Genomic DNA, 139,317 nt, shown 5'->3' on the forward strand with positions numbered 1-139,317 from the left:
GAGTTGCTCTGAATGGCTTATGAGTCTGTTTATGGCTTGTTTAGAGTGAGTTTAGAGTAATGCTACTGAGATATTTTGATGAACTGTGTGTACAGTAAAGATGCCATGTTGATGTTCAAAGCTGAACAATATAAGCAGCTGATCTGAGTCTGAACACAACTATCAAGGGAATTATTAGGAAAACATGGATGTGTAAATACATTTGTGAGAAAATCCATGACTTTGTCTCCTGGTCAATTAAAAGAAATGCTCATCAACCGTTATGTGTTGTGTTTGTGTCCCAGAGACATAAATGAATATGAGCGGAAACAGCAAGTGGCTAATTAGCTCCATAGTGCCAAGAACAACAGTTTTGATGTTAATTACTTTGATATTAAAGTCAAATTAGTTACCAGTGTTGGCTTTGCAAAAATAAAATTCTGCTAGGTTTCATTTCTGTGTCACTGCGTTGTAACTGCAGTAATTTGATTAATGTGTGTCTATTTCAGGCTAAATACCAGTGAGTGTTTCACACTCGGTGATGTCACCACAGTGAACATGACCATGGTCAAAGGTGGCGTGGCCTACAACGTCATCCCACCCGAGATGGACGTCAGCTTTGACCTGAGAATACCACCTACAGTAAACCTGCAGGTGTGTAAGCGTGTGTCTGTTTGAGTGGGAACGTTTGTGTTTGTGTGACTTGTTCGTAGAGTCATGCAGACGTCATGACCTCCAGCTCAATGTTAACTCCATTCTAACTTCTAAATGATTATCATCCAACCAGGAGTTTGAAAGACAGATAAAAGAGTGGTGCAAAGAAGCAGGAGAGGATGTCACTTACGAATTTGCTCAGGTCGGTGTACACACACACACACACACACACACACACACACGCGCTGTACTTTTTATAAAGGTGCTGTTTGTTCTGTTGTCAGTTATGTTAAATTAGCTGCCATCCATTGCAGAAACATATGAACCAGAATGTGACTTCAACGGACGAGAATGATCCTTGGTGGAGCACCTTCAGCGCAACCTGCAAGGCAATGTGAGCCCACTGTCCACACGAGTACACAATATGTGTACATGATACGGAAACTTGACGTCTGTTTACAGTAGATGTGCAATCTAATGTCAATCTTTGTGTACTGTTTTAGCGGATCATAAAAATAAGATTTTTGTGTCCTATTTGTATTTGCACAGCCAATTTTAATGCATTCACTTTGTGGTACTTCACACCTTAGCTGAAAATATTCACACGGCTCCCACAATCCTCTTCTCATCTTTAGAAAGAACTGTGTTCTCTGTGCTGTCTGCAGTTCATCGTCTCAGCATCTGCCAAAAAAGCTTTTTCTTTTGTCATTGACTGTAGAATTCCACTGGAAATGTAAACTGTATATGGTTATGCCTGTCGAACACTGTGTAACATGTGTAGCACTTTTGGGACATGTTTTGGAAATGTTTATAACAGTAGCTGACAAAGGAGTGAAGGTACAGGAGGACTGAACTGAATCTGTCCTTTTATCATGAACACAAGTCTCATGTCAATAACTCCACTGTAGGAATATGACTCTGGAGAAGGAGATTTTTCCTGCTGCCACAGATAGCCGTTTCATCCGAGCTGTGAGTATAAGATCTGCATATGATAGCAAGAGAAAAAAAAGGGGAAAAAAACTCAGTCAATTTGACATTGTATTAATTCGTTTATCATTTCTGGGCGAAAGCTGCTCCCTCAGTTCTGTGGCTGCCCGGTAAAAGGTGTGTTTGTTGAATCTAGGTGGGTATCCCTGCTATCGGCTTTTCCCCAATGAACCGGACGCCAATCCTGCTGCACGATCACAACGAGTATCTGAATGAGCAGGTCTTCCTGAAAGGCATCAGCGTGTACGAGAGGCTCATCCCAGCTCTCGCCAGCGTTCCTGTCTGCTCTGATGAGGCTTAGACAAGTCTTCATTTTTAATCCTCTCTAAAATGTGTTTCACTGATGAGCTGAATATTTAACTTGAAGAATTTGCAGAGATTACCAAAGAATAATAACATGTATATCAGAAGCCAAAACTGAGCATGTAACCTTTGGTACTATTGATTTTTTTGATTTTTTTTTTTTAATGATTCTCAGGATATAGGCGCAGTAAGCGTTGCGTTACTCAGCACTGCAGCAGTTTTTTAACAACATACTTACTGTATGTCAACATTGTGGATTGAGTGTGCCTGTGTGTATGCAGTCTTAAAGAAATATCACCTATTGTGTAATGTAGTGTATTCCAGGAGGATGGGAAAAACCAACTGACTAAAATCTAAAGATGACTTTGATTAAACTCTTAGATCAAACATCACTTAATTGCCACTTTTTAGATTTCACTTGATTTTAAAACTATGAATCCACGAGTTAGAATTTTATTTAATAAATGGAATTGAATAAATATATTTGTTCATTACTTTCATGGTTATATTTTCTTGCATGCAAGAGATTTGTACTTGATGCCACACTGATGTGCTTTTTGAAGTAGCAGTGAAGGAGCAGCAGGATTAGAGCTGTGTTATGGTGGAAGATTTCTGACTGCCTACAGCTAAAGCAGTTAACCTCCAAACAACCATCTGCTTCAAGGACAGACAGTAAAATTTCCCGTAACTACATCAATAAAGATGTCCAAACACAAGTTAAATCATTGAATCTATCAGTGCAGCCTTCAAAATGATCATCAGGTACTCTGTTGGAGTGTTGTGATGGAGAGTCCAGCCTGCTCACCACAATGATGCATTTTGTTTGCTAATGAGCGAGACAGAAGTAAAGCTAGGATTGATACAAACTTTGGTGCCAGTGATGCCAACATTCAACATGAATTATAATCACTTTGGTGATCCCTCGACATTTGATCTAGCAGCATCCTCTGGTGCAAATTTTAATTTGTCAAATATTTTGGTTTATAATCAACTACCTGCAAAGCTAAACCATTAGCTTCATCATTCCCCAGCAGAAAAAATACCTGCAATGTCATTGTGAGCAAGTTAGCATGTTGGCATTACCATGTAGATTGAAGTACAGCTGCGTACAAGTGCAGTTTCAAAGAGCTGCCAATATACTTATAGTCTAATGTCCTAATAGTCGGAATTATACATTTTATATTGTTCAAACAAAGAAATGTAATTAATTGTATTTTAAAATCTATTAGAATAAGACAAATTGGAAAAGTTGACCTTCAGTCAGCAACTGCATAGCCAGCCTCACTAAACCTGTGTTCCTTCAGCAAATCGCCTAAACAAAAAGATTTTTAAAATTTATTCTGGACAACTTGACACAAGTTATATAGATAAAATGTCAACAATGATGCTGTGAAATGGAGGTGCAACAAGGGAGATGGAAAAATTAAAAATGCCTTTTGATATGTAATGCTGTCTTCACGAGATAAAGGTCGGTCTCATCTACAGTTCAGCTCCCTTTGGAGTTGTTGTCCAATTAACAGTGCATGGCTCTCCAAGGGGGACTGGCAGGAAGACTGAGCAGTCAGTAATTAGTCTTCTCTCTCCCCAGGACATGACAGCAGTATTAGCACACGGGGCCGTCAGGGAGACGACTAAAAGCTGAACCCACATCCTTCCTCCCAGAGGGGGCAGGAATAGGTGCAGTCATCCTGTCGGGCGAGCTGTCGAGCATCTGAATGCCTGGCTGCGGAAAAACATAGGTGGGGTTAGCAGTATATCAAAGAAAAGTTCCGTATCTCACTGTTTCAAGCGAGCTTTTCATGAATTTGGTGCAGCACGAGCATTTCCACTGTAAAACTGCAGCCTGCTCCTTCTGTTTTCAGGCCAAAGTCATTTTCATGCATGTTATTTCTCAGGAAATAAAAATCCCCTGATAGTTGCTCCCTCGAACAGGGGTCAGGACGAGACTCAGGAACAGAGGTGAGGTGAGGTGAGGTTCTCAGTCAGGAACATGTGGGCTTACCTACATGGGGGGATTTAGACAGACTCCTGCAGTCTCTCCACACACACCCTGCTGTGGTCTTCTCAGCATCAGTTTTATAGTGTACAAACAAACAGCTCTCAAAGACACATTGCAGCTAGGGGACTGACTTGTGCCTTTAATGGCTGTGACCTGTGCTAAATGGATAAAATGAAAAGCACCAGGGAGAGAGATGAAAAAGGTCAATTCTTCACTGTGAAATAAAACAGATCATCATACAGCACATACAGAAGAAAAGTCCAAATTAATGTGTATTTCATTCTCCCAGCAGCTTTATTTTGCATCTTTAACATCACTGTATAGAATCTGAGTTCATCGGGTTTCTCCTTTCTGTTTTATATTCACAGATGCTGCAGTGTATGAAGGAACAGACATACCGTAAATCTTCCAGCTGAGTGGCATTTCTCTCTAGGTAAGTACAGCCAAACCCTGCTGTAATGGCCACAAGATTCTCCCTCAAATGGGAATTAATTGTAGTCAGAGATTGCAGTTCCACAATTATTGTATGGCAGTAAATATAGTTTGTTGTTCTGTTACACTGTTTTTCATTATCTTATAATGTAGTTTAGGATATTTATTTTTGCAAACCTGCAGCATAAGAAGACAAGGTTTCTGACAAAGATATAAGTTAAAGGTGGAGGATTCTCACGTCTTTACATGTGAAACACGACTGACTGCATCCAGGATGCCCGTCTGATGAAGTTTCTGTTGTTAGACGGTGATGACTTATTTAATTGCATAGTTGGATTGACAGATGGGAGAGAAGCTCCCAAAGCTCCTCACACTGTTTTTGTATGGTGGCCAAGGAGGAACTATTGTCTCTGATAGCCCGTCTAATGAGTCAATAATAAAAGAAATGAGTTGCCTGACTTCAATAATTAAGAAAATCGATTGGTTGTAAGAGAAAACTGATTTATAATTTATTACCTCCAAGCAGGCGAGAAAATAGATATAACTCTCGTGATGTTTTGACATTCTTTTCATTTTCAGCTCCTCTGCTTTCCTATATTTTCTGTGCTTCGGCACATTTTCCATTTTAAAACAATTTTTTTTGTCATTCATTTCCCATTTTCCATGCAACATTTGTTTTGTTGCTTATATAGAGCATGCCTAAAATGCCTTGGCCACACCAGTATATGTTTCATCATTTTGAGGTCTGTCTCCATGCTCTGTTTGTGTTGTTCCAGCACAGCAGAGAGATCACTGTGTACAACCAGCAGAGCCACGAGTCTGACAGTAGTAAGCCATAGAGTTTAGTGCTGTTATGATTGCTCTAATCTGTATTCACTACTGATGTTTGACGGGCTCATCAAGACACAAGAGACGCACTTAGGCAAAGTATCCTTAACAGAATATATTTATCATAATATGGTAGTGATGTGTAGGCAAAAGGGAAAATAGATAGCAGCCTTTTTTTGCACATAGTTGTGAGGAATAACATTTACGGCGCCGCTGTTGCATTCAGGTGTAAAGCCAAGGTGTACAACACCAGCACCAAGGCTCTGTCACACCTAAATGTAATGCAGCCATTATTGATGTTATTACACCTGCGTTTAACAGGTCAAAATGTCTGCTGTGAGAAAGGTTATTGATTAAAAGTATGCTGGGAAAAGAGAGGAGGTGAAAAAATAAAAGGACTTGACTTTGACTTGTCTGGTAAGGTTTCTCTACATTTTGTCAGTTTTGGGCCTCCATAGATTTGTAATGAACCTGAGACTGTTGGGGCCTCGAGGCAGTTACTTGCTTTGCCTGGTTGGCAATCCAGCCTTGTGAGTAAATAAACAATTTTCTCATTTTGCTGCAATCAAGAACCTGATCGTACTTTCACCGGCATCCACGGGCTGCATCATTTGTAGTCGTGTTGCTTCCCTGTCAAATCCTGCAGGACTCTGAAGTGAACCAGAACATGTTGGAGATGAAGAAAGGCTGTCTGGCTCATGTCCAAAGCTTCCTGCAACAGCAGATCCATGCTGACACTCCTCTGCACAGATACGAAACAAAATTCAGCAACACACAAGACAGAATATTAAAACCACCAGAGAAACCCTGAGATGCATGATAGATTTTCATAAAACAGCAGCATTCTGCTGTCAAACTGATTTAAATTGCTTTACTAACTCTGCTGTATTTTAATTAAATGTTACTGCAGTCTCAGCAGTTTGTACAGCTCTTCTACTCCATATGAAAAACAAAAACATATTGGATTGGAGTTGGTTTTCAGATACTCACATATATCTGCAACGTGACAACAGGCCCTAACTAGACAAAGGTTTTTTGTTTTTTTTTTTAAATAAAGGTTCACAAGCCAGAAATGCCTGTTTCATACCCAATCAGGATACAACCTCCTGTTACCAATGAACCTGTTTACCTGTGGAATGTCCCAGCCTTTTGTCGCTCCAGTCCCAACTTCTTTGAAACTTGTTGGCATCAAATTCAAAATAAGCATATATTTACAAAAATCAGTGAAGTTGATGACATAAATCATTAAATACATTGTCAACTGTCAGTGGAGTCTATGTCAAAAAAGGATTAGCAAATGATCCCATTCTGTTTTACACAGCCTCCTAACGTTTTGGAAACAAGGTCAAAGATGGATAAACATACACATTTAATGATAATCTACTTTACTGAAGATGAAAAATATACAAACATATAAAAAGCAACAATGACTGACAACATAGTCAATGTATGCATGTCTGTGTACAGTCTATACAGTGTGGAAGATTTATAGATGGATGATATGTGCATATTAAAACACAGTGTGCATTTTAATTTGCAAACATGTGATTTCCAATTTGCTTTATCCTTCATTTTGCTGCTTTCAGGGACCCTTTGGTACTTTCTACAGTTTGCATCCTCCTGGCCTGCAGCAGGCCTGTGCCCCATACAGAAAAGCAGCGGTCAGTCTTGCATGAAAACGAAATCTATGTCGATGACAAATCCCACGTGGCTCCGCAGAGATAAATAAAGCCAAACTAGATGCTTCTACTGCTCCTCTGTTGCCTGGTGAGCGTGAACGCGCCTGGCTCCGCGGGGCTGCTGATGAGAGAGGGAGAGAGAGAGCGGTCGTGGACGCGCCGGCCTGTGTGGTGGTGGTGGTGTTGGTAGTGGTGGTGTATGTGGGAGCAGGAGGAGAGACTCTGCAGTGTCTTGGCAGCTGCATTAGTGCATCTCCCACCGTCCGCGATGCCTCCACGGCCAATGCCTGCCTCCTCCGCGTCCACTTGACAACGCACGCCGACATGAACTCGTCGGGAAACTGAGCCGGACGTCCACACTCGCTCGCTGTATGCCCCCGGAGACCGTCCGGAGCGCTTCATTCACGCACCGAAACCCCGTGACGAGAATTGTTAATGGAAAATGGCGATAGGCAAAAGGTCTTGCAGCATCGTCTGCTTGGTATCCATCCAGATCATCTTGATTTTCAGCGCATCGTGGCCTGGAGCAGCGGGTCTCACGTTCCCCCAGCAGTACACGTAAGTAACGGCCACCCTGACTGAAAACATAGCGGGGCTCTGATGGGAGGCAACTTTGGGCTTGTCCACTCAGCTCTGGTGTCAAGAGATACTTCAGTCATCCTGCTTCATTTGCTGCTGTTACATAATTTGTGTTGGCGATTACATCAATGTAAAGGCTGGGTATTTAAAGCTCAGTGCTGTGGAAGGTGTAGTCCACAGTATGACTGGGCATACATGGGAAAGCTATTCAGAGATCATTTATTTATGTGTATGAGCAATCACATCTCACAAGACCTCACTGATGTTTTCTTCTTTTACATCAGATGATTTATTCTTCTAATGATCTGAACACAGAGCTGTAGATGTCTTGCATCCAATCAGATCTTTGTGTTTATTTAATATGAAGTATAGAAATATATGAAGTCATATATATACATGTATATATAGAAAATAATGTAAAACGGCTCACATTACTTTTAGTTGGAGATATGAAAAAATAATGGCAGGGATGGAGAGATGTTTTCGTAAAGCCAGTGAAGTTCTAGGTGAGGCTGGTCGGGGCTTTTATTAGTTAAAGCAGTCAGAGGCTCATTGTGTTTGACAGGCAATATTAAGTCTGTGCAGTGTTTGTAAAATTGAAAAGCTTTTTTTTTTTTTTTTTTTTTTTTTTTTCTTCAGCGTTCCCCCTGCTGTTCTTGTGCGCCAGTGCTCGATTTTTCCATGCAGGCTTTCAAGCAAAGAGCAACACATTTCTTTATTTGGTGAAACACTCACCTCTTGCAACCTCTTGAGGAGATCAACAGTGCAGTAGGAGCCCCTGGTAGTACTGCATGTTCAGGCGTACTAGTTGTAGGATGTTACACAGATGAAGAAGAAAGGTGTGGTATTACTGTGAAGGCAGCATTAGAATAACACTTTAAATCAATCCTGTGCTTGGATCTTAATTCTTAACCTTTAACCCGTTACTGTTAAGTACAGCTGGCGCTTAACTCGAGACCACAGTTATCTGGGCCCACCTCCAGGCTCTGCAATCAGGCTGCTCTGGAGGGAGGAACAGGCCAGATGGTCCACACATCTTCGGGGCACACAGTGAGGGCTTTCTGGCCAATCACAACTGGAGATCTGAGGTGTATTTACCAATTAGGAAAGGGGTCTATAAATCAGGGAGGTGTGTGCGTGTGTGTTTTATGATGAATTGGGTTATTTCAAGTAGGGTACAGCCGTTGCTTTCTCCTCCTCCTCCTCCTCCTCTTCTTCCTTTCTGCTTATTTTTCTGCTGAGTGCTCTGAAACAGCTACATACCCTCTGCCCTGGGTCTCTTCATGTAAGCTAAATGAAGCAGAATCGCTACGCTGAAGAACAGCATCTCATTCCAATTAAGAATTAATACTGCAGCAGCAAGGATTTATTCCCCTTCGCCCTTTTCACTCCCGCCCCTTCTGTCTGACTCTGCCTCTGCATATAGATAGATAGATAGATAGATAGGTGTCTTAAAAAATACATTTCTGTACTACTAATTTGCTTTCCAAGTACATTGTGGAGGAAATGTAGTTGCTGCCTGGATTACATTCACTGGCAATGTTCTTTCCAATCCAGGAAGTGTGACATCTTCATACTTCACAGAGCAGGATTTGAGACTGGAGCCTGCTTTGCTCATTTTTTGTGGGGCTCTAGGCTACCAAAATACTTTATTTAACAAGAGGGAGAGATCACAGTTCTAGATTATTTTCATATGCGATTGATCTTTTTGACTAATCGATTGATCTCGTGGCTCTCAAGCTGTGAACATGAGTGGAAAAGTGTGGCAAGATTTATCCTCGCTAAACAACATGCAGAGTGCGCAGCGCGTGACGTTTTAACAGGGAAAGAAAGAAAAGACTGGTGATGCTCATCGAGCATCAGTCAGATCCTGAAAAAGCCTGTCATGCTCTCAAGTTCACTGTCAGTGGAGCGGCAGAGCCTTGTGCCTTCTGGGTCTCTGAGTTTGATAAACTTCTAGTATTTCAGCCGCAGCAACACACACGAAAAGAAACACCCAGTTCATGTTCTGTGTAATGTTCAGTTGAGTTCAGCGTTTAAATCTGTTCATTTTGGAGGGAGAAAGAAATGTTTGAGAGCCAATGGATTAATTAAGCAAAAAGCACAATGGGAACTCTTTAAATATCTGGTTTTGTTCGACCAAGAGACCAAAACCCAAAAGTAATGAATTTACAGTGATTATAAGAGAGAAGCAGCAATTCCTCAGATTTTTGAATTTTTGTTTCATAACTGACCTAAACAATTCATTTTGCACCTGCTCTCATTAATTTTTTAACATTCAACCCAAACATCTTTCCCTTACCTTCACTGAGAGCTTTGAGTTGCCTGAATATAACCACAAAAAATGTTAATCCTGCTTTAGTTGTGTGGTTAACACACATGAGGAAGTGTGTGTAGTGGCTGTGTGAGACTACAGCTGTGCTCTGAGCTATATGCTAACGTCAGCATTCTCACAATGACAATGCTAACATGCTGATGCTTAGTAGGTATAATGCTGTAATGGTATAATTATCGTGCTCACCATGTTAGTTTAGTGTGTTAGCAAGCCAGTCTTTCATAATCAGCACTAACACAAAGTACAGCTGAAGGGAGAAGCATCGCCCTGCAGATCTGGACACAGCAGTTCCAGACCCAACATTCTAGACTTACACATGCACAAGTCTGCTTCCTTGTTGAACGACATTTGATTGACTGGATGTAGGCCAAAGACACACTGCATGCATGAAAAGCAAATTGTTCAATCTTTCTATGCATTTAAAATGCCAAAATATGCAATTACAAAATTGGGTAATAGACCAATGTTATCAGTGTTTGAAAATGAAAAGATGAAAGAAGGACCCTGCCTCTGGAATCAAATTCTCAGATGTTTTTCATCCAGATGTAACAGTGGATCAATGAAATCTTTAGCACTTTATCCTTTCTATTGATAGAATTAATGAATTCATGCTGAAGCTAGCCAGATATTCAAAGTTATTGCTGGTTCCCAGGGCGTTACAAAGGATAGGCTGACATTGTTCTTTGAAGCCGGCTAACGTTCGGGAACTAAATGGGATCATAATGTCTACAATGGTGGTGCTGCATCTAGAACTGTGGGGGCTCTCTGGCTCTGTATGTGGACGATGTTGTGTTACGCTTGCACGTATTTTGCCATAAACCACTGGGCAATTATGATAATTGCATTCCATCCTAAGCGAGACATGAATGTCTGAACCAAATTCATGACAATCCATCCAGCAGTTGTTGAGACATTTCTTTTAAAACCACAAGTGGGAACCTCATGGTGGCGCTAGAGGAAATGTCAGGGGATCGTCAAAGTCAGCAGGCTTCATCCTCTGGGGAGCACGAGCGTCTGTGCAACATTTCATGGGAATCCATCCAGCAGTTGTCGAGACATCACAGCCTGGGCAGGAAGTGGTGGACCGACTGACAGTCTGACATGTCCATCCCCAGAGCCATGCCGCTTTGATGGCTAAAAATGTGATTCAGACAGCTTTATGTTTCCTACAGAACATATTTAGTTGTATGTTAACATAATTCTTTGGAAGCTACGGTGCCCGATGAATGGCTGGCTAGATGCTGCACTGTAGATACACAGAAAGATATAGCACATACATATATAAATATAGCTTTAAGTGCCTCCCCTATCTGCTGCTTATACTCCACCTTTCGCTCTGCTGCTCCACCCTCTCAACCTCTCACTCTCTGTGCTGTAAGTGAATATGGGTCACATCACGTACTGCTTCTCCGCCTCTCTTCCCAGGGGTGTGTGAGTATAGCAGGTAACAGAGAAGAGGCACGAGTGCGCTGCGCTGTTGAGCCGCTTCATCGCAGCGCTGCGATACAGCGTTTTCTGACGTCCCACAGGGCTCGAGAGGAGAGGAAATGGAGCACAGAGTAAAAAAAAAACAAAAACTTAGGACTGTGCTCCAGCCGCACTGACTCACAGAGTTAAAGCTGCTCTGCTGTTCTGTGGGCTACAGTCATATAACAAACCTCATTTATTCACACAATGGGGTCTTTGCAACACTTCAAAAGGGCATTTTAAATTAATTTGTGATGGAAAAGGCTTGTGGACTTCAGTCTTTTAAATGTTGAGTGATGCTGTTGATTTTAGGAAAGGTTTGATAATTCAATTAGTGCAGTGCATGCTAATATTATTGTTTATGTTAAAGAGGATTAAAGGTATCATTGGTGTTTGGTGGATCCCCTTTACACGGCTATCCCAGCCGAAAGCTGACAGAGTCGAGAGAAACGTGGTGAAATATTTGGTCATCAGTTAAAAATGAAAATCCTAGATCGCACTGGGAGACAAAGACAGCTTGTGTCAAAATGGTGACTGCTGCCTGAAGCCAACAAATGAGAAAAGGCCGTAAATGCTGCAGATTAGACCGGACAAATGCAACAATGCAAGCACTGTTTATGTGTGATGTAAAAACACAAGAGCGCTGGAGATGGATGACTCTGATGCACATTTGATTACTTTTTAAAAAATTCACCAGGTCTTAACTGCGTTTGACGTGCCTCAGAGGTGGGGTTGTACAGTCTGACACAGATTGTGACAAATGTTTTATGAGAGCCATCTCGCACAGTGTGATATGCAGTGAACCTGCAAGAACTCTGTCATCACACAGTGTAAAGGAGGCTTAAAGAAACAAGGGCAACACATCCGTTCAGAGTCATTAACACTGATTTTTGTTTATTCGCGAGGAACGCTAGTGGTATCCCCAGAGCATACATGTAAAAGCATACTGGGATCAGAAAGTGAGAGAACATGTTAAGTCAGACTGATTTAGATCTTGAAAATAATCCCGAGATTGCATGTGTAAGTTTGGCTTTTTCTTCCATGTTTATTATTTTATTCCTGCCAAGCAAACAAGAATTGTGTGAGAATCACAAGTTGCTGACTCACCATTGTTCTGTTCTGTAGCAAGAAAGAACAGCTCAGTCATTATTTTCATAAACATTTTTATTTGATCAGCAGTGGTGGTCACATAATCACATTAACACGCTGGCCTGTGATAAATCAGTGGAAGATGAAGCGTTCTGACAACTGCAATGTGTTTTTTCAAGGGTCTATCACAAAATACATATTTTTCTGTTGCTACCCTCACAGCTGTCAATGGCTGCTGCTCTTTTTTTTTTGCAGAGCTGCTGCTTCGACTGCCTCAAGCTGAAAATAATTTCACTTTCAAATAGCGCTGTGCTTGTCGAGGGCACCTTGTCAGGCATTCAATCTTATCATAAGTGGGCCTTTACAGTGATAGTCTTGGTGATGCTGGAGTTAAAAAACCAGAATACCTTTAGCTTCTCTGCACTTTACCACAACCCAGACAAATATTTCTATCAGAGGTAGCGGGGCGAGTGTGAAAGGTCTGGCACTGCATTGAGGGCTGTGTATTCATCAGCAGGTTTAAAAGTCTTTCGCCCGTGCTCCGCTCAAATATTGGCCTCTCATTGTGAAACGTCTTTCTGTGGACTGTTGGCTCGTGGCTCTTCCAACACTAGAAACAAGCCCAACAAGACTTTAATCTGTGATGTTGCCTCGTAACTCTGCTGAGATCTGTCTGACTGATCATGTATCGACTCCCTCGCGCCATAAAGGATACGGGGTGATTTTCTGGGTATTAAGCTTTTTTTCCTGCACCAATTTAGGTAGGAAACTCAAAATAAATGTTTTGCCTGCACAAAGTCTCCCCTAATCCATTTGGCCAGGCTGAACAGCAGGATCACATGTTCAGCCAGTGAATGAAGTGATCTCCATTGAGACTGCTTTCATTCAGGCATCGTCAGGGTCTCTTGAGGATAGGGTCTGGGCATACAGGGAGTCTAGAAGATAAATACAGCTACAGTATTCACTACAGTGTTTGCTGTGGCTAATAGACTTGAACATGGCTTTGATGCATTGACTGTGACAGACACTTGTTCTCCTGCTGCAGGATGATGCTTTTGTTCTGATAGGTTGTGCAGGATTGTGCAGGCTGCTTTGAAATTGCAGTTTGGGATGAGATTATGCTGTTTATCACCGAAAACACATTTTGGAAGAAGACATACAGAACACATACTGTACATGCTCTGTACAGGTGTGTGTGCAGAGCACTTTAAAAGATTGAAACAAAGGAAGTTACTTCCACTGTAGATCATATTTCTACAGTTATTATTTATGAGACAGTCTGAAGTGCAGATTTTATCATGTACATATCATCATGCACTGTCACAGCCAATATAAATCCTGCACGCTGTACATACGTGCACATGAATAATGTACGTAATCACCACTTCACTTATGCATATTCGTTCAGTGTTTCTTTGCACTATATTGGATTGTTTTCAAGCTAGAATACTTGACTTGTATATAGACTTTTCTTTATGTTGTTGGCTAGTATAGTGTGTAGATTACAGCCCTGCCCATTCTTTATTCTCGACCCTTCTTTACCTTTGTTTGTTCCGTGTATGTTGTCCTTGTTCTTAGCTGTGTGTCTACTCCTATGCTAGTACATCGAGAGCAGCAAAAAACCAAGTCTTGTTTACAAGTATTTTGACAAAAAACCTGATTCTGATCTGAGGTTAAAGGGCATTCTAGTGAACATGGTTTGATAGTGTTCTTCTGATCTCCACTGTTTTTCTGAGTGTTTTAAATTCATCAGGGATCTGGCCTATTTATCAAAAAATGTCCCACACAGATGTTGGAATGAGTGAAAATACTGAACACTGTATAGTTTAATCAGTAAGGTGTAAACATTGATGTTGCCTTGCCATGGTGAGTTACAGCTGAAAGCTCACTTTTTGTGTGTGTCTGGCTGACATATAAGTAGTTAACATTATATGTTCTCCAAAAGGTTCATCACCTCTTGCATTTGAGAGCACTGGACTCTGCCTGAAGACTGCAGGTGCAATTTCTTCTCAGGACACCTGCTATACTTCCGCCTTACAGCCACAGCATTTACTTTGAAGGGTGTTCTTCATGAGCGGCACTACTCAGCCTGTTTAATGTCTTCAGTGACTCTGCAGGGAGGAGAACCCACATAACCCTGATGATACCACGATAATGTGGACAGAGTTATCTTGAATTGAGGTTAAGGCTTTTAAATTTTAAGTAGAAATCCAGGCCTGACAAATGGGAAAGCAGTTCCATGACAGGAAATTGAATAGCAAGTGCCTGTATATAGAAATGAAAGCAAAGCCAAAACATCCCCCTGATCGCCCCCTGGTGGCTGGCTGCAGTCGAGGTCATAAATCCCGCTTAAGTACACGTCAAATATATTTTTTCCCAAACATAGTTTCTGTCATTTTAGATAGTTCTTATCATGCTGGTGTAAGTTCAACTGTTCATTTTCCACATAAGTTTGGTCGTAATAAGTTAAATGGTGCTATAAAAAAGGGAATGTTACGTCATGATTGACAGCTAATCATTAGCTCAGGCAGATTTTTGGGTGGGACACCAATACTATCCGTAAATAATTCAGTGCAGAGAAACAAATTAGTTAACACATTAAAAAACATTTTTGTGCCTCAATGCAAGCTTACCATCTGTCGTTTGTCCTATCTGACCTCAATCTGTGTTCAACCAGTGATCGTTCAGAGAACAGGCCTCAGTAGCAGCATGGCTCTCAACAAGTTTCTGAAAGGAGTTAAGATTTTGTAGAACTACTGTATATCTGCAGTCTTATGAAAACAAGAGACAATTCCACTGCGGATCTCTGCTGAAGTCTGACGATTCATCACAAGTTCATTGTTGGTCACCTTTCTGCTTCAGACTTCTGTGTTTTTGTTCTAAAAATAAGTGTGTTTCTAAAGGAGATACAAAGTCCACGTGCATAACACAAGGCAAAGTTTCATTTTCTGGACATATTTCTGTGCAGGTCTGAATGTAGAAGTGTCCCAAAGTAATTCTTCTTCTTCTTGTTTTTGTGTTGCTTCATCGTCTTCCTTTTCTTCTTTGTCAGTTTCTTTTTCTTCTGATTCCTCTTCTTTTTCAGCTTCTTCTTCTGCTTCTTTATTGATGTGTACATCCTCAGTTCTTTGTCAAAGCCACTGGAATAACCCTGGTGACGTCTGTGTGGGCTGGCAGGGCATTAGCTGCTGGACCCACATGTGCTTATGCAGTGCTGGTAGTTGGTGGTTGTGGCGTTTCTGGTGTCCAGCCAGTGGTGGGTGTGATTTCTGTGTTGGAGTTGACATTTGACAGAGATATTGGCAGGAGTGCTGATGCTGTTCAGCACCTAATTGCTCAGTAGCAAGGTACCCAGACCTTGTGAAACTTTCTCAGCTTTCAGAAAAATCTGTGTTGGTGCTAACTGCCCTCCTTTGGGTGCAGTGGTTGTAGTTGTCAGTATCGCTGGTGTTTGTCCTGCTGTTTTACAAAAGCCCAGTTTGGAGACTGTCCACCAGTTGTATTCCACAGTAGTTTCTATTTAATGAAGTTAATCATTTGCTTTATTGTCATTATCTGGGATAGTCTAAATATTATGCAACCATTTCTCTGATGGCAATAAAAAAAATACCTTGACCTTAAATTTGTGTCTTTACCAAAGACAAAAGATTACAAAATAAAATAAAGATATGGGAAAATGGCTATAAACTGTGTCTCTCCGCAGGCATTTTAACAGCCATTCGCACCAGGGCTCACGTGACCCTATTGAGTCACATGATGGGCAGGTGGGTCAACGGCTCACCCATTCTCACCCATCAACACCATGACTCATGTGACCCTAACGCCTTGCATGATTCTGGGTGGAACTGTGACCCTGCAAGTGGTTAAATGCCTGCGACTTCCCACCAGTCAGTCAGAACTGAAGAAGCCTTTTGGTTGAGACACAAAATGTCTTCTAGAACCACAAGCAAGAGCAGCTGCTTTTGGAAGCACTTAGTGTACAATGACCTGGATGAATGGGAATCTTCATAGACCTATAAATTCTGTTTTTTAACAATATGAAAGGGTCGCTCGATTAACCTACAGGGAATTATCACCTGAATGGACAGCTCCCTTCAGCTTTACTGATATTTTTAGTGAGTTTCAGTTCGTTGTTTAGCTGTCCAGCTGCAACTTCAACTTCACTGTTTTGGTTCTCTCTGACTGCTCTCATAATGTCATTTTCAGCTGCAGCAGGCAGCTGTTTTCAGTAATAAAGCTCTAAAAACCCGCTGCACACTACCTGCTGAGGACCAAATGACAGACAGACGCAGTTTGTGACTAGCTGGTGAACATAGTGGAGCATTTAGCAGCAAAGGAAGCGGATATTCTCCTCAGGAGCTGGTAGAAAAATAGCTGAAAGAGAGTGAATATTGGATTAAATTCGTCAGGTGGACAGAAACAGGACTCCAGATGAATGATGATGTTGCTCTGAAACTGCTGGATGTGTAATTAAACAACTAAAATACACATTTGGAGTCCACTGAGGCAACCAGCCTTGCAGCAGAACTGTGTTCCGGTTCTGGTCAAATGCTGATACGACACTGCAACAAGCTGTGTATACAAGTTATAAATGACCATCACTTGAAGAAATGTGACTTTGAATAATTTTTTTTTTTTTTTTGGATAAGATGAAGGATGAAATTTTCCCTTGTGGAAAAATTCTCTGACTTTCATTCTCTGACTAAGATAAATAAACTACTTAAATCTATCTTGGATAAGCTGGAACATACATCATCACAAAGCTGAAAACAGGCTGTTCTTATGGGAAAGCTGACTTTTTCGAGATCTGTGGTTCTCACAGAACGGCAGTGCTACAAACATATGATGATCTATGATAGAAAACAATGCTTTACTGTTGATATTAAACATTTTTAGGTTTCATTTCGCAGTGCCCAGAGGATTGTTAAATTCCTCACCTCTGGAGCCACATGCATAGCCTCCTTCACTGAACTGCCTCTGTTGTCGTTGCTCTTAACACTCATAACACAGCAGGTGTTTTATTTATCGTGGCTCATTAGTTGCTCTATTTTGGCAGCAGAGCAAGAAATTCCAAATGCATCAAGTGATCCTGCCCGTCACCGCAGGGTTTAAAAGCTATTTATGTACTTATATAATAATGATGCATCAAATTGTATGTTTTTCTTTGCTTTGGAAATATCCTTTCGCAGAATTATGACGATGAGTCAACAAAGCTGATTAGGGAGCGTTACTAATGTTTCTTTGCTTACTCTCAACCTCGGCGATGGATGCACCTGTTGTCTAAGCTTCTTTTCTATTCCTCGTGTCATTCTGTGGAAGTTGCAGAAAATGAGAAAATGCTGAACCGGAGCTAACAGTGGCAATAACACAAGTGGAAATATTCTTTTTTGCAAAGACAGGCGATCAAAGAGGTGCTGATCTGAGTTTTTTTCCAACGACATGATATGAGTTTCCTTATTAATAGTGTTGTTTGCAGGGTGGAAACACATTTTTTTTTTATACATCTAGCACATCTTGAAACTATATCTGTGTATCTTAATAATAATCCTCTCATTTTCAGACCTGATGATGTCTTTTTGAAGATATTAATATGCTTTGTTAATCCATGCACAGGCGACAGCTATTGTTATCGTTGCAACATCAGTGCCTACCTCTTTGAAATACACACACACACACACACACACACACACACACACACACACAGACATGCACACAGTCATGTTTCTGTCACTTTTGGGGACATTACATAGACTTACATTCATTCACTGGAGATTTACCCTAACCATAACCACTACTTGCCTAACCCTAACCCTAACACAGCTTTTTTTCCCCAATTGCACCAGCTGCTCCCAATTAACTGGCCTCGAGTCTGAAATGTGTCCCTAAAAGTAGCTATGTCCTACCCACACAAACACACATGCATATCTTTTTCATTTGTTTGCGTGGTGTGACAGTCAGCCTGTGATGTCTATCCACAGGATAATGCACTGGGCCAGGCGTATCGAGCAGGAGATTGACAGAGTCTTTCAGCACATCACTGGAGCTCAGCAGTTGAAAGGGGTGAGTGTGTTGCTTCTTTTTATAGTACACAGGTCTTACTCATCATAGTGCTGCATAAACTCAATCAGAAATGCACCAGCCAGAGAGGTCAGTGTGCAGAAGAGCTGTAAATCCATTAAGTTTAAAAGCCAAAGCTAAGTAGGTGCATGAAGCACGATGGCAATTACAGTCCGCCTCTCAGAAACTTCTTTGTTTCCTTATGCATGATTTTTTTGGAACTTCCTGCAGAGCAATGGACTGTCAACAACACAATGTTTTCGTTTTCCCTGGTCAAACTGTCTCTAGTAGCTTTATATTCCTCATTTTCCAGCATGTATGATTTGTTTTTTAGATGCCGTAGCCAAATTCTGCTGGCACTTTGTGTTGTTGTTTGCAATAATTAATCAATCTTGCACACACTGTGCGAGGTGCCTGAACACACGCCTACAGCAGTTGGATTTAGAATATCTAGTATTATGTTTCATGAAGTCATGAGCTTAATAACACCTACATTCATGAATACTAATTCAAATCTTTCATAAGATGATCATGTAATGCCTGTATTATTTTTTTGGTGGAACAATTCACTTTGATGAATTGTTGCATTACTTTGTTTTCATGCACATGACGTTTCATGAGCTGCATTTCGATGTATTTTTCCACAGGATTTTTACATTACTTGCATTAAGGTATTTGTATTCATGGCTCTCTGCAGTAAGCTGGTATATAAACTGTCAATGAACCTGGTTTCATTATAAAAGATAAATGGGCTGGATGTTGAACATGGATTATCCAGAGTAACCAGGATATTGTTAAGACATTTTCTCTACTTTACAATGTCCTTGCTCTGTCTGTGGCTCTCAGCTCCAAGAACATTAATTCCTACTGAAGATGTAAATCTGTAAAGGATAAATAAAGTGCAGAGCTGGGCAATGGATATTTTTTTTAACAAAGGTTACTCAGGCAAGAGTGAATAGTGCATTTTTGGCATGTTTTCAACCACAGGTTTATGTGCTAATGTAGCTACTGTTAACAGACTGTATATAAACTACAGCGCCCATTTTCATTGTAATGAAACAACATGTCCTCCAGTGCAACAGTCAGGCTCATTTATGTGTTTATCATAGTTTATGGTCGACTGTGGAGCTCTATGGCACAGAGGGATGAGCTACAGCATATCAGAACTGAGTATCACCATACTTTAAATGCAACTTTTCAATGGTGTGAGCAGCACAAAAGAAATTCCTTTCACCTCCATTGTACTGGAGATATCTGAGAAGGATAGCACAAAAGCTGGGCACATTAAAGTGGAAAAAAAAGAGCCTTTTATGCCTCCATGGCCAGAGGCGTTATGTTTTAGGGTTGTCTGCCCGTAGGAACGTCCGTCCATCCCGTTCTCGTGTACCTGATATCTCTGGAAACCCTTCAGGGAATTTTTCAAATTTAGAACAAACATTCACTTGGACTCAAGCATGAACTGATTAGATTTTGGTGGTCAAAGGCCACAAAAAACATTTCTGACCATAAATCAAGGATTCATGCACCTTTTAGGACAAAATTTCACACAAATGTCTCATAGGAAAAAACTGGTGAAGTGATGACATTTTTATATCCAAAAGGATTAATAAAGATTAAGAAAGAAAATGATTTGCATATTAATCGATATTGAAGTTTGAAACAGAACTAAGATGTATTGATCTTTGTGGAAGAAACTGAAAAGATGCAACCACTGGGAGCATGTACTGTAAACTGGGGTTGTAGACTTTGTAATACTCTGATCATTGCGCTGCATGTAAATGTCAGATTTTCCATTTTCACCTGATTTCTCACAGTGATCTGGTTTCACCATTTATCTGCTGTGTCCCATAAGTCATGAAGGTAATTTCACATCGCCGCTGTAACAGGTGGCTGGGAATAAGGGGTTGTCCCTGAAAAGCTAAATGCCAAAAAACAGGACCAGAGATCATCTGTAGGGGGCAAAAGAGCCCTGCGCTGTGAAGATGTGTGGGGGCGTTCCCTCGGCAGAGAGCAGCGGCACGTGTCCTCTCTGTTTGTGTCACAGCGGAGCAGATGGTCAGCCCGCAGCCTGCAGTAATGCCTTGATGTGAGACTCATTCGTTCATTCAATCCTCATTAATCCCTCCATGGTCCTGAAACGCACTGATCTGTTCAAGGAAATGCTCTACTCGGTCCGGAAACCTCAGTGCAATCTTCTCTTGTCAAGGAAACAAGTGTAATTTAAATGAAACGTCATTTTCAATTCCTCAGCCAATAAAAAGCCACGGTTTTCCATTTGCATTTAATTTGGATGGTCTCTGTGATACAGCCCCGCTCTCCTTCAGGCTTGTTCACCAATAAAACAGCTTGCCTGCAGGACTGTTTTTGATGGTGCAGTTTACTTTTTTTTTTTTTTTTTCATTTTAAAGAAAGCTGAAGTGATTATCAATCATCTGAGAAATGTCTGTAATGCTAGAGCTTGTGAAAACCCTTCATCTAAGTTTAGTGTGTTAACACTTGGAAATCAGCATGAAGACAAAGGACAGCTGAGGCTGTTGGGAACATCATTCGTTTTTGAAGGTATTTGGTGATAAACTAAAATAGAATTTTGACCTGATGATGGTGCTAAAGGAAAAATCAGGGAATCATCAAAGTACTTTAGCATATTGGGGGGGAAAATCGAGATGTGTACCAAGTTTCATGGCAGTCCATCCAATCATTGTCGAGACATTTAACTCAAAAAAAAAACACACGTCAGCCACACGGTAGAGTGAGAGGAAAAGTCAGGGGATCACTGAAGACAGTACATTTTATCCTCTGTTATTTCATGGCACCCCAGCAAGTAGATGTTGAGATATTTCAGTGGAGAAGTACCTTTTGACCTGCTGGCAGTGCCAGATGAAAAGTCCAGGGATCACTAAAGTCTGTGTGGTTCGTCCTCTGGGATCATGAATCTTTGCACCAAATTTAATGGCAGTCCGTCTAATACAGTAGCTGCTGAGATCTTCCAGTCTGGACCAGATAGATGAACAGGTCCCATTTCTTGGACCTACCTCATTCTTGTGAAAAGTAATTTATTTTGTTAAAGGCTGGTTTGGTAGGGGTTTTGTCTGCACCCTATCTGTTGCCAGTGCTACATTTGGATTCTGAATATATTCCACACAGGACCTAGTTCTTCTCAGACAACACACAGTTTACAGAAACACCCCGTTCATTACTGCATGTTCCCATCTGTGCAGCGTGGGCCAATAAAGCATCTGGTCAGTACAAAACTTGAGGGATGTCTTGAAGCTCATTTCGTCAGGTCCATTTATAGGGAGAGGGTTGCCATACAGTATGCAGGTTTGAGAATGTATTCATCCAGGTCACTGCCTGACTTGTTTTCATCTTCCTTCTGACATCTTTCCTCATGAGGCAGAGAGTCTGATAGCATAAAACCCACCAGACCATGAGCTCAGGGCAGGATACTGTGCATATCGTGTCCTCTGCATATCTGATGATGATGAACCTTTTGAACTCCCAGTCACTGTGGTTTCCGTGTGTAATAATATACAGCTGGAGACAATGTTTGTGTAGTTAGCCACTTCAGTCAAAATAAAGGATGTAATAAAGGTGTTATTCATTTTTGGAGAGGTCTTGAATGTGTGTTCCTGCCAACAAAAGCAATGAAAGTTCCTCTTTGTGCTCCTGCTCTTGAATAGGCGTAGGGGAACTGGGAGAAATTCATGCCAATGTACCAAACTTTCCCTACAATTGTGTTTATTTGGAGACTTTGGGACTTGCTTCTGTCAAAAATGGCATTTTCCTGCACTGCCTTTGTGCCTAAAGGAAAATATAATCACATTAGTTTAACTAGAAACCAACAAAGATAATCAGGTGACTGTAAAAGGGTATCAATGAAAAAGTGTGTACTTTTAATATTACACATAAGATCGCAGAGAGTGAAGATTAAACAGAGCTGGGTAATATACAGTATGATGATTAATGGTGTAGTGATATGAAATTCTCATTAAATGCTGATGAGAAAAGCAAAAGAGGAAACTAATCTATTAAAAACCAGTGTGTTTGGACATGTCACTGTAAGCTGTGTGTCATTAGTTGTGCAGCTTGATCTTTGTCTTGCAGTGATTTATTTCTGAGGACCACCGCAAACACTTTCCTGCAGTTGTAAAGTTGTTTGTTCTAAGTTTTAAAGCAGTTACTCAAACATTTGTGTCATTCCCAGATGTCTCCCAGTGACCCATAAAGATCTCTGATGTATGAAATCATAAGGAGTACTTTGGAGGATGTTGAAAGGCCACATTTCAGGTCCTCTGAAGTTTGCTGTGATGTGTTTCCATGTGAGGTCTAATTTAACTCCAGGTCCTCTGGAGAAGAGCATTAAGAGTGGAATCTGGGTGAATAGGGTCTGTTCAGTTTGCAGTAAGCTTTAGACACAAGTCAGAATGTAATGAAAAGGGCAAACGGTCATTCTACCTTTTCACAGAGTGGATCACACAGAGGACTGTGACTGTGACTCAGCTGCATGCACTGAAATAGGTCGAGTCTTGTGTCTTCAGTAGACTATAAGATTCCTGTAAGATGAAGTCAGAATGCTCTCATTTCAGAATAAACGCCACAGGGTGTCTTTTTCATTTTTGGTATGAAATTCCAGTTATGATTATTCAGTGAAGACTTTTTTCAAAGGCAACAGACATTGTGTGTGAGTAGATGACATGAAAGGATCCATATTTAGATTTGGGATTGAACACACAAACACAACAAGTCATCTTTTTTCCCCCGTGTGTCCTCCGTATTTAAATAGAAAAAGGATTTGCTTGTAATTCATGAGACATTCGAATTTCTCTGCATCTGCTTCCTTAAAGGTTTGACATGAAAATGATTATTTTCAAATATCAAACAACACTCACAGACGATACTGCCCACACCAGTCAGCTGCACTAATGGTGAACACAGATTTATGTTTAGTCAGCACAGACAATATGCCGAAGGTTGCAAATTGTCAATAGACAGACATTAGGTCAGCAGAGGCAGACTTAATGTAATGACTGTGCAGCTGTTATTGCTCGGAAGATTTTAACTTTGTCCATTAAAAATGTACAGATATACAATGAAGAGAGACGACGGTTTAGCCTGGTGAAGAATCAGCCTCGGAAGATTGTGGAGAAGGTGGCCTCAGATATAGAGAAGCTCCTTGCAAAGAAGCGCAAAGCACTGGATGTGAGTATGAAGGCTAATATGAAACACGTGATTGACACCTCTGACTGTTTTAAATGCTAATTTATTTCTTCTTTTGTACTTAACCATACATACACACGTACCACACTGTGGTTTTAAATTATTGTAAGTCAAGAAAATGTAATTTCATGTTTAAGTTTAAATTGTGATTATTATTACAGGGTTTGCAAATTAGATCCTAAAAAAAGAGACACTGACAGAAAAGTATTTGACAGACTGGATTCCTCCTGATTCTGAACACCTCTCCTGTGCACAAAACGCAGTGAGGCCAGGTCTGCCTCGGAGGAACCAGCGTGTTCCACGGCCTTCTTCCCCCTTGTTCAGAGAAATCAGACATGTCATCATTGCACTTGCTCCTCTAACGTGAGTGTTCCTCTGTTTTCAGAGGTTAGCCAGTGAGGCAGAGCGGCTCCAGCGAGAGCACCTGTGGCAGGATGGAATCAAGGTAAAATCTTAAATAACATGGTATTTTCAGTGAAGTAATGCATTTGTACTTTCTGATCTGAGTGACTAATAGTACATGTGCTGCAGTCAGCATTATTGAGAGCATCTGATGTACAGCACAATTTCTGCATCTGATCAATATTATTGACTCCTCTTTTATTGCTTTGTGTCATGTATGCAAATCCCCAAACTTCAATTTTTCTGTTTAATGTACAGTACATCTTTTTATAAATGTCAAAGCCTGGACAGTGTAGCCTGTGTGTTGCCACGTCACATCTGTATTGCAGTCTTTAGTTGTTGACTGGCCTCGTCTGCGGCACTACTTTGACTCTCAGGCACAAACAAAGCATTGGCGCAAACACAATTTTTATGCAGTTTTCCTTGGGTGCAAGTCTACCTTTTTGCATATGTCATATGTCAAGAGGATTATTACAGTGAGTTTTCCATTTGGGCACTTCCAGACTATAATATTTAGAGATCACATAGAAGGTTTAACAACAAAATTCACACAATTCACAAGTGAGGTGCCATTATTCTTAGCTCTGGAGTGCTGCACTGGTCCACTTTGAAAACCTGTACCCGCTCCTCACTGGCAGAGCTCATGAACTGCTGTGTTACTTGCAGTTATCTCTAAATGAATTCTGGTTCGGACTCGACCCTTTCATTTAAGGCCTGACCTGACCCATTATTAAATATAGGCTCAGAGCTGCTGCTGGGCAGAGGAGGCAAAAGCTCGGGGTGCAGAATTCTGTCAGGGAGCACAGCGTCAAGAGGTTATGAATAAATGATAAAAATAAGTACAAATCTGCACTCAGAGTGCAGATTGTGGAGGCAGAAACACCCTCCAGCTTTCAGTGGATTATGCTCACTTGTTTTTCCTTCTGCTCAGAGCCGACTCCATGAAGATCACACTCACCCCTTTCTAAAATCCTGCTTACTCTACTCACAGCTGGCACAGCGTGGATACCTTCATTAATAATTTAAACCATTTGATGAGATACCAATGAGAATCGTCTTTCCTAACACTAACTAGAAAAATGTATTTTTTCGTTGGATAAATAAAGACAGATATTTTGCAAGTAGACTCATTTATGCTTATTGGACTTAAAATACACAAATGAGGCTTTTCAGATGTGCAGAGGAGGAGCAGCACCGCAGAGTTTAAATCATTTACTAATTAGCCTGTATTAATTGTTTGCACAGCTCTGATCAGCTGTGCCAAAATTGCAGCAGCTACACCAATAAACATCAGCTGCCTGTTTATTCTGCTATTTACAGCATATTTGGGTTGAGTGTAATAATGTTTGGGTTTATGTCGTGTTTTCCTACAGTGAGATGAGCTCTCTTTCTCTCTCTGTTTCACCTGTTGTTGTGTTTAAAGGGGATGAGAGGAGCTCATGTGATTGGTCACAACACCACCTGCTGATTCAGTATCCCTCCTTCCAATAATGTATTCAGGCTCCCTTCCACATTGCCACCAGCCCCCAGGAGTTGCTGGTCACGTCCATTTGTGTCGTGTAGATTTTGCTTGCGTTTGCATCTGCACTCTATTTCAGGAAAGTAGAGCCCTTAGGAAAATACCAGCAGAGGTTTTTTTTTTAGCGGCGTGTCTTTCATGTCTTCAGTGGATTTGAACTTAAGGTGGCAGTGAAAAAATGCAATCCAAGTTTGATTTTGTATGAAACGTTCAAGTGTATTCACAGCAATAGGGGCTACAGTTTGTTTTTGTATAAGTGGTACTATGATTGATACTTGATTCATCGAGTTTAGATACGCAACAGGCTGACAACACCATTGTTTTTTGCATGCTCAATAATTTATTAACAATTTTTCTATTTAAATATTATATTTCAGGAGGTCAGATGAATAAAGGTGAACTATTTCCCCGCATAGAGGAGATGTTACGCAGTCAAATTTAACCACTGATGTAAATTCAGACCAGATGGGCATGTCTCTGAGCGCTGTGACTCTAAATGGGACGACCTGAGAGAGAGAACATTTACACCAGTCAGCCGAGCAGACCCCTCAGCGCTCAGCTGGGTGAAACAGACGACTGACTGAGTGCACTCAGCCATGCGCTTCTGTTGAGTCCTACACACATTGGCATTCCACTTTTCCACTTGGTCTGCTTCATTTGCCCAACAAAATGAGATGGGGTTAACCTCATCCTCTTACATGGCCTCTCACGTCCTTCCCTGAAGCACCGAATCCCTCTGTCACTTTAAAAGACACGGGCGGTTTTTGCATGATTTAGTCCATTTATTGAAAATGATGCAGACTTTCCAACAGTGTCAACCACTTTCTAAAGCATGCCATGAGAGCATCATATAAAAATCAATCTAAAATTTCCCAGGAGTTGTTAACATTCAAAAACGACTCAACAAAGTATGAATTCTGAGCTGAGGATCGAGGATTTGTCTCAGTGATTTTTTTTTTTTTTAAATATAGACAACATAACTAAATGGTTTAAGGAATTAGTTTGAGCAGCCTGTTAGCTTAGCTTAGCATAAAGACCAGAAACAGGGGAAAGCAGCTAGCCTGGCTCTGTTCAACTGATCTGCCTCTTGGCACTGCTAAAGCTCACTGATTAACATGCTATATCTCCAGAAATTCACCACACCCAGCCAAAAAATAGTCACACCCACCATAAAACAGATTTTGTTACTTTTGGACAGAGCCAGCATTAAGTCAGGCCATATGCTAAGCTAAGCTAACCATTTCATCACTGTAGCTGAATGGATGTTCACATCTAACTTTCAGCAGGTGCATTTCCCCAAAAAAGTCAAACTGTTGCTTTATGGACCAAAATAAAGTCAGAGCAAAATCAGCAGAATCTGGGCTTCTGTTAATTAAACTGAGAATCATTTCATTTTCTCATAGAATCAATCAGTGCATTTTTGATCATATGTATATCAGGTGAAACATTTACCAGAGGACTGAAACACTGCTGACAGGCTCAGATGTAAAGAAACAGGGCTCTCACAAGAAGTTGACGTGGAGGAAGCGCAATATCACTTGTTTGGACGGAGTGATAGAGAAGCTGATGATTGCTGGATGTTATTAGAGCTCTACCCCTCTGAGGACCGGAGATCCGTATGACTAACAGCAAGAAGACAAGCAGCAGACAGACTTGTCATATTTAGCTGAATTGAAATATAGGTTAAGGTCTCTTTGGAGAAAAGATTCGGTAATCAGAACAGACCAAAAATAGAAACAAGCCAACAGCCGACGAGATGCCACGCTTAGTCTGAAGTATGTTAGAACTCTTACAAACTAAGACTAACAGATGGCGATGCTCTAGCCATGCCTGACAGCCTGTCTACTGATTCATAATGTCACAGTACTGAGCCGATAACAATAGCAGACATTTGGTGCTTACAGCTCCACCAATGCAAGGATTTGTTCCTTCTCACTTTCGATGAGCATTTGTCTTTATTGTTGCCGAAGAGATAAAATGATCCCACCGTTTCTGTCACATTTATACACCGTTTAGTCTGTCTTGCTGTCAGTAAACACATTGATCTGCCTGGTTCGAGTGAGAAAATCGGTGTCATGGTGATCCGAGCAACATGTGTCTGAGGCACCTGAAAGAGAGGGAAGTGTGCAAAGAGTTCACTAAATGATGCTGTTGTATTGTAGTTGTAAATAGCTTTTGGTTATCCTCAAAGAAGAGATGCATTACACCCAAATTAAAGCTAATAAGAGACTTTGGGAGGCAGACATATGACAGAAGGTTAATCAGTAGTGAAGATTAGTTATGATTAATGAACACAAGCTTGTTTCTGCCCTAATTAATTACCCCCCTTGTGTCTGCTGACCTGTGTGTGCATATGTCTACTCGTCCTCATGTTGTTACACGGTTTTCAACACTGCAGCCTCTTCATATCTGCGTCTGTCTTCCTCTAGGAGCTGGACATGGCTTATTATGACTCAAAGGCAGAGCTGGATTATGTGAGTAAGGCCCAAATGAACTGTTTGTCTGCTTTGTTTGTGTTTACTGAGGCCATTGGACAGATGGAAGATCACTTGATGTGCTGTAAATCAAAGGTGTCTTAAAGTAGAAGTAAAAAAGGTGCCACAGTGAAAAGGTGCGTTCTGGTGTTCTCACAGTATTCCATGGATGGAGAGGGAGAGGTGGAGAATCCTTCGCACATCAAGCTGGAGTTTGTGTATGATCCGAACTTCAAAAACAACGTCAACTATTCCTACACCGCTGTTCAGATTCCCACAGATATTTATAAAGGAGGCAAGTGAAGTTCCTGTTCATGGCACAGCAGCGTGGAAAGATGTGACATGCCTGTGATTTAAGTTACTTTACGTATTTGAAAGAGCATATCTAAGATATATCTTCTTTTCTCTTCCCCCATCAGCTCCAGTCATTCTGAATGAGTTGAACTGGACGCAAGCACTGGAGAAAGTGTTCATGGAGAACAGTCAGGAGGACCCGTCGCTGCTGTGGCAAGCGTTCGGGAGTGCGACGGGTGTCACTCGCTACTACCCAGGTAGGTCTTAACAACCCCTCCTGTGCTTCCTAGACTGATGCTGAATATGATGGCGTCATTTTAAATGGATCTAACTTGAATATTGATAAACGGTATGAGTGAATGATCTTTTCATTTTTGCAGCCACACCATGGAAAGCCCCTGATAAAATCGACCTGTACGATGTCAGGAGGAGGCCCTGGTACGGTATCTTTTCAAGTTGTTCTTGTCACAGGTGCAGTAGATATACAGGATTGAAGTGCTGCATCCTTTCTTTTCCTGTATCACAGGTACATCCAGGGAGCCTCATCCCCCAAAGATATGGTCATTCTGGTTGATGTGTAAGTAATTAAAAGCATTTCAAAAAGTTTGTCTCTACTGCTGCTCTGTGAATTAAAGAAGCGTACAAAACTTTCACTTTCCGTGCTGTTTTAAATATTAACTGCTGAAATCCATGTGTGAAGTCTTCCTCAGCCATTGATGATGATGTTTCACGTAAGTGAGCAGCTTCTTCGTGTGTCTGGTCCTATAGGCCAGCAAAAATAGAGAAAGAACAAAGACTAAAATTGTATTGCCGTGGAAAAACAGTGCACCTGCCACTGACTCTGCACCAAAAGCAGCTGAGAGTGCAGCTCTTATTGCTTATCGAGTGTAACAGCCTAAAGGTTGAGTTGGAGATGATTCAGGCGCTCCATCAGATTCTGATTGGCTTGAACTAGATGTTTTATGGTCTATGACCAAAGAAACAGCAGAGCAAAGACCGTTTACTATTGAAAGGAATAGTTGCACATTTTCTGAAATATGTTAATTTGTTTTCTGTGTGAGTCAGATGAAGAGATTGATACCACTGATATGTGTGTTCATTGAATATTAGGCTACAGCCTTATTCAGATTTTACAGTTAAACATTGGTGGTGGTGTCCAGTCTCTGGTGTCCAGTCTTTATGCGAAGCTAAGCTAACAAGCTGCTGGCTATATCCGTATATTTAACAGACGGACATAAGAGTGGTGTTGATCTTTTCATCTGACCTCCCATCAGAAAGCATTTTATCATATTTCCCAAAATGTTCAACTACATTAAACATGATCAGATCAAGTTTATTTTTCCTGTTTCTATGGTGCATCAGGTAGTAGAGTGTGTTTTATATTCATACTTTTGGTCAAATTCAGCAGCCTGCTCTGTCACTGTTCTGTCCCCATGGTTGCAGTTCATTCAAGTCATAATAGATTGTTCAATGGCACTGTTGCAAGGTTAATCCTATTATTGCACTAAATCCAGAAAAAATAGAGAGTAGCCTTCATGAATGACCATGAAACATGTTTGTTTAGACACATGTACACCAAGATAATCACTGAGGCAGACATGTATTTATACATGAGTAATGAACAATGGAAATTTTCTAACCACATGTGTTGTTTTTGTTATTATAATTGCTTTGTATTATTTTTCACCCATAGTGAGAAACACTGCTGAATAAACTGTAGGCGAAAAACCTGAAAATCGCAAGCTCTGTATTTATTCATTCAGACAGTATTTAAAGTCATCAGGGTATATTTACTGAATAATGTTTGTCCATATTTTCACTGGGGTTACATTAAGGTTTTTTGGCAGTTTTAGCACCACTGCTGAAAATGATCCTCGGTTAATGCAAATGGTACATTAGTGCATTTCTCTGAAAAATACAGGAGGAGGGAATGGAGATCCAAAACAAATAGCCGCTGTGAGGGATTTATCAGTGCTGATTAATCACTGCTGCAGGGGAAATCATGTCTGTGATTGAACATCTGGAGGAAGCATGTGTTAAGTTTTCAGTACTAATGAAGACTTTAGTCGAGCGCTCAGGGGGAGACGGAGCACATTGTACTCGAAGCAGTTAATTATACTGTACGGATTAAGTACACCTATTGGATCTTTGTAAATCTGTTCAAGCCTCCAGGAGTTTAAAAATGTACCAAAAAAGTCTTTCATAATGCTGAGAGGATTTTACAATTCACCCACTGATGTTTGTTAAGCTAATATTTCCGCACATATCCTCCATTTTCGTGGGGAGAGGGCACGCATGCAGCTCCACAACTAATTTGCACAGAATGTGCTTAAAATAGCACAAAAGTTTGTCCTATTTAGCAGCACTTTATTAACGTCAGCTGCAGCTGGACTCACATTTCAGCAAATACTAAACTGAAACATGTGCTCCTGTATAATTTTGCTGACCTGCATGTAAAATGATCTTTTTGCTTTGCTGATGTGTACATGTGAGTATGTGATTGGGATGATACCTGTGTGTTTCCTCAGGAGCGGCAGCGTCAGTGGACTTACCCTCAAACTGATCAAAGCGTCAGTGATGGAAATGCTGGACACTCTGTCTGACGATGACTATGTCAACGTGGCCAGGGTTAGTAACTCAACCTTCATCGCATCATCATTTCACGCCCCTCTGTTCTGACTTTGTTTCACTTGTTTCTTTCGTTTCAGTCTTTACATTTGTAAGCCCAAACTGTTTCCTGCTGTGTTTCAGTTTAACGAGAAGGCTGAGGCAGTGGTTCCCTGCTTCAAGCATCTCGTCCAGGCTAACGTGCGCAACAAAAAGATCTTCAAGGATGCAGTGCAGCAGATGCAGGCTAAAGGCACCACCGACTACAAGTCTGGATTTCATTTTGCTTTCAACCAGCTGTTAAATGTAAGTGGCATATTGATTTACATCGACTGGGCTCACTCTTTTACTGTCGAAACTGCTGTTCATTCTCATTCATCTCCCTTTGAAATGTATTTTTCAGAAGACAAATGTCCCTCGGGCGAACTGCAATAAAATAATAATGCTGTTTACTGATGGAGGAGAGGACAGAGCTCAGGATGTCTTCATGCAATACAACTGGCCCAACAAAACAGTTGGTTTCTTCTGATCATTTCTCTGTAACAAACACTCTTACGTTTGAGAAGGATTCACAGCGGTGTCTCAACTGTGTTTAATGTGTTCCTCCTAAGGTTCGAGTTTTCACCTTTTCTGTGGGTCAACACAACTATGATGTTACACCTTTGCAGTGGATCGCATGCACCAATAAAGGTGAGCTGAATTTTTGATGTGATTCATTCATATTTCTTCACATACTGTAGAGCGTTGGTTCCCGACCTTTTTTGTCTGATGCACACCCACAGCCCTCAGATCGGACGGTCTCAAGTATCCCTTCATGTTCCAAACATGCCCTCCTTAATGGATTATAAGTTCACTTTGCTATTTATCTTAATGCTATTAATTATTGTTACTGAATTATAGTTTAGGTTGCTTTGGTTTGGAGTTGCAGAAGCTGGATGTTTCCACTGTTTTCCAATACTTTAAGTCTTAAAGTATTATCAAAGTTTAAGATAACTTTAAGATTATTCAGTACTTTGAGATATTTGTTTCAAACATTTGTCCATTAAAGTGTTTCACCTTTATCAAATACTTAAAGCTAACATTTTCAAACTTATATTCCTACTTTTAGCTAACTATTTCAATATTAATCCAATATTTTTGACCTAACTATTTTAACTTCCTTGCCCACGTGCTAACTATGTTCATGCACTCAGGTCGATGGGCACTGGTTATTGAATTTACTGAAGATTATTGTAAAACCAATTGGTAATCCTATTTGGCTATTCTGATTATTTTATTGTTCAGACATATTTTTTCAAATCACATTACAATTGCTGTTTTTAATTTAATTAGATTGGCTTTTTGCATGTACCCTGACAACTGCAGAAGCACCCACTGGTGTAGAAGTAGCCCTGGTTTGGAATCACTGCAGTAAATACAAATGGACCTGCCCCATGTCATCAAAATACAATAGAATAAAATAAAATACTACAGAAGGTTTTCAGAGGTTAAGACTACAGTTTGTAGCTCAGTTGTAATAGGCTCCCAAAAAATGAGAATAATCAAGAGGTAATTATAGAGTCCTTACATATTGCGCTGTGTTCATTATTAGTTGAGCTTTTTTTGTTCATTATGGCTGTGTGTAAAGCGTAAACAGTCAATTGAGCACATGTATTTTTATCTTAGCATATGAGCTTTGAATTCATTTCTGTAATAGACCCATTCAGACTGCACTTTAAAAGTCTTCTGTATACTTATGAATCAATGCTTAGACAAAACAACAAACAAATAAATCGCCAAGCCTGATGCACAGTACACTCACAGGTCCGACTAATGGACCTGCCGCTCATATCTGTGAGCAGAGCCGTGTTCGGCTCGCACGCGGATCTATGACGCCGATCCTTCCAGGAGGACTCGTGTTTGCGAGGATGCTTTTTGCTCATGCAGGCACAGTGACTTAAAGGCACTCAGATACTTGTGCACAATAGTTGCTTTTTGACCACACAAAGCTGATTTCTTTTGCAGGCAGGTTTTGTTATTATTCTGACATGAGGGAGAGCAGGTTGTATCTGAGAGGGGAATGCTCTTTTGTGTCGTCTGATTTCGTCCCTCGAATGATAGTTTTACATCCGTTTGATGCAGATCAGTACCTCCAGGAAGTGAACGTCATGGCCAAAGATGACACAGATGAATAATGTCATGTTATGAAATGTGTAGATTGGCCATTAAAGATGATATCTTTTTATTAAAAAAGGTTATGTAAGATTTTAAGAGTTATTTTAGCACATTATAAGATTAATTGACAGAATAATGAAAAGATAAAGTGAGAATATAGAATCATAATATATATAATCATTAGTTGAAGCCCTATTACAATGAAACATAATGTTAGATGCTTGGAAAATTAGGAAGCTAAAAAAAAAAAAAAAAAGACAAAAAAAAAGCTCTTGCAGAAGTTTCCTGTGGAGCAGATTCTGTTAGCAAATTAGGTTTCAGCTTCGACAGTTCGGGCTTTCAGCTGATTTAATGGTCTGGACTGAACTGTGCAAATGAAAATACTGATACCTTCGTTTTAAAGCTCAGTGGTATTCGTCTTAAGCTTCCTGTCTGTGGGAGTTAAGTGGCTGAGTCACTGGTCTAGTAACATCTAGTAAAATGTGGAATATTTATGAGCACCACTCCTGTTTTTTTTTTCTCCTGATAGCATCGCTCACACATTCTCTTCCTCTCTCTCTCTGTCTCTCTCTCTCTCTTTCCTCTGTCACTTGCCAGGTTACTATTTTGAGATCCGTTCCATCTGTGCTATAAGGATTAACACCCAGGTGGGTTTGTCTAGTGCCTCTGACACAGCTGATCCCCGTTCACTGTTTCTAATTCTCACCGTGACGCTCACTCGCTCTGTAGAAACATCTACTTCCATTTGTTTGCACAGCCCACTCTCCCCCTGGCCTGATGTTGTTGGTTGTTTTGAAGCTGCAGACGGTCACGTTTCTCTTGTGTTTTGTCAGGAGTACCTCGACGTGCTGGGACGCCCCATGGTCCTGGCAGGCAGCGATGCCAAGCAGGTTCAGTGGACCAATGTGTATCAGGATGCCTTGGTGAGACTGCATGAGCCTGCTGGCTGTAAATATAGTAAATGCATCAAACATAAAGTACACACTGAATAAATAAGCACATAATTTAGATGCTTGGGGGACTTTGTCTTTGGACTCTGTAGGGTCTTGGCATGGTGGTAACTGGGACTTTGCCTGTATTTAATCTCACCATGGATGGAAACTCACAGGTAACAAAGCTATTATGTTTGTATGTTGCAGGTTATGGTATTTTTTTGTTTTATTGCCTTTCAAAGGCAAAATTTATTATGCAATATAAATATATAATATATACAGTTCCACAGAATACTACACCTTTGAAAGAATACTTCAACATTTTGGGAAATATGCTTAATTGCTTTCTTGCCAAGAGTTAGATGAGAAGGTTGATACCACTCTCATGACTGTATGAAGTATGAAGCTACTGCTAGGAGAGGGTTATCTTAGCTTAGCATAAAGACTAGAAACAGCTAGCCTAGCTCTGTCCTAAGTTAAAAAAAGAAATAAAAAATCTGCCCAACAGCTCCTCTAAAGCTCATTTGTTAACATGATATATCTTTTTTTGATTAATTTGTACAAAAACTGAAGTGTAAAATCGATGTTTTAGTTTTAAGGTACATGTGCCTTGACTATTCTTTGGCCGGGCGCAGTGACTTCTTGGTGCTAAGCTACCCTGCTGCTGGCTCCAGATACAGTATTAATTGTCTCACTAACCTTCAGCAAGAAAGCGAATAAGCATGTTCCCCCAAATATCAAACTATTCTTTTAACTAGCTGCATGTTTTGTTGCTTTTATCTGACCAGAATCAGCTGATATTAGGTGTCATGGGAGTTGACGTGCACCTTGACGAGATAAAACGACTAACACCACGGTACAATGTATGTACATAACAGTAGCACCATAATAAGTCGCATTTGTCGTCCTTTGTACTTTGTATGGACAGTACAGACCAAGGCATCACTGCTATGCCGTCCTGTTTTATTTCCTCAACAGCTCGGAGCCAATGGATACATATTTGCTATTGATCCAAATGGATACCTTCTCCTTCACCCTAACCTTCAGCCAAAGGTGATGTGTATTTAACTTACCAAAAACATATTTTACTGCGGATAGCATTGAGGAGGAAGAGGCAAATGCAGAAGAATATAAATACCTACATTTAATGTTCATGTATTTTTCTCCCTCCGCTCCCCTCAGCTCGTGAACCTCCCCGAGCCTGTAACGCTGGACTTCCTTGATGCAGAGGTTGAAGACAGCAATAAAGAGGAGGTGAGCACTCAGTGCCAAGTGAGAAGTTTCTGTTTTCAGGCGCTTTCTGTTCCTTGCCGTTGTTAAGCTCATTTTCAGAGTTACTGTCGGGCCAGTGAACAACATCATCCGCCTCAGGACAATCTGACTGCCAATCTGCAGAGCTCTGTGCAGGTAACTGAAGGCCCACGTAATGTGTGTATTTGTGGCTTTGTGTTTTCTAGATCCGACGGCAAATGATTGATGGAAGACCAGGTGAAATGCAGGTCAAAACTCTTATCAAGTCGATTGATGAGGCAAGTAAAATCTCTCTCTGAATAGAAATTTAGTCTTACTGGCTGACACGCAGATTTCACTAACACAGTAGATCTTAGTAGGAGATCCATGAAGCATGCTGCTTAGGCAGTTAAAACAAGTCATTCAGCTTTATTATCTAAACTACCCATTTGGATAAACATCATAATACATTTTACTTACAATATTTAGCCTCAGCTGCTGTCTTGGTCAGCTTTATTCTACTGTACTTCCTGCAGGACACAACTCATGTTGAGTAGGTCCTGATTTAAAATCCTAATCCTGCTACACCTGCTGTTTTTTTTTATCAGAGAGTGACAGTAATGTGCAGCATACTGTAAGTAAAGATGACACATAACCAGCATGACGCTCATGAGGCCATTCCTGCAGTCTTAAACAGAAAATACCTCAGCAGAACATTTAAAGTAATAATGTCAACTTTCACTTTGCATTTATTTCAATATAAGTTCTTTAGTTAACTGTGTTAAAAACTATTTCTTTACAACATCAGTTTTTGACCATATACATTGAATTAATTTCAAGCACTATTTGTAAAAGTTAGTCTGAAAACTCATCTCGGTGAAAATACACTGTCATCAGAATCAGAATCAGCTTTATTACCAAGTAGGTTTTCATATACAGTACAAGGAATGTGTCTTGGTATCGTGGTGCAAAGCAATAAACACAAGTCAGAGCAAAGAGGAAAAACAAGTGCCATAAAAATCAAGAGTCATAAATTTAAAATACAAATTTACATTAAAAATGATGTGATTGAAACAAAGAATATGTTTATATTTACCAAAAGATGTACAAAACAAAATGTGCAAGGTGCATTTAGTGGTTCTCTCAACTGATTACAGACCTGTTTTCTTTCATATTTACAAAAAATATAAAACTGTGTCAGTGACAGAAAACATTAATAACTTAGAATGTGTTATTAACTAATAATAGGTTAATAATCAAGATATCTGCTATGAGCCCCTGTATTGGTAGAGCGATACCACCTATGTTGAATTGTAGTGGTGTGGCTCTTTAATTTGAGCTTTCTAAGCATTACTGACATGAAAAAACTGCAAAACTGAAGTAAAAAACATTGTCACATCCCCAGCGCATTGCAGAAATGTTACATAAAGTCAATGAAATTACTTAAATGTCTTTCTTGTCCTGTAGCAATACATTGATGAGGTGTACAGGGGTTACACCTGGACTCCTATCAACGGTACAGATTACAGGTGAGCAGTCAAAATGTTTGGAATCGCAATTAATAACCAGCCAGCTGGGAGCTGATGAGGACTACATGCACAGATGGATTCACTCTAAGACCCTTCCTCCTCTCTGTGTCTCCTTGTCGGGATGCTATCCCCTGTAGTCTTGGTCTGGTTTTGCCCCCCTACAATGAATTCTACATCCAGGCCGACCTGAGTGATGTGATGCTGCAGCTCCAGTGTGAGTACAGGGAGGCAGAGCTTTCAAGATTCTGTTTTCTTCAGATGTCGGACAAAGAGATAAGATGAAAAGCCTTAAAATCACCTTCTGTGTCTGCGTTACAGATATGCAGTCGCTGCTGCCCAGCTCCTTTGAATCTGCAGGACATGTATTTCTGGCTCCGAGGTGACCGCCATCTCCCCTGTGCTCCCTGGATTTCACTCTTTCTCTGTCTCCTAGTATTAATTTTATCCTCTGTTTCTTCAGGGAATACTGCAAACGTCTGCATCTTTCTGACAACAACACTCAGTTTTTGCAGAGCTTCCTCTCGCTCATGCTGGACATGTCCCCAGAATCGGACGAGTGTGAGTGTCTTAACAGCGTTTTCTGCTGTTACAGTATCTGCCACTGCTGCAGACACACAGATGAGTTAATATACTTGTTTTGTGTCTCAGGTGACCAAGGCCTCATCCACAACCTAATTTTGGATTCTAGGATTATCGGGCAGCTGGCATCTCGTGTTTGGAAGAACAAGGATCTGAATTCGTGAGTCAACTTGTTGTCGCTTCACACAGCGTTCTCACACACCGTCCACCACAACATGGAAAAAGACACTTTGTGCAAATGAGCAGCAATCTGTTGTGATTTTATGAGATCATCATAAGTCATTGTTACAGGTACGGCTTCCTGGCTGTATTTGCATCTACTGATGGAGGAATAACGCGGGTTTTTCCCAACATGTGAGTAAGATGAATCCACTTATTAAAGCAGAGAAACATATTAGTGATCTCACAGATATTCTGCCTGCTTTTTTCAGTTTTATTTTCTCTAAAACATCTAATGATTTGTGTGATATTTGTACAGAGCTGCTGAGTTATGGGATGAGGATCCTGAACCCTTCAATTCAAACTACTACAGAAGGAGCCTCGACAACAGAGGCTACATGTTCAGGCCTCCACTGAGATCCAGTGAGTAACTGTGCAAACACTTCATAAAGCGGCTAAAATCTACATTTTTACAGCAACAAAGGTAAATCAGTCAGATGATTGTGTGTATGTGAAAGGAAGCACTCATAGTGATGACCCCACAGAGAATTATCACCTGTCTCTGTAGGCCCCTGAAGTGACACAGAGCTTTGTTGGATCTCTCAGTAGATTAGAAGTTTCTTTCACTTATGGTTCATTTCAGTCAAACATGAATTAAAACTGTTAAATTCAGCATTCATATGTGCGTGACATCAGACTGTGACCCCGCATGAGTTTTTATGCCTCCATGCCGGCAGCAGCTGTGTCGTTATGTTTTTGGGTCGTCTGCTCATCCATTCTTTCGTCACATTCTCACGAACACGATATTTCGGGAACGCCTTGAGGGATTTCTTTCAAATTAGGAGCAACTGCTCAGAACTCAAGGATGAACTGATTAGAATTTGGTGGTCAAAGGTCTCTGTGACCATAACTCATACGCTAATTGTGACAAAATTTCACACAAACGTCTCATAGGATAAAATAATGAAGTGATGGGGTTTTATATCCAAAAGGTCAAAGGTCAGCTTCACTGTGACATCTTAACATTCTGCAAAAACCCTTTTCTGGCTATTATTCAACACCATAACTCAGGAACAGAAGGAGAGATTGTGACCATACTTCACGTCAGATGCTGAATTGATGACACATGTTTTGTAATTTGTAGCTTCTAAACTGCATCTTGACTGGTCGTTTTAATCGTTTTTTTTTCATTGTTTCGTTTCAGCCCTGGACGACCCTTTAGGTGCAGAAAACGGCACCGTTGGAATTCTGGTCAGTTCAGCTGTTGAGGTTAATTTAGGAGGCAAACTGCTCAAACCTTCAGGTGAGAAAAATGCTTTCATGTGGCACTAAAAGGTTGAGTGTGTAGGATTTAGTGGCATCTACTGGTGAGGTTGCAGATTGCAACCGACTCACCTCACCTTCACCTACAGTGACCCCTGAAAATGTGCAAAAATGTTTGGTTTGTCCGTTCTGGGCTACTGTAGAAACATAACAGTGTGACGTGGTGGACTCTGTAGATATGAAAGGCTCGTTCTAAGGTCACGGAAACATGATTCTTATTTTCAGGTGATTATCCACTAATGAAAACTAACTTATAAATGTCATATTCCATTTCTGTCAATAGATCCCCCTCAATCCTACACACTGAAAACCTTAAATGTGGTGTCCTGTGTCATGTGGAATTTTCTTTATCTGAAATATATTTCAGATATTTCAGCTGCCTCTGTTTTGCTCTCTCCTCTTACCAAATGCTGCTTCTTGCCCTCTTCTTCCTCACTGCGCTCTGATGGTGTCACTCAGTGGTCGGAGTGAAGCTTGACTTGGAGGCGTGGGTGGACAAGTTTAAGATCCTGGCCAGCAACGTGTCTGACAGTCGACAGGGCTCACACAAGGTGCAGCACAGTGCCACTAATGACTGATAATCACTTACTTAGGCTGTTTTTACTGTGACAGAAGTGACGTTATTGTCTCATTTCACATTTTGTTTAACAGTGTGGACCGTCCAGAAGTTGTGAGATGGACTGTGAAGTGAACACTGATGTAAGAACACTTTCTATTTCATTCTCACGTTAACACAACCACCGGATGACCTCAGACCTAATTGATCTTAAAACTCCGTATGATTAAAATACTACAAAACTGAGCTACTGTTGCGACTTGTCTCGCTTTCAGTCAGTCAACTCACAGATAAGACGAACACTTTGACAAGCTGACATGTCGACTGTAATTAAATCTGTAGGAAAATCTCCATCTTAATCAGTAACTTAGTCAGATATTTAGCCCTAAAATCTGTTTTTCTTGAAGAAGTATTTGCTTTATTCACCAGAAAACTTTTTAAGTTTTTATAAGTAGGCTTGTTTTGACAAAGGTATCTTGACTGCTCCAGACATATTGTACGTTACTGGTTTTCTGTTTGGCACACTTCTGTCTCCTCTTATAAGATCACATCCACCTGTCCGTTCAGACTTTCTCTTGCCACTCAGTGTTGTAGTAAAGAGTTAAAAGCGATGTCCTTTGATGTAAACTGTGCCGTGTTGTTTGTAGGACCTCCTCTGCTATCTCATCGATGATGGTGGCTTCCTGGTTATGTCCAATCAGAGAGATCACTGGAAAAAGGTGCGTCTGACACAGAATCAGTGCTACTTTTGAAAATAGGTTACAGATTACTAGTTACCCTGTTAACAATATAATGTGATTATTTTAATTACTTTGTCAACACAGTGTAACTTCTTACATTTGATTACTTTTCTAAAAATGTGCAAAAAACTGGGCAATAAAGCTAAAAAGTCATTAGGTTACACGACCTTACCTGCAGATGTTTCCTCAGGTTTGGAGCATTTCTATCATTTTCACTGCTGCTGCATTCTACCAAAAAGAATGTGTTTGCATGCAACTCTCTAATAATTACCAACATTTTGATAAATAACTGTAATTTGAATCACATTTATTTTGTAATTTCATTATATAACGCCATTACATTCAACAAGTTACTCCACAACACTGTACAGAACATCATCTACTGTCTGCTTTTAGAAGAAGGTACACAGTGTTCATGAACAACTAAAGATATGAAAAAAAATCTAAATCATGTTTTCAGAAACTTTGGTGCAATCATCCTGCTCTAGTTAAATTCCCAGAGGATCCATTTTTTTTAAGTATCTAAGCCGATGTTAATTAGTTTCTGGGGTTTTGATCAGCCTGCTTGTTGTTAATGGTGTTATTGTGTGTTTTACATTAGATGTTATGTGTTTGCTTGTGTGAATAACATGTTTCGTTACAGGATCATTAACTGTTTTAACTCAAATTCAGCTCAGTTCATCTCAGTTCCCTTCACTTTCTCTCAGTTCAGTTCAGCTGTCACTGCAGGGCTGCGCTCCCCTGATGCCCTCTCTTTTCCTCTCTCTTAATGCCTTTCTGTCATCCATCACAGATTGGTCTTTTCTTTGGTGATGTGGACCCTTACCTGATGCACGCACTCTACAACAACTCAATCTTCACTCGGCGTCAGTCTTTCCACTACCAGTCTGCATGTGAACCAGTCAGCAGCAGCCACACGGGTGCAGCACCGAGGGGCATCTTTGTGGTAAGAGACCCTCTGCAGATTTAGATCCCAAGACATTATTATTATGATGGAAAGCTTTCATTTGCAACTACTCTGTCTGCAGCCATCCATCGCTGACATCCTCAGCTTGGCATGGTGGACATCTACAGTGGCATGGTGAGACTCTGTTTACTGCAAATCAAATGACACCAAGAGCATGTGAGCTGCCCTTTAAAGCCATCTTAAGTGTGTGCAGACTTCTCATGAAACCAGGAGGGGATTTTTTTTTTACGTGCTTGGCATCTGCCACTCAGTTATTTTCAGCTCAGTGTTACTTTAGCTGTGACATGTGTTTATTCTTATTTATTGATGGATATAGATTGTGTTTCATTCCTTGACAAAGTGTCATGTGAACACGTCTTCAGGTCTGTGATCCAGCAGCTACTGTATGGACTGGTCTACAGCAGCTGGCTCTACCAAGGTAGATTTGTACATCTTAGCACAGTCTTTGTGTGCGCACCTCAATGTCTGTGTGAATTCAAGTATTGATTTTTTTTTAGGTTCATTAGTTTCTGTTTTTATGCAAAAATATGATAGAAATTAGACCAAAAAAAATCCAAATATCTAACAAAGCAGCTCATTTGCATTTTGTCCTTATTTTTTGCCTCAAACTGTTGTTGCCATAAACATGCTCTGACCTCATTGAAATGAGATTTTATTTACAAAAAAGTGCGTTCATCAGGATCAGGGCATGAGGAAACAACATTTAGATGAAAATCTGGGTGAAAACCAGTTTAAGCTAAATTAGTCTCACTTAATAAACGCAAAATGTTTTAAACATTACATGAAATGCTGAGTTCGGGTGTGTTTGTGTTGTAGATGATGTTCTAGTAGACGGTTTTGAGACGAAGGAAAGCAGCTGTGTGACCATCCAAAGCCAGTTCTACTTTACAAACACCACCAACTCCTACAACGTGCTGCAGGACTGTGGAAACTGCTCGCGGTGTGTTTTTCTGGAGCATCAGCAGATTCTGTTTGCAGCGTGTTAGTGCTGTCATACCTGTACTGAACACACTGCATGACGCTGCCTTAATAACATATCCATCACTGTCTCCCATAGGCTGTTCCACGCAAAGCGGATAGAAAACACCAACCTCCTCTTTGTGGTCGCTGAGACGCTCCCCTGCAGCTCGTGTGAGATCGAGAGACTGACCCAGGTCAGGACAGAGTGTATCCTTTGTAACGTCACACGCTCTGTGGTGCTTTCATTTATGCTGAAGGTGGAATTTTCATCCATCTTCTGTGCCAGGTAAGTTCACTGTTACCTCCTTTAACTAAAAGCAAGCAGTTCAGGAGGAGAATCCATGCGAAGTACTGAGCAACGCACGATATCGCAAAGGCCCGACTTCCTGCTTTGACTACAGTGCCTTAGTGAGTAGATACAATATAATTACTTGAATGAATCACATTGTATTCCTGCCTGATGGTACATCCTGAGCACAGATAAAGATGTTTTGTAAGCATTAACTATATTTTGCAGAGAAGTTTTTAATTTTAACAAGGAAATATTGTCATGTTGGCTTTTGTCCACACAAACTCATAATGATGACCCCTCACTCTGTGTTAATCACCTCAATGAAATTCTTAATGTACATTAGTCTCTTCCAAACTGTCTCAGTGGGTAGCTAGTTAATCTCTGACAGATAAAGAGAAGTTAACTGAGCTAGCTTGTGAACTTGATTATTCCAGGTACACAGCCAAGGCATTATAATCATTAATATAGCCTGTTAATAAAAGAAAGTTCTACTAAATGTAAGTAAATCTAAAGCTGGGTTATGGCTTCTGATGACAGAGTGTGTTTCATCTAACATTCATTTTAAAAGCACGCTGTGTGTACAGTAGCTGGCAATAATAAAGTTAGCCATCTTGTTTACTGAGCAGCTGCTTATCTGGCAGAAGTTATAGAAAGCTAATAAAGCACAGACAAACTTACAACTGGAATTTCATAAAGGTTCATAAAATGAGGTAAACTGTGCAATCTACGTGTAGCTGTGGTGTTCCCACTTACCTCTCCCATTGCTTCCCCTCTCTCCGAGTAAAGCTTCATCAGAACTGCTTGTGAGAAGGTTATATTGAATTGGGGGTGTTGGCTGTGTCTGACAATTTCTGTAACCTTCTGAAACCGCCAATCTGACATTTACGCCCACTTTGCAGAGTGATTAAATTGGGTGAGCGCGCAGGCAAAGCCAAGAGAGCACAGAGCCGCGAGGTTGAGAGGGTAAAAATGATTAAAACTGAGCGAGACAGGTTATTATTGTGCGTTTGTGCGGATCATAGCAAACACCTGAATTAATTTTGTTGAGCACAGAATAGATTTTTGTCAGTTCAGCTTAAATGATTCTTTGTGTGATAATTAATTATGCACAAAATGTCATTTACATGCAACAAACTAATTTCTGTGCTCAAAATGTACCAATGAAGCTAACACGACCACAGTTTTATTGATGTGCATGTGATAAATCATTTACTTTGGAAAAAGAGGATTTACTGTTGATTCTCTTTGCAGGAAAACACGTCAGAGTGTGGACGGGGTCATGCTCTGCAGTCCTCCATAGGAGTCCTCCTCTTTATTCAGCTTATTCTGCCTCTTTTTCATCTCTGACACGTGCAAACACTCTAACTGCCATCTTTCATCTCTTTGGGTTTAGGCTCGGATCTACTGAAGGTCAGATCAAACAGCAACTGCAAAATTCTTCTTTTTTGATCTACAAACAGCCCACGGCACATTTGTGCTCGGGACAAAAAAAACAAAAAACACATGGATCAGCTCTTAGTGCTTTTTGCCTTATTGCTTATGCATTTGTTGGTGTTTTGGGGCTTGAGTGCAAAATATAGGATGAGAATGTGTTGAGTGTGCATGCTTCTTAAACTAGGACAAGCATGTTTCAGATTTTTGCACACAGGCTCAGCTATGTAAACAGTCCCCAAAAAGTCAGGGAGGCAGCGGAAATGTGCTTTTAACGGGCCGATGAATAAAATCACCCACCGGGAACAGACGTCAATCACAATTTTAGGTTGGATTATATTGATGGAATAATAGAAGATCTAAAAACTCAGCAGGATTTATTTGCTTTGTGGTGGAAGAAAGGAAGTAAAACTGCAATACCAAAGTGTAGAAAAGGAAAAGTACAGAAGCGTTAGCAAGAACATTAACACAATGTTAAATGTAAAAAATGCTCATTTGAGAGCAGAATGGACCCTGCCAGCATCATCTCACCATCATCATATCATGTACTATATTATCAGATTATTATTACTGATGTATTAACATTTAAGCAGCATTTTTAAAACTCTTATTCTTTGAAAAAGTGCATTTTGCTCCAGAAAATAGGGGAGTTACAGTGTTTAAGGTGCTCTGTGGAATTTGTCTTGTAAGTTTCTGTTTACAGCGTTTCTCACCATGTATGTTGGTGTTGAGGTGTAACAAATGTGTTGAATGCATTTCCTGCATCATATTTTGACACTGCTTTGTTTACATGTATGTTTACTCGTAAGCAGTCTTCTTCTTTCCTGCATTTTGTGGTGTATTGCAGCATTTCTTGGCGCATTACTGCCACCTGTTGGTCACTGTAATAGAGTCAAACCATTGGCAGGACTGCGCGTTGCATCACCTGCATGTTTATCCATGAGCAGCAAGACAGGGACCCTACTCTACAAATGGTCTCCACAGGCTACCTTTAAGTAGCAGTATAGTACTTGAGTAAATGTACTTAGTTACTTTCCATCCTGAGAATACACAGCTGAGTGATACAGCAACTTTGCAGAGACACTTCTGAGTTTTTAGATCTTTCTTTGTCACTGCTGAGTAAAGCTGTCCAAGGCATTTACACAACTGACAGGTTTACATTGTGCCGCCACACATTAAGCTAACTGCCACAGCATGGAAATGTAAATAGAGCGAATGTGCTGTGCTGTTTGAGCGCCACATTTCAGACGCTGCTGGACTTTGCTCAGACTCCGCTCCATCTGGCAACTCCAGCTTTTGTTGGCTTGGTGAAATTCAGAACGATTGTCTGCGCCAGGTTTCATTTGCATGTGCAGTCCTAGTAAATGTCTTTGCACACAAAGGAGCACTTTTTACATGACAGTAGATCCGGGCCTTAACCTCACATTCACTTCAGTGTCTTTCAATCCACCTCTGACCTTTGCCAAGACAGTTTCAGTACTAGAAATTGTATCATATATGACAACGACCCAGAATGACTTCCCTCTATCATCTCAAGTACGGCCAGTCTTTTAAATCTTTAACCAGATTTCAGACAGAATTTACATAAAGAATTAAGTACAATAAAGTATTTTTTCCCCTAAAAATATTTTCCTAGAGCACTTGGACTTGTAAGACAACAGATGAGAAAAGCCAGTATGATGAGAAATACCAGTGTTACACCTCCAGCAAGATTTTGTGAGCTTTCATAACACATATCAGTGATTAAATGTAGTTTTATCAATACCAGGATGTTAAAGTCAAGGCTTGTTTTGTTGAAATTACTTCCACAGAGACTCGGTTTGATCGTCAAGTGCTTCCAGTTGGTAAGAATTGTTAAAAGCTGTAAAATCAGACCAAAATTGACCAAAAATGATCAAATGTTAACTGTTATTTTGTCAGAAAATGTCAGTGAATCCTTCAAACCACTGCAATACTGCTGTGATGACCGGATACTTTAGTCTAGCGGTAATTATCATCGCCATCAATTGATCGTAAATTTGAGGTAATTTACATGCAGAGTTATCTATGTAGTCTTATAGCACAAAGCACATAGTCAGTGTGTGGCCGACATGTTTTGAAACATCAGTTGTTTGACGAGGGGAAGCTCTCTGTCCCTTTTTTGTATCTTGTATTGCCACTATTTGTCCAACCTGAATTTATGCACTTATGTATGCTTCTGTATGGGGAATGTAGCTTCTGAAACAGCTTTCAGTGTTATCGGTATGTTATCAGTATGCGATGCTTTTCGACCCTCTGTTGAGATTCCTCTGATGTCTCACTGAAAGTGATGATTCACTGTGGCAGAATCTTTTTATTTTATCATGCATGTCTCATAGTGACAGCTGATTCAGTTTTTTAAAAATTCATGAAGCTGTAGGACTTCAGTCGCATTGAAATGCACTAAAAATGCTTCATTTTATTTATTTCAGGGATTAAAGACTTTTTGTTCTGTATAATTTTATGTGGATGCAGGCGCACTGGTTTAATATGAACCCCAGCACACAAAAATAATACACACGGCATATATTAGGGTTGCAACGAACAGTTATTTTCATTATGGAGTATGCTGTTTTGTCTGTAAAATGGCAACAAAATAACAACAAAATAACCAGGCTGACATGTTTAAAAGATTTGTTCTGTCGGACCAACTGTTCAAACCCCCAGAATATTCAATTTAAAGTGATATAAAACAGAGAAATGCATCAAATCCTCATTCTGCATAAGCTGGAACAAGCCTTTTTGCATGGAACTGATGATCAAAACAGTTAATTTTCATTTGACTAAACATTTCATTTCTTGTTTTAACGTAACAAGATTTGAAGTGCAAAGAGTGAGCAGGGTGTTCAGTAGCCTTGCAGGCTGTTTTCACTATGTTAATTATGAACATAGCAATATCACTGGAACTGCAAAGTACAGGTATGCACAAGCAGCAGATGCACTGTATTTGTAACAAAACGCCTGTTCACAGGAGGCTTTTTTACTATTTTGAAATAGAAAGAAGAAAAATGTAATGTAAAAACACATTAAAATGTGTTAATTATTGTATTATTCATTACTGTGCAAAATTAAAGATCCCTCCAGACGTGTTTTAAGACATAAAAATACTCCACTTAGAATAATCATTCGTGTCTGATTAGGTTTTTTCCAGCAAAGGATGAACTACCTTAAAATTACATGGACTTCTTTCATTTCAAGTCATTTCTCAGGGTGTGTGTGTGTGTGTGTGTGTGTGTGTGCGTGCGTGCATGCATGCACTTGAGGTTGAAGCTAGTTGTGATGTCACAGTATCACACATACACACGTGTTAAACTCAGATTTAAGGTGAGCACAGAGACACTTTCCCCCCTCAGCAGATGAATGTGAAAAACAGCCTTTTAGTGTTGAACTCATACATCACCGCACAGTGAAGCTCAAACATCCACAAGTGAAGAACAACAAGCAGAACACATTTAGCTGTCAGGTTGACTTAAAATTATTCAAATGAATGAGAAAATGGTAAAGAGTGGAGAGATATGCATGATAAAACCCTGAAAGCATTTTCCCACAGTGATTCATCAGCCCCTGATGTCTTTTCGTGTTTGCATTTGATCTGGTTAAAGAGTTCAACGGGGCAAATTTTTCAAAAGCTTTTTGACAAGTATTTGTAAAATGCTGTTTTTCTCCATCTGCCTGGTGTTCCACCCTCGCAGTGCCTTGTTGCACTCACCCTGGACGGCAGGAACATTTGGATCTCAGACGTGTGGACGTTCATCCCACGGGCCGCGTGAAAGGCGCACTTGAATTTCAAGGTGGTTCAACTCACTAAATGGACTTCTCGGTCAGGGAACAAACAGATGCTCCTCATGAACTTGCGAAACCTTTTGAAGGAGCACAGCACAGTTGTGAAAGAGCACAACAGAAGTGTGTCGAGCAGCCGGCCGCTCCTCCTGCCTTCTCATGGACAGATGTGTGTCAAAGCGACGAGAACGAGCCCTGCTGCCCTTCTGCTGCGCGTCGTCTATCTCCACACTGTGGTTCAGCCTTGAATCAAAGCACAGACACTGTCCATTTTCATAGAGTTACTCCCATCTGCACACTGTATATTCTATATTTGAAGCCTGTCAGAAATATGTACTTTTCCATTAGGACTGACTGAAACGAGTGAATGTTTATGTAAAGTACTGTTGTGCATCTCTGCTGTACCCGAGCATGGTGGGGACCCGGAGACGCAGGTTAAAGCTCAACACTGTTTGGAGACCTCAGCCAAAAAAAAAAAAAACAGACAAACAACAAAACAAAAAAAACAACTGCTTTCAAAAAACTTTAAAAAAAAAAAAAAAGCTTTTACTCTGAGACCTGCAGTATTAACTTTAGGTTGTATTGCATTAATCAAACACTGTTGTACATTGAAGAAAAGACATTTTGTGAAACTCTTTATAGCCTACAATATATTAATACCGTTGAGGTCGGTGTTGTAGTTCTGTTTTAAAATTACCGGTATTTATTTGCATGATATTTTGAACAATTTCCAGATTTGTGTACATAGTCTGATGGATATTTTACATTCCTGTCCACATCCAGCTCTCCAGTGCTGTGGCGAGAAGCGAGAGCGCCCCCTGTGGATGTTTGGGGTGGTGCAGAGGCCTCCGAGCTCTTTGCTGTGTGTTGACTAAGGAAGCTGAAAGTTTGACTTCAGTGAAGCCTACAATAACTGTCAGCGTTTGCAGGTTCGGGCTTGTGCGGCAGGTAAAAGCACAGAGGAGTTGAGCGTTATGAGCAACATACTGCCTGATTAAACTTTCGTCATTTATTTGGGAGAAAACGCTGGAAATGATTTATGCATTTAAAGGCTGTATAACAAACAAATAAGGCAGTGGCATGTGTGGGGACCACCCTATTAATTAACTTTGTTTATCAAATAGATTTAAGTGTTGCTTATTTCCTTTATTTATGTATTCTTTAATTAATTGATTTATTTATTTGGGTAATGTGAATAATATTTGTGTTGAATGGAAAGGAGTTGAATGTGTTTGAAGCTTGCGTGGGCGCACTAAGCAGTTTACAAGAAAATGGAAAAACATACAAAAAGCATATATGCTGTGTGTCTTTGTCCCTTTTCATTTACTGAGTATCAAAAGATAAGAATGTTAATGTTTTCGCTGTAACTTTGCTTTTCAGTTCGCTGGCGTTGTCGTTTACTCGAGACAGTTTCCTCTCTTTGTGCCAGTCTCCAATGCCACCTCATTTTTGTACAGATGATGTGAAGCAGTCAGCAGAGGACGAAGGCTAACTTTGTAAAAGATTTTGTCAGTCACATTACAAAATGGATATTTAAATGTTTATATCTTTGGTGATTAAATGCTATTGATATTTTTCACTTCAGCTCTGAATCGTTATTGTTGCGCCAATGATTTCAGACATCACATCATTCTGACATTTTATGCACCACAAGGGTCTTTAGTCCCTTCTACGAATGTATACTTATTAGTTATAGCCCAAAACTCTACCAGGTGAAGGTTTTGCTTACCTGTGTAAGAGCCTTTAAAGGACTGACTTTCTGGGATGATTTTATAATAAGAGAAAAGTACACAGTGACTCGTGCAGGCTGCAGGTCAGAAAAACAGAAAGTAGCTGGAGTGTGCTAAAAAAAAAAAAAATCAACACATTTATCTTCAGGCATCAACAAAGCATTAACTATGGCATGAAATTCACTTACAGCAGACACATGAACTAATTCTTCTGAAACTAAACTAAAGCCGAAACAACTGGCTATTTTTATTATTCGTGAATCTATTGCTAATTTTTTTAGGCAAACAACGTCAATACCCCCAAAGATATTCAGCCTACAATAATATAAAAGAGAGAGAAGCAGCGAATCTCTACATTTAAGAAGCTGGAGCCAGATAACGTTCAGTCTGACAAATGACTTAAATGATTCATCGATTCATTCCAAATATTTTATACGGACACTTTGATGTTTTTAGTTACATAGCAAAAGATATAAGTGTGATCAAAAGATCAGGAGTGACCTTTGCCCTCTGCACTCCTCAGCCACAAGACGTGAGAAGTGAGAGGAGTTGTTTTTGCCTCAGGTTTCTCGTCATGTCTAAAGTCAAGTGCTATACATGTCTTGGCACTGGACTGAAGGTTTACAACGCAGCGAATGCTCCTAATCCACCCCAGTTTACTCCCATTATCTAATGCAGAGAGACTGTGTTTCTGTGTCAGCTGTCAAGGATTAAAACACGAGTTTAGGATGGCTTGCCGAGGACCAGAAAAGAAATCCAAGAGTCAAGCAGCTTGCGTGATTCATCATGTGCATTTGCTCATAATGTCAGTCAGTAAACATTTCAGACAGCGAGCTGAGGTCCTCAGAGGAAAGACGATAGGTTGCTGGCTACTTCCATAGACAATAAAATCCCTGGATAGGGGCTGTGGGATGTTTTGGCTCCTTTGAATCACCAGCAGTCCTGCAGGCCAGCTGCTCTCAATAGTCTTGTGTGGATTATGTGATGCCTTCTTTCCAGCAGGCACAGAGCCTGTCATGTGGCTTCAAGAGAAAGTCCGATTTAGCTATGAAATCACACCATCAGTGTTTGGCAAAGCAGGTTAAATCTTATTGTCATTTTAATCCATCCATGAGAGGTATAACTAGCAGACCTCAGAGGCTCGCCTTTCACAGGCTGAACAACAGGGACACTGAACAGATCAGGAGAGGCGATGAGGAGTGATGAAGGTCCGCTGCAGGACATTGATTCATTTTGGGTAAAACTGATTTTAGTAATTTATCAAAGAGGAGAAGCAGAATCTGTTGTAGCATCATGTGTTGCGTCCAGAGGTTTTGTCTCTTTCTAGTTTGTGCTCGAGCGCTTCAGATATCTACCATTAACATGTTTCTGCATTAAGTGAGAGAGCTGATTTCTTTTGTAAAACAACGTTCAGCAGGAAGTAAGTTTACTATTAAGAATTTCTAAATACTGGAGGCGCTTAATAGCTTTGAAGCTTTTACCGACTATTTTTAAGGATTTTGTTGTGATAGAATTTGGACATACAGTGATGACAGTCTAAGTGTAACAGGACTTTATGTCTCTGTTTTGTGAAGTCAATACTTGGTAGGGGCTTTGGTAGAATTCAACCTTGAACAAGGTTTAGAGTTATTCTGAGAAAGATACTGCTGTAATATACCATACTTGACTGTTTATTGATATTTATGACCATAAAGGACCAATATACAAAATCTAACTATACAAATACTTGTAAAATGCTCACTGCGTCCATTTGTGGTTTGTGGTGGTGGTTTGTGATTCAGAGGCAAACAGGTGCACTGAGATTACTGGTGGCAGTAAGGCAGCTGTCATTTCTCACACTGTTAATGAAATATCTCCCCGAAGAGGAAACACATGGTACCGGACGGCTGCTTTACCCCAAAGGATTTGCTGATTAAACAGGAACTCGTTTTTCTTCTCTGTTGTCAGGAGGAGAAGTGATGCAACAAGTGAAACACTCTCCATCTTTACCCCCATCTGACCCACAATCTGTATATATAATGTCTATATAAATGTTGCATTCACTGACCCAGGCTGTTATAGTTGCATGAGAATCTGATATGTTGTGCTGAATTTTCACTGCTTAACAGGATGAACACTTCACTACAGGCAGACCTGGCCAGCAGTCATGGTGAGAGGAACCCTGTACAGGTATGTGACAGATAATATGATGTGTATCTTGATCGCATTGCCATAAGAACGTTTAGTTGTAAAGATGAAAGAAAGTATATTTGTCCCTGTTTAAAGTCAAGAAATTGGTATGTGTCAGAGCACGTTTTAAAGAAACAGTTTAACATTTGGAGTCCAGCCTGGTTACTTGGCAAGGTCAATGACGACAACATGATTCCAGGAAGTAACTATGCCTGGCTGAGGAATAATCACAGCCACAGGCGTATAACCTCCATGAAACCAACCGTCGTATTACGCTTTGGTTATTATACCAGCTAAATAAATTAGATGGCACGTGTTAATCTGTGAGCATTAGAGGTGCTGGTAGGGATTTGGTCACAGTTGGAGGAGCCAGGCTAGCTTTGTCGCATCCACTTCCAGTCTTTATGGTAACGTAAGCTAAGCTAGCCAGAGCAAATAAGCATATTTCCCCAAATATTAAACTATTCCCTTCCTCATGATTATGAGTAACATTTGGGTACATATCCATATTTAAGTAAAGTTTCTGTTTCTGCAGCTTTTGCTCTACAGCAGGTTTGTAAGTCAATCTGTTATTTATGGAGCAAAAAACATGAATGAAGAAGAATGATGGCAAATTGTGTTTAGTTGAGTGAGTCTGACATGTAGGTTTAGACCCCAGACACTTGGACTCTGCCATAATGACACAACATACATATCTAATGTTTGTTTTACTACAAAGACTACGACTTTTACTTCAAAGGAGTGTTTTCAGTCCTCAACTGTGTCCAGAAACCCAACTTGCACGTCTTTTCTCTTCCATAAACCAAGTGGTAGTACTTTTGTTTTTGATGTGCAAAGAAAAGGTTAAAGGCAGCAAACTGGCAACAGAATTTATTTAATATAGATCTACAGTATTTAGTGAGAGCAGTTCAATGAAAAATCATATTTTATGATTTTCATTTGGGTCCCTCAAGGAAGTTGCAGATTACTCTTCAGCTTCCTTTGCCTAAAAAAGAAAGAAGAAACAATGAATGACAGGAAAAATACATCAGGCAGCGTGTTTGTAGCTTTAACTAAACTAAAACAGTCACAGCAGCAAACTGATGCTTAAGAAATCCTGAAACATGTCTTGTTTTCCTGTAAAACTGTCAAGAACTTGAACCGTTACAACAGCTCACTGCATTTGATGTATTACTCACTTTTCCGATTTCCCGACTCTTTGCTCTCAGCTTGTTGACCTGAGACTCAGCGATGTCAGCACGCTCCTGAGCTTCCTCCATCTCGTGCTGCACCTTCCTGTACCTGGACAGGTGAGTGTTGGCCTGCTCCTCCTGTGAGGAAATTCAACATCCATCAAAACTGAGGATACAGAGATTTTCTGATTTTCTGAATGCAACTTTATTTGATACAAGGTGACAAAGTTAGAACAAGTTTCTGACTCACCGCCTCCTCAGCCTGTCTCTTGTAGGCCTTCACTTTCAGCTGCAGCTTGTCCACCAGATCCTGAAGTCTGATGACGTTCTTCTTGTCCTCCTCAGTCTGCAGTGAACATGATTTCATGATTGAAATGCATTCATTTGCACCTTCGCATCACAGACAACTGTACCAATGAATGGGGAAAAAAGGCTTGCTGACCTGATAGGTGAGCTCCTTCACTTTTCTCTCATATTTACGAACACCTTTGATAGCATCTGCTCCTCGTCTCTGCTCAGCTTCAACCTCTGCCTCAAGCTCACGCACCTGAAAGATGAACCAGGTGTGCTATTACTGGGAGGGCAGGATTTTAACATTAAAAGAGAAGTTGAGATCAGAGATAGCGATCCAGTCATCTTTACCCTAGCCTCCAGTTTCTGGAGCTGCTTCTTGCCGCCCTTCATGGCCAGATTCTCAGCTTCATCCAGGCGGTGCTGCAGGTCCTTCACTGTCACCTCCAGGTTCTTCTTCATCCTCTCCAAATGAGCGCTGGTGTCCTGCTCCTTCTTCAGCTCTTCTGCCATCATGGCAGCCTGAAATGTTGAAGAATACGGTTTTGTTGAGTGTCAGCCTATTGTTTTAATTAATGTTAATGTTTTAACTGCTGGAGCATCAGAAGTTGAGGAAAAATTAAACTAAAGTACAACGTTATGCACTGACATTATATACTCTGCTTTGTGTTCATTTTCATAGGAGTATGTCAGGTTGACTCACATCAGTGATGGCCTTCTTGGCCTTTTCTTCAGCATTTCTTGCTTCCTGTACAGAATCTTCCACCTCACCTTGGATCTGGACAAGGTCAGCCTCCAACTTCTTCTTGGTGTTGATGAGGCTGGTATTCTGTTTTTAAAGAAGCAAAAATGAATTCCCATGTGTTACATTGTAGAGGAAAGGTTTAATTCTTGTTTATCGGCCTTTGAGCAATACCTGAGAGTGCAGCAGCCCCACACGCTCGCTGGCATCAACCAGCTCCTGTTCAGCCACTTTGCGCCCTCTCTCCGTCTGCTCCAGTGCAGCTCTGAGCTCCTCGATCTCAGCCAGCATCAGGTTGTTCCTGCGCTCCACCATGGCGACCTGCTCCTTCATGTCCTCCTGGCCTCTAATAGCCTCATCAAGGTGCAGCTGGGCATCCTGAATTCAAGATAACACAAATTCCATTTAGAAATGTACATATGTTTGGGCCATGTGGCTGTATTTCTATAAGTTGCATATTAATGGCCAACCTTAAGCTGTCCCTGCACGTTTCTCAGCTGTTTCTGGGCTTCAGCTGCCTGGCGGTTTGCATGGCTCAGCTGAATCTCCATCTCATTGAGGTCTCCCTCCATCTTCTTCTTGATTCTCAGGGCATCGTTCCTGCTCCTGACCTCAGCATCCAAAGTGCTCTGCATGGACTCAATCACCCTCTGGCTGTTCCTCTTGATCTGCTCAATCTCCTCGTCCTTCTCTGCAAGTTTTCTGTCAATTTCACTCTTGACTTGAGTGAGTTCAAGCTGAATGCGGAGAATCTTGGATTCCTCATGCTCCAGGGTAGCCTGTAAAAAGTGTGACCTTTATCAACTACAGCAGAGAAGATTTCTTTCATTAAAAATACAGAAACTGGGGCTGAGTCACAGCAAAGAAAAATAGCATTGAGTGTCATGTCCAACACCTTTACATGCTTAGTATTCACATCTTTAAAAAAGCTGTAGCAGAAACATGAATACAACCTTTGTCATTTTTCAGGATTTTATATTTTGTTTCTATACTTTATACTCTTATTTCAATTTGCCCGAAACAGCTCCTCACCTTCTACAACAGCTGAATGATTTGAACAATGTAGCTCTGCTGCCACTGTGACTATAAGCTGTAATGACTGATATGATGACTCAGTTTTACCTCGGCCTCCTCCAGAGCAGTCTGGATCTCTGTCTTCTCACTTTCCACTGTCTTCTTTCCCTTCTCAAGCTCGTGAATCGTCTTACCAGTCTCACCAAGTTGTTCACTCAGGTCTGAAATCTCCTCTGTTGTAGCACATTTATAAAATATGAATTTTAGAACATTCAGCTATGTAAAAAATGCAAAGAAAGAGAGATACTGCAGATACACTGACTTGGTGTTTAGCGTGCAAATGTGTTGGGGAAAACAGAATAAATTGACTTACGTTGCAGGTTCTTGTTCTCCCTCTTCAGGGTCTCCAGGTGGTCCAGAGCTTCTTCATATGAATTTTTCAGCTTGAACATCTCAGTGCTGAGAGAACGAGCTTCTTTTTGAGATCCCTCCAGCTCTGCCTGGCTCTCCTCATACTTCTGTTTCCACTCTGCAAGAACCTGAAAGTATAACAAACATGAGTGTGTTTTATCACTTCATGTTTCCAGTCAAACCCGCATGTTTATAGAAAAATATTTGACCTTGTCAAAGTTCCTTTGCTTCTTGTCGAGGTTAGCAGCCAGAGCATTAGCTCTCTCCACGTCGATCATCAGGTCTTCCACTTCACCCTGCAGTCTCTGTTTTGTCTTTTCCAGAGAGGCACATTTTGCATTCACAGCCTCGATGGATTCCTCTGCATCCTGAAGACGCTGGGCAAGCTTTTTCCTGTTGAAACATTCGGTAAACAGGTTTTATGATAATATACAGGATGAAAGCATGTGGAAAATGTGATTTCAAGACTTCATTACTTCGCCTCCTCCAGCTCCTCAGTGCGCTGAATGGCATCAGTCTCATATTTGGTTCTCCACTGAGCCACCTCGCTGTTGGCCTTGGACATTCCACGCTGCAGCTCAGCTTTGGCCTCCTGCTCCTCCTCATACTGCTCTCTGAGCAGGTCGCAGTCATGACGAGCTGACTGAACAGCATGAGCCAGGGCGTTCTTGGCCTATAATCCAAATGAGTGCCTGATTAATATTTGATACCAGTCGTCTGGTGGCCTTTTCCTCTGTGATTATCCCGCTGATTTCAAGGACTGTTACCTTAACTTCCTCCTCTACGTGCCTCTTCAGCTCCTCAATCTGCTGAGTGTAAGCCTGCTTGCCTCTTGTCAGCTGAGAAACAAGAGCTTCTTTCTCCTCCAGCTGACGTATACATTCACCTATTTAAAGATATTAATGGACTTAATATGCATCAGAGCAAAACTGAAACAGCCGACTTAATAATGTATAATCAGTGTTAATATGAGGTGAGTGAATGTTTGATTTAGGTATCCTTAGAACAATGATTTAATATACAAAATGTATAGTGTACTGAAATGGCAAAAACATAATTGTGTGTGTAGGTTCCTGAGCTGGAAACTCGGAGCTAATCAACTCCATGAAGACATACAGAAATCTCACCTGAATATATAACTGGCTGTTGCAAAGATGTATTAGTTTGTTTATGATGTTGCTACTATTAGCATTCAGTCCCATACAGGGGACTTTAGTATTATTACCACAGAGTACATTGGGGTTGCTAAGTAATGAATTTTATATAGATTTGGTTCAGAGTGTAGGAACCAAGTTTCTGCAGGATAGTGAACCTCCCAATACCTGATGTTCATGATATTCATACCATTTTCAGTTTGAAGTCTTGCTCTATGTGCACTCATGTCGTTGAGCTGACGAACATTTTCATCATTCTTGGATTTGAGCTCACTCAGCTGATCTTCTAATGTCCTGCACAACTTTTCAAGGTTTGACTGGAAAAAGAAAACATGTATTAGTATGAAAATATTTCCATTATTTTGTGCTCTCTGTCTGAAACTTAAGCACTCGCAACCTTTGATTTGGCGATAGCCTCCATATTGCTTGAGAGGTCATCGATCTCCATCTTGTACTCGCTTTTCTCTTTCTCCAGCTTCTGTTTGACTCTCTGGAGGTTATCAATCTGTTCTCCCAGCTCTGCCGTGCTGTCAGCCTGCTTCTTGCGGAGAGCTGCAGCAGTGGCCTCATGCTGCAGGGTGGACTCTTCAAGATCACGACGCAGCTTCTGAAACTCGGCCTCGCGCTTCTTGTTCATCTCAATCTGAGCAGATGTGGCTCCGCCAGCTTCTTCAAGCCTCTCACTGATCTCCTCAAGCTCCCTGGAGAGATCAGACCTCTGCTTCTCCACCTTGGCCCGAGCAGCCCGCTCAGCCTCAATCTCCTCCTCCAGCTCCTCAATGCGAGCCTGGAACATACAGTTTCTCAGTTTAACTGAAGATGTTCAAGATATTTGAATGTTCCTATTGCTGTCAACTCAGGCTTGCTGTTACCTGAAGCTCCTTTATTTTTTTCTGTAGCTGGATTCCAAGAGACTGCTCGTCCTCGATCTTACTCAGGAACTGGCTTATCTCAAAGTCCTTCCTGGAGGGGATAGAATCAGTTCAGCATATAAAAGTTGGGTTCAGGTGGTGCCTTTCGTGAGATAATTTACTTCAAGTAAGTGTCAGGTAGTTCTTACTTCTTTATTTTCTCCTCAGACTGCTGTTTGTCATTCTCGAGGTCCATTATGGATTCCTGAGCCAGTTTCAAGTCTCCTTCAAGCTTACGTTTCGCACGCTCAAGATCCATACGGAGCTTCTTTTCTTGCTCCAGAGAACCTTCAAGCTATCAACAAAATATTTGTTTCATAAAATTAAAGTAATAATTTTCCAGATTTTTTCGGAAAATAAAACTCAATTGTGGATGATATTAATGGTTGTCTTTTCATGCAATAGCCATTTACATTCTTAATGAGTTGTGCAAGTAATCCAACACAGTTTTATTTAGTCGATAACAGCTTCAGTGTTTACTATTCAATCTTTTAACACTGTGTCAAAGCTGTATTAATTTAGCCTTAACTGGGATCAAATACCAAAATGTCTTCAAAAGAAGACAGTGGTTATTTTCTGCTATTTTCATCAGTGGATCAGTTTTAATATTACAGAGAATAATGGCAGAAGATGGAGCCACAGTGAGCTGTTAGAGAAAGCTGCAGGCTGCACACCTTCAGCAAGTCAGCAAGGTAACAAACTTTATGTCCTGCTGCTCAATAAGTGTTGTATCACCAAATTGTTCAGGACTGAAATCATCAGAAAAATAATTTGGCAATATTTTTTTTGAATGATCTTTTTAAAATTACTATTAGTAAGTTTAGCTTAAAACTTTAAAATGCCGATTACTCACATCGTCCACTTGCTGTTCCAGCTTGGTCTTGGCCTTCGTCAGAGTGTTGACTTTGTCTTCCTCTGCCTGCAGATCATCAAGGGTCTGCTGATGGGCCTCTTGGAGGGCTTTCTTCTCTTTGGACAACTTGGCAATGGTCTCATCTTGAGAAGCCATTTCCTCTGTCAGGTTTTTGACCTATAAAAGTTTACAGCACTTTGAATTAAAGATGCATTTCAATCTACTCTGAAGCTGAACTACAGGATTAAAAAGCTTGTCCTGTAACCTTGTTCTCAGTGGCATGCTTCTCCTTTTCCACTTTGGCCAGGGTGAGCTCCAAGTCATCGATGTCTTTCTTCAACTCGGAGCACTCATCCTCCAGCTTCCTCTTCTTTGCAGTCAGCTCAGCATTGACCTCTTCCTCATCCTCCAGTCTCTCAGCTGTCTCTTTGAGTTTGGCCTCAAGCTGGATTTTTGCTTTAATGAGCCCCTCGCACCGTTCCTCTGCATCACTGAGGTTTTCACTTTCCTAAAAGTCAATGCACACAGGTTCATGTCATTGGCAAATCAGTAATTGATGGAGGATATTTAGCAGACATGGGCAAGCAGTGTGATGATCAGCTTACAGACTGCACTTGCAACAACAGGTCATTCTTCTCCTGCAGCAGAGAAACCATCTTCTCCTCCAGTTCTTTCTTCTTAGACAGAGCTTTTGCTAGGTCCTCTTTGGTCTTTTCAAAGTCCTCTTTCATTTGTGCCATCTCTTTTTCAGTCTCTGCACTCTTCAGCAAAGGCTTAATCTTGAAGTACAGCTTCATCCATGGCCAGGTTTTGACATTCATGAATGAGCGGATGTTGTATTGGATGGAGTAAATGGCCTCCCTGGGGGAAAACAGGCATTAAAGTAAATTAACAGATTCATTCAGATTCTTAGAGTTATGGATATGAAGTATGGATTGGATTTTAAGATAAAATCTTTGGCTTGAAAATCACAATCAAATTGTCATCTACAAGTGTACAGTTGCCCCTTGACATGTGAAGCTGCTTTAAATATGTACAGTACCTGCGCTCCATCATCTTGACAAACTCCCTCCTCATGAGGAAACCTCTGCAGAGAGCCTGAGTCATTGTGACCAGCTCAGCCAGCTTCTCATCTCTCATCTCCTCCAGAGTTCCCAGCAGACCGGCTTTGAAGAACACCTGAGTGTCAATCATTAGAATTATGTCAGGAGTTATTGATGACAGTATATCTTATACCTCTTTGCAAACAGCCATGTCCAAGGAATTGTTTCTCACTCTACCTTGGTGTGGCCAAACTTGTATTGAGAGTGGTCCACATTGATAGATCCCAGCAGTTTCTCTGAGGCCTTCTTGTTGTCAATGAACTGTCCCTCAGGGATGACACTAGCATTCAATACTTTGTATCTAAAAGAAAGATTTCATTCAGTTAGACACACTAGCCTGAAGATAACAATTCACAATTCAATGACTGTCAAGATTATATGTCTGCTACCTCTGCTTGAAGTCACCGTAGAGGATTCTGCTGGGGAATCCTTTCCTGCAGATCCTGATACCCTCCAGCACACCGTTACACCTCAGCTGGTGGATGACCAGGAAGTTCTCCATGAGACCTGTGATACATCATTTAATGACATGATTTGTGATATTGTCAGATCACATTTTCTTTGACTGCTTTTTGCCTCTAATTTCTACAACTTTATTGACCATGAGCACTGAGACAAGGGCACATACCGGGTGTCTTTGATTCATTGGGAATCAGGCAACGCACGAAATGAGGATGTGTGCTCCTCAAGTTTGTCATCAGCTTGCCTAAATTCTCCTGAAGAATTAAAAGGACATTATATTACTAAAAGTCACAAAATAAATATGATGATGCACAAAAGTCACTCATCTTACCCTGAACAATGCAGATACAGTCTGGAAGGAACCACCCTTCTTCTTGCCACCTTTCTTGCCGCCACCACCCTCAGCTGTCAGTGAATGAATAATTACATAAAAATTATCATATTTAACACAATTTTTTATATATCATAATGTAGAGACAGGAAACGGCACATACCTTCTGCTGAGGCATGGGATGCATACAGGAAGGCCAGCAGTTTGACTGAAGACTTCTGGTAGAGCTGAACCACTGAGTCGTTCAGAGGGTCCTTGTTTTTGTCGAGCCACCCAGTGATGTTGTAGTCAACAGTGCCAGCATAGTGCACCAGAGAAAAGTGAGCCTCAGCTTTGCCTTTGGCTGGCTTTGGCTTCTCAAAGGACTTGGATTTACCAAGATGCTGGTCATACAGTTTGTTCTTGAAGGTGATGTCTGTAGCCTTGGGGAACATGCACTCCTCTTCAAGGATGGAAAAGATGCCCATTGGCTGTCAGGATGAAATGGTTATTTACAAGCTGTCAAGTCATCTTATAGTTTTCTGTTTGTGAATATATAGCATGTGGCTCACCTTCTCAATCAGCTCAATGCAGGCAGCCAAGTCCATACCAAAGTCAATGAACTCCCATTCAATGCCCTCTTTCTTGTACTCTTCTTGCTCCAGCACAAACATGTGATGATTGAAAAACTGTTGCAGTTTCTCATTGGTGAAGTTGATGCACAGCTGCTCCAAACTGTTGAACTGATAAGGAACATGGAGTAATTGATTATTAATTTGTAACAAGCCAAAGTTTTGAGAAATTGCATCACCAAACTTACATCAAAGATTTCAAATCCAGCAATGTCGAGCACACCGATGAAGAACTGTCTCGGCTGCTTTGTGTCCAGCATCTCATTAATTCTGATGACCATCCACAAGAACATTTTCTCATAGACAGACTTGCAGAGAGCCATGACGGCATTGTTGACCTAGTGTTACAGATACAACAATGATAATACATAATTACGTTTTCAGGGCTTAAATAGGCCAACAAGTTATGATCTACAGGACCATAGGGGAAACTTTTACCTGAGGCACAGTCTGACCCTTAGTCACAAACTCATTTCCGACCTTCACCCTCGGGTAGCACAGAGCCTTCAGTAGGTCAGCTGAGTTCAGGCCCATGAGGTATGAGATTTTATCAGCAACTGAAAAGAGAGATGCAATTTTAGAGAGAATACAAAACAATCTAACTTTTCATTTAAGGACTTAAGGACTAAATAAAAAAAAGAGGTGCAACACACCCTCAGTGCCATCGGGCTCAGCCTGCTCTTCACGCTGCTTCTGCTTGAACTTCATGTTTCCATGATGCATCACAGCTCCAGTCAGCTTGTACATGCTTACCTTCTCTTCTGCACTGAAGCCCAGGATGTCAATGGCAGTCTGTGAGTATCCAAAGAGCAGTCAGAAGATCTCAGGAAAGAAATTCAAACATTGCTAAATTACTCATTTTATTTTAGGGTGCAGATTTGGTCATTGTCTTACATCAGTGGCCATGAATTCTTCAATGTCATTGATGCTCTTGACAGTGATTTCACCCTGACTGATCATATGATAGTCGTATGGGTTGGTGGTGATGAGGAGAGCCTCTGACAAAAGAAAGCACACATGGCTGACTCTTGTAAGCAAATATACACTACAGAGCAGGTAATGAGTGACCTCTAAAACTCAAGAAATGTCTTACCTATCAGCTCAGGTTTGTGGCCTGTCATGAGCTGATAGAAGATGTGGTAGCTCCTCTCAGCAGACAGCTGGAATGTCACTCGAGACTTCTCCAGCAGATCTGTTGATCACACAGTTAGACACAAGTAAGTGTTTTTCAATGAACTGAAGGTACAACAACAAACTGAGGTATCTGCCTTATCATCTGTAGCCTTACAAGTTTCAATGTCTGCAGAGGCCAGCTTTCCAGTTGTCCCAAAATGGATTCTGATAAATTTACCCTATTCAAAAGAAGACTGTAGATTAGAATGATAACCACTTGCATTCTATATTGGTTAAAAAGACTCAGGTTAAGAAACACTTACAAAGCGGGATGAGTTGTCATTCCTCACAGTTTTGGCGTTACCATAAGCCTCCAGCAGGGGATTGGCTGCAATGATTTGATCCTCCAGTGACCCCTACATTCAGAAAATAGGGAGAAAACCAGGAGGAAACAAAGATGATAAGACGCATCATACCTGAGGGTCCTTGATAATGTACAATATGTCAATGTCAGCTTTATTAAGACTTTTCCCTCAGAACACACATGTTCACTTACCTGCATTTTTCCAGCAGTCTGTTCTGCTTTCTTTCCTCCAGCCACTGCAATTGTTGCAAAGTACTGGATGACACGCTTGGTGTTGACAGTCTTTCCTGCACCGGATTCTCCACTAGGTAGAGAGATGTGTTCATAAACATTATTAGTATAATATCAACACTGTTGTCAGCACTTATAGATGATATGAAATTGTCACTTACGTAATCAGGATTGACTGGTTCTCTCTATCTGCAAGACATCAAATTGTTCAACAACAGTTAGGAGTTGAATTCTCCTGAAGTGCAGCTGCTGTATTTCTGAACACACAGAATCTTACAAACTGACTGATACCTTGGAGCATGAACTGATAGGCGTTATCAGAGATGGAGAAGATGTGGGGTGGAGCCTCAATCCTCTTTTTGCCTCTGTATCCTGCCACAACCACTGAGTCATACACTGGGAGCCACTTGTAGGGGTTCACAGTGACGCAGAACAGCCCCGAGTAGGTCTGTGGACACAGAGGATTTTTACCAACACACGTCTTCCTGTAGTCATGTGTTTATCTACTGATGTGATGGTCAGGACAGACTCACGTAGATCATCCATGCTGCATAGCGCTCTTTGAGGTTATACAGCACAGCTGGCTCACTGAGGTGGGTCATCATGGCCATGTCCTCAATCTTATCAAACTTTGGAGGGTTCATGGGGAAGACTTCAGTATCTTTAACAGTGATCGTCTGTTACAGGGACAGGAACGACACAGGACTTCAGTTTTGACAGCAGACCGGTGATGATTTGTGTTACAGCCAGAGGTCATGTTTTCTAAAACTATTTTTAAAATCTATTAATACTGGATTATAGTGCTGCACGTATGTTGTTCCATCACAAGACATGTACTTCATGCACTGTTATGTCAGCCTTTTTACAAAAGAATTGTGTTCCTTACATTGAAAGAGAGAAAGCAACCTTCACACAGAGAAGCACAGTTTGCCACACTGACTTCTGTTTGTACATGAGTAGTTTTCATTGTAAAGTTTAAACAGGTATGAACTCTAAATTCCTTCAGATGACAAAACTGTTCTTTTCTTATTCCACTGCTATTTTCTCACCTTTCCACAGAGAGTCTCCACGGTGGCTTTGCCGCCCTCCCTCTTGGTAAGCTTCCCCTTCAGGTACATCTCTCCGGGCTCAGACACAAAGTATGCTGTTTTAGCATCAAAGGGAGTGTTCTGAGCTTCAATTCTCTCTCTTTCTGGCTTCCGGAGGTAAATGGCCGCCGGGCCAAAGCACTCCATCTCTGAGTCCGTACTCATGATGACCCTTCACTGCAAGTGAGTTATTTTAGTCAGTTATTTATTTCTGTCATTATTTGTCTTACATCTTAACTCAAGAAGGCACTTCACTATTGAACCAAAGTTAAAAGTAGTTAATGTGAAGAGTGTCAAATGAGAAACAGAGAAGAATGAAAAGTGGCATACTTTACTTGTTTGATGTAAAAGTAATGAGAAAGTTAAATTTACAATTGATAACAACAGAGTGGCATCTCTGTTACATTTTCCATTAACTGCATATTATCTTTGTTGATGCCATGACATCTTACATGGCTGTTTGTTAGAATCAGATGTTATAGAATGTAAACCACAATAAGTTAAAAGAAAAGAAAAATCGTCTTTTGACCAAATGAAAATGTGGTACCTTCTTCCCTCCCCCAGAAGAACAGATATTGGTGGTTTAATGAGGAATCTGAAGAAAGAAACAAATAAATTCAATTATTAACTGTAATTCATCTCTCTCATATGAAAAATGAACTTACTGAACACTGAAGTCCTGGCATCAATACGACAGCTCTGTATTCACTTGATGGTGTCTAGCAATAAGTGGTCATGCCCTGCATTGTTCATTAAGCTGCTGGTTTTCCTCCTGCTAATAAAAGACTGCAACACACTCACCTTGACTGGTCGCCTGTCAGTCCTTGGGGGTGTCCAGCCTCCCTTCTTATATAGAGAGATCAGTGTCCACTCAGCAGACTTGACTTGCTTTATTTGGTCATGCACTTTTACACTCTGAGCTTGAGTATTTTTGCCTCTAATCTGATATCTGGCATCTTTTGTCACAGTTTATCACAGATGAAAGTCACTTTCACACTCACTGGTTTACAGAGGCACGTTTTAGACAATGCTAAAAATTTAATAGGAAAATACAAATGTAAGAGCATAATAAACACCATTCTTTGAATGGTTTATTTGTGCATACAAATGGCAAAAGCTCATTATCGCCATCATCATAGGGTTAACTCATCTTTATCAGAGAAAACATACTCAGACTCTCGATGTGATGTTTTTCTCCAGACATTCACAAGAATATTGATCGGTGTGTTTGTCTGAAATAGAAGCCACAATATCCTTATGAGCTATGGTACATTAAACATTTGTTCCACTGGAAGAGTAACACAATAGACACAAACAACAGAAAAGAGATTTGAAAGTGTATAAAAAGATCAAGACACTTACAATGCAACATTTTTTTAACCTTGTGTAAACATTGTTCTGGCAGGCGGATTGGTTACTGAAGTTCAGACATTGTTTTGGTCTTTACAATAATCTCCTTAATGCATCTTGGCACTGCAGAGGACCCGACTTTAGCCGTGGAGAAGCTCTCATATGTCACTGGTATTCTGTTGCAGCAGCCTTGCAAGTCTTTCCTGTGACAAAGGAGCAGGATTGGGCCTAACAGTTGCTAACCTAAGAACCTGTGGAAATGATGATACCTCACGATAGCAGAAACACTTGCTGAGCTCCGCGTTCTATGAAATCCCAAACTTAATTAGATTTGTTCGGCAGGGAGGAAGGACAATAGAAGGAAGAACAATACTCATATTTATAGCACTTTAATTTCCTGTGTTGAGATATTTATGGATCTGGTAAAACATGACATATGCATCCTGTGAAAAATAACTTGTCAAACAAATGGTGAAGGCATTTACTTTGAAGTTCCCTTGATACAAAAGTCCATCATCTGCATTTACTGCAAATAAAAACATCACAAAATCAGAGCGTTTTACAAAACCTTCATCCAAAAAGAGCAGTGTGACATCCTGCCAGCACAGTGTAACAACATGAAAACCTCCTGAAAAGAGATCGCTGCACCACTTTGAATAACAACAATGCCTGCCAAAGCATCTGATTATCTCATTATAACAACTAATGATGGCAGTCTTGGAGCAGGGCCTGTGTTTGAGTAAATGTGATCAGATTACACACGCAACAACATCACAGTGACACACTTTCTGAGTTAGAAAGGAACAGTTTTGTTTGCCGTAGATCATTACAAATGTAAGCGGCTCTATTTAGCATTCGTAAGCAGTATATAAACATTTAATGAGCGGTTTATAACATACCACTGTATGATGAAGTTGTATGCAGATATACATAAATGTGTAATTAACATATTTGTCCACAGCTATTACTGATCCTGTGGGCAGCTTTAAGTGGAGGCTGGTGTATAAAGAGATGATGAAGTAAAAACACAGTTGCAGTAATATAAAACATGTCTTCATAGCAGAAGTTATGATTGTTGACAAATGCTGGACATTAATGAACACTAGAAAATGCTTAAAACTACATTTAGTGCGTTATAAAGCATTTGTAAAATGTCTGTATGCTGCTTATAAAGCTAAATAGGGAGACTTGATCTGAAGTGTTATCCAGATGTCTGTCAAGTTTATTAATCTCTGTTAATGTCACACAACGCATGATATAAAATGGATTTGTGCACTAGAGAGAGATGTTAAAAGTTTCAACTTTTTCCCAGGCATTATTTCAAGTGGTCTAAGAAAAGCAGTCCTGTTTTTAGACTACTGATATATTATCCCAAAGAATTTTTGCAATTACTGAGAAATAATTTAGGCCCCACAGTATTACCCTGATTATACAGACAGGTGATGATTGCAGGGCTCCTCGTCTATTTCTGTACGTACATATTACTTTTCAGCAAGTCTTCAGTCTGGGTCATTTACTCGTGTCTTCATCAGTACTTTTCTGATGTGTTCGTTTTCAGTCTCTCTGATGTCTTCAAGGCTTCTGCTCTTCTCTCCTTTTGATATTTTTAATATCACTGCGGGCAGCATGTGTGAAATTGTGCCAAAGTACGAATGAACTCGAACTACATAATGTCTGAAAAGTGAAGGGAGCCTGTTTGTTTTCATTTGGGTCATTTGATGGATGGAAACACTATGATCTGTTTGATACTCACACAAGTGAATTCAAGTGTCCACACAGTCAATTTAAATACATTTAAGCAAACCTACTTTTAATGGCTGCTGCAGACAAAAAAATCTTTAGAAGTATAGGATTTAACATGGCCATTGTAAACCTTAATAAATGACTTTGTCAGAGTGAAGAGGGTTGTTGCCATGTTTATGCTCTGTGATCACTGATAGTAGTATACATGACTTCAAAGGAGCTGTCTGGAGGGGAAACAGAGTCAGGTTTGCATTAATCCCCTACTGACGGTGCTCCAACAGCCTGGAGGCTTGGTTTTCACAATTTCTGACCCACTTTGTCCCTTAACGCTCATTCTACTCTCATGAATCTACAGAATGACAAATATTTAGCACTTTACTGGCGCACAGATCTGTTTTTTGTCGTGGTTTACGAGGGTGTGATAATCCTTGAGCTCAGACTGATGACAGACGCGTCCATCCTAAAAGGGGTCGTCTGGCTATGTCTAGTGGAGGTCAAAGGGCGCCAGCTTTCTAGGGACTGTGTCTGAAATCTGATATTATGAACATTATCACACTGTTGGTGCAACATCACACATACTTAGAGTCCTTAGTCATAATGTCTGTCACACTTAAGCAAGTAAACAGCATAAATATCAAGATGACACATTTCTTTAACATCTTAATCAAGATTACTTTTGGAGTCTCATCTGTTAAAGTTTCAAAAGTAAACGTTTGGGTACCCTGCATGGTCAGTACTTTGTATCACAGCTTCTAAAGACTTTTTGTAGCCAGTAAGACTCTTTCAATTCTTGTTTGGGTGATTTTCGTCCATTCTGCCTGCAAAAAGCTTGTAGTTCTGTGACATTCTGGAGCTCTCTTTGGCACTCAGACGGGGCTTTGATTTGTCTTTGCAGCGATCCTCAAAACGGTTTTCTCTGAAAGCTTTCCTGGTCTTCTAGACCTCAGTTTGACCTCCACCAGTCCTGTTAACTGCCATTTCTTAATTACGTTACGAACTGAGGACACGGCTACCTGAAAACGCTGTGCTGTCTTATAACCTTCTCCTGCTTTATGGGCATCAATTATTTGAAGTTTCAGAGAGCTGGACAGCTGCTTAGAGGCGCCCATGGCTGCTGAGAGTTGAGGAGTTTGTCTAATATAAAAAATATTCTTGGATCAAATCTTATTAATTTCCAAACACATACACAATGAGTTTGACTCATACAGTAGATGTCAGATCTATGTGATGTTTCCTAACTGATTATTATTCAAAACACTGTTCGTAAACAGTACTGATGTGTAATTGTGTCGCCAATGTCCACTTGAGGGACAAATAAAGTATTTTGAATTGATATTAACCTGAATTGACATTTAGTCTATACTTGGATTATTGATTATGGGTTTAACATTAGCGTGCAGCACCAACGACCTGCTTGAAGCAGCACATTTGAGTCGCCTCAGTTTATTACTCTTTCACTTTAATTTCTGTATTTTAATCGTAATGTTTTCTCCACCCTCCCGGGCATTCCTCACATAAGTAATAAAAGTTGAAATGTCTACTGAAATATGACAATACGTGCTCTGCTTTTCTCACATAGTCCCTCATGTCATGAATTCCCTTACATTTGACCATTTCTTCATTGAAAACATTAGAAACATTCCTTTTTTTGGGATCACTTTCACCCTTCATATTTTCCAGCCTGTCAGATTCCACCTCTGCATTTCTGACGGTGTAAGCAGTCAGTCAGGGGTCTTGATGACACGACAGCTTTATCTGCAGGTCACACCACTGCTGTGTGATGTTTCCGACCCTCCTACATCACCTATTTTAGCAGCCCTTGTCCTTCATATTGTGCTTCATAAAATATAGTTTATTTAACAGTAAACTCTATAACTGTCACTTACAGCTCTATTGTCCGGTATGGCGTCTGCAGTGAACAGGTGATTACTTTTTTGTGTCTCCAGGTTTTCGGGACGGGCACTTGTGTTGTCTCGAGGGTGCAGATGTATTTTTAAACCCTTTCTTTAAATGGGCTTGTTGTACTGTGCCGTGACAGATGAACTGAAGACAAGGCCAGGCTTGCAGCTTGACCTTCCCCTAAGTCAAGTGTTTGTTCCCCATGCGCGGCAAGGAGGGGATCATGTTATATGATGTGTAGTAGGTTGCATTCTTTCCCTGTTGAAAGATGACACGGGATGGGGTGAGGGCATTAGAAGATAAATACTGAGGACTTCACACCCGACAAAATAGGCCTATATATTCAATAAAAATGTGATACTTGATCTCTTATGCTCCGGGGTGTGCTTATTTGGAAGAAATACAAATATAGCTGTCTCCTCAGCAATGTTCTCAGAGCTCAGCTATTTGTCACTGTTTCAAGTCTTACTGTGGAACAACCTTTGATATAAAACACTCACTTCCTTGCTGGGCTTAGTCTCCTGCTTGACAAAAGGGCACTGTTGTTTACAACTCTTGAATGTCAGAGCAGTTTTGCTGGCAAAATTCAAATATGATAAAGTGAAACTGGTCAGCTGACGCTTATATCAATATATGACAGTTTCATGATGTTTTAAAATCCTTTTATGCTTACTTATTGTTTGTTAAATTTTAAAATCTAGCAACTGTGAATACTGAGCTGATAGGTCTGATGACAGATAAACACAATTTTAAAGGATTACTAGTTAATAAGACAGAATAAACAACCACTTTTGTCAAATCTGACACTTGTGTGACGTCCAACAAGTCTTCAGTTTCAAATAAAAGTAATAATAGAACAAAAATGAAAATACAATATGGTAAGTACACCAAACATCATGATTACGATGCACGATGCACCGTACACAAAGGAGTATAAATATCGATACATCGCTTTATGGGTGAAATTTCTAGGAACCACTATGTAATGCTTGTTTTTGGCTTTTTAATTGCTTTAAAATACTCAACAAATCAAGGTACTTCGTCACATTGCTGCAAAATTCAAAAACACTTTATATTAAGGTACACATAATCACCATTAACTAGTTACTTATTAGCATGCATATTAGTAGCACACTGGCTCATTATTAGTGTTTTTAAAGTATTTAATGCCTTATTCTGCAATACTAGGCTATTAACTAAGAGTTTTCCCTCAACAACCTCCCAATTACTGCTTATTGATACTAAGTACTTAAGTTGTTGTACATGAGTTATGATCTTAATAATCCCTCGGAATAAGGCATTCATAAGTGTTTTATAATGACAAATAAAGAGCCAATATGCAACAAATATGCACGCTAATAAGCAACTAGTGGTATGTGTACATCAATGTGTCCCACAAGAGATATTAAGGAGGTAACTACCTCCATATAAATGTTTGGGAGAAATCTCTGATGGTAGACACATTTATATTGTTTCATGGTTTATTATCATGTTGCCCAACTCTGTCCGGAAGCATTTGAACCGTTAGCAATAGCATTTGTGAAACATATGTATGACTAAGATACAGTCTAACGCAAGACCACCACCAGTATGTAGTACTCAGATTGCTTTTGTTAATCATTAGCCTTTTTTTGGTTTGTATTCTTAAAATTATTAGTTGTAGAGTATCAGTGCATCCTAGCTGCACAGTATTTATTTTTCTTGTGATGCACATCAAGTGCAACTCGTTTTTAAGTCAGAATGCTTGTAAAGCAACAAGTAAGGCGGCAATTTCATTATTGGCAATAAAAGCCAGCTGCATTTCACTGTATTTGCTTGCACCTGTGATTTATGAAGAATGTTGAGTGACAGTATAGTTACTGAACCGGAAACATCACCGCTTATGCTTGTGCATATGTTGTGGTTCTCTAATAGGTCTATTTTCATCGCAGGGCCGCGACTTGACATGGTGAGACATATGTTTTGAGGCACATAAAAACTGTGAGGTCAGTAGACTGTCAGTAACATTATCACCACAAGGCAAAGATTTGCAGTTATTGTAACCTAGAACACTTTTACGTGATAACAGGCGACAGTTGACAACCCAGTTATTTAGAGTCATGAAACTATACTGCTCTTATTGAAACACAACATACACCACTCAGTTTATTTCCTGTTCTACAAGCAATTAAAGTTCTCCTGATGAAATGTTGATTTGTGTGCGCAGTTGTGGTCTAATTCATGTCATTTATGATTTTGTGGATATGATAAAGGAATCTCTGCATCTAGTAGGTTAATTAATGAAGCAAAATTGTTGTTTGTGTGTTTACACTATAGCGTAGTATAGCAAATAGTAGTGTTCTAAATAAGGCAGAGGAGTCTTCACATCTGAATCACTGCGCAGTTTGTGTAAAAATACTGTTAATTCTCTGTGTACTGGCCTTATTTAAAAGTTTACTATAAACTTGAACTTTGCTGCATGTAACCCAGGTCAAAATGTAGTATACTTTAGTATATTAGAAATATAACAGTACATAGAAAAGTCATTACAAGTACACTTTTAGTTTATGTGCTTAATTTAAAGTTTGTTAAACATATACTTTGAAAGTGTCCTTCTAAATAGCTGTCATTAAGTTCTACTTACATGTATTAAAAGTTAATATACCAATTCTGCAGTACCTACAGTGATATTTCAAATTACTGAGTAAAATTATTATACTTAGAAATTGTACTGAAGTGTACTTTTAAAAAGTGTACTAAATTACAGATACTTTTAATAACAATAAATTGTACTTATGAAAAGTATATTTATTTTGAAGTTCTTTGTTATACACTATCAGTCAATTAAAGTGTACTTTAATTTCACTTTTCACCTTTCACTACATTTAAGTATATAACACATTGGTGATATAACACAACTGTACTGCAAGTGTTTTTGAATGCTCATGATTCCTGATTTTCACTGGTGTACTTCAATATAATTTAAAGTTTTTTAAAAAGTTGTGTCAAGTTCTATTTACACTTCAAGTATACTCAAGTATTACTCAAGTGGTACTCAAAGGCCACTTATGTATACTTGAGGGCAACAAAATAGCACAAAGCACCCTTAAAAATGTATGATTAAAGTGTATTTCCAGGAATGTTTGTGAAAGTGAACTCTTTCCATTTATCTGTTGAATTAAGAATGAAGTGAAACAAACAGCTTAAGAGATAAAAAAATAAAAATCAAAAGACATTCAGTTACTTGCAGATTTATTTCTCATTAGCCGCTCGACACATCAGACAAAAACATCATATTGTATGATTTCTTGCACTGTGTCTTGTCTATGCTCATTCTTCAGCCTCCTTTCCCTTTGAATTAATACAGAAGAGACAGTGAGAAATCAGTGGTTAAAGACTCTGACGAGATGCTCTTTAAAGATGCTGAAATTTCTTGCGTGAATATTATCAAAGAGTGTAATTACTACTGAATGAAAAGAAGTGAAAAATGAAAATACCCTGACAAATTCGCGGCTCTTTGCTCTCAGCTTGTTGACCTGAGACTCTGCGATGTCAGCACGCTCCTCAGCCTCCTCCATCTCATGCTGCACCTTCCTGTACCTGGACAGGTGAGTGTTGGCCTGCTCCTCCTGGAAAGCACAACGTTAAAGAAGTGATGATCTGAACTATTTTACCAGTTGTATATGATGAAATGTTCTCGTTAAATCATAATGCATCATGCTGTCAAGTCCTCTGGTGCTAAAAAAGGTGTTACTGTTGTGGTGTGACGCCTATTTGTGTTGCATGTGTCGAATATTTCACACTCACAGCTTCCTCAGCCTGCCGCTTGTAGGATTTCACTTTCAGCTGCAGCTTGTCCACCAGATCCTGAAGTCGGGCTATATTCTTCTTGTCCTCCTCAGTCTAGAGGCGGTATACAGTATAGTCTGTTTCAGGCCAACACTAAAGCGAACACCATCATCTCATCGTGTTTTAAGTGCATCTTCAAAACCGCTCCAGAGCACGCAGCACATTCATACATATATCTTCCACAGTGAAGCCACTTCAGAAAGACTGACAAGAGCAAGGACAACCAAAATAGGCTAAAAACACTTAAGATGTGGGTGCACAACAGCAGAGAAATTCACATATTTTCACAATGTCTTCAGGGGATCCTCCGGTGTTGTAAAAACACTGCCATCTCTGTCAATCAAGCTGCCTGTGAGAACTGAATGTGCATGCAGGAGTTCCTCCTCCTGCCAATTTTTCATGGTGAAAACCTGCTTAACAGATCTATAAATATCACAAATTTACACAGGCATGTGGCCATCCTCATATAAGCACACAGGTGCATGTATCTATAGCTGTAAGTGGAGAATGTTTATTTTTAGCTGTGGTCTACTCCATATCCCTTCAGCATGTCCGGCACTGTTGGAGCTTCAGACATATGATGGTGATTTATGCCCTCTAGGGGTCTGAAGCATATTCTGCATTCATTTTGTCTAATGCAGTTGCTTCACTGTTTGATTACATTTTAAGTGTTTGCCTCTCTGTACCTGGTAGGTCAGTTCCTTCACTCTGCGTTCATATTTGCGGACGCCTTTCACGGCTTCAGCTCCACGTCTCTGCTCAGCCTCAACCTCAGACTCAAGCTCTCGGACCTTGATGATAAGGAGTGCAAATTTATGTAAAAAGAACAGCAGTGTCTGCAGGTTTCATTGCCGTGGTGTGTGAAGACCGTCAAATTAAAGCTGGAAGTCAGGAACTTAACCTCAGTCATGGTTTCATTTCAAGAACTCAACCAAAACAAAACTAACATTTTCTTCTTACCCGAGCCTCCAGTTTCTGGAGCTGCTTCTTGCCGCCCTTCATGGCCAGATTCTCAGCTTCATCCAGGCGGTGCTGCAGGTCCTTCACTGTCACCTCCAGGTTCTTCTTCATCCTCTCCAAATGAGCGCTGGTGTCCTGCTCCTTCTTCAGCTCTTCAGCCATCATGGCAGCCTGAACATGGAGTAATTGTGAGATGGCCAGTTAGAAGAATGATCGATGAAAATAAGGCCTAATCTGTAAGACAAATACAACTGTACTTAAGTTAATGATTTTAAGTCATATTATAATTTGTCCCACACAGACTTGAGTCATGTTTTTTCAGGTGAGTCATTATCTGAGATCAGTTTTTGAGATTATTTTACGTTTCCTAACAGAAAAAACTGTTCTATCTTGTTCTAAATAGTATTGTTGATGGCTGCCTGAGGATATTTTTCCTTTACACAGGTTGCTTATTATTCTTTATTCATAATTAGTCTGTCATCAGTCATTCATTTCATTTAGATACCCATTATTCACAAACAGGCTGCTACCAGCTGCTCTAAAGTAGCCACTGAAATGTCTCAAGCACATAACTTTGAGCTGTAATCTTGAACCTGCTGTATAAGCAGTACATGCTGAAATACAAAATCAGGGCTCACATCAGTGATGGCCTTCTTGGCCTTTTCTTCAGCATTTCTTGCTTCCTGGATAGCATCTTCCACTTCACCTTGGACCTGGACAAGGTCAGCGTCCAACTTCCTTTTAGTGTTTATGAGATTTGTGTTCTAAAGGGAAAAATATATAATGAAGTTTCCAGGTTTTTATTACATTTACTGAACTGTAATTAATAGGACTCATAAAAGAGAGCTAAGATACCTGAGAGTGCAGCAGCCCCACACGCTCGCTGGCATCAACCAGCTCCTGTTCAGCCGCTTTGCGGCTTCTCTCTGTCTGCTCCAGAGCAGCTCTGAGCTCCTCGATCTCAGCCAGCATCAGGTTGTTCCTGCGCTCCACCATGGCGACCTGCTCCTTCATATCTGCCTCACCTCGGATGGCTTCATCAAGCTGCAGCTGGGCATCCTGAATTCAAGATAACACAAATTCCATTTAGAAATGTACATATGTTTGGGCCATGTGGCTGTATTTCTATAAGTTGCATATTAATAGCCAACCTTAAGCTGTCCCTGCACGTTTCTCAGCTGTTTCTGGGCTTCAGCTGCCTGGCGGTTTGCATGGCTCAGCTGAATCTCCATCTCATTGAGGTCTCCCTCCATCTTCTTCTTGACTCTCAGGGCATCGTTCCTGCTCCTGATCTCAGCATCCAAAGTGCTCTGCATGGTCTCAATCACCCTCTGGCTGTTCCTCTTGATCTGCTCAATCTCCTCGTCCTTCTCTGCAAGTTTTCTGTCAATTTCATTTTTCACCTGGGTGAGCTCCAGCTGGACACGGATGATCTTTGATTCTTCGTGCTCCAGTGTAGCCTACAAAACAAAATGTAAGGTGGAAAACTTCAGGTGTATCAGAAGGTTGCAATTTCTGGCTCAAGATTAAGATTCTTCATTACAAAGTTTCTTGTTTGGATCCTTCTTGCAAATGAGTCGTTTTAAATACCTCCACCTCCTCAAGGGCAGTCTGGATTTCTGCTTTCTCGCTCTCTGCTGCCTTCTTCCCCTTTTCCAGTTCATGAATTGTCTTTCCCGATTCACCAATATGTTCAGTCAAGTCAGTGATTTCCTCTAAAAAAGACAAAAAGAGAAGAGAAAATTCCCATAATACATCAATGTTTAGCAAGATCAAGCCTGCCGCTGAAGCCCAAACTTGTCATTTTTATACAAGATGTTTAAATTCTTATTTGAACTCAATCTTGAATGTGTCACATAATCAATTAAGAATGTATTTAAAGTCAACGATCACACATAGGATTTGTTGTCTTACGTTGCAGGTTCTTGTTCTCCCTCTTCAGGGTCTCCAGGTGGTCCAGAGCTTCTTCATACGAGTTTTTCATTTTAAACATCTCCGTGCTCAAAGCGCGAGCCTCCTTCTGAGCTCCCTCCAGCTCTGCCTGGCTCTCCTCAAACTTCTGTTTCCACTCTGCAAGAACCTGAACATAAAACAATACAATTAGTGTTTACCTCATGCTCACCAGCTGAAACTGTGCATTACAACAATATCTGACCTTGTCAAAGTTCCTTTGCTTCTTGTCCAGGTTAGCAGCCAGAGCATTAGCTCTCTCCACGTCGATCATCATGTCTTCCACTTCACCCTGCAGTCTCTGTTTTGTCTTTTCCAGAGAGGCACATTTTGCATTTACGGCCTCGATGGATTCCTCTGCATCCTGAAGACGCTGGGCAAGCTTTTTCCTGTTTGAAATATATTGTGATGGGTTATAGAATCGGTGTGGAGACAGCGCGATGTCATACTCAAGCTCCTATGTAGATAAACCCCCCCCAAACAACCAGGCGTTGTGAAGTGCGTTCTGTGCTGCACTGAATGTGCTTGAATTTGTCATTGACTGTGCTTACATGAAGCTAAAACTGCAATGACTTACTTCGCCTCCTCCAGCTCCTCAGTGCGCTGAATGGCATCAGTCTCATATTTGGTTCTCCACTGAGCCACCTCGCTGTTGGCCTTGGACATTCCACGCTGCAGCTCAGCTTTGGCCTCCTGCTCCTCCTCATACTGCTCTCTGAGCAGGTCACAGTCATGACGAGCTGACTGAAGAGCATGAGCCAGGGCATTCTTGGCCTAATAATGACATAACACACAATGTTGCAAAGAAAAGGTCTTGTTATTAAGAAAATATATTAGACACATTACCGCAGTACCTTAACCTCTTCCTCAAGGTGCCTTCTGAGCTCCTCAATTTGGTGAATATGAGCCTGCTTTCCTCTTGTAAGCTGTGAAACAAGAGACTCCTTTTCTTCCAACTGGTGACCAAATTCCCCTGATCGGAAAAGCAGAAAGATTCTTTGGTTAACAATTCGTGCTAACTTACTGTAATGTTTTCTGAAACATGGCCGCTTCAGATGGTCTTCTCATCGTAAATACACGTACCATTTTCAGTCATCAGTCTGGATCTTTGAACGTTCATGTCATTTAACTGACGCAGATGCTCGTCACTCTTGGCCTTTAATTCACTTAGTTGGTCCTCAAGAGAGCGGCACATTTTCTCCAGGTTACCCTACGGACACAAATCAGAACCATGTCCACTGTAGCTGTAAGGTGTCTGTAGATGATAAAACATTAATTGTGGTAATCACTATTCTTTATATGAAAGAATCATTTGTAAATTTTACTTTTGATCTGGCAACAGCCTCCATGTTGCTCATGAGGTCATCGATCTCCATCTTGTACTCGCTTTTCTCTTTCTCCAGCTTCTGTTTGATTCTCTGGAGGTTATCAATCTGTTCTCCCAGCTCTGCCACGCTGTCAGCCTGCTTCTTGCGGAGAGCTGCAGCGGTGGCCTCATGCTGCAGGGTGGACTCTTCAAGATCACGACGCAGCCTCTGAAACTCAGCCTCGCGCTTCTTGTTCATCTCGATCTGAGCGGATGTGGCTCCGCCAGCTTCTTCAAGCCTCTCACTGATATCCTCAAGTTCCCTGGAGAGATCAGACCTCTGCTTCTCCACCTTGGCCCGAGCAGCCCGCTCAGCCTCAATCTCCTCCTCCAGCTCCTCAATGCGAGCCTATGATCCAGAAACAGTAATAAAATTAAAATGACCTGTATGCCAAGCCTTATTTCAAATTCTGAACATTTTAGAGTAATAGTAGGTTTGATTTGGCTTCTTTGGGTCTATGACTAAATTGTAAATTATCAAAAAATAAGATAATTCATGATAATAAAGAGAAAATCAACTTTTCTCGACTTTACCCTTAGAATTGAATTCTTTGTCAGAGGAGAAAGGCCTTTGAAAAAGGAGTTAAACAGCAAGACACTTAAAAGTCTACACTGAAGCGGATTTGATTATCATGATGTTGTAAAGAAGAGCTCACTTGAACGGATTATTTGTAAAGATGTAAGTGAACCGAAAAGGTCAAGGAGTATAAAAGTATAAAGTATTTAATTCCATTGATCTACTCATCAGTAACTTCCATTAGAAACATTAGTTTATACATATGAGCCAAAACACGTTTCCGCATTACCTGCAGTTCCTTAATTTTCTTCTGAAGTTGTACATCAAGTGCCTGCTCATCCTCTATCTTGCTGAGAAGGTGGCTTATCTCAAAGTCCCTCCTTTGTTAGCAAAAGTAATGAAAAATGTTACAGATGTACACTGTCTATTGGGGACTTGTGGAGGTCATCAATTAAGCTCTCATTACTACATACTTCTTTATTTTCTCCTCAGACTGCTGCTTGTCATTCTCCAGATCCATGATGGATTCATGGGCCAGTTTCAGATCTCCTTCGAGCTTCCTTTTTGAACGCTCCAGATCCATACGGAGCTTCCTCTCTTGCTCCAAGGAACCTTCAACCTAGTGCATTTACATATAGTGTAATGAGTAGCAGTGGAAATAGAGATACATTTTGGTACACTTCATTTGAAACAAATGCACAGGCTCTTACATCGTCCACTTGCTGTTCCAGCTTGATCTTGGCCTTCGTCAGAGTGTTGACTTTGTCTTCCTCTGCCTGCAGATCATCAAGGGTCTGCTGATGGGCCTCTTGGAGAGCTTTCTTCTCTTTGGACAACTTAGCAATGGTCTCATCTTGAGAAGCCATTTCCTCTGTCAGGTTTTTGACCTATAAAAGTTTACAGCACTTTGAATTAACGATGCATTTCAATCTACTCTGAAGCTAAACTACAGGATTAAAAAGCTTGTCCTGTAACCTTGTTCTCAGTGGCATGCTTCTCCTTTTCCACTTTGGCCAGGGTGAGCTCCAAGTCATCGATGTCTTTCTTCAACTCGGAGCACTCATCCTCCAGCTTCCTCTTCTTTGCAGTCAGCTCAGCATTGACCTCTTCCTCATCCTCCAGTCTCTCAGCTGTCTCTTTGATTTTGGCTTCAAGCTGGATTTTTGCTTTAATGAGCCCCTCGCACCGTTCCTCTGCATCACTGAGGTTTTCATTTTCCTGGATTTGATAGGACATAGAATTTAAATGATATTTATTTCACTTTCAAAACCAGGATCTCTGTTAAAAAAGCAATTCCCTCTTTCTAACATACCGACTGAATTTGGAGCTGCAGGTCGTTCTTCTCCTGCAGCAGAGAAACCATCTTCTCCTCCAGTTCTTTCTTCTTAGACAGAGCCTTTGCTAGCTCCTCTTTGGTCTTTTCAAAGTCTTCTTTCATTTGCGCCATCTCTTTTTCAGTCTCTGCACTCTTTAGAAGAGGCTTTATTCTGAAGTACAGCTTCATCCATGGCCAGGTTTTGACATTCATGAATGAGCGGATGTTGTACTGGATGGAGTAAATGGCCTCCCTGGGGAGACAAGACACAGATAAATGTCTGAACTCTTCTTCTCTTGCCAAACACACTCTTGACATACCTGACACTACTTTTATTGCTGGATCCCTTACATCTGTTTTTGCCAAAGAAAGTTCATAGTGCATATGAAGAAGGCTCAGTTGGTGTCAAATAGATAATGTTTCTAATGTTTCTTTTATCCAACTTATCTTGGAGTATCAAGACAAATTGAAACCTTCTGTCCAATAATAAGACCAAAATTTATACCATTCATTCCTATAGTCTGCAAAATTAGAGGAGCAGACTCCTGTGTCTCCCTGGATCATATTAAGATGTGAGACGTATACTTTCCCCACCACTGCTACACTCAGCTTTTAAATATGCAGCTTTGTGTGGCATTCAATATTATTTCGCAGTGACTGTCTCAAGAAGATAAAACATATTGTACCGCGATCACACATGTGATGTTTTCACTAGACTTCAAATCAAATTGGCCACTGTTACTGTATGAGGCATGAGGGCTGCATGAAGTAAAATTAGGCCCCAGATAGATGAAAAGCCCAAAGATGCACTGATACATGCTGCTATTAAAATAAGTTACTTATAAAACTGTATATCATCCCATACCTATACCTTCCAATATGCTCTAATATCAAAAATCTAATTGGGCCAAAGTATATTTGTAACTTACAAAATAGTAAACGCACCTTCTCTGCATCATTTTAGCAAATTCTCGTCTCATCAGGAAACCTCTGCAGACGGCCTGAGTCATTGTGACCAGTTCAACCAGTTTCTCATCTCTCATCTCCTCAAGCATACCCAGCAGGCCAGCCTTGAAGAACACCTGATGATACATGTAACAACACTGACTCAACCACACTGAACTGCACAGTGATTTCATTATTTCATGATCACAATCAAGTCTGCTCATTTACCTTGGTGTGCCCGAATCTGTACTGTGATTTGTCCACGCTTATGGATGCCAGCAGTTTCTCTGAGGCCTTCTTGTTGTCAATGAACTGTCCATCAGGAATTACACTAGCATTCAATACTTTGTATCTGAAAGGATTTAATTAAATCAGATCATCAACAGAACAGAATCAACATGCTTGGACTAAGAGGTTCAGAAAGAGCGACTGTACCTCTGCTTGAAGTCACCGTAGAGGATTCTGCTGGGGAATCCTTTCCTGCAGATCCTGATACCCTCCAGCACACCGTTACACCTCAGCTGGTGGATGACCAGGAAGTTCTCCATGAGACCTTAAACAGTAAGAAGGACACCCAATATGATAGACATGAAGGCCTTGTGGTGTGTCATTTGCATACTAATATATTAAAAACAAAGACCCCCATCAGCTGAATGTCTGTGAGGAATATGAGACTCCTGTCAGTCAGTTTTTTGGGACCTACCTGGTGTCTTTGATTCATTGGGAATCAGACAGCGCACAAAGTGTGGGTGAGTGCTCCTTAAGTTGGTCATCAGCTTGCCCAAGTTTTCCTGTTGATGGACAAAACATTTCTGATTTATATTTTCCCCAAAATTTTGACACTGACATGACGACGATACCCTACATTTTTCATAACTTTATACAACATAATCACACAGCACAAAGAAATGGAAATGGTGACAAATGAATGAGCTTAATGTTGAGGTTTAAAGGCAGAGGGATTATGATATTTCTCAACTTAAAATACATGATTTGTTTTTACCTCAGTTTTTCCACTAATGATATTTTACAGTTAATCAGAGCAAGAAATTTGTCATTTTGCTTGTCTCTCACACAGCTTGCTCTATCAGGAGATTGAAATGAACCACCTATTTGAAGGTCTCCCTGATCAATGCACCAGCTTGATCTGCAGCAATCTGTTTTAAAGTAATGAACATGCCCTGCTACCAGAAGAAATCCATCACTGATAATTCATATAAGTATTTAAAACTGACTGTAAAAAACACATTTGTGAAATAAAAATTACCCTGAAGAGAGCCGATACTGTCTGGAAGGAGCCACCCTTCTTCTTGCCAGCCTTCTTTCCACCTTTAGCATCTGTAAAAAGCATTTACAGTTTTATTTTCACGTTGCATCCTCATATCTACAGGGAGTACAATGGTATTAATGTTGCTGAATATACTTTTTACTGTTTTACTGTTTTATCTTAAATTGTTTGAGGGTGACTTTGAATAAACCCCCTCATCTTCCCTCATTCCTTCGCTATAAAAAACTAAACTGTGAAATGTACTTGATGTCTGGCTGAAAGTACTATGATACAGTACATTTCCCTCCATCTTACATGTTGTGGAGTACAGTGAAAAAAAACTCTACCTTCTGCGGAGGCATGAGATGCATAGAGGTGAACCAACAGCTTCACTGAAGATTTCTGGTAGAGCTGAACCACTGAGTCGTTCAGGGGGTCTTTGTTCTTATCCAGCCAGCCAGCAACATTGTAGTCAACAGTGCCAGCATAGTGGACCAGAGAGAAATGGGCCTCAGCTTTGCCTTTGGCAGGTTTGGGTTTCTGGAAGGGAGCACTTTTACCAAGATGCTGGTCATACAGTTTGTTCTTGAAGGTGATGTCTGTCGCCTTGGGGAACATGCACTCCTCTTCAAGGATGGAGAAGATGCCCATTGGCTGTTGACAATAGCACAAATAACACAAGATTAAAATCTGACCAAATACGGAGGGTTTAATTATTTTTTCATCATTATTAAAAATGTCTCCTGTGGTACCTTCTCAATCAGCTCAATGCAGGCAGCCAAGTCCATACCAAAGTCAATGAACTCCCATTCAATTCCCTCTTTCTTGTACTCTTCTTGCTCCAGCACAAACATGTGATGGTTGAAAAACTGTTGCAGTTTCTCATTAGTGAAGTTGATGCACAGCTGCTCCAAGCTGTTGAACTTAAGATAAAAAAGAAGATGCAGCGTCAGATTTTCATTGTGTTCGTTCACTCTATAATACTCAAGTTCAATGTGTTGTTTACTTACATCGAAGATTTCAAAGCCTGCAATGTCTAAGACACCGATGAAAAAGTTGCGGGGCTGCTTGGTATCCAACATCTCATTGATTCTGATGACCATCCATAAGAACATTTTCTCATAGACGGACTTGGAGAGAGCCATCACTGCATTATGCACCTAAAGATAGACAGAATAGGAGTTGCAGTAATCTGGAACAAGTAGTATGTTTCTATCAGTTGATTAGTTTATGTACATAAACTAAGACGTTCATGTTGATTACCTGTGGCACAGTTTGACCTTTAACCACCATTTCATTGCCAACTTTGACTCTTGGGTAACATAAAGCCTTGAGCATATCAGCAGAGTTCAGGCCCATGAGATAGGCGATTTTATCAGCCTCTGATACAAACAGAAAAAACACAGATCCACATCAAAAACATTACCAACACCCTGCAACACCTACACTTTGACAGTGCAATTATTCTCAACTGTGGAGGCACAACCAAATAAATAAATATAGAAAAGTGGAAATCTGAAGGGAAAAATCATTACAGTATTTAATAGTGATAAATTGGTTGCACAATTATGATACGAAGAAATTTTCCTGTAGTGTTTACCCTCAGTGCCATCGGGCTCAGCCTGCTCTTCACGCTGTTTCTGCTTGAACTTCAAGTTTCCATGATGCATCACAGCTCCAGTCAGCTTGTACATGCTCATCTTCTCTTCTGCACTGAAGCCCAGGATGTCAATGGCGGTCTGCAGGATGAATAATCAAGCACACAGGTTTATTGTAACATGTTTCTCTTGGCTTATTTACAATATTTTTGTCTTTCAGTCAAGGATCCTCATTACAAACAAAGGTTTTACTGGTTCTCAGTTGATCCAACAAATGATCCAACAAATCATAACAGCCTGTGCAATGTTTAATCCCATTAAAGTTACACTGTGACTTTTAATGAGTCAGATTTTGCAGCGTGTGTACTCACATCAGTGGCCATGAACTCTTCAACGTCATTGATGCTCTTGACAGTGATTTCACCCTGACTGATCATGGAAAAGTCATATGGGTTGGTGGTGATGAGGAGACCCTCTGTAATATATTTATTGTACTTCATTACACAGACCCAGGTGAAGCATTTGTATGTATTTATAAAATGATATATGGATGAACTGCTGACCTATCAGCTCAGGTTTGTGGCCTGTCATGAGCTGATAGAAGATGTGGTAGCTCCTCTCAGCAGACAGCTGGAACGTCACTCGAGACTTCTCCAGCAGGTCTGTAAAACAAGGCAATAAGCTGGTTTACAGTTTGTCTTTTCATCAAACCTTCTGGACAATGATTGGCTGATAGCTTACATGTTTCAATATCAGCTGAAGCCAACTTTCCAGTTGATCCAAAATGGATTCTGATGAATTTACCCTACAGAAGAATGCAGCTGTCAGTGTGGGCACAAAATGACTCGCTCTGCTAGTGCACATGTCTTATATTGGGTAGTAAATGTTGTTATTTGAATCCTATTGCACTTTAGTTAAATGATAACATCATATCAACTTACCAAAAAATACATTGCGCTTTATGTTAACACAGACAGCATGTGTCAAGACAGACAAAAGTACTGAGGCTAGAGGACTAAAACTTACAAAGCGGGATGAGTTGTCATTCCTCACAGTTTTGGCATTACCATAAGCCTCCAGCAGGGGATTGGCTGCAATGATTTGATCCTCCAGCGACCCCTTAAAACAATGTTACATGGAATGTGTTTGTTTTTACATTATCACAGATATCATACATATGTGCAGTATATCACATCATTTACCTGCATTTTTCCAGGAGCTTGCTCTGCTTTCTTTGCTCCAGCCACTGCAATTGTTGCAAAGTACTGGATGACACGTTTGGTGTTGACAGTCTTTCCTGCACCAGATTCTCCGCTAGAATACATGTTGTTGTAAGTCAGACGTTATACAGCACAGAAATAATCAGTGTGACTCATATCAGTCCAAATTAGCTCTCTTCAGCATTGACTTACGTGATCAGGATTGACTGATTCTCACGATCTGTTGAGAGAATGACATTTAACACATGCATTGTATTATTACATTAGTTTATCTTTAAATACTATTACTGCATTATGTTTTTTATATTGCAGCAATCAGTGTCACCATAAACTGCATGTTTGTAGATGTTTGTGGACAACAATGTATAATTTTAAAGGGTTTCCATTCACGACAGACTGTATCTTACAAACTGATACCTTGGAGCATGAACTGATAGGCGTTATCAGAGATGGAGAAGATGTGGGGTGGAGCCTCAATCCTCTTTTTGCCTCTGTATCCTGCCACAACCACTGAGTCATACACTGGGAGCCACTTGTAGGGGTTCACAGTGACGCAGAACAGCCCCGAGTAGGTCTGTTTTAAGAAGAGGACATATATCTTAGATGTTACCTTCATATTTGGAATATATGCTGTATGTATATAACAAGTTTGGTTTAACGTTTAAACTGGTCTTACGTAGATCATCCATGCTGCATAGCGCTCTTTGAGGTTATACAGCACAGTGGGCTCACTGAGGTGGGTCATCATTGCCATGTCCTCAATCTTATCGAACTTTGGAGGGTTCATGGGGAAGATGTCGTCGTCCTTGACAGTGAGGGTCTGCATCAAAACAGTGAAGAATGATGTTTAAGAATGTGCAGCACCATTATGACATAAAGTGTGAGGACACGTAGTCATTGCCTTTACTTGTGTCAACTGTATTACATGACAATAGATGTCTACATACCTTCCCACCCTGTATTTCGACCGTGGCTTTGCCTCCCTCTTTCTTCACTAGTTTCCCCTTCACATACATCTGAGAGGGCTCCGTCACGTAATAAGCTGTCTTGGCATCAAAGGGAATGTTTTGAGCCTCTATTCTCTCCCTTTCTGATTTTCGGAGGTATATGGCCGCCGGGCCAAAACACTCCATTTCAGCATCCCCACTCATGGCAGCTCTGTAAAAGTAAATCAAATAAAACAATTTTATGTTTTTAAATAGAGATATTTAAAGTGCAGATCCAATCAAAAAAAGAGCATGACTTACATCTTTAATTTGATTTAGTGCCCTTTTTACACTTAAATCACTAGTTGCATGAAAGTTGTTTACCTTGTTGTTCCCAAGCGGTACAGTGGTTTTCTGGATACTAAATAAAAAATAAACAAATAAATAAACACACAAAAGTTTCACTAAAGCTAAAATCAACAACTTTTTTGCAGTCTTGCAGAAAAACAGCTCTTAAACAACAACTTAATGAAAAGCACCAATCTCTGCAGAAAGCATGATGGAGACTCACCTCTGCTGGCAGCCTGTCAGTCCACAACTATGACGAGCCTGCGAGTGCTTCTTTTATACTGAAATCTCTAGACACCACGCAAGAGCAGCCCTCCTGTTTAGGTCATTGAGCTTCTCTTAGAAGAATGATATCATATGGCCTCATCACCACAAATGGTGCCACCTTATCCTGTAGAATACTAAAACAAACAAACAATTAAAGTCCATCCATCTTTCAAAATTGCAGATTCCTCTCCAAAAACCAACCTCAGTATGTCCTAATTTGCGCAAAGTGATTAACTACAAGGAATAATTAATATATACTGTATGTCTGAGTTACTACAGGGGTTTTTTGTGTAATTGAAAATTAGAAATTAACTTATTCCTCAAATCCACTGTGAATGTGTGCCAGAAAGTCTTTTTAGGGGATTATATCAACCATGTCAATCTACAGGCACATTTTTAAATTTGTTATAGCAAACAAACCTTTGGCAGTGACATTGTTTCAAACATCTCTGGAGACTAAGGCCAAGAGTTTAGCTGAAGCTAATTTAAGATCCCATTATGGTCCATTATGCTGTTGTGCTTTCTCTCCAAAGAAAGATGAAACCTCAGACACAGTGGAAGTATTCTCTTGTGGTGTGATTAAGTTGCAATAAAAGGTGATATTCAATATGTCTGGCCTTTCTTTATTAGGACTTAAAGCAAATATAGCCTCCAGCTCATAATGCCCAAGTGCATACTTTTGCAATTGTTGATAAATTCACTGAACACTTCTGTTAATTACATGCCAGATGTATTTCAGCATCCTGTTACTGAGCACTTCAGAAAAAATTCCAGCATGTGAAGGTCGTTATTCTTGGTTCAGACTATCAGCATTGTGGCTTGGTCATAAACTCATCCGGTTCAATTTAGATTAGGTTCTGCATCTTGGCAAGTAGAGATCTAAAGAGCTTTGTTTCTGTTCCTTTGTAGTGTGATGAGTTTGATGGGTGCATGGTGCTTTGCTTATTGTTTGGTTCCTGTGGTGGCCTATGATGGCCACAAATGCTTGTGCCACCCAGATGAGGCATGTGTAACTGAGTGGTTCATGGCACTTGGTATATTTAAGAGAAAGAGCAATTATCTTTCTTAACTGTCGTAGCTGAATAAGTGCAGTGTGTTGGCTGCCAATGGTGATACATGGTGCTAACAATGGTCAGATGATCTAACCTTTCATCTGCTTTGCATATTAAAAGTATGATCTTGGAACACAGAAATTTTTCAATAACCATTACTATTCATCATCATCATTCTCTGCAGAGTTCATTCATGAGTTCAGTTCTGTTCATTTGTAAACTGTCAAATGCATCTATGATATTCATTCGGAAAAAAAAATACAACCAATGACCAAGTGCAAATATTTGTTTTAAGGAAAACAGATTAACAGCTTGTCCACTTAATAGACCACCTGTTGGTTTTTTGTAAACACTGTCTAGTTTTCAGGGTGGCCAAGACATCTTTGAATTCCAAAGCAGCTAATATCCCCTCGTGTGTGATAAATAAGACAACTCTGTGCAAGTGTTACGCAGCATATGCGAATTTTGTTTGTGTATGTGCGTTACTCTTGTGTGAGGGAGAAATTAAAATTAGTAAGGCCAGAAAGGCAGTGTGGAACAGAGAGACTGAGAGTGACGCTTTTCTTTGCTGTTTTCTTTAGTCGACGCCGAAACAGAAACGTTAAGCTTATAATACTGAAAGCAGCCAAGTTCAAGTAAGTTACATACTTAAAATACATTTTCTTAAGTTTGTGCTGTTAACGCTTGTGAAATGTCATTTGCTTGTCATGGCGTTGTCTGTATTTGGATGTGTGTTACTTGTGATTACCTGCAAAGATTAAAACTCTAATAACAGGCATGATTTTTTTGTTGATTGATGAATGATGTAAAGATGTTTAGGAGTTGACTGCACCATGTTTGATTTTCTTTTCAGAATCCTGAAAAATGTACCTTCTGCCTGCATCTCATCTCATTGTCATGATACTGGTAGGACTGTATAATTCCAATATCTATTTAATTTGAGACTTTGTGAGATATCGTGCAAACGTACTGAACATACAGTAATGGCTTTTTGTTAATATGTGCTGCAGTGATGATTTGGTGCCTGTTCATGTGGCCTGAGAGCAGAAGCGTTGCTGGGGTCTCTTGGGACTCCAAGCAAGAAATCCCTGGGGCCCCCACCCCATTCGTGCACGTCGCAAAAATTTGTTTTTTGCACACATAAATGCACAATTTCTGGGACATTTGAGATGAATACTGAAAAAATAGATTAGTGGTTCTCAAAGTGAGGTCCAGAGACCAACAGGGTCCCTGAAAGCCCAGGCCTATCAATCATTGTTGTAAAGAAGTGGCTGGGGCCCCCCACTGGCCGGGGGCTCCAAGCAACTGCCTGGCTTGCCTGTCCGCAAGCCCCGCCCCTGCCTGAGAGTGAACATTGGCTCAATTGAAATTTCAAAGTTGGTAGAGGTATCAATTCCAGCCAAGCGAAATTCATCCCCTCCATATACTGTATGTGTCTTCACATGCTGAAAGAAATATTTAAACTCAATACTTACATACAACACATGTGTGTACATACATACACGGACGTATGTGAAAGCATTCCCTTGTGGTGTGATTAAGTTGCAATAAAAAGTGATATTCAATATGTCTGGCCTTTCTTTACACACTTATTAGGACTAAAGCAAATATAGCCTTCAGCTCACAAATGCTCTAGTGCTTGCTTTTGCAATTGTTGACAAATGCATTAAATGCTTCAGTTAATTACATGGCAGATGTATTTCAGCATCCTGTTACTGAGCACTTCAGAAAAAATTCCAGCATGTGAAGGTTGTTATTCTTGGTTCAGACTATCAGCATTGTGGCTTGGTCATAAACTCATCCGGTTCAATTTAGATTAGGTTCTGCATCTTGGCGAGTAGAGATCTAAAGAGCTTTGTTTCTGTTCCTTTGTAGTGTGATGAGTTTGATGGGTGCATGGTGCTTTGCTTATTGTTTGGTTCCTGTGGTGGCCTATGATGGCCACAAATGCTTGTGCCACCCAGATGAGGCATGTGTAACTGAGTAGTTTGTGGCACTTGGTATATTTAAGAGAGAGAAAAGAGCAATTATCTTTCTTAACTGTCATAGTTAAATAAGTGCAGTGTGTTGGCTGCCAATGGTGATACATGGTGGAATTTGGCTTTTTGTTAATATGTGATGCAGTGGTGGCACAGTGCCTGTTCATGTGGCCTGAGAGTGAAAACCTTTTCTGGATCAACTGAAATTTCAAATAACGTAGAGGTATCATTTTTTCTTTCCCTTTATATATTTGTCTTCAAACACTTGTATGTTCTTACATACATGAATATAACAAAATATCTGGTATGAAGCACTGAGAGTCACTTGATGACAAGATCAAGTCTTTTACAGCCAGAAGGTGGTTGCTGAATAATAATAACGCTAAATTAGTTTGTGTGTGTGTGTGTGTGTGTGTGTGTGTGTGTGTGTGTGTGCATGTGTGTGCATGTGTGTGTATGCATGAATTACTAATGCATGCAGAAAATTAAGAGAATGTAGGTTTTGTTTTGTTTACTACAACTCTGATTGGGTTTAAGCTATTGAGGCACAGTATTTCATTAAGGTTAGGGTCAGACCTAGGTCAACTTTTGCTAAAAATGTGAGCTTCAGTATGTAGAAAAAAATGGTGGGGGGGAGGACGATGAGAAAGGGGTGGATGAAGTTGAAAGTACAGTCTATGCTGCTGTCATAGCCACAACACTTTTTAATATCAAAGTACTCACTTTATGGTGAGACAATATTTCCTCAGTTGCTGAATGGTGCACATTTGTGGATTTCCTAAAGTTTCAAGAGCGCACACTCATGCAAGTGTGGACATGAAGTGAAGGTAAGAGGCCCAATGACATCTCATGAAATCAACACCATGTCTTTAAATGTAGATACATTTTCTTTATTTGCATTTCAGTGATTAAGGTTTGATGGTTTGGTTTGTTGACCTGAGAATCAGGGATGCTACATAACTCCTTCTGTCCCCTACAGGGAAGAAGTTCTCTACACTGAGGACAAACACTTCACTTCATGTGTGTCCATTTCTGAATGAACCATCCCATATTCCAGTATATTATAACCCCATATTACTGTATTAACAAGAAAACATAAGTGGATGCAAATAAACATCATTTGGATGATTTATTGAGAACTGTTGGCAGTATTTCATGCCATGATTAATGATTTTCTACTTTGTTCTGAAACAATTACAAGTGCTCTTTTAAAAAATCCAGAAAACTGTTTTACAACAGTTTCAAGCAGTTAGTGTTATACCTTGTGCTCCTGTATCTCTCATACTTTTCTTTGGTATTTCTGTCAGGTGGCATGTATTGTTCCATCTCTCTCAGGTCTCTTTTCTTTTTCTTCTTCTTCTTCTTCTTTTTCTTCTTGCATGCTACGGATGAGGAATAATATAGCATCAGTTAGTTGATTTATTTAATTAGTTTTCTATTTCAGCTCCCTTGCTTTCTTGATTAGAAACATGTGAATGTGGTAAAAGTTTACATGGGTTTACCAGGCTGATAATGTGGGTACAGAAAGTACTGTGCATTTCAGACGGTTAATTAATCTCCTACTTAGCTATTATGAAGTGGTTTAAATGACGCTCAGCCCATTGTACACAAGATGGCTGGTTTACAAAGAGTAAAACAGCTGGTGAATACGCCGATCTGAACAGCAGGAATGATTACAGAAAGCTGTTTAAATGTACGTATGGGCATATGAGCAGAAAAAATGTGAACCTCTCCATCAATCTGCATCTTTTGAATTTTCCAACTTTAAGGAATAGTAATAGTAAATCACCTCTTTCACAAAATCACAACCGCCATTCTCACTATTGCCCTTTGAGACAGATAAGCCACTGATGCCTGACTGGTTAATGATTATGTTAATGTCTATACTGGGTGCATGACATCAGCTGCATACAGTGGGTGACACATAACTGTCTTGTAACACAACTCTGCAACTGACAATACTGATTTTCTTTAAGCTGCACATTTCAAATCCTCTGTCAAAAGGCAAAATGAAAACTGCCCAATATTCATTTAAAGAAACACATATTTCAGTTGACTGTGAATTACTATTCGGGATGCATTAATCTGATACTGACATTTAAGAGCAAACTGGAGCATTGATTTGGCAACATGAACACTACACAAGCTTTCTAATGGTGAAAACTCTGACTGGACAAAAACAAGCCATCAACATCAACTGACACACAACTTCTCACCAACTTCAGTTCAGTTTCAGCCTCATGTAATCTTACTAATAATACCAGCAGCAGCAGCAGCAGCAGCAGCAGCAGCAACAACAACAACAACAACAACAACAACAACAACAACAACAACAACAACAACAACAATATTCAAGAAAAAAAAAGAGTTCTTGTAACAGCATCAGTGTCGAAAGATTTTCAATTTTAGGCATCGGAATCGGATTGGTCTAATGATAATACCTGCATTTCAAATCACTAATGCACAATAGTGAAGTAATGCATAAACAATTACAACCAGGGAGAGCCTATACAGGAAAGCAATTAGTTGAACTTTATCTTGACTTCCATATTTCTAGGAATATTGCATGTAAGCAGGCAGGCAGCAGGTCCTGAACTCTCAATCGATGAAAACATAAAACATATCCAAAAAATGTCAACACACCAGCAGTGAAAAGCACAGGGCGACACAAATTTAAGTACCAAAACGTCTAAAAAAATTGATCATAAGTTGAGAATGAAAATCTCGATCTGTATATGTGTCATACCACATTTTGAAAGGGTTGTCCAGGGTGTTTCTCTGCCTTCTGTTCAGTGTGTGGTGGGACAGATTCAAACATGCCTTTGTGACCCTGAAGGGGAACAAAGCAAAGACAAAACGTACATGAATTCATATTTCTAAAAGGGTATTTTTGTATTGATTAGAAATCATTTCAGAATACTTACTACGTAATGCCCTCTGTGTGAGTTAGTGACATGGTGTAATGTTAAGGGAGCAGAGAATGATGATGACAGACTAACTGGTAACACTAGCAACATGTCTGCACATTTGCAACTTGAGGCTCCCTCTGGTGTTTATAAGATGCCAGTGACCCCCACCAACATTAGTGCACATGCATCCGTGTCACAGTATTAGCACCATCAGGAACTGACAGCACCCGGAGCAACCACTCACTGTGGTCATAAAGAAAAGTTCTTTCCAAGTAACTGCACTTGAAAAGATATTTTTGATCATTGGCATAATGATACAAAATTTCATATACCTAAAGCCAGAAGCTTGCAAAATGTCATGTATGACTAATGAACTGTTGGCATTAGATCAAGAGTCACCGCTTCTCACTTGTCACCATCTTATACTCTAATTCCTGCAGCTTTACTGCAAGCTGGACAAATGGCAAGGGTCAAAATCCAACACTGAGACCTAATTTTAACCAACAAACTCTGAACCTTGTCAAAAATAAAGTTTTTTGACTTTCATTAACATGACTGGGACTCCAGTCACTGGCTCTTGCAGCAGTATATCAGTACAGCTGAGTGTGAACATGCAGGTTTAATAAGGCGTTTAATAATGCTAAATACAGAAGTTCTTAAAAAGAAAGGACCTTGAGGCACAGCTGCATAGTCAGTGAGCTTGCATCCTTATTTTACAAATAAAATGTCTGATGCACAGATGAGCCAACACCTTTCAATAGATTTGTTTAACGTTTAACAAGTATAAAACAATAACAATACAGAACCATAACGACAATACACAAACATATCTAAAATGTTTGAAATGTACTAAAAATACATGTACTTACAAAATAAATGTAAATGTATATCCATGCTCTCTGTGACCAGCTTGTAGGCTGCAATGTTACTCAACACTCACCTTGATCTGTTGTCGTGAACCCAGTTGTTTCTGCTTGACAAATGGGGAAACTGACAGACAGAGAGATCAAAGACCATAAAAACACAATAAGCCCCTTGAGCATGTGGCATTTGCTTTGAGCATCACCACAAGCCTGGTGCTATATTTGAGTTTTGCCCTAATAAGACGGAAGATTTCTAAGCAGGTATCATGTAACATTTAAGACAGAGGCTCATTATATCTTGTGGGTAACCACTTCAGCATTTCTTCTATCCTCTCCAATGGAAAGGGTTCCTCACGGCTGCTTGCCCACACTTTTAAATTTCTCCAGCTATGTGCAGCCTCCTTGGTAAAACCAAACACTTGCCATCTATGACAACATCTTCTGTCCCATCAGATACTACAGACTTAGGATAAGCAAAACTGATTAGAATTAAATTCTCTACACACAGTCAACTTTGATATACTCTAAAGTCCTCAAGGTGATTCATAAAACATAAAGGAAGTACAGCTGGAATCCATCACTCAGTTGCTCTACATTTAGGGACTGCCTCAGGCTCTCTTGTGTGTCCTGTGAGAAGAATAAGAACAGCTGTTGGCACTGTTGTGAGAAGTAATCCCTTGGTGATCCTTCCTTTTCTTCAAAGCTCACTGGCACTCATTTCACTTTTGAATCATTTCTGACTTGTAAGGACTCTGAAACACTACACCACTGACTTTTTAAAAAGTTCTCCAAAGCATGGCAAGGGGCTACTGTTGTGCCAGGGAGCATAAAAAAGATGCATTAGTCACACCTTTGGACTGCCTGTAACTACTGACTTGACCATGAGGAAGGACGGAGCCAACTTCACATCTGTACCTTGCTTGCATAAACAGTAGTATCCTCAAGCAGAAACAACTTCATATCTGCAATATACCTTAGTATGCATTCGATTCATAATTGAAAAAAGACATATGGATATATCTCAGGATGTTTCTTCCATTTTCTTTTTTCTTTTTGGACAATTATTACAAAAGCCAACGGTGAAGGCAACACAACAGCCTGCTGTAACGTCATTTCAATAATCATAATCATATATGACGATTCTGAGAAACCAAAACCTCCATTCCCAACTAATTCTAAGCCTGACAAAGATCTGTCATTAAAGACATCCCATAAACTGTGTAATGGGACAGCTAGAGGAAATAGCTGCACACGCATTATGCCAGGCAACATGACCAAATACAGCAACACACATGTGATAGGTCTCCCATCACTCTATATAAAAGGGACAGCTAACATCCACTGAGGACAGGCACCCAGCAAAGGTAAGTTTGTTCATAGCTCAGCTGTAGATATTCCACTCATTACCATGTACCATTTGTATCAAGCAAATGTAGTGAAAATACAAATAAAATCTAAAAGATAAATACTTGCACTTCATTTTCCTCACCTTATTTTAAAATAAAGTGTGAAAGGTTGTGTTTGTTCCTTTTTTCAGAAGTCTGCACTGAAATCTGCCAGAAAAAGCCCTTCTCACTGGTGTCATCCAAGGTAAATCAGGCATCGTGTTTGTCCTGGAAGATAACTAATAGTGCATACTTACTCTACACTGTGCAGCTTGTCCCTTACAAACATCACAGTGTTGTTAGTACTTTGATAAGTTCTACTACACCAGTAGTTACCTGCATTAACAAATCTCAATGGTAGAACATTCATCTGACTATAGTAATAACAGACACTGGAGTCATTACTTGGCTGCCCCTCTGTGTACTTTCCTGGCATTTAAAATGAATGACTATTGTCTTGTTTACTCTCGTGCAGTAAAAAGTCACCATGAGTTCAGACCCGGAAATGGAGTGTTTTGGCGCGGCGGCCATTTACCTCCGGAAGCCAGAAAGAGAGAGAATTGAAGCTCAGAACACTCCCTTTGATGCTAAAACAGCATACTTTGTGACTGAGCCCGGAGAGATGTACCTCAAGGGGAAGCTTGTTAAGCGAGAGGGTGGCAAAGCCACCGTGGAGACTCTCACTGGGAAGGTGAGAATGGAGGCAGTAGAATTACATGTTTTACTGAACCTCAGATTTCTGATGTGGAATCTGGACTGTCACAACATATGAACTATTTGAAATTAAATTCGGTTGATAATAAGAAAAAATAATTGTACTGTCAAAAAATGTTTTGCTGACAGACTGGTGAATAATGACACACCAGTGCTGGATAGTAACTAGTCACAGTAGCTTATTTCTGTTCTGTCTCTCTGACAGTCTATCACTGTAAAAGAGGATGAAGTCTTCCCCATGAACCCTCCAAAGTTTGATAAGATTGAGGACATGGCCATGATGACCCACCTCAGTGAGCCTGCTGTGCTGTATAACCTCAAAGAGCGCTATGCAGCATGGATGATCTACGTGAGTCTGTCCTGACCATCACATCAGTAGATAAACACATGACTACAGGAAGATGTGCGTTGGTAAAAATCCTCTGTGTCCACAGACCTACTCAGGGCTGTTCTGCGTCACTGTGAACCCCTACAAGTGGCTCCCAGTGTATGACTCAGGGGTTGTGGCAGGATACAGAGGCAAAAAGAGGATTGAGGCTCCACCCCACATCTTCTCCATCTCTGATAACGCCTATCAGTTCATGCTCCAAGGTATCTGTCAGTTTGTAAGATTCTGTGTGTTCAGAAATACAGCAGCCGCACTTCAGGAGAATTCAACTCCTAACTGTTGTCCAACAATTTGATGTCTTGCAGATAGAGAGAACCAGTCAATCCTGATTACGTAAGTGACAATTTCATATCATCTATAAGTGCTGACAGCAGTGTTGATATTACACTAATAATGTTTATGAACACATCTCTCTACCTAGTGGAGAATCCGGTGCAGGAAAGACTGTCAACACCAAGCGTGTCATCCAGTACTTTGCAACAATTGCAGTGGCTGGAGGAAAGAAAGCAGAACAGGTTACCAGTAAGATGCAGGTAAGAGAAGTTGAACGGTATAAATATGAAAGAAAGCTTAGTATTGTCATATTGACAAAATAAATGTTATTTCTAGGGGTCACTGGAAGATCAAATCATTGCAGCAAACCCACTGTTGGAAGCTTACGGTAATGCCAAGACTGTGAGGAATGACAACTCTTCGCGTTTTGTAAGTTCTTCTTTGGATTTCTCGTTGATTTTAAACTGTTTCCTATTTTGTGACAACAATCATTGGCTGTGATGTAAATGTAAACGTTAATCTGTTCTTGCATAGGGAAAATTTATCAGAATTCACTTTGGGACAACTGGAAAGCTGGCTTCAGCTGATATTGAAACATGTAAGATTTTCTGTGAAACTCATAAAACATTATCTGATTCATTATACCGTCAGTTCTTCCAGATGTGCGTCACAGAAAACTTTCCTTAAATCCACACAGATCTGCTGGAGAAGTCTCGAGTGACCTTCCAGCTGTCTGCTGAGAGGAGCTACCACATCTTCTATCAGCTCATGACAGGCCACAAACCGGAGCTGATAGGTGTGAGATCAGTGAATAACATTGTCAATTATCTTACAGCATGTGGAACAATGTCTTATATATTTCATGCACTCTGTTATATTTGCATATGTTTTCTCACATTTCTTCAGAGGCTCTCCTGATCACCACAAATCCATACGACTACCACATGGTCAGTCAGGGGGAAATCACTGTCAAGAGTATCAATGACACTGAAGAATTCATTGCTACTGATGTAAGGGCAACTTTTGATGAGTCCATTTACAGCTATTACTTATTACTGCTCATTATTATAATACACCAAGATACTAATTTATTACAGCTCTGCATTAAAACATACCTTTATGAAGCTTAGTTGATTCAACTCTGTGGCATTTTTGAGACAGTAATTTACAGCAGCGGGACGGCATTATATGAAGTGTTTCTAGTGCCCTTCCCCGTTAAATTGTCAGGGAGGTCAAGTCATCAGTAATTCTTAAAATTAATTTAAATTTATCAGCAGCTAGTGAGCAGGAAATACAATAAACTAATCTGTAGGTAAGGTGGATTACAATTATGTGATAGATGCTAAAAAAGACAACAGAAATAATATGCGGTTGTGTTTTAAAATGACTATTTTCACAGACTGCCATTGACATTCTGGGCTTCAACGCAGAAGAGAAGGCAAGCATGTACAAGCTGACTGGAGCTGTGATGCATCACGGAAACATGAAGTTTAAGCAGAAGCAGCGTGAAGAGCAGGCCGAGCCCGATGGCACTGAGGGTGTGACACCCACACACATTGAGCTTTAATGTAGATTTCAGGTTTTTGCCACTTGAAAAAGAACCTGCGATTTAGAAGTACATTCATGAAGTCACCCTAGATGGGTTTTGAAGATAACTATCTGTGTCCTTCTTTTAGAGGCTGATAAAATCGCCTACCTCATGGGTCTGAACTCTGCTGATTTGCTAAAAGCACTATGCTACCCCAGAGTGAAGGTTGGGAATGAGTTTGTGACCAAAGGCCAAACTGTCCCTCAGGTATGGGATGTCAACAAGAAAACAAATGGAAAAAAAAAAAAAAAATTAATATGTAAAACAGACTGTCTTTCATTTTCATTTTCAAGTAGTTAATTTTTAACTCTGTGTGCTTTTCAATCTGTTTAATCCCTGAAAGCCTGAATCAGTTGTGTTCATTTTGACAACATCTCTGTTGATATTGTATTATTCTTTTGTAAAATCAGGTCAACAATGCCGTCATGGCTCTCTGCAAGTCTGTCTATGAGAAAATGTTCTTATGGATGGTTGTCAGAATTAACGAGATGCTGGATACCAAACAGCCCAGAAGCTTTTTCATCGGCGTCCTGGATATTGCTGGGTTTGAAATTTTTGATGTAAGTATGCTTGGCTGATCTTATGAGAGTACAAACTATTTATTTTTATGAAATTTGTATAAAGGCCTTTGCTGACCTTTGCTATCTTAATTTCTTAAGTTCAACAGCTTGGAGCAGCTGTGCATCAACTTCACAAATGAGAAACTGCAACAGTTTTTCAACCACCACATGTTTGTGCTGGAGCAAGAAGAGTACAAGAAAGAGGGAATTGAATGGGAGTTCATTGACTTTGGTATGGACTTGGCTGCCTGCATTGAGCTGATTGAGAAGGTACCACAGGAGACATTTTTAATAATGATGAAAACATGATTAATCCCTCCATATTTGATCAGATTTTAATGTTGTGTTATTTGTGCTATTGTCAACAGCCAATGGGCATCTTCTCCATCCTTGAAGAGGAGTGCATGTTCCCCAAGGCGACAGACATCACCTTCAAGAACAAACTGTATGACCAGCATCTTGGTAAAAGTGCTCCCTTCCAGAAACCCAAACCTGCCAAAGGCAAAGCTGAGGCCCATTTCTCTCTGGTCCACTATGCTGGCACTGTTGACTACAATGTTACTGGCTGGCTGGATAAGAACAAAGACCCCCTGAACGACTCAGTGGTTCAGCTCTACCAGAAGTCTTCATCCAAGCTGTTGGCTCACCTCTATGCATCTCATGCCTCTGCAGAAGGCAAGTATGATATAAATTTGGAGCCTTCTTGAGTTGTCATTATATTTGAAAATACACTGGCTGATTTGCGGCCTAAGTACAAGAATACTGTTGAAATGAAGATGTATTACATTTGATAGTTAATAATTAAAATCTGATCTGCGAGGTGCAGCTGAGGGTGGTGGAAAAAAAGGTGGCAAGAAAAAGGGTGGGTCTTTCCAGACGGTATCTGCTCTGTTCAGGGTAAGAATCACAAAGGCTTGCCTCACTGCATAACTTCAATACAACACAGATACCACTCAATTCCCAAATGCTGCTACACAATTTGAATTTTTCCATATTTCAGGAGAATTTAGGCAAGTTGATGACCAACTTAAGAAGCACTCATCCTCATTTTGTACGTTGTTTGATTCCAAATGAATCAAAGACTCCTGGTAAGTCTAATATTAATTAACACATTTAAACATGACTGCAATTGCAACACACGACTGATTTTGGCATGTCTTTAAGGACTCATGGAGAACTTCCTGGTCATCCACCAGCTGAGGTGTAATGGTGTGCTGGAGGGTATCAGAATCTGCAGGAAAGGATTCCCCAGCAGAATCCTCTACGGTGACTTCAAGCAGAGGTATTTACCAAGATTGACCATATTTTTCTGAATTCTGTCTTGTACATTTTAAGCTGATTATTACATTATACATACATTAGTCATTGTCAATTAATCTCCCTCCAATTAGATACAAAGTATTGAATGCCAGTGTCATCCCTGAGGGGCAATTCATTGACAACAAAAAGGCCTCAGAGAAACTCTTGGGCTCGATTGATGTTGACCATACTCAGTACAAATTTGGACACACAAAGGTAATCAGTTTGCCTGTTATGGGTGATTTTTCTTGAACTACTAATCCTGATACTGCAAGTAAGGGTAACAATTCATGTGAAGAAACACTTTTTTGTTTTAGGTGTTCTTCAAAGCCGGTCTGCTGGGAACTCTGGAGGAGATGAGAGATGAGAAGCTGGCTGAGCTGGTCACAATGACTCAGGCTCTCTGCAGAGGTTTCCTGATGAGGAGGGAGTTTGTCAAGATGATGGAGCGCAGGTACTGTACATATTTAAAGCAGCTTCACATGTCAAGGGGCAACTGTACACTTGTAGATGACAATTTGATTGTGATTTTCAAGCCAAAGATTTTATCTTAAAATCCAATCCATACTTCATATCCATACAACTTTATGAATCTGAATGAATCTGTTAATTTACTTTAATACCTGTTTTCGCCCAGGGAGGCCATTTACTCCATCCAATACAACATCCGCTCATTCATGAATGTCAAAACCTGGCCATGGATGAAGCTGTACTTCAAGATTAAGCCTCTGCTGAAGAGTGCAGAGACTGAAAAAGAGATGGCGCAAATGAAAGAAGACTTTCAAAAGACTAAAGATGAGCTAGCAAAGGCTCTGGCTAAGAAGAAAGAACTGGAGGAGAAGATGGTTTCTCTGCTGCAGGAGAAGAATGACCTGTTGTTGCAAGTGCAGTCTGTAAGCTGATCACCACACTGCTTGCCCATGTCTACTAAATATCCTCCATCAATTACTGATTTGCCAATGACATGAACCTGTGTGCATTGACTTTTAGGAAAGTGAAAACCTCAGTGATGCAGAGGAACGGTGCGAGGGGCTCATTAAAGCAAAAATCCAGCTTGAAGCCAAACTCAAAGAGACAGCTGAGAGACTGGAGGATGAGGAAGAGGTCAATGCTGAGCTGACTGCAAAGAAGAGGAAGCTGGAGGATGAGTGCTCTGAGTTGAAGAAAGACATCGATGACTTGGAGCTCACCCTGGCCAAAGTGGAAAAGGAGAAGCATGCCACTGAGAACAAGGTTACAGGACAAACTTTTTAATCCTGTAGTTCAGCTTCAGAGTAGATTGAAATGCATCGTTAATTCAAAGTGCTGTAAACTTTTATAGGTCAAAAACCTGACAGAGGAAATGGCTTCTCAAGATGAGACCATTGCCAAGTTGTCCAAAGAGAAGAAAGCCCTCCAAGAGGCCCATCAGCAGACCCTTGATGATCTGCAGGCAGAGGAAGACAAAGTCAACACTCTGACGAAGGCCAAGACCAAGCTGGAACAGCAAGTGGACGATGTGAGTAATCGACATTTTAAAGTTTTCAGCTAAACTTACTAATAGTAATTTTAAAAAGATCATCCAAAAAAAAATATTTGCCAAAATTATTTTTCTGATGATTTCAGTCCTGAACAATTTGGTGATACAACACTTATTGAGCAGCAGGACATAAAGTTTGTTACCTTGCTGACTTGCTGAAGGTGTGCAGCCTGCAGCTTTCTCTAACAGCTCACTGTGGCTCCATCTTCTGCCATTATTCTCTGTAATATTAAAACTGGTCCACTGACGAAAATATGGAAAATTATGACTTTAATTTTCTGAAAGAAATATTTTGTTGATAGCTTGAAGGTTCTCTGGAGCAAGAAAAGAAGCTCCGTATGGATCTTGAGCGTGCGAAACGTAAGCTTGAAGGAGACTTGAAACTGGCTCAGGAATCCATAATGGACCTCGAGAATGACAAACAGCAGTCTGAGGAGAAAATAAAGAAGTAAGAACTACCTGACACTTACTTGAAGTAAATTATCTCATGAAAGGCACCACCTGAACCCAACTTTTATATGCTGAACTGATTCTATCCCCTCCAGGAAGGACTTTGAGATAAGCCAGTTCCTGAGTAAGATCGAGGACGAGCAGTCTCTTGGAATCCAGCTACAGAAAAAAATAAAGGAGCTTCAGGTAACAGCAAGCCTGAGTTGACAGCAATAGGAACATTCAAATATCTTGAACATCATCAGTTAAACTTAAAAGCTGTATGTTCCAGGCTCGCATTGAGGAGCTGGAGGAGGAGATTGAGGCTGAGCGGGCTGCTCGGGCCAAGGTGGAGAAGCAGAGGTCTGATCTCTCCAGGGAGCTTGAGGAGATCAGCGAGAGGCTTGAAGAAGCTGGCGGAGCGACAGCTGCTCAAATTGAGATGAACAAGAAGCGCGAGGCCGAGTTTCAGAAGCTGCGTCGTGATCTTGAAGAGTCCACCCTGCAGCACGAGGCCACCGCTGCAGCTCTCCGCAAGAAGCAGGCTGACAGCACGGCAGAGCTGGGAGAACAGATTGATAACCTCCAGAGAATCAAACAGAAGCTGGAGAAAGAGAAAAGCGAGTACAAGATGGAGATCGATGACCTCTCAAGCAATATGGAGGCTATCGCCAAATCAAAGGTTGCGAGTGCTTACGTTTCAGACAGAGAACACAAAATAATGGAAATATTTTCATACTAATACATGTTTTCTTTTTCCAGTCAAACCTTGAAAAGTTGTGCAGGACATTAGAAGATCAGCTGAGTGAGCTCAAATCCAAGAATGATGAAAATGTTCGTCAGCTCAACGACATGAGTGCACATAGAGCAAGACTTCAAACTGAAAATGGTATGAATATCATGAACATCAGGTATTGGGAGGTTCACTATCCTGCAGAAACTTGGTTCCTACACTCTGAACCAAATCTATATAAAATTCATTACTTAGCAACCCCAATGTACTCTGTGGTAATAATACTAAAGTCCCCTGTATGGGACTGAATGCTAATAGTAGCAACATCATAAACAAATGAATACATCTTTGCAACAGCCAGTTATATATTCAGGTGAGATTTCTGTATGTCTTCATGAAGTTGTTTACTTCCAAGGTTCCAGCTCAGGAACCTACACACATAATGATGTTTTTGCCATTTCAGTACACTATACATTTTGTATATTAAATCATTGTTCTAAGGATACCTAAATCAAACCTTCACTCACTTAAGTCGGCTGTTTCACTTTTGCTCTGATGCATATTAAGTCCATTAATATCTTTAAATAGGTGAATGTACACGTCAGCTGGAGGAGAAAGAAGCTCTTGTTTCTCAGCTGACAAGAGGCAAGCAGGCTTACACTCAGCAGATTGAGGAGCTGAAGAGGCACGTAGAGGAGGAAGTTAAGGTAACAGTCCTTGAAATCAGCGGGATAATCACAGAGGAAAAGGCCACCAGACGACTGGTATCAAATATTAATCAGGCACTCATTTGGATTATAGGCCAAGAACGCCCTGGCTCATGCTGTTCAGTCAGCTCGTCATGACTGCGACCTGCTCAGAGAGCAGTATGAGGAGGAGCAGGAGGCCAAAGCTGAGCTGCAGCGTGGAATGTCCAAGGCCAACAGCGAGGTGGCTCAGTGGAGAACCAAATATGAGACTGATGCCATTCAGCGCACTGAGGAGCTGGAGGAGGCGAAGTAATGAAGTCTTGAAATCACAAGTTCCACATGCTTTCATCCTGTAAATCATCATAAAACCTGTTTACTGAATGTTTCAACAGGAAAAAGCTTGCCCAGCGTCTTCAGGATGCAGAGGAATCCATCGAGGCTGTGAATGCAAAATGTGCCTCTCTGGAAAAGACAAAACAGAGACTGCAGAGTGAAGTGGAAGACCTGATGATCGACGTGGAGAGAGCTAATGCTCTGGCTGCTAACCTCGACAAGAAGCAAAGGAACTTTGACAAGGTCAGATATTCATTCATGCTCTGTGTGCTTAGATGAAGACCATAGACTTGTGAATTACTGAAACATGTGGGTCTTTTTATGTTTTCAGGTTCTTGCAGAGTGGAAACAGAAGTTTGAGGAGAGCCAGGCAGAGCTGGAGGGATCTCAAAAAGAAGCTCGTTCTCTCAGCACTGAGATGTTCAAGCTGAAAAATTCATATGAAGAATCTCTGGACCACCTGGAGACCCTCAAGAGGGAGAACAAGAACCTGCAACGTAAATATTTTGACAAGCAGAATCCTCAGATAATAAAGTCACTACTTAACTCATTTGTACAATGAATTGAGAGTGGTCTGATTGAGGAGTTCCACAGTTCTTTTAACTGTTTTTCCTTTGCACAGTCAAGACATTACCCTTTTCTAAAGCTTTGTCATGTGCTTTGTGTAAAATGACAAGTGTGGACAAGTGTGCCCCCCAGTGGGCCAGTAGGTTTGATGTGCATGGTCTTAGAGTTCAAAACATCAAATGCGATATAATATACAGCTATCCATGAAAGTACACATATACAGTACATTAAATCTAAATGTCTACCAAAGAGACAATACATTTAATTAAACTCACACCTGCTTATAACTTGTTCCTTCCAGAGGAGATCTCTGATCTAACAGAGCAAATTGGGGAGAGTGGAAAAACCATTCATGAACTGGAGAAAGGGAAAAAGACTGTTGAATCGGAGAAGACTGAACTCCAGACTTCACTTGAAGAGGCAGAGGTACAGACTGGCAAAATATCTCATTAAACACAATTTCAAATGATGCTAGAGCTACACAACACAATATACTTTTTTTGTCAAGGCTACCCTGGAGCATGAGGAATCCAAGATTCTCCGCATTCAGCTTGAACTCACTCAAGTCAAGAGTGAAATTGACAGAAAACTTGCAGAGAAGGACGAGGAGATTGAGCAGATCAAGAGGAACAGCCAGAGGGTGATTGAGTCCATGCAGAGCACTTTGGATGCTGAGGTCAGGAGCAGGAATGATGCCCTGAGAATCAAGAAGAAGATGGAGGGAGACCTCAATGAGATGGAGATTCAGCTGAGCCATGCAAACCGCCAGGCAGCTGAAGCCCAGAAACAGCTGAGAAACGTGCAGGGACAGCTTAAGGTTGGCTATTAATATGCAACTTAAAGAAATACATCTACATGGCCCAAACATATGTACATTTCTAAATGGAATTTGTGTTATCTTGAATTCAGGATGCCCAGCTGCACCTTGATGAGGCTATTAGAGGCCAGGAGGACATGAAGGAGCAGGTCGCCATGGTGGAGCGCAGGAACAACCTGATGCTGGCTGAGATCGAGGAGCTCAGAGCTGCACTGGAGCAGACGGACAGAAGCCGCAAAGTGGCTGAACAGGAGCTGGTTGATGCCAGCGAGCGTGTGGGGCTGCTGCACTCTCAGGTAGATAAAGATTCAAAGAATGACATGTGAAACACATGACAACTCAAAATGACTGTATTTAATCCCAACTATTATTTGATTAGAATACCAGCCTCATCAACACCAAGAAGAAGTTGGAGGCTGACCTCATTCAGATCCAAGGTGAGGTGGAAGATTCTGTCCAGGAAGCAAGAAATGCTGAAGAAAAGGCCAAGAAGGCCATCACTGATGTGAGTCAACCTGACACTTCACTATATAATTATGTACAATATAGTGTGACACATGTCAGACTTTAACATTGTACAAGTCTTTTGAGCCATTTCTCCACTGGATCTAGTGCTCTAGTTGTTGAAACCTTAGAACACAATATCCAATAAGAGAAAATTCAATAACATTTCAGGCTGCCATGATGGCTGAAGAGCTGAAGAAGGAGCAGGACACCAGCGCTCATTTGGAGAGGATGAAGAAGAACCTGGAGGTGACAGTGAAGGACCTGCAGCACCGCCTGGATGAAGCTGAGAATCTGGCCATGAAGGGCGGCAAGAAGCAGCTCCAGAAACTGGAGGCTAGAGTAAGTGTAACGAGAACTGCTGTATTAATACTTCCTGTAAGCCAGGACAACATTTTTAAGTTGCTGCATTCTTCTTCACTCAAGGTTCGAGAACTGGAGGCTGAAGTTGATGCTGAACAAAGGCGTGGTGCTGATGCTATTAAGGGAGTGCGGAAGTATGAGAGAAGAGTAAAGGAGCTCACCTATCAGGTAAGTCGCTATTCGCAACACTAATACTTAAACTGCTGCTACTCATGGTCATAATAGTATCATATTGTATTGTAATGTTCTATAATCCCTGATTTCCAACAGACTGAGGAAGACAAGAAAAATGTCGCCAGACTTCAGAATCTGGTGGACAAGCTGCAGCTGAAAGTGAAGGCCTACAAGAGACAGGCTGAGGAGGCTGTGAGTACCCCTAATTATTATAACAGCACACATCCTGAAAATGTCACTCCTTCCACGGGTTTTGACTTCAGTGTGGCTTATCATGCAGGAGGAGCAGGCCAACAGCCACCTGTCCAGGTACAGGAAGGTGCAGCATGAGATGGAGGAAGCTCAGGAGCGTGCTGACATCGCTGAGTCTCAGGTCAACAAGCTGAGAGCAAAGAGTCGGGAAATTGTCAAGGTAAAAAAGAACAATTTGAGATGAATCAGTTTTGTAGGAATGCTCATTTTATACATCACAACCAAACTTTGCAAGTACATTTAGATGATCTGGCCAAATGTTTTACTTGCCATTTTTCTGTCATTTCAGACCAAGGAAGGAAATGAGTGAGGAAGATATCAAGGCTACACAATATCAAGAAATCATACAATATGAGTATCTTGTTATTTGTTTCTTCTGGCCTGTCAAGTCTGCTGTGATAAGAAAAAGTCAATAAAAGGTAGATAGTCTGTTGCCTGTCGTTGTCTTTCCTGTCACACCATTCTTACATACTGAATGTTTTCAAGCCTTTGGGCGCTTACACTATGATTCATTATGTCATTTAGACCAGGTGAATACACAAGTAATCTGCACAATCAAACATAAAAATCAAATATTGTCAGATATAGTACATGGCCATGTACACCAATTACAACACAGTATGCATATGTCCCCTGGGTCCAAGTTTGTTCAAGTTCATTGATTTACTGCATGTTAATCTCACAGGACTCAGGCTTTAAAGAAAAAGAGAACATGCAAATATTCACTGCTTCTAATAATTTGGGTCCTCAAGTTCCAAATATGCCTTTGTAATTAAGCAAATTAGGACTCTTTTCCTGAATTAAAATTTTATACTTGGTAAACTTAAATATGCATACACTCTATGCATATTTGTATTTGTACTTGTTATATTTGTAACTAAGTATGTTTATTTGTTTAAAAAGTCCTCTCAGAACTGCTCTTGATAATTCCACGAAAATCCCATGTGTGACAAGTGGGCTGTCTGTAGGCCAAGTTTTAGCCTAAGAATAATAATCAAATGATTGGTAATGTAAAAAATAAATAAATAAAGCTGTAAAATGGGAGATAGATCTTTGTCTGAGGCTTTCTGTCTCTAACCCAAATGGAGGTGAAATCACCCATTATAAAAGATGGCACTTCCAGGCAAATTGTTGACTGTTATATAATTAGTTCTGTGAATTATCTTCCCACCTCGTTGCATAGGGTGCAGATTCTGGTTGTTATGAGCATCATAAATTAAAGTTTAGTAGTAATCTGGGTGAACTGACACTTTGAATAGACCAGGAGGATAAACAATATGTTTTAACATTATATTTAATATTTGATACATGTCTGGTGTCTGATGCTCTGCCTGGTCTGTAGACTGAATCTTCAGGATCTGTTTCCAAGTATTCCATGAGGTTTATAGAGCATTATTTTCTCCAAGCTCAGTATTTATATAATGGAGAGGGGAGCTGCACTGTATGGCACAAAGACAGGGCTGTGTTATTGCTTCAGGTCACCAGAGGTCAGCATTGTGCAGTAAACAGACAGTTGCTGTCAACGGGAGAGCTCGGCCGTGGAAATCGCAGGATGTGCTGCAGACCGTGATGTTTTGATATGATCACAAATGATGTCTGTTTCATTTTAAAGGATGCTGATTGCAGTCAGTCGATGCTGGCTCAGGTTTATGGACCAGGTTTGCGGGGTGAGTTGGGCCGTGCTTTGGGATGCGCAGTGCACTTCGCTGCCGCCGCTGACTGGGACTGCTGCAGTGTAAACAAGCCTGTCCGAGGCTGCAGCGCCGCTGTCTGTGGGCTCAAACACACCGACACAGCCTCAATGGTAGTTGACTTCTCGGCTTTGCGCGGTTCCATCATGAACCGTCCGTGGTTTTTCAGTGCGCAACGATTTCAACTCCGCAGCGGCGAAGCTGGGCTGGTTTTCTTTTTTTAATTGGACTGGACATCTGCCACCTCAGAGCAAATGTTCATCTTGTCGTTCGATTTGTCAGATGGACTTTGCTGCTGAGGAAGTGTCAGCTCCCTCCTAAATCTCAGGAAAATGACAGACAACCAGGAAACCCTTGATACTGAGACCACGACTCCGTCCGGGAGCGCGACCTTGCCGCCGCTCCGGCCACCGTGCGAGCGCCTCTCCTGCCACAAGAGCAGCGTGTGCTCCCGCTCCTACTTCGTGGTAGTCATGGTGTTTTTTCACGTATACATCATTAATGTCATCGCACTGTTATTTTACGTGCACTACAGCAGCGGGCAAGAAGATGCCAGCCGGAGTCGTGATGCTCCCAGCAGTAGCCACCAGCGCCCCGAGTCGGGACCTCCGCCATCAAAGCCGGAGTTTCTGCGTGATGTTTCTCTAACAAGAGTCGAGGGAATCAGGGTGAGCAACGAGACGATGCATCACTCCCATCCTCTGATTCACTTCCTCTGTCTCTCTCTCTCTCACTCACACTCTCAGCACTACAAAATCGCCTCTCTGGTCTATCGTTTCAGGTGGGACATGTCCAGAAGGTGTCACTGGTGCCAGGCAAAGTGCACGAAATGCGCACTCTGAGTCTGAAACCTCTGCTGTTCGGTAAGAGTCAAAACATGTGTGTTGCAAAACAAATGTGCAGCACACCAACACGAGCCTCTAGTGGCCAAACAGGTCTCTTATTCTCACTAATGCAACCGTGTTACACATACTTTATCTCTTTTTTATTTTCATCTTCGTCGCAGTCACCCTGCCCAAACACATAGTCGAGTATTTGTGTGTGCTAAGATCAATGAAGGCCACATAAACAAGGCCAGTCCTGAGGCAAGGGCTCGCTCAATGATGCAAACCAGACCCAATTAAGCTGACTGAAAAACACAACTAGCAGTGCATCAGCATACAGTATGTTCTCATAAGATGAACTGAAGTGAAGATGGTGCAAGTGGAAAGAATCATTGGAGTTTGTATTGGCAACAAGCACACAGTATCTCTGTTTATGTGAATGGTTTTGCTCAGCATCAGCTGGTCTGCAACACTAGCAGCTGATTACATGAATGTAAACATTAGGGCTGAAACTAACTCTTATTTTTTTATTTTATTTTATTTTATTTTATTTGACTGTTGATTAATTGCTGCTTTTCCCCCCAAAGATGAAATCAGTCAATATCATGAAAAATGCTGAATTAAGTGTGGAGCGACTAATTGATTCATGGACTAATCACTTCAGCTGCGTAAAACTATATCTGCTTGTAAAATGTAGCATTGCTACAACATGATGAGGTAGCAAATCAGAAAGTGTGAAGCATGCAGCAGAGAAAATGCTGCAATCATGCAGTCCTGTGCAGACTCTGTGTATAATCTTATGTTGTTCTGCAGAGATCCCTCAGTTTTTGTCGGAGGATGAGTGCCGGGTTGTGATGCAGCTTGCACAGCTAAAGGGTCTGATGGAGAGCCAGCTGATGGTGCAAGACGGCCAGGAGGAGCTGGCCAAGGAGCTCAACCTCAGCCCAGAGGAGATCTTCAACCTTCTTGATATCAACCAAGATGGACAGTTGCAGCTCCATGAGGTGTATGTCAGTCTGTGGATCGTGAGCACATGTTGTAGTGTCCGACATGTGATAGGTGTTTGGTTCAGAGTTGGTGACTTTGTCCCGTTTTTTCTACCGTGCCTCCAACAGATACTGACTCATTCTCGAGTGAGGGACGGCATCTGGCTCACACCGGAGAACCTGCGGGAAATCTATGCTGGGCTCAAAGCTGACAAGGATGGTAACGGTAAGAAATGCGCTAGAAGAAATTATTACTGTCAGCGTAGCTACTGTTTTGACAACATTATTTGTGTGTCACATTCATATTTCATCTACACATTTGTGCGAAAATTGAAACATTTAATAAAACATGATACCCATAAACAAGTTTTACAAGGCCAGGAGGGACAGCAGTGGTGGGTTTTGGCTAAAATGTTGGGCGGGAACAATTTTTCTGTTTGTTTTTGTTGAAATGTAAAGTATATATAAACATAGTTCACTAAACTATGGCACTACAGGTGAAAACTGGGCTTTATCTAAAATAGATAGTTTATGGTTACTATAATGAGAGGATGAGTCGTGTCAGAATACATAGCGTCGGTATAATCTGTATATTGTCGTATTTTGGACAGGTTTGCTGAGTCTAGAGGAGTTCAGGCTCCTGAGCAACGATGCCTTCCAGCGTTTCCTGATGCAGCGAGGGGTGAAAAGGAGTCAGCTGGTGAGGAACAGCAGACATACGTGGCTGTACCAGGGCAAAGGAGCACACCAGGTCCTTCAGGACATCAAGGCGAGGTAAGCAAGTCAAACCACGTCCTCTTATTGCTCTAGTGCTGTAATAACCGATAGAAACAATGGGTCTTTTCCTTTCTCTAACAAAGGGTGACTCGCCTCACTCGGCTCCCGCCCGCCTTGGTGGACCTCAGTGAGCCGCTCCAGGTGGTTCGCTATGAGAAGGGAGGACACTACCACGCCCACCACGACAGCGGCCCTGTGTATCCTGAAACAGCCTGCACACACACGCGCCTCGCAGTCAACACCTCCACTCCTTTTGAGACGTCCTGCAGGTGAGACCACTGCCGTGCAGCATTGACCTAGATGACCGAAGTGGCATTTCCTCCACAAAAGTATCCGTGAATGCTCAGACCTGAATTCATCCATCTACTGTGATTACTGAACTGTGTAATGAGGCTCCATTGTGACAGCTGGCATGTTAGTTTTTGTGACTCTACATTGTCAACTTGGAAAAAATGGTGTGCTTGCCACTTGTTTGCAAAGAGTTTGTATGTGTGTGTTCGTGTAGGGTTTGTCTGCACCATACGTGTGTGTCAATTTAAATTTGTGTTGCACACCCAGGTACATCACAGTTCTCTTCTACCTGAACTCTGTTGAGGGGGGTGGGGAGACCGCATTCCCTGTGGCGGACAACAGGACCTATGATGAAGTGGTGCGTAATTGTGTGTGGGTCTGGAAGTGTGTACGGAGAGCCCTGCAGACGCATGTCTTTCATATCTGTGTTAACCTATTTGTTTGTCAGTTACAGCATGGCTCTGACGGTAAGCAAACTGTGTCACTGAGTTTGATTTTGTGTTTTAGTCTCTCATACAGAATGACGTCGATCTTTTGGACACCAGAAGGAACTGTAACAAGAGTAACCTGAAGGTGAAGCCGACCAAAGGGACAGCTGTTTTCTGGTACAACTACCTTTCTGATGGAAGAGGTAGGATTCCCATAAAAAGTTACAACACAGTTTATATGTCAAATCAGCAGCTACTCATTTCATTTTCATTTCATGTTAAGGCATATTTTATTTTATAAGTCACATTTTTTTCTGGTGCACAGTGTGTGCTACATCGTCTGCCAACATTAAAATGCAAATGTTATGTCCATTTTCCACATACGTTTCAAATCCTACCACAATATTAATGAAAATTATGCAAGACTAAGAGTCTGCAGCCATGCTAGCAGCTGTGAGGGGCTGTACTTAGGCACAGTGGCGCTTTGACAGCATGCTAACATGGTCATAAAAACGAAGCTAACACGCTAATGTTTATCAAGTATAATGTTTATTACAGTATGTTCACACTAGCACTACATTAAAAGTCAGAGGTTTTTCAGACATATTGACTGGGAATCATGAATATCTGCATAAGATTTGGTGCCAGTCAGTCTCATAGATGTTTGGACATTTTACTGGAAAAGTGAAAACTTTGACCTCATGATGGCACTAAATGAAAAGTTGGTTTTAAAGTTTTAAAATTCATCCTCTGGGGAATATAAATGTCTGTACAAAAGTTCATCACAAACCATTCATTAGTTGCAGAGATATTTCAGTCTAGGTCAATGTGGTAGTCCAACATTACCATCCGTAGAGGTATCCTGCTCGCAGGGCCAAAAAAAAAAAAAGGAACTAAAAATTAAATTCATCTCCGCATTTAATGTGTCATTTTCATGTATTTTTGGCAATTTTGGCACAGTGTAAAAGCAAATATACTATTGTTTTCCAAATAAACTCAGATGTTAGTTGGGCGAATAAAACTGCTCGAGGGGAATTCATGACCAAGCAGCTGAAGCCGTGTGTTTGATAACCACAAAATCAGTGTGAGCCCTTTAAAAAAACAGAAACAATACAAAGAACACCAACATTCAAGACATTTTTTCCCTCTCAATAGGTTGGGTGGGAGAGCAGGATGAATATGCACTGCATGGGGGCTGTGTGGTCACCCACGGCACTAAGTGGGTTGCAAATAAATGGATCAACATTGATCCGGATTACCAGCGGCAGGCTCGCTACCAGCAGCTGGTTTCGCAGCAGCCAGTGGACGAGGATGATGAAGGTCTGACTCTGAACCCGGACACACAGAGTTCTGATGTCCATCAAGACTTGTAGCTCATAAACCAAATTCATAAAATAGAAATCTACCTAGCCATCCTTGGTCTTGTGCACAATGTCTTTGTCAACATCCTCTGTGGCCAGTATGTAGAAACAAGATTTATTCAGGGAACGAGGTCACAGTGGGTTTATGCAACTGTAAAGAGATGCTTTTGTGAAACCTTGCTTGGATATTGTTGTTATCCTGCTATTTTTTCTGCTATGATTTCCCATTTTAGGAATGTTGCACTAGAAACTCATTAAAGGAGTTGAGACAAAAAATCCCTTTGCATGCATTAGCTTCACAGGTTTTGCTGTTGCTATTAGCAAAAAAAAAAAAAATTGCACTTGAAAACTGAAATGGCTACTATAAACATTTCAATGTTCTACCTTGTTATTGCTGCCATGACCAAAAAAGGCTCACACGCCCTCAGTGTGATGCATGTTGCCTTGCCTTTGTTCCTGGAATTAATCAGTATTTTCTGCCAGATTCTTACTGAAAGGTATTGTTTGGATGTTTTATTTTCTTTATTTATATATTTTTCCGTAAAAACACACCGTGTCACACTCCCACGCTGAATAAAGTTGAATTAAGATCATGTGTCCTCACCTTTAGTCTTCCTACTTCAAAGACAAGACGTATAAATATTAATCTAACAACAACAAAATCAAAGAGACACACTAAAATACTTAATCTGTGATTCATACAGTGTGTATTATATGTTTAATGCCAGTTTTCAGCCGCTGATATTTCCCTCCATTGGATGTTTAGGTAGTTTTTCCATCCTCACTGGTGAATGTCCTGTTTGGTTGAAGTCCTTAAAATTTTGTGCTGCTGTATGTGTCCTAAAATCAAATTTAGTGAAAATGACATGATGAAATGTTTTTAATGTGTATGTCAGTCACACACTGGTTGGATGGTTCAATGCTGATAATCAACTATTAATTAACTAATATATCATGAAGTGTACTGACAGTGAATATGCAGTTAACTATGTTTAAATGACATGAGCATCAACAATGGACCAAATTAAGCCTGAACATCAGTTGCGTATACTCACCACTGAGGGCTCGTATCTGGGGGATGATGTCGCTCCACGGTGGTCCAGACAGTACAGCACGGCATCGTGAACGGAGGCAAAAAGTCGTCTCTTTGTTATCGACTCGGAAAAGAAATCACCGAGCTCTAACTGCTCCACCACGGAGGCTGAAGAGAAAACAGGAAGCACGGTGAAGTCTATTGAAACAGTACAGCCTCAAGGACGCGAGAAGGTATTCACTTACCTTGACAACCAGCCATGTAGACATCCACATCAATCTCACTGAAGTCCTGGAAAATCTGTCAGTATGATAAGTGCAGAATATTTGTGTTGACAGAGCACCAACCATTGAAAGATCAGATTCCTTCCCCACCAGGTGCTGCGTGCTGAGTTATGAGCCCAAAAATCTGTCATAAAGTGAATCATTCAGATTCGTTTAACTGTAAGAGAGTAAACCTTCCTTTATGTCAGTGTTTTAATGTAACTGAAAGTCAATAACCTCCCATTTCAGTGGCATCAACACTTACCAAGATGAAGTTAAAGTAAAATCAGTGCTCATTATGAGAAAAAGTCTGTTTGATTGTGTTGCTTTGCACCGACTTTGAGATTTGTCCCTCTCCCTTTCTCTCGAGGATCACAATAGAAATAATCTTTGTTGCCTCTTTGTCCTCGACATTTACCTTTCTCATTGTAAAGTAAATCTATTGATATTGTAAAATGTGCTGTTTCTAAAAACACAACTCCTAAATTGTATAACTTCTTTAAAAAAAGATTTGACACCTGAATGATCTGAAAGTACAAGAATCCTCCTTTAAGCTTTCAAAACAAGGACAGTAAATTTTGAGACATTTTTAGTCATGTCCTGCCATTCATTTAAAGGACATTTGTCCCTTTAGTACTTACATTTTTCATAGTCTTGATAGCCACAGTATCAATGAAGTTAGCCATGGAGAGGTCGATGATGATGGAATGGATGTCCCAGGTCCACTTGCCCAATGACCCGAGAGAGACCCGCTCCAGGTCGCGGCTCAGCGTGTCCTCACTGCTGGAGCCCAGAGTGGTGGTGTCCCCGTCCTGCAGCTCAGACATCCACCCTAAGCTGGTGCAGTCCAGATCTCCTCCTTTCAGGTACTCCCATCTACACTGGCTGTCTGGTGTTTGAGGAGTGGTTGGGATGACAAAAACTGTCCCGTTCTCCCTCTCAATCCAGTCCTGCTCCCCCCTGTCTGTAACATCCCCGTCCATGCAGGCGTCCCCCCAGCGGCCAGCCTCTTCCTCCACAGAGAACACCGGTGCTCCAGACAGCGGTTTACCTGCTGTCTGTGCCCGTCTCTGCAGAGGGGGAAGAGAAAGAAATGAATCAAACGTCTGTGAAGTATCAGAGTGTGTTGACTTGTTCTGTCCCATGTGACTTCAGCCATCTACTTTAACTCACAGGATTCTGGCACCAATAGTGTTACCACATAGAAAGCAAGGTGACTGATGAGCAAAACACCCCAAAAAATCATTGTAGTTCTTAAAAAATTTGTAATATTTCTGCAGTTATGTCAAACATTTTGAGCACATTACCTCTCTCTTGGCCTGCCTTTTTGCTCGTCTCTGAGCCCTCCTTTCTCTACGTTTCTGTTTGGCCTCCTGTCTCCTCTTATAGATAATCATTTTACTGATGTCAAGCCCACTCTGAGAACAGATAATGAAGGAAAATAAGAAGTCATCTGCATCTTATTAAAAAAAATGAATGGAACAAAGTCACTGGTTTGATAAAGAAGAAACAGCAAAACTCTTCGACTTTAAATGCTAATAATCATTTCAGACATTTTTAATGCAGCAGTGCCAAACATTTGTCTGGATTCATCCCTTCAAATGTGAGGCTTTGCTGCTTTTCTTTGTCATATATAGTTAGAAACTGAATAGGACTATTACTCAGTAATGAAAATAATTGTCAGCTGCAGTCCTAGAATGGATAGTACCTTTAGGAAGGGGAACAAACCTTTTCTTTCAGAGCTTCAAGGTAGAGCTCAGCATTGGCAAAATACACCGTCGCAGAGGAGCGAAATATAGTGACACCTGGAATCTCTCTCGCCTGCAAACAGCAAGAAACCCTGAGCTTTTTTTTGCAGTGAGGGTAGACATGCTTTTATTTAAGGTGTTCTCTCTTTCTATTTTACCTCTCTGTGGGTCTCTATGTCCACATACAGTTCTGTACCTGGAACATTTCCCAGAACAGAGTATGTTGGCCTGAAAGGAATTAAAAGAAAAACCCACAAAATTAAGATGTGTGCAATATGTTTGTGTCCAGTATTTTCTTAGATCTTGCAGCCGAGCATCAGTTACCTACGTTACACACACACACACACACACACACACACACACACACACACACACACACGCACACACACACGCACACAGGCAGGTTTACAGTATGACTCAGACACTGAAGTGAGAAATACACAACGATGAGGAGTCTTACAGCTGAGTTCTGAAGATAACAGTAAACAGAGCAAAGGTGATGGATGCTGCGAGACCCAGATCCAGATTGAACAGCAGTGTTGACACCCAGGTGACCAACCACACCACCTGGGGGTGGGAGTGGGACAATGAAAAAAGAAACAAGATTAACGTCACTTCCAGATTTAACACCACAGCGATAATTTGACATCTCACCAGATCAATCTTGCTGCTTTTCCACAGTGTACCAATGTCAGAGTACTGCTTGAACATGCCCTTCAGATTCACAAAGACGATCGATGCAAGGACAGCCTAAAACAAGCACATGCACACGCACAAGTTTTAACATGATTAATCAGGAATGAACCTGATCATTACACAAAATATGCCATGAATCATGAATATTTACTGCAATTCGCTTTACAGTGAAGACAAGTGGAAGAGCGACAGAACCTTTGGCAGCTCCTGGAACAGGGGTCCAAGTTTCAGTACAGTCACCAACACAATTAGAGCTGAGGCCACTCCAGCCATCTGCAAGAACAAAGAAAAGTTTGTTCGTGGTTTTATTGTGTTCAACAGACATATTATCATAGTAGATTGCTTAGCAGAGATAGATGGATCCATTGTTGGACAATAGCTTGAATACATACAATACATATACAATGAATTAATCTCTCTGTGTGCGCAGTTACATTCAGGCACATTACCATTAGTTAAAGAAAAAGGCAGGTTTACTGGTCTCCCTGAAGAGGGGCGACTTCCTGAAGATAGGTCCATTCCATGTTTTATTGCTCATCATATTATCATTTACAGGGTACTGTTTTTAGTAAAATGTCTGAAGTTTCTGATGCTTTCCTGTTGATGAATGACTATAAAAAAATGTAAAGTCAAATAACACATAAAATGTGGTGGTTGTATTTGTTAGGTCAGGTTGATGGGGCCAATTTGTTACGTCATTTCATATATAATTCAACATCACCTCAATCATCCTTAACTAGGTTGCATTCATTACATATTTACAGTACAGCTATTGCATGTTGCCTGTCCACAGTACAAAATCAGAATGATTGTGGTTTGTGAGGTTATGCAGACTTCTTCACTGTCTCTTTTTGTCATGTTGCATATGTAATGTTGTCACCTCTGTTGCTCACTCACTTGTGTTTTTCCTCCAGTGGTCTCTTGAATGAGACTTCGAGACATTGAGGGGCAGACAGAGTAGCACTGGAAGAAGCCTCCCACTGTATTACTGAGACCCAGAGCCACCAGCTCCTGCAGCCAGATGAAGACAGAAACACAAGGAACACAGAGAGAAAGGAGAACAGAGTGTGAAAATTACTGCATGTCTACAGTATCTGCAGGATTAAACAGGTATATGATTGGAGTTCTGGTTTACCTGGTTGCTGTCCACCTTGTATCCGTGCTTCAGTGCAAAGGTCTTTCCAAGTGAAATAGAGATGGCGTATCCAACAATGGCCAATGCAAAAGCATCACCAATAACTTCCCCAAAAATACTCACATCTGGTACACTAGGAGAACTGAGACTGGTGCACAGGTAGAGGGTGAGAAGGAAATAAGTGCTAAACAAACTGTGGATGTGACTCAACAACCCAAATACTTACCCACTAGGAATTTCTCCAACCACTGAAATTGTGTAGTTGTTGCTCAAGTTGGAATAGGATGATATCAATGTCCCGGCCACAATCTAAAGCCAACACAGATGCACAATCATAAACACAAAGACGCACGCAGAGACTCAACACATGTCAAACCTTCAATCATTAAAAATCTGGTAAATCATATGCCAGATGTGAACCTAATTATTATCCATAAACATCTCCTTTTTGCTGTGAACTGCACAAATGCAGAGGCCCTGGCACTTCTGCTGACTCAGCTGCTTGGTTCCACTGTGTTTGTGCTTTTTTCAGTGCTGCTGCAACATCAGCAGCAGCAAAGAACACAGAGGTGATAACATGAAGAGGGACCAGAGAGTGTGTCCTCATGTCAACTGACTGTGATGAGCTCCACGGGGATGGGCACCGGCAGCTTTGGACTGAGAAAAGAGTTGAGCTCCTTGGCTGCAATTAGAAACACCATGGACACAGCACTGACCACCAGTGTGGGAAGATGGGTGTGCGGCAGCAAGAGGCAAACATCCTTCAGAGTCTGAAAATGGAGAAAGGTAGAGCAGGGGGTGGTTACGGCTTACAGCTGGACGCATAAAAACACACATGCTTAGCTGCATACAGCTCATGGTTTTCTCATTTTTAGTCATAATTAAGTACGAGATGACATTTTCATCTTGTTACCTGATTCTCTAAGCTTTACTGTACACCTGTCTTACAACCCTGATTCCAAAAAAGTTGGGACACTGTAAAAAATAAACTGCTGAATCAACAAAAACACATCAATCAGAACAAAATGCTTGACTACTCACATACACCAGTGACAACGGGCCACTAAACCGTGTTGGTGAAATTCCAAAGATGTACTTCAGCTGGGCCACCACAGCATGGGCTGCAGCAGCTGTCGTGTAAGCCCGCACCAGAGGTTCAGATAAGTACGTTCCCACAAATCCAAACTTCACCACACCCAGTATAACCTATACCAACAATCATTTATGTAAATATGAGTTTTGGCAGATGTGACAACAAAATATGGTGTATTTCACCAATTCTGTGGGATGTTGTGCTCAAACCTGAATAAGTCCTCCGAGGACAGTAGTAGCAGCCGCCACCTGCACCCTGTATGAGTCCCGGGCAGTGACATCCACCTCTGCAGTGATGTTGGTCCCATTTGTTTTCAGGAAATCCATGTCTGGAGCAAGTCTCTCTGTTACGCTGCCCACCATGATGCTGAGCACAGTAAATGTACCTGAACAAGTATAGCAACACAAGCTTTTACAGATGTTGTAACAGCCATGGTACAGTGTCTCTCTCTCTGCTCACCGATAGAGATATGACGTGATGTTCCAAAAAAGATGTAGATCACTGCTGGATAAAGAGATGTGTAGAGGCCAAAGACAGGAGGTAAGGAAGCCAACAATGCATATGCCATACCTGGGAAAAACACGTGTTTTGTTACAAGCTTTGCAGATCACAAACAAATGTCTTTATGAAGATTTATTATTTCTACTGTAATAGACAATAAATATTTGTACAAGACATTGCCTTTATATGACAAGAAGAGTACGGAATATAGTCAGAATTATACATGAGGTGTGTGTTGTATACCCTCAAGACCCTCAAGACATCATATTCACTCAACTCAACATTAATATTATGACTATGGGAAATTCACGGGAGTTTAACGGGTTTTTTCTGCAATATTGCCGATGTTTTCTCAACCGTGATGGACTACTGTTGTACCTTGTGGCAGATGCATTATGCCCACACTGATGCCGGAGATGAGGTCAGGCATGCCATAGTCCCAGACTGAGTACTTCGGCAGCCAGTATAACACAGGCATGCTGCTCATCACACTGCGTTTCAGTCTGGGCACTGTACATCTGGATGGGATGTAAAGAATACACAGAGACAAACATGAAAATGAAATGAAATGACTGATCTCATTTTTGATAAGATCAGACCAGACATCTACATATACAGTACAATAAGAGTTACATGTTCAAACAGTAACATTTGGCTTACCTTAAGGAGTCTTTAAGCTGTTCAGTCAGAGAAGGGTGAGTGTCAGAGTAGGTTTTTCTCTGTGTTACCTCTTCCAGTCTCTGCTCATCCAGCACTTCCCGCTCAACTCTATATTTCCCAAATCTGCGTGTAGAGTCCATTGTGCTGAATCTGTCAAAATCTTTTTTACTCTATGCAGTAAAGGAGATGTATGCCCAAGACTCTGGTTTACTACAAACTGTCTCCAAAAAAGCTGATGCTGCTGCACTGTACTGTATCTACATATGTGCATCATATTGCCTAATGGTTAACCAGAGTCAGGATGTGGGAAGGGCCTCTTCCCGACAACGATGGCAGACCTGAAGAACCAAAGGATGCAATAATGGTCTTAAAGAGGAAAAAGATTAACTTAAAGACGGATGAATTTCAATGGAAGTTTGACAGGTGTGTTTCCATCCTTCCACTTTTTCCATTCGCTAGCAAAAGTAAAGCTAATGAACCATGAAATGTCACCATGAGCTCAAGTTACATTAGTCAAGTGAGTCATTATAGAGGCAACTTTTAAAAGCATACCTAAAATATTTAAGATGCTAAGCTGGATTTAATTAATATCCATACAATGCTGGGTAGATAGAAAGTGAAAATGTGGAAATAAATTTAGTTTATAAACTTTGTTACAGTCTCAAGAATGTCTTGATTGTAAGAATCAGACTTAATAGAGGAGCTCTGATTTTTGTGAAGTATACTGGGCCTTTAAGAAAGTGCTGTCATGAAATCTGAAGCTGGGAGCAATGTTTTATTTCAGTCATTACAGAGCTGCATGCACGTGACCGAGGCAAACAAACTGCAACGGAGAATTAACCCAAACAAAGTCCAACACGATGCCAATGACTCAAATTAGGAAAGTTAAAATAATTCACAATATTCATCAGTCATGGCTTAAAAACCCACTCTCTCCTGATCACTCAACCCCCTCTGACCCACTTGCTGTGTGCCACAACACCGTCTATTTTTGGGTTAGTAGCTCAGAGGGCCGCAGCAATGTGGGGGGCACATATCTATGTCTCTTGCAACTGCTCAGACCTTCTCTAAGCCCCCTGACTGACACGTTCGGCAACAGCAACAACACATGTAGCCTGATGAAAAACATGGACGTTTGCTGGACTGTTTAGACTGAAGATAACAGCCAACAAAAGGAGCTGATGACTTTGGTGAGGCTTTTACAAACTGAATATTGTGTGATGTGGACAGCGGTAGTGTTAACTTACAAGAGTGCACATGTCATGTAGGCAACGGTGGCATTTTGCTTGTACTTGTTAGGTCTAAGCTGTCTTTTTATATCTAAGGCTAATTTGGAAAGTACAACACTGCTTGAGGGCACTGTATGTGTGCTGCTATTGCCTGTAACTTATCTTAAAGTTTGTTTTTTACAATGAGCTTAAATAGCAAATTTATGAAAATATCTTCATAGGTTTGCCATTAAATCTATGTGATTTTGCATTACTTAATTGTGCTTTAATGGTTAAAATCTTTGCAACACTCCAATCTTATTGACATTTTTTATGATCAATCAAGTAATACAATAATTTCTCATCTTTATCTACATTTTCATCATCACAACACCTGAGATTAATAGAAAAGCCAAAGTTGATTTGACTGAGCAGCTTTAGTATTGCAAGTAAATATATCATCAAGATACTGTTTTTTCTTTGTTTTCAGCCTCCTGCTTAAATCAGCCTGCTTAACTTTGCAAATATTGTTGTCACTAAAAAAGTCGAGGCAAAATGGATCTTACAGCCAAACATGGGCTGGTGCTGCTCGACCAGCTGAGGAAGATGAGAGAGACGGAGCATCTGACAGATGTGGTACTGGTTGCTGAGGGCATCAGCTTTCCCTGTCACCGGGTTGTTCTGGCCGCCTTCAGCCCATACTTTCGTGTTATGTTCACATGCGGCCTGCGTGAGTGCAACAACAGAGAAATCTTCCTGCGTGACACCCCTGCAGAGAGCCTGGCCCTCCTCTTGAACTACATGTACTGCTCAGATCTTCCTCTCACTAACGCCAATGTACAAGGCATCTCTGTTGCAGCTTTTCTCCTGCAGATGGATGACGTCTTCAGTCGCTGTCAGCAGCACATGACCGAGAACATGGATGCCTCCAACTGCCTTGGTGTGTATTACTTTGCTCGTGACCTCGGTGCAGAGGACCTGGCTGACCATGCTCAGCGCTTCTTGAGGCAGCACTTTGTCCAAGTCTGCCACGATGAGGAGGTCCTGGAGCTGGAGGCCCATCAGCTGGGAAAGCTCCTGTCTTCTGATGACCTTAATGTTTCTAGAGAAGAGACCATCCTGGATGTGGTCCTTCGCTGGGTCAAACACAGCACTCTTACAGATGGAGAGGTCCGTATGCTGCACCTTCCAGAGCTCCTGAGGAAGGTCCGTCTGCCACTGATAAACCCTGACTATTTGAAAGAGGTGATGAAAAGGAACACAGCCCTGCTGGCTGATGCTGAATGTCTGGAGCTGCTCAGTGAAGCATTGGAGGCCACGGCAATGCATCCCTCAGCTGCACCACGCAAACTAAAGCTGCGGTACGGCATGGAGACCACAGATCTGCTGCTCTGTGTCGGCAATGACAGCGGCGGGATTAGGTCAAGATACGGCAGCTATGCTGAAAGCAGCTTTTGCTATGCTCCATCCACAGGACGGACCTACTATATCACTTCACCTCGCTATGGAGAGGCTCTGGGGTATGTGTGCGCCGGGGTTGTAACTGAAAGAAATGACATCATAGTGGCAGGAGAGGCAAGTGCACGCAGAATGGCCAGGCAGAAGGACACAAATGTTGAGATTCACAGGTAAGAAAGAAATTAGGTGACACATTTGATAAAGCTGTTTGCCTCAGACAAACGGTCCTGATAGTTCGCTCTTCTTTGGTTGGTAGGTACAAAGTAGAGGCGCAAGGAAGCTGGGAGCGCCTGACATCAGCGGAGTACCGTGACTCTTACGCTCTGGGGTCACTGGGTGACACTCTGTACCTGCTGGGTGGGCTGATGAAGCTGAAGAACCAGCTTCTCATCACTAACTGTGTGGAGCGCTGGTCTCTGCAGGGCGGACCCTGGCGCAGTGCAGCACCACTGCCTTTGCCTTTGGCCTATCACAGCGTGGTCAGAATGAAAGACCGCCTCTATGTGATGGGAGGTCGAACACCACAGGTGATCTTCACACGTGTTAGCTTCATTCAATTATTCAAAAACCTGCCATCAGTTTGGTTCTTGTGAAACTGAGATCAGACATCATGAACACAAATGATAAGAGCTCTGACTGTGTCTGTATGTGTATGTGACTCTTCTCTAACTGCACCTGCTCTGCTTTGTCATTATCTCCCTCCCCTCCATCCAGTCATATCGGATGGATGATGAGCCTGACCGTCTCAGTAACCACCTCCTGGAGTACGATCCAAACACAAATAAGTGGACACAGTTAGGTCCCATGAAGTACTCCAAGTACCGCTGCAGTGCTGTTGTACTCAATGGGGAAATCTTTGTGCTGGGTAAGATACTTTATTCAGTTAACTTGCTCAGAAAATGGCTTATTTTAATGCACATTAATTCAGTGCACAATACTGTTATGATCCTGCTACATGAACTGCACTGATTTCTGTAAGAATTAGCTTGACAAAATGATGCTATTTTGCAGGAGGTATTGGATGTGAAGGTGTAGACCGCGGGCAATCACGCCACTGCCTTGACGCAGTGGAGATCTACAACCCAGATGGAGATTACTGGAGGGACGGACCTCCTCTTCCATGTCCACAACTCTCGCTGCGCACCACTGGCCCTAACGCAGGAGTGGTGGGAGGCAAGATTTACGTGTGTGGATACTACAAAGCAGCAGGTGAATAAAGAATATCTATATCCAATGACTGCAAAGTGTTTGAGAGATGCTTCCATGTGACTGTATCACTGTCTCTTCTCTGCCCTTAGATCGTCATGAGGATATAACAAAAGACATTTTGGAGCTGGACCCCTGGGAGAACCGCTGGACAGTAGTGGCTCGGCGCGTTGTGATGCACGACAACTATGACGTCTGCTTAGTGGCAAATCTCAACCCAAGGGCACTTGTGTCCCCACCTGCAGACTTAGTTAAACTGTGACACCCCTGTCAGATCAGATCAAGGTCTGTTTGGGAGAATCAGTGAAGGAAATCAATCATTAATTATTAATGCACTTATTGCTGGGCCAAAAGATCTTAGTGCACTGCTGCATGAAAGAGGATCTGCGGCTAATGATTTGCACGTTGTTGGGATGAGAATAGATGGATAATTTGTAAATAGTGGTTTTGGTGATTATTTTCTTGACTTATCAATTAATTAAGTCTATAAAATGTTTAGTTGTGAGAAAATTGCATTACAATTTCTCAGAGGCCACGGTGATGGGCTTGAAAAATAACTGAAACGATTAACTGATCATCAGAATAGTTACTGATTAATAATCGACTGATCAGCTCTAATTGTAATTATAGACTTTCGGCTCTGATAAAAACTAATGATCTGTGATTACAGGATAAATGCTAAAGCTTTATAATGGCTTCAGTAAATGGACATTGGCAGACTTAGAACATATAAAGTTCAAAAAGTAATATTTTATATTATTGTATTGTATTAATCAATGTGTTTTGGTTTTTGCTATGCTATGCTTGCTAAAGCAGAGTAAAACTGTCTTTTGCTAATAAATATGCACTTTAGCAATATCATAGAGCTGATTGTTGTGGTTTGAACAGACGGTTTTAAAGCATACTTTAAATGTAGTCTCAGTTGCAAACTCATGATGGACAACTGGTTAAAACAAGAGCAGTCTAATACACCAGCCTGCAGCAAATCCAAATAAACTGCAAAGGCTGCATAGCAAAGAGGTTTACTAACTGCTTTCTGATAGTAATTACCTAATAGATCTACATACTGTAGATAAATCTGGTTTCCAATAATGATTTAATAGTTAACAGCACAATTGTGGTTTGTTTGCAAAACCTTTATTTACCTTTGTTTTCAGTGTCAAGTCAGTCTTATAAATACGGAATAATTTAATTTTAAAAACTCAGCAGACACTTAATTGTGACTGTACTTTTATATCAGCAGAAAAGAATTAACAAGATGAAAAACTTTAAATATGTGTGATGCTTTGTGGGTCACTCTGTCCTTTTTACACCCCTCCACAGCTCTTCCACCATAAGACAAAACACATTTATCTATGTGTTCATTCCCCAAAACACTGAACAACTCGAGAACTAATAGAACATAGGTCACAAGTAATAATAAATATGATAATAAACTTTTTTTGGCTTTTATTGGCCTGTACTAAAATAAGGACACAAATGCTGCACTTTTCTCTGTCTTCTCTAAAAGCCTAAATCAGAGTCACAACTGTCAAACAACTGCCAGAGGCCCTCTGCTTTCGCTGTCCTGGACTCTTCTGAGAGCTTCTCCAAGATGGGTTCGATTCCTGTGACGCACACTGAGCTGTTGCTGTCCTGAGACCAGCAGCTGAGAGGGGTAATCAAACAACCTGCAGCTATAGACCTTATCACCCTGTCCGGCTTTGTGAGGCAGTCTGGGTTGAGACCGTCCTGGCCGGTCACTGCTTTCAGATCACGACGCTCACACAGAGGCGTTTGTTGTTTGTTACTGTTCATCAGAGGTTGACTGTTTTCATCTGTGACAGTCAGTTTACTCCTCTGTGACAGCACCAGCGGCCTCTTTTTGCGCCTCCTATGGCCTCTCAGAGTGGATTTCCTCTTTCCTATGATGCAGTTGGAATCCTGAGGGGGAGCTTCAGCCTGATTGTCTTTAAGGTTATGTGACATGTATGCAAAACGTGTACCGTCAAGCTTGTTGTCCTGCAGGATGTTGGAAAACGGCTGCTCCAGCCCCGGTGATGTCTGAATGGCACTGTCATTCACTCTCTCAGAGCTCTGTTTGGCAGAGCGCTCTGAGACTAAGGTGCTGAGCAGCTTCAGAGCCTCTTCAAGCATGTTTCGTTCTCTCACATGCTCCTCTCTTAGACACTCAAGACAGCTTTGCAGATTTGAGCCAAGGTCTGCTGTGGTGTCTCCACTCTAAATGACAAGAATGATCATCATTTATCAGAAGCATTTATTAGCCTCCAAATCTTCTTCCATCTCATTGAATCTGCAGTAATCTTGACTATAAGCTACATCCATACAATTCACCTTTTTCACCCATTCCTCTAGTTCAGTCATCATCTCCTTCTGGGAGTTCACTTTATTAAATAATGTCTCAAATTGCTGGGACATGTCACTCTGAAGACTGTTAAGGTTGTTTTGCACTGGGATGGATGAACAGAAGGATAGAAATTAGCATTTTAAAAACAACCTTTCATTGTATTGCACTGAAGGCACTGAAGTTGGAGAGCGTCAGCGACCAATGTTTAACTATTGGGCAAAGAGCACCATCTACTGGCTATAGGAAATGTTTGACCACAGTCATTTTTTATTTTTTTTTTTAACTAAATTAACCAGATCTACAGTATACAGAGAACAAATCTAAGCAGTATAATTTCAACAAAAAATACACATCAGTCAGTAAGAAAACTTACCTGTTGACACAAAATTGTCAAATTTTTCAAGGACTGTTTGGCACACAGCAGTATTTCTCTCTGTTCCAGCAATCAGTTGTTGGATCTGAAAAACATTGAAGCATTTTTAAAAATACTTCACATTAAGAAAAGAGAAGCCGTGTGATGGAAAGAGCAACAGAACAAAGCCTGTCATCACTTACATTGTTCAGAGTTTCTTGAATATGATGGTATTCTTTCACTAAAACATCACTGTTAAAGAAAAGGACAATAGGACAGATGTCAATTTTTCAGAAGTGATTCAGCCTTTTTTTTTTTTTTTTTTTACCTCACATTTATAACTTAAGGGTGAGTTGCATATTTCAAGTGATATAAACCTGTCAGCTTTTTCTTTGGCCCATTTCTTGTTCTCCTCAAATTTATCCAGTATTGCAAAGGGTTTGCTTTTGTCCTTCAATTCTCCAAACAGGAGAGGTTTAGTGTGGTAACTGCTTAAAAACTTTGGGTCACTTCCCTAAACAAGGAGAAAACACTGGGGTTAAGTAATACAGACACAAAACATAAGAATTTTTCACATAATCAGAGTGATGGCTCATAAAACTGTAAGCACTACAGAACAATCTATGAGATGAATTGGATAAATCTCACCTCTTGTGAACTTTGTTGGGAGGTCCTGGATGAAACACTCATATCTTGAGATGCGCCCTGAGAATTTTCAGGCCAAAACTGAGACCCAAAGAAAAACTGTGAGTCTGTAAAACTATGGTAGGCGCTGGTAGCCACACTCCTGTGGATTGTTTTGTCCCCACAAGGTTTAATGGGTAAAAGAAAACACAAACACACAATTTGTTTATGCAGCAAAACAGTGTTTGTAGAAATCACATCAACACACAGACACATAAAACATTTCTACTCAAATATCTTGATGATCCAGTGAGCTTACGTTGTTTTTCAGATTAAAAACTGTTGACAACAGCCTCATATAACATTATTCACAACTGGAGAAAAGTCATAGCTCATGGGTTGTTTGCAGATGAAATCACATGGCACACCAAGCTAATCACCTGCTTCCTGTTGGGATGCTCAGCATTTCTTTTATGCTCCTCGAATGATTCATTGTGTTTAGTTATCTGTTTGTAAAGACAACAAGTGAGTAGCAACTTTAGCAAGCTAGGTCTTCTTAAGAGCATCAATTTAAGTGCTGACAGAGGGGTTGGAATCATGCTAGTTGGCTTTAGTTAGCTTTAACGCTAATCTAGAAAGGGTTTCATTAGCTAACTTTGACTAACATGAAGGAAAATGACCTTTAACTTCTTAGCAAGAAAATCTTAGACACCCTTTTCCACAGGCCAGTTGTGTTAAATTTAGTATTGTGCAATGGTTTTTAAATTGACTCACAGTTCGCATATCCTGTGATGAAGAGTAGCAGTCAAAACAGACAGAGTGCCCCCGAGTCTTAAAATCTCCCGCCCGCCTTCTGATCTTACAGCGCGAGCCTTGGTTGCGTTCGGGTGCCGTCGAAAAAGTCGGACACACAAAGGGGAGACCAAAACAAACGTCAAGCCAACCCTGGAGCACTGCAACACTGGCTTTTTTGTTTTTGAGATTTATCTATTAATTTGTTTATTAGCTCTATCAATATTTGCTTCTCATTTACAAAGACTCATTTATGAGCCTTCGCTGTTTTGTTCAATGAAGGGATGGCAATCCTGTTGGTGGGTATCTTTATGTTGGTTGGATAGTAACACATTCTAGCTTTAAGAGCCGAGTAATGTTACTCACATGATGCATAATTATGCCAAATACAAATTTCCATACACTAAACACGAATTATTTTTCAATAGAGAAACGTGTACGTTTTCGTGTCAATACTTAACTAAAATGAATTGAATTGAATTCACATATGCATATGCATGAATTTTCACACTTTTCATATTTCACAGTATTGTATTTAAAATGTGCTTCAATGAACAAGATCCTCAGTGTGAATATATTTGATCCTCAGTGGAGAACATTTTGTGATGCACAAGAATTAAAATTCATCCTTAGACTGTTGTGCTTTTCATAACAGGTTACAGTTGGCCTCCAAATCCCTAAAAAAAATCTTTAATGATTATTTCTATTTTTAATTTTAGGTTTTTTTTATTGGATTTACTATTACTACAGTTATTAATGAGTGGTCGTGGTCGAAGTAGTGGTAAATATTTTTTCGATTAATTCTAACCTTAGTTTTCATTTATTTAATTACATGTTTATTTTTTCTACTCACACACATTATGTGAATGAACGACAAAAAATCGGGGTTTTATTTTGAAAATTATACCCGGAAGTGTCCATGCTAAACGAAAGCAGGTAGCAATGGCTATGAGCTACGCACTGTAGGATTATCTGTGGCTGGACTGCAGAGGTGTATTGATGACAAAGCTGCCGAAAATATAAGTGACTGTCTGGTAATACCGCTGTGGCGGACGAAGCCTGACGTTGGGTAAACCACAGCTAAGAGTTTGGTCAGGCCAAAGCCTAGTGTTTGGCTGGTGAGTTAACTTTTGTGTTTCCAAATTCAGCAATGTGAAGCCGCTCAGTCTACGATAGGAGCATTCAAACATACCCGATAATGTAAAACAGATTGAAGTAGATTAGTAAATTTGCTTCTCCAACGCTGACGTCGGTATTTTAGCTCTGATTGCTAGCAGCTCAATCACGGCATAAGTTCATCCCACTGACAGGTGCTAGCTAGCTAAACACCTTGGTTGTATCGTGCATAACTCGCAGACTTCATGCCATTTTCTGACACTTTAGCTACGTTGTTTAACCCGTGAAATCATTGTTTTAGCATTAAGACACGTAGGTGTGAAAGTTAAAAGTTTTCTAACATAAGGGCAGACAGAAAAATGTATTTGACATATATGTTGTTGAAGACTTCCCCCTCATGAATATTCAAACTTGTGTCTGTGGTTGTAAAGTTTGGATGCAACACTGAATATCAGAACTGTACAACATCTGTGTGGTTGTGTTTAACTTAAGATGATTATAACTTGTCAAATGTGTTGTTAAGGCAGTTACTTTACAAGAGACATATTGAGACATTCACCCAAAAATCCTGACGTTGTACACTGCTCTGTGAAATTGAAAAATGAAATACAGACTACAATCACCAAGATTCAAGATTGGTCAATAAACAGCAGATCCCTCAAGATGGAAAATTACTTGAAACTTATGAGAATTTTTGTGGTCATCCTAATAATAATATGACAGATTTATTGGATAAGGACTAAATGGGTAAAGGTGTGTGTCCTACAGTGTGTGCATGTCTAACTCAAGTCTGTTTCACCGTTCAGGGTCTGAATATGGCTCTGTCATTCCTTTTGGTCTTGGCTGCGACTGTGATTCTTATCAGACCCGAGACACCTGTAACAAAGGTAAAGGTAGAAAACGGAAGCCGCTCCAGCCAGAGGGCCAATGTGTGCTTTGCTCAGGTTACACTGATAATCTGTGAATGCTGTTCTGTCTGTAGGCCCTGCATCAGAGCTCACTTGAGTGCTGCGGCGAGAAACAAAGAGTGAACAATTCATGTTCAAACGACACTCACTGTGAACCAGGTACTGTGGATGTACACAATGTCACCAAGAGTTTGGACCTTTTAACAGCACTGAGATCTCATCATCACCAGTGAGACATCAGCCTGAGTGACGTGATGCTCTGGCCTGCGATCAGTGATGAAAGTTAAAAAAAAAAAAGAAATCAGTAAGAAATCTATGGAGGCTCGAGAGTCCAGATTTTTAGTGTTATTTTTAAATGTTATGCTCACAACATAATCATTTCACTCTTTACAAGATGATGTCTTGTGATTTCCTGTGTGCAAATTAAAATAATATCGAGGGGACTTTGGGAGGTCTGTAAAGCCTTTGACCAGTCAACAGCTCAGGTTTAGTATGAGTCAGAGTCAGGTAACTTTAGTTTAAACCTGAATTTATTGGCTTTATTCATTCATTTATGGATCACAATTAATTTTTAAATTATGCTTTAGGGGCACAAATACAGAGCCATTGCATTCAGACTTCATTAAAAGATAATGGCACAGAGGAGATGTAAATTAACAGAGGATGTACCAAGAACAGAAGAACAGTACCAACACACAGTACAAACTACATGGACACTTGTGTTGCGTTTCATTGCTATGTTTTAAGAAAAAAGGAAAGAGAGTATGACTATGTTGTTGACAGTTTCCTCCTGCACCCTTCAAAGACACAGTGGAAGGATTGAAAAGGAAATTTAAAAAAGGGGGTTTCAGTAATGAAGCACCCGGCCCTCTCTGTGCTGACGTGTTTCCCTTATCCTTGGCAATGTGTAAAAAAAGGAAAACACACGTGGCCTTGACAGGTCAGCACACTGCTGCTTAAGAAAACACAAGCAAATGTGGAAGCACATGCACAGCGTTTAGAAAAAATGCTGCAAATTCAGAAAACACAAGCAAACACAGAAGCACTTAAAGTCGCACAGATGACAACGGAAACTGTTTCCAGGGGACGTTAAAAAGTGATGGACCGCTTTTGAAAAAACCCACAGTTTAGCTCATTTTTCAGCACCACTTACTGACAGATGACTTCAGTAACTCCTTGAGTCACAGAAGCAACAAGCGTGTTCCAGCTGTGTGCATCACTTTTAAGTGTCCTCTGGAAACAGTCTCTGTTCTCGTCTATGTGGCTTTCAGTGTTTCAGTATTTGGTTATAAGTTCGGTTTAATTTGCTTGTGTTTTCTTATTTTGCAGTGCGTGCGAAGTGTGGAAAGCATCATTTTTTGCAGCTTGTTACAGTTGCGTTGCAGGTTGAAATGAATAACTAGAAGAGCACGAAAGGGCAAAGGGTGGCAACTAATGTGAAATATATTCTTCTTGTGAATTGCGCAGGATGCTTCTTGCGTGTCCTTGAGAACAGCAACACCGTTTGCATATTCTGTGACTCAGCAGCTGTGGATTTGGAGAACATAACAGTCTGCACCTACAGTAAGGATGGGGAACTTTGGACTGACTGTTTTTAAATGCCTAAGAATCTGGATGTGTCATGTTTTTAATGTGACCTTTCTGTGCGTTCACTAGACTATACAGTGGAGAGGAAAAATCACACAACTGTAACTACTGTCATTCCTAAAATTGGTAAGATGTCACACCACAGTCATTATGGACTGATTTACTGATTTCCTCATGTGTAAGATTTACTTCATGGCCTTTACTGTAATGTGTTTACGAGTTTAACTTTTCAGGAAAAACCAGTTTCAATCAAATGTCTTTTTCGAGTGTCTGTTGCAGCTGGTAAGATATTCACTGTGTGTCTCATCCACTGCTCTGTGCTCTGTGCTGTCTTTTTGAGCAGGAGGGCCCGGTGTGGCAGCGTCTCTTCTTCTGGGAACACTGTTGATCAGCCTGTTCCTGATCCTCTCCGTTGCCTCCTTTTTCTACCTCAAACGCTCCAACAGACTCCCGAGCATCTTCTACCGCCGCAACAAGGGTAAACACTGTGCAGCTCAGACTGTAATTACACAAGCATGGTTTTGTGGAACCTGAATTACAAAGCTCTGCAGCTCCTGTTGACCCACCACACCCATTAAATCCAAGATAATTGACCTTGATTTTCAGTCAGTTAAATGTAACAGTGTTTTTTGTGCTTTTACAGCCTTCATATTCCAACCAAGTGAGACAGTAAGTCAGTTTTATTGCTTGTTCATAGTTGATCACACACTACAGAACATTGGTGTGAAGACTGTGCATGTCTTAATTATAACCTCAGCCTGTTCCCCTGTTGCTCAAAGACATTATTTGTAAATGTTTGTCTCAAAGGGATGGCTATAACGTCTGTTTCTCTTCCCCTCCAGGCTGTTATGATCCCATCTTCGTCAGGTGAGACTGTAATCTAACTGTTTTGAAAGTGACTCTGACCTTGCTGAACAGGTTGATGTATGGTTATGTGAAACTATTGAGTAATGCCAAGCAGTTAAAACATTAGCCAAGACTGTTTGGCAATGGTGGCGAGGAGTGTTTGAGGATAGGTGCAGCAATGCAAGCTTGCATTCACAAAAAAAGGTGATCTCGGGCATAAAAGCATACCAAAGGTTAGCTCAGCGACGCTATGAATGACTCCGGTGCTTGTCTCCTCTTGTTTTTCCTCACAGGTGATTATATGTTCTCTTTTGTTTTGTGTTTCCTTTGAAGTGAGGAAGCCAAGATATGTCAGAAGGGAGCGGCCCTCTGCAACATCAACACTGAACAGTGCCACCGTACCCACCACATCCACCACTCAAGACTATAATGTGTAGGAGGAGGGGTGGGAGTGCTGGTGCAGGTAGGAGAGATCGCTCAGGAACGATGTCAGAGTTTCTTATCATGTGAAGGTTCAGCAGCTTGAAGGAAAACCAGCTGACTTGAACATAAATGGCCAAATTTAACTGTAGCTGCTTCTGCTGCTTTCTTGTCACCAGGGCTGTTACTTTTCCTGTATTTAACAAAAGTATGACACTGACAACAATACATGTCCAGAGACGGACCTGTGGCTTCTTGAAACAGTCCATGACCTGTTCATACTGAATTTTTTTTCACATGACAGCTTAAAGAGCCTCCTACGGCACAGGATCACTCCTTTGAAACACTGTTATACTAAATCGTTTTTGTCTGCTGTTTGCTGGTGTGTGTTCAGGTGAGTTCCAGATTGTAAGTGATGGTTTTCATGAATATGTGGACGTGGTGTGTGAAAGGAGTAGTTCAACATTTAAGGAAATATATTGACTCGCACATGTTACGTGTTATATCTCCTTTAATCTGCACAAAAACTGAAGTGGGGAAAAAAATTGTAGGGGCGAGACAATTTTAAAGAATTATCGTTTTGCCACATTGCTTTTGTCCAGATTAAACAAATGAGATGTAACGTGTTAGTGAGCATAAGAGGTGCTGGAAGATTCATTTTATTACCTTTGGGCACAGACTTAGTCTTTATGCTAAGCTAAGCTAACCGGCTGCTGGCTGTAGCCATATTTTAACAGATACAAGAGCGATGTTGATCTTTTTAATTCCAACTCTCTGCAAGACAGCATATTCGCAAAATGTCATACTGTTCCTTTAAAGCAACGATGAATTGAGCCAAACTATTGTTTTGTTTTTTTTTTCCTTTTTTTGGGGGGGTCGGGGGGGGGGGGGAGTGACAGCCCAGTAACATTTGATAGAAGTCTGTTTTTTCAGGTTTGGATGTGGGTTTTTTTTTTTTTTTTACATGTGTGGTATTTATTTGCATTTTGAAACTGTGCACTGAGTCTTACTGATTGCAGTCAGACCAACAGAATAAATGTCTAAAAGCAGCAGAGTTCTCCGGATGGATCGGGCCATTTTAGGGACAGTCGCTGGAGGCCCCGTGTGGATGATTGTTTGATTGCTTTTTGTGATTTTATTATTGCATTTGTATTTATTATTTCTGTGAGCTTAACCAAGGTGAATGTATCACACATGTACAACCAATCATGCATCGCAGACCCACCCGATCATGAAAGATTGAAAGTCATTTTAAACAACAAAAAAGCTGTTAAAATACCAATTTTGCTCCATGAAGTAAATTTAAATTTCAATCTATTTTTTCCTCGAAACATAAAATTACTGAATCCTTGTGCACTTTATTTGTCTGAGGTCATCAGCTAATTTTAGAAAGAAATACTCAAAATAACGTGTTGCCGAAAATAGTGTGATTGCGACTTTGTTGTATAGATGGCAACATTGTTGTTGCATTGAACGTTACTTGACTACTACTAACTTTTGCCAAATGTTGTCTGAAGAAAATGGCTTTTACTGTGTGCCATTACTGTGATTACTGTGCCATTATGAGCTTTAACTGCAGCCAGGAAACGTTTCCTCATGGCGTGATGAATAATTGGGTATTTGAATTACATCCAGTGGCCTTTACTGTACACAATTCTCAAAAAGGCTGGTTATCCAAGTTTTATTTGCTACATGGCTGCTTATTTCTTAGAGTTTTGTATCTCGACAACACCAAGGCTGTAAAAAGTTCTTCGCATCTTCAGTATATGTGAAGCCATATGAAGTGAACCAGATGAAAGGCAGCAATCATTCCATGAATATTCCCCTTCTTGCTTCACGCTGTTGTACAGACAACCATAAGCTGAATGCATGTACATATTGTTTTATACAAATGAAGTATTGTTTTTGTAATGATATCCATATTCTAGTTTCAGTGCCATGAAAAATGTTCTGAAGATGTTTGGAGAAATAAAGCACCTTTCCATAACCATGGTTTCCCTCTGTGCGGTCATACAGACTTGAGTTAGCCTAAACTTCATATTGTTCAAGGACAAATTTGACCAGTTTTGGTTCTGTATGTGTCTTTTGTGACTCCTGCTGCTAATAATAAACAATGCCTCACTGTGTGCCAGACGAGAACTCCTTTTTATATGACAGTTTACTCTGCCCATTACTTTATAATTTCCCTGTTGGTCGTTACATGGATTGGCTCCTACTAGATGAGCAAATTACCAAGTAATGAATTGATCTTGACTGTTAAACTTATAGTATGCACACCAGAAACCAAGGTAACACATTTCTTTGTTTTCACTCGTGGTCATCTATATCCAAGTTGTAAGGTTGCTCAGCATGGTATGTTTTATTGTCTCTAATAGATAATATACTACTACAAGTCAACAATTAGGGAGACATATTTTGTAGAAACGAGTCAAAGAAGCGAGTGGAAGGCTTTTTTGTGTGTGAGACTTTTAAGGCTAGATGTTAAACACTGGGATTGTAATGATAGGATTTTGTGCTAATGAAAAATATTTAGGAAAAAACTGAAATTTGAGTTGAAATATTTAAAATGTCATCTGTTAGAATAAAAAATATCAAAGTATGCTTCATAGGAAAGACATTTGTTCAGACTTGTCATTTTCAATAAATGCACAATATGTATAAAACATCGATCACGGTAGCAAAATGTGTCCCTGTCCTTGAATTTCTATCATGTTAATAATGGAACTGATTATTGACCTTACCTTTAATAAATACACCAGAGTTTGTATTTTAAGGTACTGAAATGTCACACCGCTGGTACTGGAAGGTCGGACGTTTGCACCAGCAGCTACATGTGACTGGACATACTACTCTATTTATAACATCTGAGTGCCGGGCCCCAGCTTGACTTGTACAAGGACAGACAGACATCAGAGCTGAAATGTCCCTGCAGGGAGAAAGTACTGACACCCTCAGCCTGGACACGTCGTCCCTCTGCCGCAGGTAGGCTCCCATCGACTCCAGGAACACATTAATAAGAATGTGCTGTAGCTTTGTGCTTCATGTTGGTCGTGTTAATAAGGTCAATGCACAAGGCCTTTAATGACTTTGATGTAGGAAAGTTAAGGAGTTTGATAATCATGTCCATTATGTTGTGGATCAAGGAATGATATATGATATTTTACCCTGTAGCGTCAACAATACTGCAAAAAATGCTGATCAAATACAAAATGTAAGATGTGAGCTGGTGCAATTTTAAGTAACATGATAGTTTGATGTTTATATCATATTGCATCAGTGTATTTTTATTTTTTTTTTTTGCCCCCGCTGAGGTTGTTTGTTAAGCTGATACTGTGCGTTGCACTGATATTAGCCAGCTGAATCTTTCGTATCAGGTCATGTGACTGAGAGCAGGGCCATAGAGTATTTTGGGGTCTGTTATGGAGCGTGTGACCGTGGTGCTCTGGTGTTGCTTGGCTACTCTCTGACGTCTTAATCTCCCGAGTTTTGAACTAATACAGGAGCTTCTTTGCTTTCTGCACAGTCTCCTAATGACAGCTGATTACAAGGAGGGACGCACCGATACGATGATATCGGATATCAGTCCGATACTGACTCATATAGCTGGATCGGGTATCGTGACAATGCCGATTTATTCATTGTACACTATGTTTTCGTCGACGTGCCTATTTGCACTGAGCATTTCCAAAGAATCAAGATTCCTGTTTGTTTGAATACTTTGTTTTCACCGGTTACTTTTTTCAACTTATTGTGTGAATTGTGATTTATCAAATTTGTTTGCAATAGTTTGCAACTTAATTGTGATTTACCGTTTACATTTTGTTCTCATTTGATGCAGTTGTTTTGATTTATACTGGAACTTTAATTCTTGACCAATTTGTTGCTGCTTTCCAAAAGTTCCTGTTAATTTTGACTTTTTTTTTCATTTTTATGAAGTTGTTGGTGCACGATTATTTATTATTTTAATATTAAATCATTCATTGCATTTATATCTGTGTATTTATTTATTACATTTTGTTTTACAAAGTTAGGAAAGTAATGTTTAAGTCAAGCCTGACGTTCCTGAGCACATAAAAGAATGATCCCAGTCTATTGTGAGGCATTATCGGTACTCAGTATTGTGGATATCCAAATTCAGGTATCAGAATCAGATTGGAACTGAAAAAAAGTGGATCCCTAATTATAATCAATGTTAAGCAAAGCAAATGCATGCTCTATATTTAACTTAAATGTGCTGCTGTAACTTTAACTATAACCCAGTGAAGATATCAAGGATCTACTGCTACACTCTGTATAAGGCCGATTTCATTATTTTTCAAACCTAAATCTGCAACCTTCCAACACTAATCTTTGTTTGTCTTTTTCAGACTGAAGAGCATGTGAGGTATCAAAATGGATGATTTAGATCACAGCATGCACATTTCAGAATATGACTGGACGAGCTTCTATGAGGACAGTGAGCAGTGTGATCTGCTGCAGCCTTCGCTCGCCTGCCCTGATAACTGGAACCTCAGCGATTCAGAGGATTCAAAAAACTCAAGTTCAGCCTTCAGCAGAGGCCAAAGGGAGCTGCAGCCGAGTGACGCTGTAGGATGCTGCATGGAAGAAGTGCTGATTAATCAGAGTGGTTCAGGAAGAGAACAAGATGATCTTACACCAAAAACTGAAGAAGACAGTGAAAGACGAGTGAAGTCTGAGATATGCCTTGAGTATCCTGAAGGAAATAGCATCAACACAGAGGAGGTTTACGTGATGAGAGCAGAGCACATCACAGAGGAGACAAATGACAACATCGCCTCCACACTGCAAACTGAGCAACTGTATGTCCAGTCTTCAGAGGGAGAATCAACAGAGCTGAAAACGGAAACTGAAAGTGACACGTCATCCGCACATGAACCTGACCCACTTTCTTGCACAGGACTAAATGTGAATGAGCCACACGCTGCAGACAGAGCTGTGAGCGAGGATGTGAGCAGTGTCGCTTTAAGAGCAGAGAAAGAGCGCTGGTTCGTGACAGTGAATGACAGTCCTGCACGGCAGCGGGTGCATGCCATGTCTGTGAAAAAAAAACGAAGGCAAAAAAAACCTCGTAAGAACAACCACGTGTGCAGAGCCCCAGGGCAGGAGAAATCAGGTGAAACTGGCTTGGAGTTAAAAATAACCAGGGACAACAATGAATCTAAGGGAGGGGGGGACACAGAGTATATCACACAATCAAACCAGAGCTCAGGAGGGTATCCAAGTGCTGAAGACGATCCTGAGAGCCTTCAGATGGGAGTTACCTCAGAGTCATCGCAGATGTCTTTAATGTCCGGTGAAGTGGACATCATTCATCCAATGACAGACAAAACCAAACATGACCCGAGCAGCTCGGCATCCACAACGCCTGACATATTTACACCCAAAGACCCTTCACGGTTGGACAGCGTGGAATCTGATGAGCTTGGAGATGGTGTCGAATTCCTCTCCACTCACAGTTATGAGTCTGAAAGTTACCTGTCAGCTCCTGAATCAGCGGAGGAACCTCAGCATCTTCTCACTGAAAAGCAACAGTTGCAGAGCTCGCCATCTCTGACGAAAAACATCTGTCTCTTCAATCTCAGTGGGAGTACAGATGTTGATGACACGCAGTGCACAGAGATGCATTCTTGTCATAGCACTCTGTCTTGCAGTGTAACAGCTACGAACTGTGAAGGCTATGAAAGCACAAATGTTGAGCCTAACCAGATGTTTCCATCTGCTGCCCAAAGTGCGAACAAAATGCCAGATGACAACTCCACATGCAATAACGACACGCACGGCAAGCTGCTCCACATGCCCTCGGACACACCTGGACTCCAAACAAATGAAATCCGACTTTCAGCATCTGGTTGCTCTTCAGGAGATCAGCTCAGTCTTCCCCCTGTTCCCGATGTAACCCTAACACCTTGCTCTGTTGCCAGCAGCCCTGAAACGTATGCCAAAGCTGCGGGCCATACTCGACCTGTGTTTGCCATTTCTGCTTTTTGGGATGAAATGGAAAAATTGACCATAAATGACATTTTGCAGCTCAGGATGGGTAGAAGCACACCTCCCAGAGACACACGAGACACAGTCACACCAAATGTATATGATTTCCCAGCAAATCACAGCTCTGTGGTTGACACTGTGGAGTGTAATTTGTCTGATTGTGGTCTAATGGACACGTCCGACACCGCAGACTCGGACTATTTCACACAGCCCGATGAATCCAAACCAGATCGCTCAAGCTGTGAGTTTTCCACCTCTGATTTTGAGGAGGAGTACTGGCAGTTTCTTGGCACCAGTCGGAACCCCAGTCCTGACCCTCAAAGCAAAAACCAACAAAGGACAAGCAACTCTCCTCTCATTACGCATGAGGAAGAAGAGTCCACAAGCTCTGAAGGAAAAGAGACACCCGTACCCTCAGAGGACTTTGCCGGGCAAAGTTTGGAGGATCAGGACTCAGATGCTTTCATTTCAAGCAAACTTGGGTGTCCAAGACGGATAACAAAAAGCAAAAGTGTGCGCAACGTACAAGCTCTCAACATGGAGGATATGTCTTTGCAGTTGTTGTCAAGTAATGATGAGAGCAGTCTGTCTCTCAGCAGCTGTCCATCCCTGGAGGACAGTGGCAGCCTGGGAACACTTGTCCCTGCACCATTACTGTCCAACATAGATGTCCTGCATGAACATAATCAAATATCCTTCCCTCAAGTGTTTGAATACTTTTTCACAGAAGATAAAGCAAAGAGCGACTCCCGGTGTGTCACCATCTATGATCTGGAGGACATCTCAGTGGCTCCTCTGTTGGACTACGCTCTTTGTACATTCAGCGGTGAAACGCCATTCTCTTCCCTCCACGATTCCCAGCACAGCGAGGAGAAACCCATCCCTATTTTCTCTTGTTCTCATCCTACCATTAGAGAACTCACATTCCCACATCCGGAGTACATTTTCCTGAGCACAGACTGTGAGGAGGAGGTTGACATCTCTCCAATCAGAGTTGTGTCTTGCTCTTTTATCCAGAGCGTTGATTGGGGGATGTCTGCAGCAGCCCCACGTGGAATTCACTGCTGGAAAGGTTTGCTGTCGATAAGGAAGATCCGCTTCCACGACAAAGGTAGCATCTGGTGCAGAGGCGCTGGTGCTTGGGTGTTTCCAGTTGAGACAGACAAGGCTACCATGAAGGGAACAGATCCACCAGTATCTGTGCTCACAGATGGGAGTGTCTCTTCAACTCCTTCTCAGTTGTGCAGAGAGCTAGCAGTGCAGAGGAGGATTTTGGAAACTATTCGGACAACAAGTAAGTCTGAGCTCTTTCATTCACTAGATTGAAAAACGCATCCAAAGCAAAACTACATTTGAACGCATTCTACTCTCTTGTGCATGTTTATGTCTCTAACAGGACGAGAGGGTATCTTCTCCACACTGAGGCAGTCAGATATGTGTTTGGTCTGCATTGCTTTCGCCTCCTGGGTATTAAGATCCTCTGATCCAGAAGCTGCTGATGCCTGGAAAGCAGGTATCAAATCCCCCCGTATAGATATTTTGCTGCAATTAATCCACTAGTTAAACTAAAACCTGGAGTCTAAAATGCAACATTAAAGGCCCTTAAACCGCCTTTTCTACATCATTACTTCCTATGAGCAAGCACAAGAGCACAGGTATTTAACCTCGGTGGGGCTGTTATCAAGGTCATTGACACCATCTGGTTTATTAGCACTCCTGGCTGTTGTACTGGCAGTTGTTGGAGTCACATGAGGCCAACTGTGAATAGTTGTTAAATCTCCCGGGAAGGAATGAAAGGACAGCACTGTGGGTGGAGGATAAGTGGTGTGACAGACCTCCTCCTCTGTTGTGGGATAGTTTCTCCTTTGACGTAAATAGCCTCTGTCACTCGTCTTTCAAACAATCTGCCCTCTCTATCCAAATTATGTATGTTGTTGTCCTCCAAATCTACAAATAAGTCCAGTTGTCCTAGATTCAGTCCTCCTTGTGTAATCACAACCTGCATGACTGAGAATCTTCAGACATCTAAAGATGTTCTAACTTTGTTAAGTCAATCATGTTAAATGTGATTGAGAAATACTTAAGATTTGTTTTTAACTACTGAACAGACTGCACTGTTTAACTTGTCAAACTGACACCCACATCTACAAATAAACTTTTATTGAAATCTCTCAGCTCTGCTAGCAAACGTGAGCGCGCTGTCGGCCATCCAGTACCTGCGGCAGTATGTGAAGATGAAGAATCCTTCTCAAGATCATCCCTGATATGTTCACACAAGAGATGTCTTTTCCAAACATTTTCACTTGGGTCCAGCAAACTGATGCTTTACGTTCTTTTCAGCCTGATGCTAGTTGTCCATTTTTAGTAAAGAGGTAAGTCTGGAGATATTCTATGGCTCTTATTCCATGAAAAGACACAAACCAGCAACAAACAGATTGGCTTTGGGTTGAGAGCCACGGACAGAATGAAGGAGGAAACGTGACATTAGTTGGTTTTGTTTTCTTATGGGATTTTTTTTGACAGTAACAAAAATATAGCATGTCACCAGCCTCATCCTGTAAACATTAAAACAGTTCAGCTGCATTTTAAACTTCTCATAACTTTGAATTTTATTTTCTGGGTGAACTGATGTTGATATATGGACCATTCTGTACACAGTTTTATCTCGAGTTTTTGAATGTCCCGTTGTGCCTAAAACATGGCTTTGTATGTCGTGTAGCTGCAGTTGTTGCAGCAGCTTGGAGAGTTTTATAACAGATAAAGTTTA

At 40.8% G+C, this 139,317-nt stretch overlaps 9 protein-coding genes across 10 annotated transcripts in view; 6 read left to right on the forward strand and 3 right to left on the reverse strand.

Annotated features, from left to right (window-relative positions):
* Window positions 1-2,417, forward strand: part of LOC143338400 (aminoacylase-1-like) — a 6,887-nt gene extending 4,470 nt beyond the window's left edge. Inside the window, exons 11-15 of the mRNA XM_076758766.1 lie at window positions 489-633; window positions 767-835; window positions 948-1,027; window positions 1,542-1,602; window positions 1,757-2,417. Of these exons, the coding sequence (XP_076614881.1) occupies window positions 489-633; window positions 767-835; window positions 948-1,027; window positions 1,542-1,602; window positions 1,757-1,921 (520 nt within the window). The 3' untranslated portion in view covers window positions 1,922-2,417. The remainder of the gene's footprint in view (window positions 1-488; window positions 634-766; window positions 836-947; window positions 1,028-1,541; window positions 1,603-1,756) is intronic.
* Window positions 2,418-6,951: 4,534 nt separating this feature from the next.
* LOC143338410 (voltage-dependent calcium channel subunit alpha-2/delta-2-like) lies at window positions 6,952-48,060 on the forward strand. 2 transcript variants are annotated; one of them, XR_013079246.1, is made up of 39 exons: window positions 6,952-7,419; window positions 18,310-18,391; window positions 23,471-23,587; window positions 23,991-24,050; window positions 27,956-28,000; window positions 28,160-28,295; window positions 28,420-28,551; window positions 28,675-28,732; window positions 28,821-28,871; window positions 30,823-30,922; window positions 31,046-31,207; window positions 31,305-31,415; window positions 31,513-31,591; window positions 33,653-33,702; window positions 33,889-33,978; window positions 34,098-34,163; window positions 34,776-34,850; window positions 34,966-35,040; window positions 35,170-35,241; window positions 35,445-35,516; window positions 36,685-36,746; window positions 36,884-36,960; window positions 37,065-37,125; window positions 37,207-37,304; window positions 37,395-37,485; window positions 37,617-37,679; window positions 37,804-37,907; window positions 38,689-38,787; window positions 39,267-39,358; window positions 39,459-39,506; window positions 40,011-40,082; window positions 40,897-41,049; window positions 41,132-41,184; window positions 41,433-41,488; window positions 41,887-42,010; window positions 42,128-42,237; window positions 42,356-42,438; window positions 43,574-43,732; window positions 47,464-48,060. XR_013079246.1 is itself a non-coding variant. In XM_076758777.1 (38 exons), exons 1-38 carry the CDS (start codon window positions 7,304-7,306, stop codon window positions 43,667-43,669), a joined length of 3,291 nt encoding a protein of 1,096 aa, XP_076614892.1. In that variant the 5' UTR covers window positions 6,952-7,303; the 3' UTR covers window positions 43,670-48,060. The 2 variants fall into 2 exon arrangements, 1 of the variants encoding a protein (XP_076614892.1); XM_076758777.1 differs by having other exon boundaries at window positions 43,574-48,060.
* A 4,253-nt stretch (window positions 48,061-52,313) lies between these two features.
* LOC143338421 (myosin heavy chain, fast skeletal muscle-like) lies at window positions 52,314-64,116 on the reverse strand. Its single transcript, XM_076758793.1, has 41 exons — window positions 64,103-64,116; window positions 63,849-63,896; window positions 63,263-63,478; window positions 62,747-62,890; window positions 62,505-62,661; window positions 62,375-62,402; window positions 62,175-62,286; window positions 61,942-62,034; window positions 61,794-61,857; window positions 61,599-61,697; window positions 61,400-61,503; window positions 61,159-61,297; window positions 60,944-61,062; window positions 60,694-60,843; window positions 60,446-60,616; window positions 60,058-60,364; window positions 59,895-59,968; window positions 59,730-59,817; window positions 59,491-59,608; window positions 59,279-59,402; window positions 59,041-59,177; window positions 58,604-58,859; window positions 58,264-58,506; window positions 57,999-58,175; window positions 57,295-57,440; window positions 57,107-57,197; window positions 56,632-57,021; window positions 56,425-56,551; window positions 55,848-55,966; window positions 55,557-55,753; window positions 55,290-55,473; window positions 55,043-55,208; window positions 54,778-54,902; window positions 54,126-54,434; window positions 53,830-54,033; window positions 53,617-53,742; window positions 53,265-53,435; window positions 53,065-53,169; window positions 52,873-52,968; window positions 52,629-52,760; window positions 52,314-52,435 (listed from the first exon to the last, which is right to left on the reverse strand). The coding sequence occupies exons 3-41, from the start codon at window positions 63,464-63,466 to the stop codon at window positions 52,415-52,417; spliced, it is 5,817 nt and encodes a 1,938-aa protein (XP_076614908.1). The 5' UTR covers window positions 63,467-63,478; window positions 63,849-63,896; window positions 64,103-64,116; the 3' UTR covers window positions 52,314-52,414.
* A 7,486-nt stretch (window positions 64,117-71,602) lies between these two features.
* On the reverse strand, window positions 71,603-84,410 carry LOC143328117 (myosin heavy chain, fast skeletal muscle-like). Its single transcript, XM_076743063.1, has 39 exons — window positions 84,207-84,410; window positions 83,936-84,079; window positions 83,677-83,833; window positions 83,452-83,479; window positions 83,233-83,353; window positions 83,066-83,158; window positions 82,781-82,844; window positions 82,603-82,701; window positions 82,411-82,514; window positions 82,042-82,180; window positions 81,705-81,823; window positions 81,452-81,601; window positions 81,194-81,364; window positions 80,789-81,095; window positions 80,442-80,512; window positions 79,878-79,965; window positions 79,610-79,727; window positions 79,403-79,526; window positions 79,175-79,311; window positions 78,227-78,482; window positions 77,890-78,132; window positions 77,625-77,801; window positions 77,388-77,533; window positions 77,204-77,294; window positions 76,357-76,746; window positions 76,115-76,241; window positions 75,886-76,004; window positions 75,609-75,805; window positions 75,237-75,420; window positions 74,996-75,161; window positions 74,672-74,796; window positions 74,233-74,541; window positions 73,937-74,140; window positions 73,720-73,845; window positions 73,082-73,252; window positions 72,808-72,912; window positions 72,080-72,175; window positions 71,770-71,901; window positions 71,603-71,623 (listed from the first exon to the last, which is right to left on the reverse strand). Exons 1-39 carry the CDS (start codon window positions 84,408-84,410, stop codon window positions 71,603-71,605), a joined length of 5,823 nt encoding a protein of 1,940 aa, XP_076599178.1.
* Window positions 84,411-93,138: 8,728 nt separating this feature from the next.
* Window positions 93,139-104,560, forward strand: LOC143338430 (myosin heavy chain, fast skeletal muscle-like). Its single transcript, XM_076758805.1, has 40 exons — window positions 93,139-93,193; window positions 93,464-93,679; window positions 93,908-94,051; window positions 94,137-94,293; window positions 94,396-94,423; window positions 94,512-94,623; window positions 94,700-94,792; window positions 94,898-94,961; window positions 95,061-95,159; window positions 95,270-95,373; window positions 95,763-95,901; window positions 96,040-96,158; window positions 96,362-96,511; window positions 96,611-96,781; window positions 96,880-97,186; window positions 97,338-97,408; window positions 97,512-97,599; window positions 97,676-97,793; window positions 97,903-98,026; window positions 98,128-98,264; window positions 98,448-98,703; window positions 98,801-99,043; window positions 99,132-99,308; window positions 99,632-99,777; window positions 99,875-99,965; window positions 100,051-100,440; window positions 100,521-100,647; window positions 101,080-101,198; window positions 101,293-101,489; window positions 101,573-101,756; window positions 101,845-102,010; window positions 102,382-102,506; window positions 102,589-102,897; window positions 102,990-103,193; window positions 103,277-103,402; window positions 103,573-103,743; window positions 103,828-103,932; window positions 104,035-104,130; window positions 104,219-104,350; window positions 104,480-104,560. The coding sequence occupies exons 2-40, from the start codon at window positions 93,476-93,478 to the stop codon at window positions 104,498-104,500; spliced, it is 5,814 nt and encodes a 1,937-aa protein (XP_076614920.1). The 5' UTR covers window positions 93,139-93,193; window positions 93,464-93,475; the 3' UTR covers window positions 104,501-104,560.
* Window positions 104,561-105,670: 1,110 nt separating this feature from the next.
* Window positions 105,671-111,141, forward strand: p4htmb (prolyl 4-hydroxylase, transmembrane b). The gene is made up of 9 exons (XM_076758817.1): window positions 105,671-106,549; window positions 106,663-106,744; window positions 107,519-107,709; window positions 107,821-107,917; window positions 108,303-108,465; window positions 108,552-108,737; window positions 109,027-109,117; window positions 109,267-109,390; window positions 110,343-111,141. The coding sequence occupies exons 1-9, from the start codon at window positions 106,214-106,216 to the stop codon at window positions 110,558-110,560; spliced, it is 1,488 nt and encodes a 495-aa protein (XP_076614932.1). The 5' UTR covers window positions 105,671-106,213; the 3' UTR covers window positions 110,561-111,141.
* Window positions 111,142-111,585: 444 nt separating this feature from the next.
* slc26a6l1 (solute carrier family 26 member 6, like 1) lies at window positions 111,586-117,817 on the reverse strand. Its single transcript, XM_076743125.1, has 18 exons — window positions 117,678-117,817; window positions 117,396-117,535; window positions 116,976-117,086; window positions 116,726-116,901; window positions 116,465-116,629; window positions 116,041-116,193; window positions 115,650-115,732; window positions 115,424-115,571; window positions 115,186-115,299; window positions 114,484-114,561; window positions 114,247-114,342; window positions 114,053-114,159; window positions 113,751-113,820; window positions 113,573-113,665; window positions 113,147-113,262; window positions 112,486-112,912; window positions 111,827-111,881; window positions 111,586-111,749 (listed from the first exon to the last, which is right to left on the reverse strand). The coding sequence occupies exons 1-18, from the start codon at window positions 117,815-117,817 to the stop codon at window positions 111,586-111,588; spliced, it is 2,436 nt and encodes an 811-aa protein (XP_076599240.1).
* A 1,623-nt stretch (window positions 117,818-119,440) lies between these two features.
* kbtbd12 (kelch repeat and BTB (POZ) domain containing 12) lies at window positions 119,441-121,881 on the forward strand. Its single transcript, XM_076752910.1, has 5 exons — window positions 119,441-120,513; window positions 120,600-120,870; window positions 121,058-121,208; window positions 121,355-121,552; window positions 121,642-121,881. Exons 1-5 carry the CDS (start codon window positions 119,441-119,443, stop codon window positions 121,809-121,811), a joined length of 1,863 nt encoding a protein of 620 aa, XP_076609025.1. The 3' UTR covers window positions 121,812-121,881.
* A 4,679-nt stretch (window positions 121,882-126,560) lies between these two features.
* On the forward strand, window positions 126,561-132,524 carry c2h1orf159 (chromosome 2 C1orf159 homolog). The gene is made up of 9 exons (XM_076758829.1): window positions 126,561-126,782; window positions 127,587-127,667; window positions 127,763-127,847; window positions 129,156-129,251; window positions 129,345-129,401; window positions 129,619-129,753; window positions 129,919-129,944; window positions 130,118-130,142; window positions 130,455-132,524. Exons 2-9 carry the CDS (start codon window positions 127,596-127,598, stop codon window positions 130,556-130,558), a joined length of 600 nt encoding a protein of 199 aa, XP_076614944.1. The 5' UTR covers window positions 126,561-126,782; window positions 127,587-127,595; the 3' UTR covers window positions 130,559-132,524.
* Window positions 132,525-139,317: the final 6,793 nt, after the last annotated feature.

Source organism: Chaetodon auriga, chromosome 2 (assembly GCF_051107435.1).
Source record: "Chaetodon auriga isolate fChaAug3 chromosome 2, fChaAug3.hap1, whole genome shotgun sequence".
NCBI classification, from domain to species: domain Eukaryota; kingdom Metazoa; phylum Chordata; class Actinopteri; order Chaetodontiformes; family Chaetodontidae; genus Chaetodon; species Chaetodon auriga.

Coding starts and splice junctions, on each gene's coding strand:
- c2h1orf159 (XM_076758829.1), top strand. CDS start 127,596: ATGGCTCTGTCATTCCTTTTGGTCTTGGCTGCGACTGTGATTCTTATC. Junction 129,252..129,344: donor CATAACAGTCTGCACCTACA/GTAAGGATGGGG, acceptor TGCGTTCACTAG/ACTATACAGTGGAGAGGAAA. Junction 130,143..130,454: donor TATGATCCCATCTTCGTCAG/GTGAGACTGTAA, acceptor TTTCCTTTGAAG/TGAGGAAGCCAAGATATGTC.
- slc26a6l1 (XM_076743125.1), bottom strand. CDS start 117,817: ATGGACTCTACACGCAGATTTGGGAAATATAGAGTTGAGCGGGAAGTG. Junction 114,160..114,246: donor AAAGCAGCAAGATTGATCTG/GTGAGATGTCAA, acceptor TCCCACCCCCAG/GTGGTGTGGTTGGTCACCTG. Junction 112,913..113,146: donor CAGGCCAAGAGAGAGGTAAT/GTGCTCAAAATG, acceptor CCCTCTGCAGAG/ACGGGCACAGACAGCAGGTA.
- kbtbd12 (XM_076752910.1), top strand. CDS start 119,441: ATGGATCTTACAGCCAAACATGGGCTGGTGCTGCTCGACCAGCTGAGG. Junction 120,514..120,599: donor ACAAATGTTGAGATTCACAG/GTAAGAAAGAAA, acceptor TTTGGTTGGTAG/GTACAAAGTAGAGGCGCAAG. Junction 121,209..121,354: donor TGGGGAAATCTTTGTGCTGG/GTAAGATACTTT, acceptor GCTATTTTGCAG/GAGGTATTGGATGTGAAGGT.
- LOC143338430 (XM_076758805.1), top strand. CDS start 93,476: ATGAGTTCAGACCCGGAAATGGAGTGTTTTGGCGCGGCGGCCATTTAC. Junction 96,512..96,610: donor CTGGGTTTGAAATTTTTGAT/GTAAGTATGCTT, acceptor TAATTTCTTAAG/TTCAACAGCTTGGAGCAGCT. Junction 100,648..101,079: donor AAGACTTCAAACTGAAAATG/GTATGAATATCA, acceptor ATCTTTAAATAG/GTGAATGTACACGTCAGCTG.
- LOC143328117 (XM_076743063.1), bottom strand. CDS start 84,410: ATGAGTGGGGATGCTGAAATGGAGTGTTTTGGCCCGGCGGCCATATAC. Junction 83,159..83,232: donor GAAAAATGCAGGTAAATGAT/GTGATATACTGC, acceptor CATTGTTTTAAG/GGGTCGCTGGAGGATCAAAT. Junction 81,096..81,193: donor GCATTGAGCTGATTGAGAAG/GTACCACAGGAG, acceptor TATTGTCAACAG/CCAATGGGCATCTTCTCCAT.
- LOC143338410 (XM_076758777.1), top strand. CDS start 7,304: ATGGCGATAGGCAAAAGGTCTTGCAGCATCGTCTGCTTGGTATCCATC. Junction 7,420..18,309: donor ACGTTCCCCCAGCAGTACAC/GTAAGTAACGGC, acceptor GTCTATCCACAG/GATAATGCACTGGGCCAGGC. Junction 31,416..31,512: donor ACAACTGGCCCAACAAAACA/GTTGGTTTCTTC, acceptor GTTCCTCCTAAG/GTTCGAGTTTTCACCTTTTC.
- LOC143338421 (XM_076758793.1), bottom strand. CDS start 63,466: ATGAGTACGGACTCAGAGATGGAGTGCTTTGGCCCGGCGGCCATTTAC. Junction 61,063..61,158: donor TGAGCCCGATGGCACTGAGG/GTGTGTTGCACC, acceptor CTCTCTTTTCAG/TTGCTGATAAAATCTCATAC. Junction 52,969..53,064: donor TGAAGGAGCTCACCTATCAG/GTCAGCAAGCCT, acceptor TGTTCACTGCAG/ACTGAGGAGGACAAGAAGAA.
- p4htmb (XM_076758817.1), top strand. CDS start 106,214: ATGACAGACAACCAGGAAACCCTTGATACTGAGACCACGACTCCGTCC. Junction 107,710..107,820: donor GACAGTTGCAGCTCCATGAG/GTGTATGTCAGT, acceptor TGCCTCCAACAG/ATACTGACTCATTCTCGAGT. Junction 109,118..109,266: donor ACAGGACCTATGATGAAGTG/GTGCGTAATTGT, acceptor TTTGTGTTTTAG/TCTCTCATACAGAATGACGT.